This window comes from Oculina patagonica, chromosome 4, assembly GCF_052425735.1.
Source record: "Oculina patagonica isolate OP01 chromosome 4, crgOcupat, whole genome shotgun sequence".
In the NCBI taxonomy this organism is placed as follows: domain Eukaryota; kingdom Metazoa; phylum Cnidaria; class Anthozoa; order Scleractinia; family Oculinidae; genus Oculina; species Oculina patagonica.
The window spans coordinates 6,365,000-6,504,229 of record NC_135761.1 but is presented as its reverse complement, the minus strand read 5'-3'; the positions used below and the strand labels follow the sequence as shown (position 1 = coordinate 6,504,229).

The window sequence follows — 139,230 nt, the reverse complement described above, 5'->3', positions numbered from 1 at the left end:
TCAAAACTTAGAGATTTAATTGAACTTTATTTTTAAAACATTTCTTTCTTTTATTCTGGCTGCAGTAGATGAAATTATATTAAAAACCAAGCTCTAAGCTGTGATAGCGAGCAGGGTGGCCGAGAACTGGCAAATACGCAAAAGTCGTACGGAAAAATTCCGAAGTAAATTAAGACCAACAAAATACAAAGAATCAACGAAAAGTTAACTTAAGCAGAAAGCTGAATTATTTTACGTTTCACATGCAAAAAATTAGCTCTTTTGGTTGGGGCTTTCGGATAAAATACGAATTTAACTGCATCCAAGAATTTCAAGGAGCCGTAAACAAACAAGATTTCGGGAAAACAAATTAACCTACCTCCGCGTAAACTCGACGTGTGAGCTTTCTATAGCGTGTTGAAGGATCAAACTAACGATACTTAGAGCACAAGAATCAGTCTATCGCAAATGTAAATCTATCGCTGGATGTAAATAACTTTTTGTTTTAATTCAACTGAGGCGTGAAAAAACGCATTGAACACAAAGTGGCCGAGAACTGGACCCGGCCGAGAACTGGGCCCCATACTGTATAGGGGACATTGCTAGCTGAGAGTCTTAGCGAAATATAGTTTCTCCATGACCTCTGTTATTTTTCACTGAGAACTTTGCGTAGTCTTCCTTATTTTAGTTTTTATATTTTTATCATATGAATGTTATGAGTGAAAACGTTTTGTGAAAGTTTTGTATTTCTTATCTGATTTTACAGCCTTTCTCAGAATAAATTGATTAGTTTTTTCATATTTTTATAACTTACCGTATTTAATCGATTAAACGCCTCCCTCGAATGAGCGCTACATATTAGAACAGAAATATTAATAAACGTCGCCCTCAAATAAACGCTGCATCATGATGATGCAGCATTCATTCGAATAACAGACTCGGAAAGCAAATGCAGTAATAATCAAGCTTGAGCAGGCCAAAAAAAATATTTTTCTTGATTGTAACAAGGTTTTAAGGTATTGAAATTGACTTTTCAGGCATGCACTAAAACATGTTTCTGTTTTTTTTTTTTAAATTTAAATGTTCAGTTACCATACTATTGTTTACAAGAAATAAATTGAATTTTAAATGAACGCCGCCCTCGTATAAACGCTTTCCTCTAATAAACGCCGCACTCGAATCACGAAAAATTAAATAAACGCCGTGGCGTTTAATCGAATAAATATGGTACATAAAAGAATATAGCACAGATTCTAAAATGTTATGCGAAAGATCATGAAATTTTCTTAAGTTATAACAACCAAGCTGATCCTGAAGTTATAATGTAGGATAAGGGCTTGGAAAAAAATAAATTCCAGATTGCCCTGTGGTTAACAAGCAGCTCTCAAATTTTGCTTGCCTAGGACTGTGCATGATTATGTTTCTTAGTAAACTTGTGACTGTATAATTTACATGTAGACGACTTGCCTGGGCCTTTTAACCTAAATTACGCAAACAGGCACGAAAAATTAATTGCTTGACAGAAAAATCTACTTGCCCCAGATAATCAGAGGGTACTTTTTTAGCCCTGTGGCTATGAGCATTGCTTTCTGGAAGGTTGCACATGACTCGTACAATTCTTTAAGACTTCAAAGTTTTCCAACTTAAAGCAGTGACTAAATCAAATATTTTTGCCAATTTTTTTTCTACAAGAGAAGTAGGATTAGTTTTTGATCGTGAAAAAAATAAGTTCAAAATGGGCCTGTCTGCGATGACTCGAGGATTATATAATTAAAAGTAAATAATACATGTACATGTATTATTTATTTACATGTACAACAAGTTTTTTGAGGTCAATTTCAGTAAGAAGTATTTATGGAGGGTGTAAGATGCAGTTTGAAGTTATCATTTATTTTGGTAAATCTGTTGTCTTTCTAAAACTTGCTGTTAGGATTTCCATACTTTTTGCCAGGATGCAAGTTAAGAATTTAACAGGTTTTTGATATGTATAAATTTTGTTTTCAGTGCAGGGAAAGCAGTCAAGGGGTGCAGTTAGTGAAATTGGTGATGCAGGTAATCATTACATAAGTGTCAGCTTATACCTTTCTTTAGCTAGATATTAAAGAAGCTCCATGACACATTAGTGCATGAAACTTGTTTTTCAAGTGTAAAACTTTTGGGTTTGAAAAATGGTATGCGTTTTAACCCCTTGGTAAGTTTACATTGTATATTTCCCTAAAATCCTCGTTCAATTGAGGAATTTAATATACACAATTTATATGTAACAGCACATGTACATAAAATGTTTTTATTGTTCAAGTAAAATGTTTTCGTTGTTCATACAATGCACCCCTCCCCCACCGTGGAGGAGGGGTATGAGGGCAAAGACCCAACAAGATCTGCTACCTGACCCGACAAAATACCGGAATACTTGTAATGATTTTGTGGGAGAAGTGCAAATTGACCTGTTGTGTTTGAATTCCTTTTGTTAATACCTTAATTAAACCTTAATAGCTAATAAGCTCCCTAACTTAACATAAATTGTCTTGTTGTGGTACCAGGCAAATGTAGAAATAGAACTTAAACTCAGCTGAAATTTTACGTGAACACAAAGACTTAGTAAAATTTTAGAGCTGTTTAGGCCAGAAAAGCCAGCTGGGCTTGTTGATGAACCGGCTAAGTGTTTTCTTAGCTACATCCCTGATAAAAGTTTTAGGGAGAATATGTAAGCTTTCCTGGACTTAATCACAGTACTTTCAACAGCACCTGTCAGAGATAAATAATTGTAAGAGTCTCAAAAGACACATCATTTTGTAGGGAACTCTTGAATTAAGCCGGTGTTTCACACCCCAAAACATTCATCAAAGCCTCGCCATGTGCCGGGTCTTTTTGATAGCACTATTAGTGTCTTCAGTAGGTAAAAAAAGGTTTTGCTGACACACTCACTCTGAAAGGACTTTTTGGTTCTAAACATACATGTATCCCCCAACACATTCCCTGGCCCATGCAAAAATTGGAAAAATAACTATCTTTTTTATGTATCTGTATAATGTTCTGAATAAATTCAATTAAAATTATAAATATTCATTTGATGTCAATGATCATCAACAAAATGGTATCTGTTATTTTCCCTTTTTCAGGGTTAACACGAGTAGCAGAATTTCCACAGAGAGTTGCAGACACAGAGAGAGAGAGATAAATGAACAATCAGAATATATTATTTCTTCATTGCATGTACAACTAATACTTATGTACTCTGTGTGAAATACAATTTATGTGGTCAGGTGTAATTTTAAAGTTAATGAAATAGAGCCAGATAAGGCTCATCCATGTACGTATTTCTTAAGGGATCTCTGACAACACAATATAAAAATCATCCGGCTACCCAAACATTTGTGGGAGGTTTGGTGACCTAATGGTTATTGTGCTGGACCCCGGATCGAGCGGTCCGGGTTCGAGACCTGGCCTGGGCACTACGTTGCGTTCTTAGGCAAGACACTTTACTCTCATAGTTCTTCTCTTCACCCAGGTGTATAAATGGGTACCGGCTTATTTACTGCTGGGGGAGGGGGGGGGGGGTTAACCCTGCGATGGACTAGCATCCCATCCAGGGGGAGTAGAAATACTCCTAGCCGCTTAATAATCCTGCAGAAACCTGGTTACGCTCCAGCCTGATGAGCCACTTGGCTCAACAGCAGGCTTTACCTACCCAAACATTTAATTCCCAGTGCCCACACTGTGAAGAACAGTAATCATGATAATGAGATACACAGTTCATCAATCTCTAAATTAATCTCACATGTTGCAATACAATAATAACTGATAAAATATATGTTGTTCATAGGCAAATTTTTACTTCACCAAAACCGAACTCAGTCATTAAATAATAAAACATTAAACACAGCTGTTTTGTTTTGTGGGTCAGGTGTCTCACAGATTAGTTATTTGTTGTTATTTATAGTATCGGGAAATAATACTGTCACTGTTCCAATAGGGCCCCCGTTTGAGGGGGGGGGGGTGGGACAAGCTACATGCAAAACTTTCCAGTTGTATGCTATGTACAGCTATAACATACCAGTTATGGTGGGTGTATGGATATTTTCTAGAGCAACGCTTTCTTTGTTCTAGTTTCTCTTTGAGAGTTTATATATCTTTGGGAGGTTATGCACAAACTGCTAGATGATCATCCTCTTTTGATTGATCAACTATTTTTACTTTTATTTGGTGCTGTTGTTCATGGTGAAAAACAATACATAATATATATAAAGAAAATAACACGAATAAAAAATCATTCTAAAAAAAATGTAAAGGGCATATAACCGGGGAGCTCCGCTTTTAGGCTTGCCTAAATCTATATTAGTATTGTGTGAGATACATTTATAAATTGAAACCATCATGTCATTAAGTAATAATGCAATCTCGACAGCGTTCTAGATATTATATTATGCACACTAATACAGCTCATGCAAGCCCTGTGACTTACACAAACACAGTCGGACTGAGTGCTACTTAAGTAACTGCTTCGTGGTTTCTGCTGTACTGAACCGATTTTAAGCTTCTCAAGCTTCTCAATGTTCTTGTTGTAGGATATTAATGCTCCTGTTGAAAGATCGTCCTCAAATTTAACAGTTGCTCTAGAAGCTTTGCTTCTTGGCCAAGTGGGCCAACTGTTCAGTTTTTGGACAATCCATCCTCGGTTAGTGCGCTGGGCCCGGGATCGAGCGTTCTGTTCTAAGCCCTGGTTTTTGTGTTCTTGGGCAAGACAAGCTCCGGCCTGATAGGCCGCTGGGCTCTAACGCAGACCTAACTGTTAACATCTCAAGAAGAGTTTCGGAAAAATATCTTTTGTTGCCAGTTCGTACTATATAATTTGCTTAACCGCGAACAATAACCAGTGGAACTTCGATCCCGGATTTACATTAATAATCATCGCATTTCCTTCTTCGAATTGAAAAAGATAAATAATTTTTTTTAGTTTATAGCATATGTATATGACAAATATGCTCTCAAAATCTTCTTGTTTTCCGCTATGCGTCGTACAAAATGCTAACCCATCCTAATCCATGTGAAGCGCAGAAAAGTTGCACATTTGAGAAATTATGCTCAACTGAACATTTTTTATTTAAGAAAAGCATTTTTCTAACAAGCCAAAAGCAGTTAATATTGAGTACATATGTTTTTAGAAGGTTAAAAACTTCTAATATAAACGCATAACATTTTACAAATGCAAAAAGTCTTTTACTTTTTACAACTTGGCTATCAGTATACTTAGCCTTTCAGTACTATACATGCTCTATAACTATTTTAATCAAAAATTATTCTACCCTTTAAGTACTGAGCTCAAAATATCAATTCTCCTAACTAATAGACATAAGTTTCGTTAAAAATTGGTTAAGAGAATTTGCTGTACATCAAGACTATGCCCTTCCTTATTTGGTTATTCTCTCCACCTGTCTGTTTGACAATGGTCGATATTGTAATGAGAATTAAGATATTAATCTCTCTCAGCAGAAATAGGGTTGAAAAATATACATATATTCTTGCTCGTGTTAATATGAAGCTAGCAAGGGGAAGTATAGCCCCCCGGTTACATTTTAAAGTTCATTTATCGGTGTGGATTTAAAACTACTTCAATCCTATTTCCTACAAAAAGAAAATAACCGATATTGATAACAAGTATCTCTAACTTTACGCTAGATAGATAACTAATTTTCTATACTTGAATGGACCACTTTGACTAATTATCGCAATGTTTTAAACGAAACTTTAATGTTGATCAAGTTCTAAAGTTCTTACTTAAAACAATTAAAGAAATCAAAGCTTTACTAATTTACTCACCTAGTCACTTATTTTTTGTAATATTTAAACGTTGTAATATTGTAATGCGCTTTTAATCAATTTTATGCTAAAAAGCCCACTATAAATGAACAAATTATCATTTTTTTATTATTATTATTATTATTATTATTATTATTATTATTATTATTATTATTATTATTACTTAATTACTTACTCACCTACTCACTTACTTACTTACTTACGTACTTACAGTACTAAACTACTCTGTAATCCAGGTCAGTCTACCAAACACTGAATAGGAAAGGCTACAATGACGGATTGGAACTGTATACACCCTAATTACTATCCTACTCAGTTCCACAAAATATAGTAATCAATAAAGAGGTGCTTCTTTGCTATACATAAAAGCCGAATCCCTCCTTTAGGTGGTTGGGAAGAAAGGACGACTGACATTTCAGACTAATAAAAGCAGAAAAGCTCTAACTACCACATTTTTACTAAACTTATGAGTACCCTGATCCTGGGTTTCATTTTCGTCCAGGATCGGATGTTCGCAGAAAGTAACTCGCAATAAGTCAAGAACTTTTCTGTGAATTTGACAGTTCCTTCGCTAACACTTTCAGATTTTTTCAAACCTTCTCAATTTTTGGCATCAGGCTATGAAGTGTGCCATGTTTTCTGTTTCTTATAACAAAGACCTTTGTATTATAAGCATGCGCTTACCGTATTTAGTCGAATAAGTGCCGCCCCCGATTAAGCGCCGCCCTCGAATAAGCGCCGCATTTGGGACAAAAAAGTTAATAAGCGCCGCCCCCGAATAAGCGCCGCAGTCCCGATGCGGCGCTTATTTGAGGAAATCCATTTGACATAAAACATCACAACAAAGCAACTCTAAAACAAACTTGGACACTGCTTTTTATCAAAAGTGATGTGTTGCAGCTCAAAGTGATTGTTTTACCGCTTGCTCATTAGTTTTTCTAAGCGACATTCTTACAATACGTAGTTCTGTAAATGTTGTGAAGACCACGATCTTTGCCAGGACAAACAAGGGATTAATACTGACAATTAAAAGACGTTATTTTCAATTACTGTAAAATATTAGATTCTTTGTGGCGTCCAAATTTTAAATAAGCGCCGCCCTCGAATAAAGGATTGAGGCGCCTCGAATAAAGGATTGAGGCCCTCGAATAAAGAATTGAGGCGCGAAAAATTTAATAAGCGCCGCGGCGCTTATTCGAGTAAACACGGTATTTAACATTGCCCCTTTTAGTACCCGATCATACTGGATTATAAAACCGCAAAATACTTCTACTTGTTGTATGAAAAATAGTCATCCTTAGACTTTTATGATTTTGAACAAAGGCCTAGGTAATCACTAAAATAATCAGTAAAGTAAAATTTTAGTAAAATATACAGAGGTGAATTCAAAGCGAAGCTATGATCAAATTCTATGATCATATGATGAAATTCTCTTCAGACTCGAACTTCTCATTTCAAGATGATCAGCACATTTGTCTGAAAGTTACCAAGGTACCAAATTAAATGATTTCATTTTTTTCGTAATGTTTCTTTTGTTCCGTTTTAATGCCGCTTTTGTGTAAATGGTTTTGTTTTGTTCTTGACTTCTTTCCTTATTTTGCAGTCCTTAATATTTACCTCAGACTATTTTGCAGTTCTTGATAATAATTTACCTCTGTTACCTTACAGTGTACTATTTGATATTCACCTCTGAAAATCCTAAAACAATTATTCGCTTCAGGCTCAGTGAATCTCCACAAATAATCCCCTCGACTCCTTCTTGGGAAGTATTTGCCGAGATTCTAATCTATCAACTTTATTGGTCTCATAATTTGTTAAAAAAGAAAAAAAAATATATGTATATTCACTTCGCCCTCGGCGAATAATTTTAATAGTATTTAATTCATTCGAACGATAGCCTGTTCCAGGCGGTCGTTATGTTAGCTATAGGGAGCAGCGCAAAGGGACATTCCACTCGCAAAAACGGCGAGTGACGCCATTTTTCACTCCCCGTTCTCCGGTTCCTCCCCAGCCAAGCAAACGTCTGGAACAGGCTAGCCTCCTACGCAGACCCTAAGATTTGCACGATGGACCTAAAGAGCTACTCCTGCGTTGGAGGACAACAGGTTATCGGATACTTGCACCAAATAGTCAAAATATTTAGACAGGGCTTCCATGTCAACCTCCTTCTTGTTGTAAAACTTTTTCATCGTTTTCAATTTAGACTCCAAATCGTCGAATTTTATTGTAAGTAACCGTTCACGCTTTGATACTTGGATTAAAGCGGCCAATCCAGAGGTTGTGATGGCTGTACCAAACGCACCTGCAGTTGCCCCAAAAACTGCGGACATAGCTAGTCCAGCAACTCCAAAAACTCCACCGGTAAAAACTAAAGAAAAGAAAAGTGAACATTAAAACGACTATCTGAATAGCAGGTGCAGTTTTTTCATCTTTCCGCGTTAAGTTTAAAATAGTTATAAAAAGTGAATTTTTCCGCCAGTGGTGGGGAATATATCATAGGGTAGTAAAGGAAAATTCAGTTTTCGTGAATCGTGAAATGCATGGCTATTTTTTCTCATGAAACGTAATTTGGTTATATAGCCGTGGACCATTAATTGACTTCTTTTTCATGAAATTACGAAATGTATTTTGTTTTCTTCTTGCGAAATGTGACTGTAAACCGTGTTTCTTACTTCTTTTCAAAAAGCTGTCCCGTAAGCGTTTGAAAACTTCAAAACGTGATTTAACATCTTTTTCGTGAAACATTGTAATTTTTATTGTTCAACGTAAATTTAAAGGGTTTTCGAAAAGTGGATGTTTGAAGTACTCAACTTAGCGGCTTAACAGGCCCGTAGGGAGTGGGGTGCGATGGATGCGTTTGCAACCCCCCCCCCCTCCCCCCACGAGCCTTGGAAGTCCGTTCATTGTGAAAAAAATAGTAAAATAAATAAATAATCTGTACTTCGACTATTTACATTCAATATGGTCCTTTGGGTTGAAGGTCCACCATTTGAAGATTCGTGTGGTATATTTTGGACCAAATTGTACGATTCTAGGTTAATTTCAACGATACATTCTACTTAACTACTTAATGTCCTTCATAGTCGAACCATTCGAAGTGCCATTAAGGCCATCCCCCTTTTTTTTCGTTTATCGTCGTATGTGTTTTCTGATTTTGGGTCGGACGGTCGGAATTAAAAAAAAAAATAAAAAAAAAAGTGGATAAGGAGTCTGGAACTAGGAGGCCCGGTACCTCAGCATAATGTCTGTGGAGCCTGGAAACAAGAAGACATGGTTACAAAGTCAACATGGCGGCAATGTCGACGTCGTGGTTAAACTCAATCAAGAACAGCGTAAAAAGGATGAAACATTATTTAAAATAATGTGTCATTGCCTTCTATACCTTCTGTATAATTTTTTTTTGAAAACGCGAAAATCTGGGTCGGTTGGACGACGCTAAACAGAGAAAAAAAAAAGGGGATGGCCTAATATTCCCAGGCTCTACCAAAAAGAGACAAGACTGGGTTCTTGCTGGGCTCAGAAGCACCCAAGAAGGTTAAAATTGGAGCTTGCCACAAAAGTTCAACAAACCGATTCTGTCTGATTTATGTAATTACCATTTGAAACCGAAATAAAGAAAGGTATCTTTTCCTGTCTTCCTTCTATGTACTGCCATCTTTGTTAGCTAAATAAATCGTAAATCACGTTTTCAAGGTTCTGTTTCAAAAAATATGATTTGAGTTTCAAAATGTACCAGAATTATTGGTGTTGTTACCTTCACTTTTACCTGCCTTTTTTCCTAACAAACTGCCTTCAAAACGCACGAAACGCTGGGGGAGGATACCCCAGACCCCCACCCCCCCGTTATCGCGCCTGCGGCGCTCAAGATTTCGCGCTAGAGCCGCTCATAGGCACCCCCCCCCCCCTCCCCCAGGCAAAATCCTGGTTACGGGCCTGCTTAATTTCCCCTCACAACGAGAACCTTCTGTGACAACAACGAAAATAAATAAACGAATACGTGATAGGTGAGATGAATGTAAAATATTTTAAAAACTTTACCTTGCATGCGTCATAAAATTGTGCTTCCTGTTGCGCTGCTTATGTTTGCTATAGGAATCTGAATATTCACTTTCTTTTTTGATAAGGTTTTGGGGATCATAATCCTTGCAGATGATGACCGAGAGTCTGGCTGCACTGTTCCGCTATTTTGTAAGTGAGTTAACATGAATGCTTTAACGTAGCATTATTAGAGAAATTTTGAACAGCCTTTTAATTAATTTGTGCATCGAGTTGCATTGTCACGATTGTCATGAAATTTGCACATCCAAAACTTGAGAGATCTGAGGGTTATTTCATAAAGTCGGGGAGAAATCTGTCGTCAGGTTTTAAAATAATGGACATTTTTTTGTAAAAATAGATTTTGAAAATATGTTTATATCTCAAAAGATTTTACCTTGACTGGAAAACAAATGACACTTTCTTTAAATTCGAACATTTTTCATTTAGGGCGCAAAAAACACTTTCGTGCTGTTATTCATGTAAGGGATTCAACTCTTAACCAATCGCTAGTTTGTTTTGTTGAAAGTTGAAATTCGTATTCAACTTTTGTGCTGTTATGTTAGCAATTGATTTCTAAGCCAATCATAAGTTTGTTTTGTTGAGAAATACGGAAGAACATAATTTTTGGAAACTCAGATTATTTCCGTATGTTAGCGATTGAACTCTAAGTCAATCGTTGGTTTGCTTTGTTTAGGAACACTAAAAATATAAAAAGAACATAAGGCCAGTATATGGTCTAGAGATGGGTATCATTAATTTTTGCCGGGAAACTGATCTGTGGTAGGACATAATACTGATAATATAAATTGAGTCAGAATAGGAATAGAAACTCGGAAGAGAAAGAGGCTTTCCTAAACGCAAATTAATTCTTTGCGGCGCTAGTCGCTAGTGAAAAAGTGTTATTTCTGTAAACATAGTTTAGGTGGTTTCGCCGCCCAAAGTGGAAACGTCAAGTTTCTCTAAGTTGTTAACGAAATAACATTTAGAATAAACATTTCTAAGACCATTGCGTGTCATAAAAATCGAAATACAACAAATTGAGACGTACTGCTATTATGACTACTTTATCAGAGTCGGCATACTCAATCGGCCGGACCTGGATGTCTACTTTAGTTATTATCTACCTACATGTTAAACCTATCGTCACGATACCAGCTCCCACTGCATATTTTTTCGTATACCGGGCTACGTGAGAATCCATTTTCTTTTTCAGGCCAGGCAGCGCTTCCTCTATGTTATGGCAGTCATTTTCGCATGACTTCAGCTCATGTGCTATTTGATTTTTTTTACTTTCCAGGAAGATCTTGTCTTTGTTTGACAACGTCGTCCCGTCGTTTACTTTGCGGGTGAGCTGAAATTACAAGAATTAACGAGGACTTTAAGGACTATAGAACACAGTAAAATTGAAACTTAGGAATTTGAAAAAGATTATGACTAATTACCTCTTTAGTTATTTCATTCATTTCAGCCTCGACTCTTTTTATATTTTCGTTGACCTCCTTTATGCCTTTCTCCATCCATTTGATGATTGGTTCCAATTCTTTTGGGAGCTTTGATCCATCTTTCAGCAACTCTCTAAGTTCATTCCAATTTTCTAACAACAAGCTTCTGATTTTTAAAGTAAAACATACAATATATTGCTGAATGATATCCTCTAATATCGCACGTAGGGATTTTTCGTAGTAAGGGACCTTTTCATAAGCCTCTTGCAATTGACTTATGCTTTTCCTTGAAGCTTCTGGAATTGCCTTAAGCTCTGAAAGCCTTGGCAAACAGGTAAGGTTAGCCATTTCGTTTGTAAGGAACTACGGAAAAATAAGAGTGACGGTTGTTTAGTATGAGCATTTTTACAATTTCCTTAGTAATATAACACATCAGAAAACAACACATGGGTGCGCTGAGAAATAAAGTTGGATCTCAATAAATCGAACTCTCGATATCTCGAATCTTTTTCGATTTCCCATGAAGGTTCAAGTTATCGGAATTCAACTGTACTTGTCTTCCTGGCAGTGTTTGAGTCGATATCTCAGTAACAAACGATTAGTGAACCGGCCAGAAGAGAGGTTTTGTGTTTCTAAGCAACTATAAAGGTAGTCCTCTGGGATCTTTCTTTCATTGTTACTACTCTGACAGAAGAAACAGGGTTTACTATTCTTCCACCCTGAAAATATGAAGTCGAGATTTTTTATTTCTCAACATAAACCGGTGGCTTTTTTCATCTATGCCAAAAAATATCTTTTGACAAAATAATACGTGTTTTAGCTTTGTGTAAAATAAGTTCTATATGAAGAATCTCTAATAAATGCTTTGTAAACTGTTATCCCGGCGTATCAAACCGAACGAAATCGAACAAATTTTTCATCGAACTCAATCGAACGAAATCGAATCTAATCGAACGATTAAATTCGATTGTGTTCGGTCATCGAACGAAATCGGACGACATTTTTTTTTGTGAGTTCGATTTCCGAACGAAATCGAACGAAATCGAATTAAGCGTTCGATTAAGTTCGGAAATCTATGCCAAAAAATATCTTTTGACAAAATAATACGTGTTTTAGCTTTGTGTAAAATCTTCTTTATGAAGAATCTCTAATAAATGCTTTGTAAACTGTTATCCCGGCGTATCAAACCGAACGAAATCGAACAAATTTTTCATCGAACTCAATCGAGACAGTACGGATCGAGCGCAGCGAGGTCCGTACAAAAAAGACCGAGGGCCAATATTCGCCCAGTACGGTCCCGAGCAAGCTTGGTTAATAAGAGATTTATTACACGACTGGAAACTTTGTGTAGAGAGAATTGCTACCCTGTAGATGTCCTGGAAAACAATGTGCGGTAAAACTTTTCCGCGCGCTATTAAAAAGAAGTTATAATTATTTTTGTGTTTAAGGTCATTTCATTTTCAAAGCAATAAAAAGTCCGAAAAACTCTTGCAAATAAAAATCTTGCGCTAAATCGCGCTGGAATAAGCGCGGGATCATCCGGGACAAAACCCGGTCCGATACTTGGAAAATATCGGCTCTCACGGGACCGGAAATAAAGTAATCTGATTGGCTGATTCAGTTATTGGCCCTCGGACCGCCTTAGTCGTGTAATAAACCGGGTGTTATGTAAACATAAAGAAAATATAATCAAACTAGCGAAATTCGAAGGAAACTGGTCCTCGAGTTTACACGGAATCAAATGCCCTGCCGTGTGTGTTCCAAAATCTGAAAATCGCACCGGGTAATCTGTCATATCTATTTATTTATTTTTTCATTCTTGTAAAGAAAATTCTTGAAATTTAGTTTGCCATTAACAAAAACGAAACAAAGATGTGATGTGAGAGGTTTTAAAAGCTCTTTCAGCAGTGGCGATCGCACACAACAATTTCAATATTAACACCATAATTTCTGTCCAATAACGATGCATTTTCTAGGTTACTGTGGTCTTTAAAACCATGAGTCAATGCTGTATCGAAACTGAAAACAAAAGTGCTGGACAGTTTTGCTCTTGAAATTGCGACACATAGGGAAATTCAACATGTTTAGCATTTAAATCGTCCAGTTCCAAAACGATTTTCTTTGTATTGACAGTCTATTAAAAAAGTAAACTCACTTTAACACTAAGATCTCAATATATAATTTTTGCCCGCATACTAAGCAACATCCCTCAATGCAATATTTACGAGTAAAAATATTACGATATTTAAGACATCTTTTAATAGTTCATTTTCTAAGAATTAGCAAGCGTAATTGATATTAAGAAAATTGATCTGATCTGTAAAGTATGAAACTCACAAGACTTGGCAAAATACCAAAACAGCTGACCTGAAGTCATTGTTTAAACTTTGTACTTTATTTATTCCATTTGCTGGCAATTTCAGGCATGGAAGGAAATAGGCCGAAGTAAAGCAGTATTTTTAAGCGCTGTCATTATCCAGATTCTTTGCAACAGAAAAGTTTAACTTTTTCTCATTTCTTATTCTACTGCGTTTTTAATCTCCACTGTATGATATAAATTCTTTGTCGCCGCCCTTTTATCCCTTAGAAAGTAGAAAGCAAGTACTAAATTTAGTTTTAACCAGAAAACTTTTCTTTTTCTATAGTTTTTTACATTATTCACCCTGGCTGCGGCTCTTCTAGACTTCCAAGGATTTTGGAAAAACGAACTAAATAACGAGAACTGGAAGACTTCATTTAGTCACCATGTCACGCAGTGACTAAGTCCGCTCGGGTAACAGCTCTAGCAAGGTCTCATATAAATGGCTCGCTACCCTTTCAGAAAAACAAAATTACCAGGCATAGAAAACAATATCCCTAGCCCGCAAACCATATATAACAACTTCTACACTAGAAGAAAAGCACAATTACATGTTACGGAGAACTGCTATATACACTACTGAGGACGGAAATAGCTTCCTGCCAGTGAAATGATCTTTCACTTTGGTCATACCCGAGCTAAATTCTTTTTGTTCAGTTGAATGCAATATTTATTCGCCTTTCCGCCGATAGCCAAACAAACCAGTTATCGAAAACTGTTCACTGAGGAACTTGCAAGATTAAAAAATTCCGAATAATTTAACCGAGGGAATGCCGCGCGTTTGAGGAAAATACACCCTGACTAACAAAGCCCGAAGGCCGGAATGTGACCCTTGAGGTTTAGTCTCCAATTCCTAGAAAACACAGAATTAAATCTCTGCATCTAAAAAATTTAGGAAAATAAACCAGTGTCATATTTATTTATGTGTTTTTTTTTGTTTCTTCAGTTATTCATTCTTGAAACGTAGCTTCTTCGTATTCAATTTTCTATCAAAAGAAAACGAATCAAAGATGTGCAGTGCCATGACATTAATTCCTGCACGGAAATATAACGAGTTTTCAGCTATGGGACGAGCTTTTTCAGCAGTGGCAATCGCACACATAAATAGCTAACAATGAAAATATTTACACCATCATTTCTGTTCGACACGATGCATTTCCTGGTTATTGGGGCCTATAATCAGGCTAAACCCATGAATCAGTGCTTAATCGAAACTGAAAACAAAAGTGCTTGGATTGCAATTTGCTCTCTTGAAATTGCAACACACACAGAAAAATCGAGAGTGTTATGGTAACACCAAAAAAGTGTAAATTCCTGCAGCTGTGTGAACACCAATTTAGTGTTTTATTAACACCGCAACAGTGTATATTTACACCAACATGGTGTAAATTGCAAAATTTTTTGATTACGACCAAGTTTAAAAACACCTACGCAGTGTTATGACAACACGTAATCAGGGTAATTTTACTCCAAAAACGAGTAAGTTAACACCAAAGTTGCGTTATATTACCCAATTGCGGTGTAGAAACACACCACAATGGCGTTTAATTAACACTGCTTTAGTGTTTCTTTTACACTAAAAAAGTGTATTAATGACACTGATATGGTGTAAAACACCTTGCAGCTGTGTGCACACCGAAATTAAGTTAATTTACACCAATGAGAATTTTACACTAAATTTGTGTAAATCAACACGTTTAGTTGTGTTATAACAACACCATACAGGTGCTACGTAAACACTCTTTGTAGGTAACTTAAGAGTACGTAGAGTAATGACTACTAAAAAAACTACTGTGGTTTCATTAGTTTCCATCGCAGTATTTAATCAGTGACAAAAACACTGTTTACTTTAGTTACAAAGAAGCACAGTGGCCCTAACAGTTCAATTCGTTTAAGAATTGCATTACTTTCGCGGGAAGTTTTACACTGTCGAATACTTTCAGCACATATCTCTGAAGGAATATATAAACGTTCATACATTCCTTGGGGTATTGTATATTACATACAAAATATAATAACATCAAGGTGATCAGGGCACTGGTATGCCCCCCATTTATCTTCAAAAGGAGATCCTGCTCCCCACTAATAAATATATCGTCTGGGGAGTGCACTTCTCCTTCAAAGATAATAAAGGGAGGCATTCCCTCCCTTGTTCCTTTCGCCACTTCTTTTGCATCACTGCCACTCTATAAGAAAAATGAAACGGAAACAACACCGTGTTAATTACGATTTATATTGTATACAATTAAGCAATACCATATAACATTGATTAACATTGTTATGAGATGGGGGATACGGACACCTTCAGTTGAATGTAGCTCTTGAAAGTTTCATGGGCGCACCTCTATTATTTTCACGTGTTTGAAGAACGAGAAATCCTGGAGGAAACCCGACGCACCATATAGTTTCCCCTGCCGCTGAAGTTCTTACAAACTCTCTTGAATATTTCAATATTCAAATTATTTTACTATACCTTTCTGGGGTGTTTTAAAAGGCTAAAGATAGATAACAACAACAACAGCGATAAAAATTAAAAAAATAGACCCATAATGAAGTATCTTGTTTCAATATTCTCTGATTATACCGTTTCAATCTACGCTTTAAGATGATATGGAGTTGGTCATCAATTCGTTCGATTGACCATATGTTCATGAATAAATCTTCATCTAGAGATTCATTAGTCACTTGAAAACTAAATGTTTCCTTTAACTGTAATGCAACAACAACAACATGGTGGTAAGCTTTTTACAAGAACGATTATTATAACCAAAACTAATAAGTTAAGCTGACTATTATTCTAAGATGACATTCATGCAAATCAATGGATATTTATCTGTTTTATGTGGCAAAGTCCCAAATTTAGCTTTGACTCCCAACTCTATGAAATGTGAAATCAAACTCTGCAAAGTGAAAGAGCTCTAGATCTTGTGAATGGAATTACATGAGGGGAATGTGGGGAGGTGGAAGGGTAGAGTGAAAGGCTCTGCAACACCACCAAAGCAATAGGTGGGGAGAGTGAGGAATGGAATGCGCAGATGGAGGGTGAGGTGAAGAGGTTGAGGGGACAGAAGGGGAAGGAGAGGGAGGGGAGGGTGGAAAATGTGAGGAGGCGTCCTTGGTTGAAAAGTTTAGGGGAAGAAGGTTGGGTGTTAGCAATGAAATACTTTAAAAGGCTATCTTTGCAACATGCACATTTCCATAAGCAACCAATTGCAATCAACCACCTGGTTTTATTTAAAGGTGAAAAACTTATTGCCATTTCTGGTGTTGTTTCTTTTAGGAGCCAGAAGAAGTTGTACTAGGGGAAGAGATTCAGTTTTACACATTCAATGGACATGGGCGGTTTAGAGTTCAAAGACATACCTTTCAATTTATTTCTCTAATTCACGTGCTCCAAGCAATGCTGAATCAATATGATGTACTCACTGAGTTAATGTTATAATAATTATAATTTATTGTAAATCTAAAAGTCTTACATTTAAATGGAATAATATTAAACCTTTGATCGACAGAGTCCAGCAAACTTTGAGTCAATGATGCAATGTCTAACTTTTGAGTCTGGATAAAATCCTACCATGTTGTCACCATTTGATGAACTTCCCAAAATTGATTCATGTCAAAAGTATAGTATAATAATAAAAAAAATAATTAATATTACAATTATACCTTTACCAGGTAACACTTGTGTTCTTTGGGCAACAGTTTTTGAATAGAAAGTACAGATTTAATTACTGGTGCTTACATATTGTTGTTTCTTTTTTTTTCAGATTGAATCTGGCCACAGCATGACAAATGGAAAAATAAAGGATTTTTGTGATGGAAATTTTTATAAAAACCATCCCCTGTTCTCCTTAAATTCCAGTGCCCTGCAGATAATGACATATTTTGATGAATTTGATGTGTGTGACCCCCTTGGTTCTAAATCATCAAAACACAAAATTGGTTTGTACTGCTTAGCTGCCTTTTAATAGTCCTATTGGTTCAATACTTTAAACATCTAAAACAGCCGGCACACTCAACTGATAATTCATCTCATCTTTTGTCAAGACCAGCAAATTTATTTAAAAAATCATAATTAGATACAGTTTTTACACACAATTTTTTACTAAGCCTATCATATTCTGTGTTATTAATAGGTGCATTTTACTGGATGCTTGGAAATCTCCATCCTAAATACCGCTCAGTTTTGAGTTCGTTACAGCTAGGGATTATCTGCCCCTCGCGCTACCTTGAAAAGTATGGATTTGAAAAAGTTTTACATCGATTTATGGTGGAGATTAACTTGCTGGAGTCTGTAAGTTATATATAAAGATAGTACACTATAATTACATTAAGCCTCTCACTCCCAAGAGAGAACAAAACCAAGTCAACTACAGTCAGCTAAAGAGCCTTCATTGCACTTAAGGTTTGAACCACATTCCTGGCTTACCAAGTTTCCTCTTCAGCCCTCAACAAACAATAATCTCTCTGCAGGTATAAATAATTAACTGGTAGAAGTTGAAACCATTTCTTGTAGTGTCACACTTTGTATCATTTAATTTGCAGGATGCTGGAATTCCTTTTAAAATTAATGGTGTGGTTAGGCATTTTAATGGAACCTTAGGACAGTGCCTGGCAGACAATCTGGGGAGTCATTCTTGGGGAGGTTTTATGGAAGGTTTTAATGCATACAGGCGATGCAGGTTTTGCATGGGAACGCCAGAAGAACTCCAAGAAAAGGTGATATCTCAATAAATGAATGAATATTGGAAACTATACTTGTTATTTGTCTAAGACAGGTCACAATGAAATTTAGAGCAGTTCTGATTGGTTTCCTGAGTGATACAAAATTTGACAAATAGCTAGACTGCTATAAAAGATGGACTGCTTAATAACAAAAAAATTCTTTCTCTTGCACTGCACATGTATGTACAACCGTACTGAGATAAAACCAATAGGTCCTAAATTAATATTAAGCAGGCTTTTTTTCAAAGAATATGATCAACAATCAGTCAAAAATGGCTTGAAAAAAATGTTTTCTAATATCTTTGTGGCACATTCACAGTTGCAGGTGTTCATTGATGTGATATGCTTTCAATAAATCTGAAATTGAGCAATAACAGTGAAACTTTTACTAAACTTATAATCATGTTTGGTCCATGTTAATTGAATTTGCAAAACTTGTCCATTTTTGAGTGAACGTTCTCTAAGGCAGACACTTGTGGGGCCAGTTGTAGCTGTCCACCTTAGAGAGGTGTCTGCCTCATAGAGAGTTAAGTTACAAAGAAACTAGTAAAATTCAGTTAATACTGACAAGCTATAGGCAACCATATGTGCACTTTTGCAAGGTGTCTGCTTTACAGTGGTGCCCTCTTTCTGAGGTTGAATGTATGCAGGCCCTTATGACTAAGCCAGCAAAAACGAGGTTGATAATATATCTAAGTATCATTGCATTAAATACTAAATATGGTTTTGTTATTTTTCTTTGCAAAGTTTACTGAGGAGGAATTTGTGCTAAGAACCAGAAGAGGGCATGATCATCATTTGGAGCAGATCGAAGCTGATCCTTCTTGCATACCAGTCTATGGAGTGAAAAGGAAGTCACCATTAAATAAAAGTTATTATTTTCATGTAGTGGATGGACTCCCTTCTGATGTCATGCATGACCTGTTTGAGGGTGTTATACCTCGGCACCTGAAGTTACTTCTTAAGTTTTTTATTGTGGAGATGCGTTTCTTTACCCTTGAAATGCTGAATGATAAGATCAAGACCTTTGATTATGGAGTGGTTGAAATTTCCAACAAACCTTCAAATATAACCAACTCAACCTTGAACTCCCATGATGACAGCCTCAAACAATCAGGTTAACAGCTAACTTAAAACTTTTAAAATGTTAAATAAATAATTTTTGGTTTGGAGAAATTACAGGGTTAATATAATACATATTTTATATTTACTTTCTATGCCTTATTAATTCAATCATATTACATAATAGTCTCATTCCTAGTTTTTAGTTTGTATGATCAGGAGAATTTTTAATGCCACTGTTGTGGTTGGCCCAATGCATAACTCCAAACAGAGACTTGGGATTTTTCCTTGTAAGGCATCCCAATAGCCTCCTTACCATGTTACAAGTGAGTTGGTCTTCTTGTACAAGGGCTTAGCCAGTGCAGTTCTTGGATTCGCTGACTTGTTGCTGGTAAATAGTGACATACCATTACCAAGCTCAAAAGCTTTAATTTCTTTATATTCTCATTTAACCCCTTTTTTGGCTTTGGTTTCAGCGGCCCAAATGTGGTGTCTGGCACGCTACTTTCCCCTTATGATCAGTGAATGGGTTCCACCAGACAATGGCAATTTGCTGCATTTTTGTGATTTACTTGATGTTGTTGACCTGTGTTGTGCCCCAGTGACAAGCCCTGGAGCAGCAGCCTATTTAAGGATTCTTATCAGAGATTATTTGCAAGAGATGAAGTTGCGATATCCAGCAAAGAACATAACCCCTAAGCAGCATTTCATGGTACACTATCCTCGGCAGCTTATTGAGTGAGTGTAAAAAGACCTTTTTTTGAAAACGGTATCAAAACATTAGTATGATCATTAATAGAGGGAGGGGGCTTAAAATATTTTACAAGACACAGTGTCATGCTTATACTCGATATAAAAATTCTGATTGATATTCACTGTCAATACAAGCTTACATGACAGCACAGCAACAAAATTCACTTTTCACCAAGTGCAATGGTGAATAAAAGTATTAATTTTTTGGAAATGACATCTTAATTGTTTTCTTGGCTCAATGCAGGTGGTGGAGAAAAGGGACTTAATATAGGTAGGGGGCTTATTTACATTTTCACGAGAGGGGTCAAAAAAGGGGGAGGGGGCTAAATAGAGGAAATACAGTAGATATAGTTATAGGCTCAATTTCTGCCTCTCTCAGGTCTTGTTTTTGTTCCTTCCCAGCCATGCATTCAGGGCAGGCCAGTGGGTACTCATTTCATTGAACAGTGGCTGATAATGGAGCCTAAGTAGATACATGTTAACTTTATAAGGATAATTTTATCACACTCATGGTATGTATGTTTACAGATACATGTACATGTACATAATTAGAATTTTTCCTAGACATTCATTTTGTCGTTGTTTACACAGGGTTGGTCCACTTATCAGACTTTGGTGTATGCGCTTTGAGGCCAAAAATCATTATTTCAAGAAGTTGGTAAGGAGTTCCCAAGGGTTCCAGAATGTATGTAAAACACTAGCCCAGCGACATCAAAAGCTTCAATGTTACTGGCTTTCTGTTGAAGGAGGTTTTCTACGTTCAGCGCAAGAAAATGGACCAGGTTTGTATCCCAGGGGTTACTCCCCTTTTCACCAAAGAGCCTTTACTATTATACCTTGTACATGTAGACTTCAAGGAACAAATGAGGTTCTATGGTTTCTAACAAGGTTAAGTCAGTCATTAAATTTAGTTTAGAAGTTTGAAATTTTGGTCTGACAATGGGTACATGGTTTACCTGAATTAGTCTATCTTTGGTTGTTGTTTTTCTTTTTGCCATTAAAGGCTTGAGAAAAAAGAGGAGATTTTATTTTCGGAGGAGTTTAGAAAATGGAGTGGGGGAAATATCACGTATTGACTGAAAGTGGGTAGTGCTTTCGAGAAGTGGGATGTACACAGCAACTTTGAGCAAACTACTATGAGTTTTACAAAGTTTATAATTTCAAAGAATAATTACCAGTAGGACTTATTACTAAAAGCTACGTTTTACTGTATTATTGAAAATCACTTGACTGAGGCTCACTACTTGTTTGTTACATTTTCTTAATTTTCTTCTTTTTATTATATTTTTTCAAGGAAGAAGTGTTTCCATTAATGAAATGACGAGAGGCCGAAAAGATCTTGTTCAAAGGCACTACCCTAATTTACTACCAGAAACTTTGCTTTACAGGTAAATATGTGAAATTCTTTCCTGTAGGTTATGTTATATAGCTCCCAATTCAGCCTTAAGAAAAAAAGCAACAAGGTTCTATTTGGTTGGGTAATTTTTATGCATAATGCTTTGCCTTCATCTCGTGAGCCATAATTTACAATAAATAAAAAAAACAATTGGGCACTAGCATGGCTATGTGCTTCTATTGGTTGTCATCTTAGCTTGACTCCCTAAAAAAATTGATTCCATCATCTCAAAACCAAGGAGAAGAGATCTGTCTTAGTGGTACAGTATATGTACTTCCAAGACTATATAGTGTTCCCCTTTCTGTTAATCGCCCTACTAATAGTCATATCTCCCCTTTATTTTTCACAAGGGCAAACTGGATTCAGTGCTTTGGAACAAAGTACCAGGCAAGGCAGATTCTTGTGACTGGACACGATGGTCTCTTGCCTCAGTTCCTTCAGATTAAGGAGACGTATATTTTGCCAAATGGAGATGTAATGTTTGTTGGGCACAAGCTGCACACTGTCAAGCATATTCAACATCTGTGTGCTTACGAGATTTTGGTTTTAAATGAGGAGGTGGTCAGTTGTTATGATGCTTTAATAGATCATCATCCCTTGTTACTCCACAAAGTAAAAGTGGCAGGCATAGAAACATTGGTTGTAAGGATGCGATATGACCTCGCGGATGCTGTATAATGTAATAAAAGTATCTACATGAAAGTATATATATATCTACATGAAAGTTACTGCGTGCCTATGATGAAAGCCATGTACACCTAGAATTGTTTGTGGCATGCTTATAAGTCAGTTGTTTTTCATTCAGTACGAATTGGGAGCTAAATTGCACAATTTCACCGGGATCATAATTATAAAGAAAAATAAACATGCTACAAATAATTTTCGGTGTTCCTGGTTTTCGTAATTGCACGGTTAAATTTTAAATGAATACAAACAAATTCCAAATGTGGAAAAACATGCCTGTCAAAATATGATTACCAAGGAAACATCAAGCACTGAGTACAATGACGAGTTAAAACAAAATTTTTCCCAGGTGAATGTAAATTTGGATTGTTTTTTTCTCAAATATTGACAGAGTTATGCGGGGATGGCATGCCCCGTCTGCGTAAGGTTTAGGTTATCCAGCAAAACAGAAACTGTTTAGTTTTATTCTTTTACTATGTATAATGAAAAAGGGTATTAAACGTGACTTATTGTATTGTGTCTCATCACTCTTCTCAGTTTTACTCAAATACCAATGCATGCTTGTCAGCTACGTTTATGTCAAACCGCTGAGAACTTCAATAACAGCTATTGGCATTTCGTGTAATTTCACAACTATTTCGTGTTGGCATACACTATCCAGTGTAAAATTACATACTAGCTGTGTTAAACTCGTGCAAGGTTTTTGTTACACGGTTGCAGTGTAAAAAAACACCAACAAGGTGTAGCACAATGTTTCGATTACACCAGTTTGGTGTTAGTTAACACTGAATTAGTGTATTGTTATAATTACACCATGTTGGTGTTGTGGTAACACGGACATGGTGTAAATTTATACTACCCTCGGTGTTCTTTAACACCCTCACTTTTTCTGTGCACTGGGAAATTCAACATGTTTGGTGTTCAAATCGGCCAGTCCCAAAAAGATTTTCTATAGGCATTGAAATTTTATTAATTTAAAGGAAGTCAGTTGGAAATACAGCTCGGCTCAAACTGTATTTCCGTACACGTGTATTTCTTATGTTCACGGTAGCGGAACCATTGCCTCTGAGAACTGAACAGCGCGTGATTCGCGCAAGGTCTTTGACTGTGCAGTCATAGAAAACGAAAATTCTACGCAATAACTCACCTTTACGCTCGATAGATTCACCAGCAACAAGTGTCTAAATGATGCCGATTTGTAAGTTGTTATGAGCTGACCGACTGGAGGAAGATGCGTACACCAAGGGTCGGAGTTCCCTGTTTTGATTGCGCATCTCCTTAAGTCCCTTAAGCCAACGCCTGCTTGTCTTCTCAAGTTACGAGCCAATCGAACAAGAGTTTACCTGAACACGTCAAGCAGGCTTTACAGGGTTTCAGGGCTTCGAGCTACCCCTTCTACGCCCCCCCCCCCCCCCTCTCCCCCCACAAACAAAGAAAAACAAACAAACAAACAAACAAACAAACAAAAGGGCCCAGCTCTGTGGCGACGTTTTGAAGGCTTTCCTCCCTGTTATTTTTAGGGCTCCAAGAAGCAAAACGACTGAGACGCTCTTCGGAGAAAATTCTTGAGCCCACTTTAATTTTGGGACCCTGAACCGGCATCGGACGAGGCCGATGGGAGGTCTCGTTGCTTTCTCGTTCATTGTGCGGCCAGCGCGTGCGTGTATTTGTCAACAAAACACTCACAACAGTCTCTAACCCATTTTTTGAAATTAACCCTAAGCTTGTATTTCCGTATTTTGTAGAAATTGTTCAGACAACTTCTACCGAACTCACCAAGTAGTATATATTAACGAATGGGATGTGAGCGGTATAATTGAGTTGTGTATTTTCCGCTTTTCCTGAGTTGTCCCGTGACTTTCAGCTGCCAGATTATGGAGTTAAAAGTATTAAACCTGACCAACCGAACGTTTGAAAACAACAACAGAACTCTATCCAGAACGCGTGCAGTTTCCGTGAAGGTATTCCTATTAAACTCGAATCACCTGCAAATCCTCTTTGTTGATTGATATACATCAAAGTTGTAGGGTGTAATCTCATCTGGGAGAACTGTTGGTTCATCTCTACACGCACAAAAATTGTCAGTGGATAGCGTTTTTGGCGCGCACTGATTGGCGGCAAACTCCTAATATTAACCTTCAAGCAACACGTGTGAGAAAATCTTTGACAGGGATAAGCTTGTCAAAAGTCATCCTTTCGGGCTATATTGTCTCTGTCACTGTTTATAATCAGTACTAAAGCAACTATTCATTGGTGAATAGTTGTTAACTATTGCGATCGATTTCGCGGGACTATATTTAAAATAGAGCGGTATTTGCATAAACAGATCGATCGATCATAAAGGGAAGTTGTAAATGAAATGAAAGGTTAACCATAAAAGAGTTCAAGTGGTTTTTCCCCTGCCTGAAACCTTTAAGCGAAAACCTTCCATCTTCCACAAATTTCCCAGAAAAATATTATGCAGCTAAGCCACATATGAAGTTTGATTAAACACTAAGATCTCGATACATCATTTTTGCCCGCATACTAAGCAACATCCCTCAATGCAATATTTACGAGTAAAAATATTACGATATTTAAGGCATGTTTTAATAATTCATTTTCTAAGAATAAGCAAACGTAATTGATGTTAAGAAAATTGATCTGATCTATGAAGCATGAAACTCACGAGACTTGGCAAAACACCAAATCAGCTGATCTTTGTCACCGCCCTTTTATCCCTTAGAAAGTAGAAAGCAAGTAATAAATTTAGTTTTAACCAGAAAAAGTTTCTTTTTTATAGTTTTTTTTTACATTAATTATTTTATTCACCCTGGTTGCGGCTGTTCTAGACTTCCAAGGATTTTGGAAAAACGAACTGAATAACGAGAACTGGAAGACTTCATTTAGTCACCATGTCACGCAGTGACTAAGTCCGCTCCGGTAACAGCTCTAGCAAGGTCTCATATAAATGGCTCGCTACCCTTTCAGAAAAACAAAATTACCAGGCATAAAAAACAATGTCCCTAGCCCGCACTTGAAGAAAAGCAGAATTGCATGTTACAAGGAAATTGCTACATTGCTGGGGACGGTGATAGCTTCCTGTCAGAGAAATAATCTTTCATTATTTTTGTTCAGTTAAATGCAATATTTATTCGCCTTCCCGCCGATAGCCCAACAAACCAGTTATCGAAAACTGTTTATGTACAACTTGCAAGATTAAAAAATTCCGAATAATTTAACCGAGAATGGCGCGCGTTTTAGAAAAATATAACCTGGCTAGCTAAGCCCGAAGCCCGGAATATGACCCTTGAGGTTGAGTCTCCAATTCCTAGAAAACAGAATTAAATCCCTGCATCCAAAAACGTTAGGAAAAGAAACGAGTGTCATATTTATTCATGTTTATTTGTTTCTTCAGTTATTCATTCTTAGTTTCTTCGTATTCAATTTTCTATCAAAAGAAAACGAATCAAAGATGTGCATGCACAGTGCCATGACATTGATTCCGGCACGGGAATAAAACGAGTTTTCAGCTATGAGACGAGCTTCTTCAGCAGTGGCAATCGCACACATAAATAGCTAACAATGAAAATATTTACACCATCATTTCTGTTCGATACGATGCATTTCCTGGTTATTGGGGCCTCTAATCAGGCTAATCCCATGAATCAGTGCTGAATCGAAACTGAAAACAAAAGTGCTTGGATTGCAATTTGCTCTTAAAATTGCAGCACACAGGGAAATTCAACAATTTTAATGTTTAAATCGTCCAGTCCCAAAAAGATTCTCGATATGCATTGAAAGTTTATTAATTTAAAGGAAGTCAGCTGGAAATACAGCTCGGCTCGAGTTATAATTATTCAAGATGTTTGGTTGCATTGAGACAACTCATAGAACGGCTAGACAGGGTAAGCTGCGGAAGACTACAAGGCAAAAAACACCCTCCTTTTCTTCACTCGCCGTTCCTTGCGATGCTCTACAATTAACCCAACGTCTGGAACAGGCCATGTTTTGGAAATCAGATCTCTTCTATTGATACACATATCATAACTCTTATACTAATAGAGCCTTTCTCACTATCCGCGGGTCATAAAGGTTCTTGTGGTATATTTAGGGAGCGGCCTTGGGGCAACCTGCCATTGATAAAAAGTCGATTCCGCGGGGGGGGGGGGGACTCCTATATGAAACGGACGGGGATGCTCGTCGGAAATTTTGAAAAGAACCCCTAAAAGAGACCAATCTGGGTGTAGCTCAAACTTTTCTTGACCCCTAAAAGATACCAAACAACTAAGGGCCTGTTTACATGATTCCGGAATGACTTTCATTCCGGAACGAGTTCATTCCATCCCCATACATTTCTCTGTGTCTGTTTACATGATACCGAGACGAAAGTCAAGTCATTCTGGAATGAGTTCATTCCGGTTTTCATTCCGGAATGAAAGTTTCGTTCTGGAATTACATTTTATGTAAACACAGAACGAATTTCGTTCCAAGATGAAATCGCAACTCATGAAACCGCATACGGACTTCACAGTTTGAATCCTGAGCAAAAAACATAATAGCATTACCTGTTTAGCCCAAACAAACAGCGCTATGGTCAAATAACTCGTTAAAATTGTAGATACGGCATTTGATGGGCACAAAAACATGTTTGCGCGAAGCATGCGCCATCTTGTTTTGATCTCGCGCGAAAACCGCGCACGTGAAATGCCTTTGGTTGAACCGGTCGACTCTGTCATGTAAATGCAGAACGAACTTCATTCCGGAACGAGTTTTGTTCCGGAATGAAGGAACGAGTTTCGTTACGGAATGAAAGTCATTCCGGAATCATGTAAACAGGCCCTAAGAATAGAAATTATATTTGTATATTTCTACGGGTGTAACCCTATACGAGACCATAATGGCTAAAAATATTGGCGTTTTGCCCGGAACACCCTAAGCGAGACCAAAAATCCGAAATTTATACTCCTAAGCGATACGACGAGAATCCCCGTCACTTTCATATTCGAGTCCCCCCGGGAGCCGATCCCAGATTTCTATTCCTCGATCATGCTACGGAAGCTAAAGTTCACATGACGAAAGGTTCATTGTTCATATCGATTCGTCTCAATATTCCTTAACCTCCAAACTATGTTTAATTGTTTCCATTTTATTTTATTTTTTTGCATCATTGGTTTGTTATTTGAGGTTTTACGTCCATTTACATGTGTACATGTGTGGAAGTCAACTTCCAATATTTTCTTCTTTATAATGCTACTGTTTTGTGTATATGTTTTTCTCAGAGGTCTACTACTTCTTGCAGCCTTAATAAATAAAGTTTGCTTTCGGCTTAAGTTTCACTGTGTCACAGACTTAGTTCCCTTTTATCTTTCGAGAAAAGAGATGGGTTGTAAAAACCGTCCGATGACCAACGATTGCGACATCCTTTGCAGGTGTCCTGTGCTGAGATAATCATGCAGTTGGCTAAAGATCACAAATGGCATACCGTAGAATTCCGGTTATAAGCCCCCCCGCTTATAAGCTCCCCCGGTTATAGGGCCATCTACCTGGAAACAAAAAAATACATCCGATTATAAGCCCCCCCCCCCCCGGATATAAGCCCCCCTCTACCGGATGACAGTACTGAACAGAGCTAAATGTTGCTTTATTATGCGTTTTTAACTTAAAAACGTATTTCGATCAACACTCCCAGGGCTCGTTTCGAAACGTTTTTTTCATTCCGCTTATAGGCCCTCCCGGATATAAGCCCCTCCGCTTATAAGCCCACCGAAAAACCCTTACGAAGTTGTATAAGCCCAGGGCTTATAACCGGAATTCTACGGTACTCTTCACCTCTCTCTCCACAGGAAACAACTCAGGATTTCGTAGAGAGACAAAAACTTTTAAAGTTTATTACAATTAAAAGATTGAGACTGCACGGACAGTTACTTAAAGTTTCACGCACGAGGCGATCATCAGACTGTGCCGTTAATAGCAGTTGAAAGAAAATTTAAACTACATTCATGGAGGGCGGTTTGAGCGATCCTGCTTTTGATTGGCTGCATAAAACTTGTTTTCGTGCCTGCACTTGGTGATTAATTCAGATCTCTTATTGAGGAGAGTAGACCTGTCAGCGGATAGAATGCAGAGCTTCTATCGCTCAAACCGCCCTCCATGAATGTAGTTTAAATTTTCTTTCAACTGCTATTAACGGCACAGTCTGATGATCGCCTCGTGCGTGAAACTTTAAGTAACTGTCCGTGCAGTCTCAATCTTTTAATTATAGTATCCCGCTCTGCATGTATTTGCATCGAGCACTCGTACGATTGTGTGAAACCATTTACATTTTTCTTTGTTTAAAGTTTATTACAAATGTCATTGCATAAGGTTGTAATACAACTTGATAATACGGATGGACTGACAATAATATTATTATGATCGGCTCTTTATATTAGGCTACCGTTATGCCTCTAGTTATTATGACACCTGAACTACTTAGGTACTATTAGGGGGCGCTAACCAGACAGCACTTAACATACAACTTTTATATATATATTTTCTGTATATATTTACTATCTCTATACATGCTATCTCTTTGCACACACTCAGCTCTAAAGATACTGTTACTTGTCGATACTTGTATGGAAAGCGTTCTGTATTTCGTGGGTCCGCGTACTCACGCCAGAGTTAATTTAAAGTCAATCTGCGTCAAGCTTCTGCAACGAGGCGTACCGAGACACATCATACTCCAAGACGACCAGATGTTTCTTCATTGCGGGCAGTTCCTTTTCAACCGCTCTCTTCAACTTCGTTTGAAGGCTCTTCGCTTTTCGGACGTCATCTTTGAGGACTTTTCCACATTCGGTGAACAGCTTCGAGTTGATGTATAAACCCTCAATCATCCACTTCAACGGTACACCTATCAAAGCGGCTAAGCATCCTGCGATCATTATGAAGTCGGAAGTCGTTAAGCCTTTCACTTTGACATGTGTAGTACTTTCTGTTGTTGAACTGAATGAATTAACTCGGTCCAAGGGTATCCCTTCTTGTGGGACGCTGAAAACATTGGCGCAGAAGAAGAGAACTAAACGGGTAAAAAAATGTCACAGCGAGAAGTTAGAGTCAATTTTCCTTCTTGAATCTCTTAACTTTATGCTGACAAGGCAAATACAAAAATAATTCCTTTCTGGTTAATGTAGTACTTCTAGTAACTACGGGTCACAATTATGGTTGATCAACAGAGTACGTCCGAGAAAACGAAATAAACCTTACCTACAGCGGCTAATCCAACTGCAGAAATAATTCCAATGATCTGTTGGAATATGCGCCATCCAATCACAGCTTTGAGACGCTCGACGTCCCCTTGTACGTCACTAAGGCCATCCTGGCAGTTACCCAGGTCACGCTCGGCAATGATCAACTGAATTTCTAAATCCTTGCTCTCGGTGCTCAAGATCTTATAGTCTTTTGCACGGGTTTCTTTGATCTGCGTAAAAATAGCAATATAGAGTAGAATACAGATTTCTCGAACATCCTATAGGTAGGGAATATGCCGACCATTTTCATGCAAATCAAACTTATTTTCATTTAAATGATTTCGCACGTAGACTCGTTTTTAAACCGAGGCAAAGGGTAACTCGGAAATTGCCTATTGAACACTTTTTCGAGAAATCATGGGGTTAATCGCATTGTACGACCTACGGTACCCTGAGTATCAGGCCTTTTTTAAGGGGGAGGGGAAACTGGGGAGGAAGTGCGAGGGAGGAATCTCTCTTCCCTTCCCCCTCCCCTCAGGAAGGCCGATTTATCGGGAGGTTGGTTCTAGAAATCGAAGGAAAATTGCAGTGCTCGACTGAGGAAAATATACAAATTTGGGTTCTAATTATCGGGAGGTTCGAGAAATCGTTATTTAATTAGGTGAGGCTAGAAACGTTGACCGTGTAAAAAGCATAAACCATGAACGATATGGCCCAATGATGTTCTTGGTAGAACCTTGGTAAGCTTAGTAATATTCCGTTAATTGATTATCAAGACATTTTCTTTTTTGAGAGCCTTAAGAGCATGATTGTTACAACCTCTCTTATTATCGTGTTTTTCCGGTAGCAGACGACGATTATTTCTCCGATTTCCCAGTAAACAATATTGGGTCGCATCGTTTATGGTTTATGCTTTTTGTGGGTGGTCAACGATTCTTCGATATAAGGTATGTATGATTTAATGAGAGGATGACTAAAGGGGAAAAAGCAAAACTAATCTGCCGAAACTAACAAATGTAATCAGGATTTTACAAGTAAAATCATTGTAGAAATTGAATGAAATAAAAATACCAATTTTAAAAAGTTATACCTTGTCTTCAATTTCTCCAACTTTTTCTAGGACCTTCTCGTGCGTCTCACTGACTGCCTTCAGGTTTTTGTGCAGCTCATCTATTTCTGTACGGTTTTCTTTCCCAGTTTGTAACTGCATGGTGAGTATAGCAAGCAATCTGGTCCAAATATACAGAAAAATGGCCTTCGCCCAAGAAGGACTTCCACAACCGAACCACTGGAAGAAACCAATGATGGCTTGTAAGCGTGTCTTTATCTTCGACGGGTCCTCTGCTTTTTCAGGCTCGTTCAACTTTTGACGTAGCTGTTCCAGTATCTTCGGGTTTTCCAATAAACTGCGCATAATTGACTCTTCATCCGCCTTGGACATTTTTTGGTCACCAGATTCTTGATGAGGATGTTTAAGTGACTCCAGGGACATCTCTGATCGGTTAGAAAAATTGTCGGGGGCTCTATCCTCCATGGTTGCGAGTCGGTCCGTTTAAAGCTGTTCTGCCAAATTGTTAAGAAGATGAAAACAAAAGTGAGATCGAATTTCATCAGAAATTACACCACTCTATTTAAAGTGCGGTTAAAAAGCTTTCTAAATATACTGACTTAACGTTTTCGATCTATTAGTTCATCATCAGAATACATTTTAAGTATATGTATTTTAACAGCTTTAAATATTTAAGCTCAATTTTTGATAAATTTTTTGGCGAAATGTACATGCACCAGCCTAGTTTGCCGATTTCATCAAGAAAAATATTGATAATTAAATTCATCAAAAATTGCAGAAGGCTAGTTTGCCGATTCTTATCTAGAAAAATACACCAAGCCGTAGCTTTTACTGGCATGTAGCAAAACCCATTCTACTACATGCAGGAACGGGAAGGTGCATTGTTAAGCCGAAACGGTTTATAGCATCTCCAAGTCAGCAAATGTTTACCCCGAAACTGAAATCTTAACTTTTTCCGATTCAAAAGGTAGTTAGATACCCCATGTATTGACCATTGTAAAAGATATGAGTTCTTGGGTGACCACTCACCCCTCCAAAAAAATTGAATAACAGAGAAATTACTAATGCCCATCCGTTCGGTTTTGTACTTGGAACCTCAAGGAAGAAGGAGGGGGGATTCCCTTGCCTTTTTTTGACGTTAAAAAATAAAGTTAAATAGAAATGTTTATAATTAAAATATTGATAAGAGTTAACGCACAGTGCTAGCATTATGGATATATTTTTACATGCTTACTACGGATCGTTTACACTTCAGAGGCTTGTATGGCTAAAGTGAACTTTAAAGCATTTACGCTCTCACTGATATGATAAGACTGAGATCAACTATCATTTTGCTCTCTCTTCAAAAACAGTTGTTCGCTTGTTTTCTTGACATTTTAACTTCCGCTCACCCCACTGTCTGCCCTGGGGCCACCACCAAATTAAACAGAAAGTTCCAATGGGGTTTTTCCCTGTAATAAAAATAAACATTCTTTAAATTCTCAGACTACAGGTTTCAGACATCAAGCAGTACCGACAGCGGCAATTCCGAGAAACAGCCGACGTTATGTTCAGCTTAGTTTAGTATCGGCCTGGTTTATAAACTCCTGACATTAAAGGAAACATCATCGACCTTGCTGTCTTTATTTGTCAAAAAGTTCTCTCTTTCACGTGTTTTTACAGAAAAAAGCATAAATTGAAAATGATTTTTTTACGAAACGAAACGGAAAGAACTGATGGATAGGATTTCTAAGAAAGGCCAGACTTTTAAGACTGTTTATAGGAGTATTCAATTCAATTCGACCAGCTATCTCAGCTTCATTCTTGCGACATGGCTTTTTGTGCGGGCCTATAGGGCTGAAGTAGTTTTCAAGATCAGTTTTGTCTTCTTTGGGCATTGGAGAAACAAATCATGAGGCATAATATGCCGTGTTAGTATTGTCATATCTAGCTAAGCTACGTTATTGAAATTATTTAATTTCCCAGAAACGCGATTGCAATTTCCAATGTTTTGGAGTCAATTAAACTACTGAAAACTGGCATAGCTCGATTAAAAACTCTCTCTAATCAGTTTGATCATCTTCCTTTCTCTAAAATGGTTTTGAGCCTACAAAGCTCTACAACACTAGACAAAATAAAACTAAACGAGATTTACGTAATAATCATCATGACTCAGCTTCCAGGAGAATCGTCAACACAACAAGCCTCCTGAACTGGCGTAGTTTCAGTTCCGACAGGAGTTTTCGAGATTTGAAGCTGGCCCGGAGCGGACAACAAGAAATGCGTTTTCTGAACTTCGCGGAAATATTTTCCGCTTCCAACCCTTTGAAAAGCTGGTTTGCGATATTTTTAACATAAAGAACTGATCACAAAGATACAACTGTCGAAATGTACAAAACGACCAATGGCGGAAGTGCCACGGAAGCGCCTGATTCCAAGAAATCCAGTATAAAACCAAAACAAAAATCAGCCACTTTTAAATTTGACATAAACAATCTCTTACCTTATGCAGGGCCGAGTTGCAGATACAACTGAAGAACTTCTATTCAACGCTTTAACTTATCCAACAAATAAATTTGCTTTCGGTTTCCTCCTGCGAAACACCCGATCGAACAAATGCTTAGGTCGGCAGGTTTCAGTTTATCTTATTTCAGTAATTTATGCATGCATAATTAAAAACGCTTAGTTTGGCCCGTAGCCAACTTGAGTAGCTTTGAACTTCAAAATACCAAGAAAAACAGGAGCTTTTGGACTATACCCATTTTATAACTCCAGCTGGCTTTAGCGCTAATGTAAATCAAACTAAAGGAAAAGGAGATATAAACACGGCTCCGAAGAAACAGTGTACTTTTTATTAAGTTCACCTGCTTGACTCGCTCGCGTACTGCTAAGCTAAAATATAAACTTGAAAACCGTTTATATACGCATGTTTATGGACACAAATATCATAGATTGCAAATTTAATGGACGTGTACAAGGCCTTTAAAGTAAAAAGGTAAAGCAACTTTATTTATACACGGTTTGTGTTTAAAGCTAGAAGCTTGTGGGGCCGTGTATATGAAACAAATACTGAACAAATGTAATATATTAAATAAACATAACATGGTTAAAAATCCCAACTGGCAGGAGACAGACCTGTTGGCTATTTACAAGCATGACCGAGGATTTGAACTCGGGACGACCGAGAACAAATCCACCCGGGACCTCCAGATTTCAAGTCCGGCGCTCTAACCACTCGGCCACGCTGCCTCCTATTATATACCAACCAGTCAGTGATCTCGATGAGAATTCGGTAATTTATGGCATGATTCATGGAATTGGCCATCGTTGTGATTATCTTTTGGGCTCTTTTACGTTCTCTTCAATCAAAATCCTTAATGTTTCCGTTACGTTTTATTTCTTTGGGAGAGAATTTGGTTTCCAGTAAACGCTCATTGTTCTGTCTGTCCACTGTAGCCAGTGTAGCCGTTAACGCCTCACAACAAGCCAAAATAGTAAATTCTTTGCCGTGAAAATAAAAGTAACTTCTTTTCGAATATACCATGTTCCTTTATCGATCTGTAGATTTTTGAAATCGAAAAAATATTCTTGCAGACCAAGTGCCCTAGATCGTAAGCTTCAATAATATTCTGTGTGGCATGTCTTCAACCTGCTTTGGGTGTACTATATAAGTATGATCCTACTCGACCACTTCCCTCCCTGACACAACATGTTTAGATGAGTAAAACGCCGTTAAATTCTATAAAAAGCAATTGGAATTGATAAACAAATAATAGTTTTCAGTCTAATAAAATTACCTGCAATATTTGGTAGACTAGACTTACATACGATTTGAATTATAAAACATGTACAATGAATGCCTGATGGCTTCTGTGAAACAGTCTTACGCTTGTTTGCTAGCCATAAATTGCTGCCTTTCTAGACAGAAAGTTCTTTATGCAAGATGTTTGGCCAAGTCAAAGGGGGTTCAAATCTGTCGTTTCGCCGGAGTATATAGATAAGTTAAAGCTAATAAACAAATCTAAATCCTGAAAAATCGTTGATACCATGAATCACTGTATATCGAGCTACTGAGAAGTTTAATCCTAGAAACGTTTTACATAACATACAAGTGGAACGGTTTTTTTTTTGTTTTTCACATGGCGATCGAATAAACAGATCATGACAAATGCACACTACGTGCAAATGGCAATGATGGACCACTAACTTGCCTTTTTTTGTCTCAAAAATCGAGCCAAAAACTGATGAAATATATAATATTTAGTGAACGTTACAACTCCCAGTAGGAACAATCGCTGCCCATGTATTCAATTTTCTAAGCAAAACTGAAACTGCTCCGTTGGCAGTTTCGATTTACATGACCGTCTCTGAAAAGTCCCTTATAGTCCATGATGCATCAGGGTGCCAACTGTCACAAACCAAAAATTTGTATGTTTAATTCTGAAGTGGTAAATAAATGATGATGATGATGATGATGATGAATACTTATCGAGAACAACGATGTAATCCCATGAAGCACCACGGCGCTAGCACTTCATCGACGAATTTCAAAACGATTTTCTAAAAATGTTTTGTTCCAACAAAATCTTACCCATGAATTTTATGCTACGTTTCCACTAGAGCAAGTTAAAAATCCTGAATCATAAATATCCCCTTCTACGAAACACGTTATAACAGACGAAGCTGAAACATACCAGGAAACTGTATCCACATATAACTTGAATAATAAATTTTAAGCGCAGAAACCCAGGGGCGGGGGTACTCAAAGTATACATGACGGGGGGTCCGACGTATTTTATAGGTTGAAGATTTACATGCTCGGTATTTTTTTGGGTCAAGAGAACTGTCACGAACTTTTTATGTCTTACAAAAATACGCGAATTTTTTTTGGTTTTTATCTCCGAGCGAACTTTTCGTTTCGGGTTTTCTTTGCGATCAGTGCATCAGCAAATGTGGAGCAGAAGGGAGGATAAAGAGACATTAACTGACATACCAATTTTATAAGCTTATTGATGCAAAATCATGCATCAGAAAGTTCTGCTCAATTGAATAAATCAGTATTGAGGTATTTAAGTATTTATGTCAAGTTTTGGGTTGGAAATTTTGATGCCAGGTAATTTCTTGGGTCTAAAATTTTAGGCTTGTGTATAGTTTTGGTTTTGCAATATGAAGCTCCGTCGGACCCCCTCCCTGTCATGTATACTTCGAGTACCCCCCTGGGCGCAGAAACCTCTTTTAGATGCATCGTTTTATTAGGAGGATTCAGTTTCGATTGTTGTAGTCACTAGTGTACGACGGCATGCTTAACTCGTGATTCAGCAAAATTTTTGGTAGTTATAACAAATGAGTGAATTTTAGAAGCCGGCTACCTCACCAGACAACAAGCAAATGCACATTATTATCAAGGGCATCAAATTAGCTTTTTATATTTTGCCCTTTTCCATTTCTCTTCTTCTATTTATTTTTTTTGTATTTGATCATTGTAATTTTGAAATGGAATAAATAAATAAAATGAAGAAAAAAATGAACAAACAAATGCTGCTCGCAATAAAAAATAAACCGGTACATGTATAGCCCTGAAATTTTTAATGTAAAATATTTCAGTTAATGCCATTTCTAGAACAAATTGTAAATGTGATAGGAGCATTACTAACAGTCGGTTAAACTTCTTGTACAATTTTATTAATGTCTCAGAGAATTAATGATAGAAACATCATGATGGCGGATGCTCTGACACGGCATAAACACAGATTACCGTGATATACACGCATTTATACCATGCCATAGAAAATACAGCCAATCACAATACAAGAAAGCCGTTATATATTCGACGGTATTTAACCCAACCTTCACAGCGTACACTGCGATCTTATTCTCAACAAAATTTAGCATGCGTATTTTCTATGGCATGGTATAAAATAGTTACACAACACTTTCTCGTGGTATACAATAGAATACATTCCACTTGCCACTTGTATATATCAGTGTTGTAATTTAGTGTTAGATTAAATGCTATTTTGTTATAACTCGGTTATGTGAAAAATGCTACAAAGCAATTTAATTTAGAAAAGTGTTTTTATCTGCTTGCTCTCTATCGGATTTTGTTCATACAAGAAAAACGTTTTTGTAGCACTTATAAAAAGTACTCTAAGGCGATATAAACGAAAAATAATCCTACCTAAATTCTTATAACTTACAATTAACCATGTCAAAGATGATATTCAGTAACTCAGATTAGGCTGCTATTACTTACTAGAACTACGTAGGAGCCACTATAGGGGCCCTAACAAATACATTATTAACTAATATTGTTATCTAAATGTTTGCAGCATGTTTATAATATATACAAGGTAAATACAAAACTCCTATACGAATACGTCACTACTAGTTGCTATCTCAATATATTTATATCACTGCCAACAAATCCTTGGGATTTATATAAACGTTTTTTTGGATAAATATAGTACACTCAACAAATTTACTCCATTTTGAATGGCAATGCAATAAAACTAGTTGCATTTCTGCATACATATTTTTTTTAAAGCTTTAATTTTTACATTAACAATTTGATGTTTTAGACGATTACCGTCCGTGACTCAGAAACTTTTGTGCTTGAACTTCATTTTAAGCACCTTCATGGAATCCACAACGGCTAACTGCGAATATACTTTTAACAGGCTTTAAAAAGAACATCGCTAATAAAACGATCTTACAAGGATTCACTCCAGATTCCTAACCCTCAAATGAAGGTAATCTGCCGAGAACTTTGCTGACTATTAACCGCATACACTGAGAATTTGTTATATTTGTATGTATTACATGTTTATCTATAATATGGGCAATAGATGCCTTGTAGGTGCTAAAGGTATAAAATCGCCTAAAACGCGTGTCTAACATCATTTCGTTCTTCCTTTTATTTTACTAAAGTAAGCTTTTTATATCGTGGCACTATTACGGGGATTTTGCACGTTTTGTGGTCAAAGGCTAAGTCAGCTTAGGAAAGAGATTTTTACTTCCTTCTTAGATAACTATTTTTAGATCGAGTAAGTTAAGTAGTTAATTACAGTTGAACCCCGCTAATTCGAACTCGGTTATTTCGAACTCCCGCTATTTCGAACTGTTTTTTGTTTCCCCCGGACGGTTCGAAATAACGGAGTTCAACTGTAGTTTCCTATCTAAAGGTATGCTACTTATTTGTCCACACAGGCTCACAACTGGTAAAATGACTTAATCGTCCTTACACTTCAGTGGCTGTAGGGAGCTATACAGGGAGACCTCATGATCCATTACATGCAGCAGCTTCTTTTGCTCTGGCAATGTATCTTCCACGGATTGTTTGTACTTCATGTAAGCCAGCTTGGATTTTCCCAGCTCGTATTTTACTTGTTCGCATTCACCGACCAGCTTAGAGTTGTTGAATAACACTTGAGCCTCGCGTTTACAGAACATCGCCATTCCAACGGCCATGAGGCTTGCAACCGTGATTTCTTTCACAGTAGTTCCGGTCTCGCTAGCTTCTTTTACATAAGCCCCGTAATACAACACTGAAGATAGTAAAACAAAACAGCAAAGAAAAACATTTCAGTTAAACTGTCTTGCAGCTGGCATATTATTCCAGTTTTCTCGCTGATCACTCTGGTATTTGTATGTAATAAAGATGATCTTTTTTCAACAATGACACGAGCATGGTACAAAGACAAATTCGGAGTCCCCGACGGGAATCGAACCCATGACCTCCCAGATACCGGTTGGGCGCTCTAACCAACTGAGCTACGAGTGACTCGAGGTTGATATGTGACACGCGACCTGCACACTGCTAGGATCTGTTTTTTTTTTTTTTTTATTTTTATTTTTTTTTTTTTAAGTAAGGGCATATTACCTTAACTGAGTGTTAAAAAACACACTTCTACATCTGCACTTGAGAAAAACGTACTTCTACTTCTAATTCTGCAACTAATAATGAACTAGAAAAAGTACTTCTAATAAATGCAAGTGAGAAAATTACGTTCCAATAGCTGTGACTGAGCAGCTTGTTAAGATAAACTTACTTGCACAAAGTGCGAAGGCAAGTCCCCCAATGATTATTCGTTTAATGATCATTTCCTTTATCATGATCACTTCTCGTGCTCCTGATTCCAGTTTTCCCGCAAGCTCTTGCAAATATGCTATATGAAGTCCACAGGTCACTACAAGCTCCTTTGCCGTTATCAAACTCATTTCCCATTCTATGTTCTCGATATGGGAGATCCTGAAAGAATTTTCACCTCGACTGGCTCGCTTGATCTGCAATTTATTTTAGGAACAGACAAGCAGTAACTTTAGTAACACTTATTAGTAATAGGTGGCAATTAGGGACAAGAGCTGAAGGGTATAGAGAAGGCTGTCGAAGGTACTCCTGGAGGTACTTTATATGATGGTAATTGCAAATTAGATAAAAACAATTCTTGGACGAGGTTCATCAAAATATCGTGATTTTTCAGTGGCTGGCGATGAAGTGATTGTATTTGCCGAAACAAAATATCGATCTTTGTGTCACTGACAAATCGCGATATTTTACGATAACCGAGTTTAATAGTTGTTTTACCATCTTATCACCGAGCTTGTTTTTGTTTTAGTGGAAGCTTCAAATCGCTCTTCGATAACTTTGGAAAACGAGCTGCCATTTCTCTTAGAAGTGGTCACAAGTTTCACAACTACGCATGAGCTGCTCATAAGCAGAATATTATTTGCAACAAAATCACTGTTAGATACAAAAAATGTGATTCGAATTAAATGTACCTTTTCTTCCAAGTTCCATGTGTGATGCTCGATTTCCTTTAGCTTAGTAACTCTGATTTCTTCCTCTTTCTCTTTCAGCTCGTTTGTTTCTCTAATCTTTTCCATCGGAATTTCAGATTCCATCTTGATGATCCATGTAGCTGCAGCGACGAAGAAGGCGAAGAACTTTGCCAAAATGGTTCCCACTGTTTGCATGGCATTGGTCTTGAACTGGGAGAGCTTTGCCCACTTTGACGGATCTTGAGCTACTTCTCCCTGTATTATCATTTGACCCTGTTGTAGTTGAAGTGCCAGCCGCAGCCACCGCAGAAAGTTCACCGCAAGATCTTGCTGATCCCCCCTTTCTTGCACAGGATGTGGCAGTGGCTTGTCGAGTGTTTCTTCTACTGGCAAGCTCTTAGAATCTTTACAACCTTTATCGCCCATGATATATTTATAGACAGCAATCGATGTCCAGGTCCTGTCGATACGAAGAAAGCCTTCGTTTGAGAGGTGTCCTATTATGAGACTTTCGGCTTTTCGAATTTAATCCACTACATATATATATGAACTGGGATGGGAAATCTCAAACTGGTTTACTAAAGTTTCAACTACTTGATTTATCGAAGTCTGACCACCTCACCGAGGCAACCTAACTGCTGCAGAGATCAAAGTATTATATTTATATTTCGAATTCTAATACTCTCCAAAAATTTTAGTGGGGCATGCGGCGCGCTTCCTAAACCCTCAGCCTATTTCAGACCAAAATATGCGATTTTTCGTATCGTGACCCAGAAATCGATTCAGACCAAACTGCTTCCGTTTGCGTAAACATTTGACAGTTACTGCAAATTCACAGTGTCAATAACAATGATAAAATTGTTTCTTCCAGGAATTGTACCTAGCTGCTGACCAGAGTGTAGAAACCATACCCTATTTTAGAGTAAATCGGCTCGGATACGATAGTCATACCCTGTACTGTGTCGCTGGACATACCTATATAGCTTGTATAGGGGAGTGCCCCCACCCCCGCTCTGTCCTCTTTCCCGGTGGAAAATAAGAAGAGCCGACGACTCGGTGTACCGTTTGGTCTTAGTCGAACAAAACACACAGCCGCCAACATTTTCTATGCCTTTTATAAACAGGCATATGCATACAAAACGCCAGACTAGCTGAGACTGGAACAAAGAGTTTGCTTTCAGGGAGATACTCGTTCAAACGCAAAGGCGCAAAAGCAAGCGGAAGTAGTAGTCCAAGCGTGTAGCGAGCGGAAGTGGGGTCCCAGCTGGAGGAAGTAGCACTATCACGTTATCAACTTCCGCTTCCTCATAAACCGTGCTCATGCACTCATCATGATGTTTTTTAGGGAGTAGCACTGTTTGCTATCAAAAAACATTCATGTCTGGAGAATAACAGAGAAGTGGAAAAAGCGAATAAATTAGATTGTAAAGGAGCTTTTATTTCGTCAGTGTTCATTTTAGCCGGTCGTGACTTTCAATGCTTCCCAATAGTTAGCGATAGTCTCCTTTAGAACTGTATACCTCCAGATGGAAGGTTCAATATTCAAGAGCTCTGTAGGGTTATTTCGCCATGTCTTGAATAAACATTCGTCACATTTTCAGTGAACATATAGCAGTAAATTTCTTAGAAAAGCCGAGAATCAGCAACTTTGGAGCACAAAGTCGTTTTATCAGTGGCAATCAAATACTATCAGTCATAGCGGAAAAAGCCTTGTTTTTCACTTGCTTTAAAATTTAATTTTCTTTGGTGAGAAAATGCACTCTTCTGTTATAGCAAAAATAATAAAAGACGCGAACTTTCATAAACGTACACAAACGTAAACCAAGCTAAAATAACAGACGGATTGGTTAGATTCCAAGAAAAACCGGACGATAGTGTGTTACAGACTAAACACTTCAAATATGTGTCGAAGCACGCCCTTAATTTCGCTTTTACTTCATGTTACTTCGGATTTTTATCATGCACTTGTTTAAGAAATATCTAATCTCATCTACTGAGCCAAACCAAGGTTATTTCACCCAAGAGAAGCCATAATTTTTAAACATTATTAAACCAAGCGTGTGTATTTTCGTATCAAAGATTCGTGTCTCGTTAAAAGATTATTTTACGCGTTTCTTAGAAAAGATCGTGATCCCTTTGTTTTGCATCAATGATTTGATGATTTCCTAGCATCAAAATAATCTATCAAGTTGGTCTTTAAGTAGCTTTTTCCCTACGCATCAACAAGGAAGTGAATAAGACTTTAAACAGTGTACAGCCTCCAGGAAGTAAAAAAGGAACTTGCTACAGAATCTCCGGTTGAAATTGCGAGTGGAAAGAGCTAGCCGGAAATGGTTCTTGAGTCTGGACTTTTAGTGGTTTCGCTTTAAAACGGCTTGACTTTTACTTCTCTTACGCGGTTATTATCATGTTCTTTTGGCAAAACGAAAAAACAACAACAACAACAAATATTCGTTATATAAGATTATCAGTTCTGGGCGATAAATACAGTTTGTTCCGTAGGTTTAAACTACAAGAAGTAGCGGGCTGGGTTGAAGACGAATACTCGTTCATAACCGTCGGCCTCGACTTACAGTCGATATTTATTACTAATTTTTCTGCCCCAAGTTATCATTATTCTTGCACGGGTTAAAAAATTGAGACATGCAATACCTCTTAACAATTTTAAGCCCGCATGAACTGATCCCTTGACTCTTCAGCATTGTATCCTAGCGTAATTTTTCGAATATAGGAAGAAAGTCGGAAGTACCGAACTACTATAGAAGAACACCATTTAGAATGCAATTCGTAGAAATATTTCTAACACAAAACACATAGCATTTCAATGTAGATAATTTTGAAGCTATTACCTTTTTTATCCAGTGGAGATGGAAAGACCTAAGAGGACGTTTAACCACTTTCACAGTTTCGAATCAAGCAGGGGTTGGTGTATTCAAGTAAAAGTGCTTCACCTAGCATTTTCAAATCAGTCTGAGTCACCACCACGTGATCATCAATTCACACCACAAGTATGCTACTGCTGATAATGAGTGGGTTTTCACTTCCAAGAAAATCACAAGAAAAAGACTTTTATCCCGGACATGGGCTATAATATAAATTTCAGCCGGAGTTACGGTATTCAAAGAAGCAAAGTGAAGAAAGCTGAGATACTCAGGGACCTCTATCGCACCAAACCGTTGTATTTGTATAGGGCCAGCATAAATCATGGCCCCCTCCCATCCTCCCTCCCGCAATCGTTCCCTCTCTCCCTCCCTTCCCCTTCTCCGCCACCCTACATCATTTTCACTTTTCCATACAATTGGACCAAGTGGCAGCCTACTTACGAGCTAGAAGAAAATAAAATTGCGCGGACAGCTGAATAATATCAATGCCCCCATTTCACTGGTACGTTTCATCACGGTGCCCCCTTTAACTTAATTTATGGACCCTTTTACATGTTTTACTCCCACAATCAGCCTCAATTTTCATTTATGTTGCTATAGCTAGTGCTAAAACATTTTATACACTGCTATCTTGATAAAAGATTACGGAGCTGTACTGACTAGAAGGACCTATCGCGGCCGGTTGAATTATGAACTGACAAACTGTACTGTCGCCGGGTAGAGTTCCAAACAAAAACCTCCTCATCGACACAAATCATCAACATGCCTTCTAGAGTATAAATGTTGCTAATATTTGTTATTGTTATTATTCTTATTTCCATATAAAATGTTTAATTTCTTTTTATTCTACGCCATAACTTAATTAACATATTATAACCCTATCATCCTTCTTAGAATCTTAAACTATTAACAACAACGTGCATTTTCCAAGAAGCGACTCAGTGTGAGAACTCGACCTTTCTGCCTCATTGTATTTGTTTTAAATTCTCGGTTTTCTGTTAACCAGTTATCATTATGACTCAGTACTAGTTCAGGGGCAAATGCAATTCTACGTTGGTTTTTCCGGTGAGAAGAATCTGCATTCTGTGGCTACAGGATTAGTTGATCAAGCGTAGAAGCCGCCATGGATTAGAATTTTGATCGAAAATATCTCAGTCCATTTTCCCTAAAGCTGGTCCGACTGTTGAGGCGAAAACCGCACAAAAGACTTCAATACAGGAAACCGCATGGCTAGACTGAAACAAATGTAAACTTTATTGCAGCTTTTTCGAAGGCAAAAATGGAGTCTTAATATAATATCTTACATGGTACGCTTTGATGGATAACTATAATCATGCAGATGCTGGCCGAAACGTTTCCACGAAAAACGGGCTACACAGGTAAGCTTTTCCATATGCTTTTCAGTCATATTATAAACAGTAACCTGTGTACATGTCACCAAAGATCAAACTATAGCTGCCCAGGTTTGGTTAAGCTAGCGTTATTTTCCAACGCTTCTTGATTGATTTTTAAAGCGCATCTAGTCTTGATTGGATATATATATATATATATTGAATATTTAATTCTTCGATATCCATGCATACATCAACATTTCCAAGAAATATGCCGGAAAACATATCGAAGAATACGAATCGAATATGGAGTTAAAAGGCCAAGGAGACAATAAAACCTTTGCAAAAATACATTTTTCAGGAAGCAGTTTGAAAGTTCTCAGAATCTTGGCAAAAAAGGGCTTATTGTACTTTGCGAATCGAAACGGAACGAAACGAAACGAAGTGAAAAATCTGTACTTTGCGAAGTGAAAAATCTGTACTTTGCGAAGTGAGAAATCTGTACTTTGCGAAATGAAAATCTGTACTTTGCGAAGTGAGAAATCTGTACTTATCTTATCTGTACTAAAAAAAAGTCGTTATTTTTCAAACTAAATTTATAACTTGGTAAAACTGATCAATTGTGCTTGAAAAGCATATAAAGTAGTCATTAAGACAAATCTTTTACATCAAGGTCATTTTGGTGTCACAAGACACAGTTTATCAGTTTATTCTTAGAATCGTATATCAACAATGTGCAGTCCGTGGACTATTGAATTTTCAAGAAACGAACTCCTGCTCAAGACTAGCTATAGCTTCGACACCAAAACGTTTCTATTATCCCTTTAAATGCATAGTCCATACATATCAATCGTTTTTTCTTATCCGTACACGTCAATAGTAAGCCTTTCTTCCAATCGGCAAGTCTTGAACGGGCCAGCGCTTTATAAATGTTTGATCCTGCTCAGCGGAACGAAATTCGTCTCATTTTAAGCGGGATAAAACACCGGCATTATTTTGTATTTCAAAAATGCACTTGTTTGTAGAGTCAACTATTTTATTAGCATATCATTTCTTAGAATGCTGAACTTTTAATAAAAACTTGAATTTTCTAAGAAACGGACTTCATGCAAGAAAAAGTTATTAACCCTGTTGTACTAGAAAATTTCCATTTTAACGCCTTTAATTTACCAGTACCATTATGGCTCAGTCCTAGCTTCGGGATGAAGGCAATTCCACTCAATAGAAACGACATTCGCTATGAGTGCAGGTTTAATACGCTTTGCAGGAGTCCGGCTGTATGGATTAAAAATTCGGATGGTAAAAAAATGATGCCATGCAGACTAATCGTCGAGACGAAAATCACTCATGGCTTACAGAAGCCAAGGACGATATATTAAAGGAAGAGAACTGGCCTTGTTCTGACAAGGTTTTGAACTTTATTGCAGCTTAAATTATCGAAGGCAAAAATGGAGATATGCGCTTAATCCATACAGGCTCTTTATGCACCAGAAGTATATGGCTTTGATGAATAACTGATGTGATGGATATGCTGGCCGAGTTTTCCCGGAAAAAGAACTAGACGCAGGTAAGCTTTTGTTATAAGTTTCCGATACGCCTTTGACTCGTATTTATTACCTAGAGATCACACTGGCAAGATTTGGTTTAGCCGGTGTTATTTTAAAACTCTTTTTAAGGAATTGCTTCTGCAGTAAAATCCATCTTAACATTTCCATGACATTGAAATGAAGCAAAACGTATATTAAAAGGTCACGCTGGAGTCACGAGTCACTAGAGTATGCATTTCCAAGAAACGAAACTGACCAAGACTAACTTCGACACTTCGTTTATTACAAAATAAATAACTCAAAACGTTATCTGCCGTTTTGATTATTTATTGATCTCTTCCTAGAACAAAATTCGCCGAGACAAAGCAGTAAATCGTACGTAAACGTTCTATTTGCAAGTCCTCGACGGACCAGCCTTGGGTATATAAAAGTTCCTGTAATCCACTGATCGAACAAACTTTACCCAATTTCAGTGGGGTAAAACGCCATCATAATTAAAAAAAATGCAGATTCGAGATGCGTTAGAAAGAAAATTATCTACGGCAGTACAGTTAGTAAACTTGTCTGACAGTACAACCGAATGACGGCTTCCGGATTCCAAGCCGAAACATTTCGGAGAAAGATATTTACAAAACGTTCAGTGAGGTGACTTCAAACCGATTTACCTTTGCCTGATGAAAGAGGATATTGAGGTTATAGATAGAGGTAGCTTTTTCTCTCTTCATGTTAGTTTTCCATCATTACGTACTTCCCGGCTAAAACTTCATTGACTTTATTGTCCGAAGATGAAAAAGATCGACATTCAACTTCTCATTATGGTCGATTGTTAAGGGAATGTTCAGAAAGCTATACGTAAGCCAGCAATTCATGTGCAATATAAACCATAACGCCTTGAGCAGTACTCATTTAAAGCGGGAATCATTGTTGATCAAGTCAGTTCAGTGACTCAGAGTTGTGCCCATTCGTATCACGACTCGAACGGATTGTGACCAAGCGATCGAGAAACATTTCAGCAAGAGGTCACCTTATAAACTGTACTGAAGCAGAAGGAAAAGAAAACCATACTTACCTCAAAGATCGAGCATATAAAAAGGCTATGAGTATCTATTTGAGAACTGTACGCACAACACGCTACTTAAGGCAAATGCACCTTTATGTTTCTAAAAAGAAAGTGAAAATGCTTCGTGAAGCAGTTTTGATGTTACACCACCAGCCGCTGACCAAGGAGCCCGTCCTCTCTATTAAGATTCCCTTTTTCCCTGTCAACATTTCCAAGAAAAAGCAAGACACATCGAATTTGTTTTAAAACAAAAAGCTTTAGGGTTAGAAGAACCAAGAAACGGACTGTAAGAATATCTTCCTATTTGTTTTAACGCCTTTTTTTTTACCTACTGCAATTATGACTCAGTGATAGTTTCGAGGCAAACGAAATTGCAAATGGTGCCTTCCACTTAATAGAAATGAGACTGATTCGCGGTCAGTGCAGACCGGTTGCATGGATTTGAAATTTTCCTGATGTCCGCCGAGTCAGAGTTAAGAAGAAGATCACTCAAGGTTTTCTGAAACTTTACTGCAGCGTTTCGTAGACAAAAACGAAGTTTTATTCCAAATCAATGGGAACTCTTACATGGTATGGATTTGATGAATAGCTTTGACAGTGTGATACAGAACTGATGTAGCCGACCGAGTTCTACGAAAAAGGAGCAGCTCGCGGGGATTTTTTTTGATATGCTTTCAGTCATTATCAAAAGATCAAACTGTCTGCATAGCTGCCCAGGTCTGGTTTAGCTAGCGTCATTTTGCACATCCTTGGAAGTCATAGTCTCAGCATAGATTGAATTTACATTTCAGCATTTCCAAGAAAATAGGAAAGCGCACATTAAAAAAAGATACAAGACTAAGTACAGAAAAATGCTTTACGAGAAAGCATTTTTTGTTGTGGGAAAAAGGGTTCGTAGATCTTTCTAACTATAAATTATTTTTGAAACTAAAATTAAGTTACAAAGTGTAACTTGACATGCTTGATAAGCACAGACCGGATGAACTCCTGAGCACAGTTAGGTCACGCTGGCTTCATGAGTCACTCACATTGTTTTTTCATTGTCAAAATTGATCGCACAATGCCCAGTCAGAGAATTGTGAATTTCCAAGAAACAAAACTGTTCAAAATATCAATTTCTTTATACAAAATCCATAACCATTAAAGTTTGATCTCACTCGACAGAAATTCAGTAAAACACTATTATGATTTATTATGATTTTTTTAAAATGCAGTTGTAGAGTCAGAGTGTGTCAGGAAGGAAACTACCTGCAGCGGTTCAGTTTGTATACTTGTTTAGTGGTGAGCAACTGAATTATGCCGGATTCCAAGAAACAGCCAAGGATGGATTTTTGCAAAATTTTGAAGTCAAACTACTTTGTTAGCCATCAGTTGCGGCGGTCGCTTGACAGAGGTAGTTACAGAGGTAGCTTGTTGTTCCTTCGGGTCAGTTTTTCATTACTTCCCGGCCGAGCCTTGATACCGGCCAGAAGTTGCAAGGGACGTTCAACTTTTTATTGTATGGAAATGCGTTAGCCAGCAATTTATGTGCAAGATATATAAATCATATCGGCCCTGAGCAGTACTCAGTCCTAGAATGAAACATTGTAGATCAAGCCATTTCAGTAACTCAGAGTTGTGCCCAGTCGCAACATGAGTCGAAGGGATTGTGACCCAGTTATCGAAATAGTTTTTTACTTACCTCAGTTTGCCACAAAGATCGAACAGATAAAGTGATTATAAGTAAATATATTTGTGAAATTTACATACAACTCGCTATAGGTATATACACTTCCGTGAATTCTAAAAAAGAAACTGAAACTACTTCGCTTAGCAGTTTTGATATCACACGACCAACCGTTAAATGTTTGGATTTTGCGGTCTTCCCCGTAAGCGAAAGGCGGTATTTTTATGGTAAGGGACCAAAAAGCCGTCATTACTTTCCCGCAGAGATACGAAGCACAGTTTCTTCTTGTTCCCACGTGTTGTAGTATTCTCTTTACTTCTCCCAGTAATGGCATATGATAGTCAGCCGTTCTTTGGGTCGTCACGACTTTGAATCGGATCAGACGCCGAACCTTTTTATGTGCCGATCCTAATGAAACAGTTGAACTCACAAATCATGTTCCCAGAACGGCTGCGGAATGGCTAATTTTTTCAACTTCTGAATAAACAGGCGTATTTTAGCTTATGCCCCCCCCCCCCTCCTTCCTCCCGGGCTCGTGCGCGCGGCGTGAAACACTGGGAGATTGGGACAAGTCTTCCCAGCGTACTTTGCGACACAAAATACAAAATGGCGTCTGTATTGGAGGTGTTTTAAAAACATTGATATAAACCAGCAATTTTACCATAGCAAGAAGATGCTTTTATGGAAACATGTCTGCGGGATTTTTCCCAAAGGGCTTCCTTCAAGACTCTTTATTATAAGGCAGAGCTCTGCTTTTCCTGTGGTATTTAGAAAGAGGGACCTTGCAAGACACGAAGTTCCGCTAGAGTTCCGTCATGTCCCGTGCAGCGCGAGTACCAATCATTCTCTTAGATTTTTCTCTTCGAAGACATCTGAGGAAAAGAAAGAAAGCTCGGTTCTTCAAGATTTGGTAGAATCGAAAGAACAACCCCAAACACAACTAACAGTAGGAGCCAAAGGTTTGAGTTTATATTCTTTTCACAAATAATAAAACTGTGATTGCATGTACCTTCTAACCACGAACCCCCCCCCCCCCCCCCCCCCCCCCCCCCCCCCCCACCCCCCCCCCCCCCCCCCCCCCCCCCCCCCCCCCCCCTCTTGCTAATGTTGACAGCAAGAAATAAGGCCCTGGGAGGTCTGGAACATATTTGATGATGTTTCGGTTCCAAAAAACTGTCGGCTAAACTGCAGAATAGCCTGCAACTGAAGCTGCTGACACTTAGAACACCACGGAACTCCCCAAAACACCACAGAACTTCCTGGAACACTAGGGGTGGTGAATGGTCCTTCAAAAAATGCGTGTCTCGCAAAAGTATAGCCAAATTTCAAGGATCTCGTCGTCTCGAATTTTTCTTTGACGCCTTCTCGGAGTCTCGATTTCTTTTGCAAGGCTAAAAAGCCTTCAAAAGGTCTCCCGGGCTCGCAGAAAAGATATCAGTCTCGCCATCTCCCAGTCTCGCATTTACCATTCGATACCCCTAACACTACAGAACACCACAGAACACAAGAATTTTATTGAAATGTTTTAGAAATTGGATAGTATTTCAGCGGTACACTATACTAAACACCTGAAACAAAATCCCGTGGTTAGCCCGAAACCCTGAACAGTAAGCTTTCACTCTGGTTTGCTTGCGGTTAGTTCCACTCCATATGCTTGTGGTTAGTTCCACTTTAGTCTGCTTGTGCTTAGCTTTCACTCAGGTTTGCTTGTGGTTAGCTTTTATTTGTTGGTTAGGTTTTGTTTCAGTGGTTCCGGTGGTTATGTTGTTTTGCCGGGGTTTTAGTGCATGCCAAAATAAACGAAACAAAACCTAACCAACAAATAAAAGCTAACCGCAAGCAAACCACAGTAAAAGCTAACAGCAAGCAGACTGGAGTGAAACTAACTGCAAGCAAACCGGAGTGGAACTAGCCACCCCTGGATCAGTAGTATTGTGGCACTTATAAGCTTGTAATTCTTCTGGTCCTATAGTTAAGCAGTTGTATTGTTTTTAGGGCTAGGTGCATTGCTCCTGTTGTTTGTTTTCTCAAACAGTAGCGAGTCTTTCAGGTAAGACCTTGCAGGAGCTGCCACCTGACTCATCAAGGAATTTGAATGATATTGGAAATTTTGAGGGGGAGGGGTGTTTTAAGAGCTTTAATTTTTAGAGAAATGTATTATAAAGCTTAACATAGATTTCTAGAGGTGTGTGGGGCTCAAACCAAAAAAAAAACTTCTGTGCAGGAGGTGGGGGTATGGATATATTAATTTTCTAGAATAATACAAAATATAATTATATAATTATTATATTTATGATAAGATTAAAGTTTACTGTTATTTCTGCTAGTTTTAGCTTGTTTTTTAATTACAATATATATTTTTTCTATATTTATTATGTCAGTTGCCCAAGCTGGAAAGGATGTTAGCTACTTTGGAATTATACTTGTTGGATTTGCAGTTACTGGTAACTTGTAATATAACATTGTCTGTAAAGATCTATTGTATAAATTCGTAGAATTTCAGTGTCACACTTGTGTTTTTATAGTCCATACCAAAAGGGAGGAAAAACCCCCGGGGGGGGGGGGGTACTCCTTATAATGGCCTATACGGGGAGGCTCCGCCCGAAAGGGGTACCTTTTTCAGGCTTCAGGTATATAAAAGGGTAGGGATTTCACAAGTTTTGGTATATGAAAGGGTATGAAAATCCGTCATTTAGGTTTTTAAAAGGGCCTTTAATTAAAATATTTCAAACAGACGCACTTTGTGGCTGTATTATTTTAATTTATTAAGCGCTGCATGAAAATGACGAGAAAACGCCTTGTTCTACATTGTAAGTCTATGCCATGTCTTTTAGGTATATGAAAGAGGTACCTTTTTTCAGTAAAAGGTATACGAAAGGGGTACAATTTCTGCCAAAATGGTATATAAAAGGGTAAGGGATAAAAGCTTGGGGCGGAGCCTCCCCGTACAAAACTTTTTCGAGTGCCCCCCCCCCCCCCCCGGAATTAACTTCAGCACAGAGGCAAAGTTGAGACAATTCCATATGTTTAATGACTTTTAATACTTGTGTCTCTTTTGCACGCATGGGATTGGTTACTGCTGCAAGACAGTCATCAGTAAAGCAACTGATTTAAACTCAACTGAAATATTACGTTTTTCACAGGTGCATTGATATGGTTTGTCGTCAGTGAGTTGTTTTTTGGCTTCAGTGCAAACAGAGTGTATGCCAGTGCTCTCAAGAAGGTTAAAGCAAGTGCAGAGGTAAGATTACATCAGCTGCTGACAGAGAAGCAAATACTTGTATGGTTGGATATTTTAATTTTCAAGTTACTTAGCTAGTTATCTAGTAACCATGGAAACCAGAAGGTCCATAAGGGCACATTGGGTCACAGAATGATTGATGTAAGGGAAGTGGTCATAACAACTGTACTCGACGAGGACCTACCTTGTGTAGGAATAGGGGGGCTATGCAAGATACCACCTGTCTAGTAAGCCAAATGGACAAAATTTATTGACCTCAAAATTCAAGTTAAGACTTTCATATAAGGTGTGCATGAAGCTTGCATTGCTGGAGAAATGGCACAAGGATGTTTGAATCTTTTTCTAAGTTTCTACTCCTGATAGAGTGGGGGTTATACAAACAAGACATCATCTTTTAAGGTGGGAAAGGGAGGTAGTACATGAAGAGACCACCTGTATTTTGCAGAGTCGTCCACGTACTGTCTGAGTACAATAGTTCTGACCATTTCCCAAAGCTTGTTCTTATTGAATTGTACTAAAAAATCAAAATTAGGATTTTCAAGACTCCAAGTTACTGTTTTTAAGTCATAAGCTGATCTCTTATAGTTGCTTCTGATAATAATGTTAAATTTAGGTAGTTGAAGCTATTGGAGAACCAATCATGGGTCACGGAGAAACAACTTCAAGAGGAAGAAGAAGGCATGTCAGGTATTGGAACCTTGTGTTGAACAATGTTACTATGTATTCACATGTGGAAACTTCAAAAAGATCTTATTGGACCCCTAAGCAAAGCTGTGCTCTTATAATAATTGCAGGGTGCCCGTGGGCTCTTATGTAAAAAAAAATCTTGGGTTCCCAGCTCTTAAAAGCTTTCATATAGCAAAGTTATACAACTCACCTAAAGACAAAAGTAACTCGCCTGTGGCTCTGCTAGGGACTCTTGTTCAGTTGTTTGTGTTTATTTTGGCTGTGTTGGCGTTGGGGTACTGAATGGTAACTTTGGTGGGTTGGAATCGCTTTCGTTTTTTAAGACCCTGTTTTAGATAGAGGACCTTTAAAATTGTGACTTTGTTCAAAGTTAAAAGTAAAAATGTTTTTGAAGTTAAGTCGATTGTTTTACATTGCAGTTACCAAGAATACTTAGTCGATGGTGAAAACTACATGAGGGTAAAGTTTTATTTGTCAGGATCCAAACGAAAAGGAACAGTCCATGTTGATGTTAAACAGGTATATCAAAATCAAGCAACATGAACTTGTGCGAAATTTTTTGGAAAAAGTTCTTGTCTAAAGAACATGGAGATGTTGGCAGATTTGATAATATATAAAAAGTAATACATGTTCTCTTGAAACGTCAAGTTGAACACAGGAAGGTAAATTTCATATCACCCAGATACACTATACCGCTCTACTCCATTAGGACAGCACTTTTTTTTTTTAAATACCCTCTAAAGGAAAACAAAAACAAACATTAACACTTGAAGGCTACCATATCTGCCTTGTTGGTTCATGAGGCAGAAACTTGAGTCTGCTTTTGCTCTCATCGTTTCGTCCCTTCTACCCCCCTCTCCCCCTACTCCCTGCCAAAAATAGAACGATTAATGAGACTAGCAAGTCAGTCTCTTGTCACCAGTCTGACAATACATTGTATATTTATGTTGTCACATGGTGAAATAACTTGTTAAACGTTTTTTGTCAGAGTGAATTGACCAATTTATCGTCTTTTCTTATTCCAGGGATCACGTGGCAATTTTGAATATCGCTTCATCTTCGTAGAACTGACTGGATCACCTAGAGAAACAATTGTAGTATTGGACAATCGATAAACTCTTCGCAATTCTTTAGATTCTTTACTCAACAATGCAACACGAACAAGCTTTGGAGTATTTGATGACAAACAACAGATTTTGGGTTTTGCAGAGGAGTGAAGTTATGCAAACAAAATGGATAAGCTGCCCTAATAAGTTACCAACAAGAGAGGCCATTTTTCTGTTTATCTACTACAAGAAGTTTGAAATCTGGTTAATTCTGTATTATTTTTCTTAATTTTTAATTTGTGCCTGTTTGGAACCAAGTGGCACGAGAAACATTGATGGTTGAATGAGATAGCTTCACACAGAGCACCTTGGCATGCTTCTAGCCTCAGATTTATAACTTCCTTACATCAGTGCTCTTTTCTGACTTCTACGACAGGGTATCCATAGGCAACGATTTACGTAATGATTGTGAGAAAACAGAGTGAACGATGAAAAGGTCCTGTTCAGTAATAAATGGGGCAAAACTGAATATATTTTTAAAAAATAAACTCTGGTGTTCTCCTGAAATTCCGGTATTCGGGTAAAGTCCATTTGACTGCTTGCTAGCTGTTTGAAGCCACCGGGGAGGGGCTTCCCTACTGATGGTCTCCGGCATCTTTGAGTAGACTTCATCTACCTAAGTCGTTCTTGACCACTTTATCAACCCCATTCATAACATATCCCATTCCCTTACCATCAGTTTCATTCCTGGGTGACAGACTAAAGAGGCGAGGAAAATCTTTGCCAAAGATCCCTAAGGTTTTTTCTTTTGCAATTTGCAAAATAAAATCTTTCAGTATTCCAAATGGCATGAGCGTTTTCAGAGAATGAACGTCAAAATCAGGTTTCAGTTAAAAAAGTCAAATCACTTTCGTGTGACTGATCAGCGTGAGTAGAAGTGCATGGACCATGATATGGCGTCAGCCAAATTTTACAAGAATGGCCTTCTTCCGTCTGTTTTCGCAAACTTTTGTCTTGCTGAATCAACCTTCTAACCTGATACGTTACACTGTTCACAGCTTCTCTATTTTTCGACGCAAAGCTAGAAATGCAATAGAAACAGCGAACAAAGTGAGCTTGAGGGTGGGGGGAGGGGGCAAGCTAGATGACCTGCGGGTTAGTATTCGCTTTTAAAATTTGTTTATGTTACCAGTCAGTCACGCCCTTTCTTTGTGGTGCACCTCTCCTAAAAAATTCCTGAATCCCCTCACTGCCGATAGAGTCTGCATATTTGCAAAACAGCGGACAGATAAGTAATTAAGGTTATGTCATTTTTGACACTTTCTGGAGAAATTGGGAATTCACTCTTTTATCGAAAATGGTCGCCACCTTTTAGTTTTCTCGCGTTTCTTTTCCCGGGTTCAACGATAAAAGAAAACTACGAATAAATTGTCTAGTCTGTGATATCTGCCCCTGGGTCGGACTTAGGATGGGACTTAAGGGTTTGCGGTCTTTTCGCGTCTCTCTTCGCTTAGGCTTACATGTAAAGAAAAAGAAATATTCAGGGTTTTCACTTTCTGAATAAAAAGTATTAATAAGAAGTCTGGTAGACTTTAGTGCATCAGCATGAGACGTTAGCGAAACGGCTCGTAGGCGAAACTACCGGTTACCGTCTAAAGAGAGGTTCTCTCTAGTCCAAAAAATGGAAACTCACTGGCTATAAATAAAAAAACTTTATTAACTCTCCTTAAATACATTAGACGGAGAAATGTAATAACACAGTTAAAAGCTGGGTAACAATAGCAGGGGGTCTTTCAGTCTCAAAGTCAAAGACTTAACTTTACATGAGGGTCTCAATGGGGTGGTGGCTTTTACGGTTAACGGTTAAAATTTTGGCCTCTTTACGGCTAACGGTTAATTTATTTCCATTACGTTTAACAGAAATTAAAAGTTAATTTTCATTGTTTTTAATAGTTAAAAATCAATTTTCATTATAGAAAAACATATTTTAGGTCTTAGGACCATTTTTGGGACGATGAAGTGAAGCACTGACCGATTTTTACGGTTAACATATTTTACGGCAAACGGTTAAAATTTTCCATTTTTTACGCCAAACGGCTTAATTTTTGGCCGTTTTACGGCTAACGGTTAACCCCATTGAGACCCTCTTACACGTCTTCCGGTGGCAATGAGCATTAGTTCAAAGGGATCCATGGACGACCAGGCGACTGTTCATTCTCGTACCAGACTCCGTAAGTTACATACCACGTGAACAGGGCGATTAAAGCACCAAGTACTTTCTGATGAACAGTGTGAAAGTAGACAGTGGTGCACACGAGCATAAACTCCCAAAGGACCAATAACAAGCTTATACAGACGAAAATTACGTCCACCAATGGGCTGATGCGATCGGCGAACACAGTTGTTCCTCTTTGGTTTCTTTGCGTAGTTGACCACCATCTTTTAACTTGGATTTCCTCACTGATGATAAGGGCGCTGTAGATTAGCAGAAAAGCGTGTCCCGATATATCAAAGCCGTCCCAGTGAAATCCCTGGAGATAGCAACTCTTCTTTGAAGACAGCGTCTCTTCACCTTCGCACTGGCCGGTCAACTCCTCGATGTAAACAAACAGGTTAACCCAGAAATACCATCCAAACGTACCAACGGCCATTCTACTCAAATGTTTCAACATCGCGGTCGGATTGAAAGAAGTGTACACGGATGAAGTTAAAGAAAGGAAGGGAATCAAAAGACCGAGTGTCCAGCCCCAGCCAAGCTTTACAAAGTACACGTTGAACACGTTTCTCTTGTTCGAGAGGTAGGACTGCGGGAGGGGAAGAAACTCGTGAATAAATGAACCCGCCAGTACAACGAGCCAGTAAATGGCCGCTTTGGAATACGGCGGCATTAGCACCCAGTCGTAAATTCCTTCCAAGTAGAGACGAAAGGAAGTTTTCGACTTCTTTACAACCTGTTCGCCGGTCGACGCCATGTTGGTTTTCGCCTTATTTGTACCCAGTCTCCGACCTTTTTCCTTTTAAGGAGGAGGGTCTGTGCTGGTTGCACATGTGAAAACATTCTAAAGTCGTTCATGTTCATCACGATCAAACGTGTTCTTGACGGACCTAAAAGGAGATAGAAGCGCCAATATAATAAGAGGTTTAACTTAAACAAGCCAGAAGAAGCTGAAGCTAAGGTCAGCACAGTACATAAGCTTATCAAAGCTTTTAAAGACTCTTTAAACTGCGCTTTAATTTGTGTAAAAACAATTTTATTCCTGATTTTCGTCGATTCAAGAGGTACTTCATTATAAGCAGGTGTTTCTCCTTTGGCAAAGAAGAAAGTTGCAAAAGTATGAAATATATATAAAATGCCCTGTGTAGTTGCCGAATGAAAATTATGAAATAAATCGTATTTTTCAGATTTTTTAAAATAAAATTAATTAAAATGTTCTCCTCTGTGCCGTATCGAGTTTGCAATGGATAAAACTAATATCGATCAAATCTTGCTAGCTTATAGCACATATTTTCTTTCACAGCGCAAAACATTTGCCATCTGGGGTTCGTGAGTTCGGTGAGCAGAGAAAAAGCGGCAGAAAAATCCCGGGGAAAATCACGTTGTTATTGGCGTGACGGGAATACGTGACTCTGACGTGACATTGGACATGTGCACCGACGAGGACTCCGCTGGCTGAAATACAACGACGTGTTCAAAGTAATGACTTTCAAATTCCACTCGTTTTTCGCGCCCTTATCAAGGATAACGAAGGACGGTTTGAAAGGTAGGTCAAGTTTTCTTTCTTATTTACTTCTTCAAAGTAGCAGATTAATAATTTAGAAGATATTCGTGCGTGTTTTTCGCACTTGCTACGAGTTGTGATGTCATACGGGGCAAGCTCAGGCAAAAGCGAGAACTCGTGAATCGTGTGGTGGAAATTTGCGCGCGTAGTTCAAATATTGAATGCATTAATCTGCCCGAAGGCATCAGAAGAGCATTTTACAGAGCATAATGCGGGACGAGATCTGCCCTTCATTTGGTTAGTACAAGTTTATTTGAAATTACAGCGTTTCTGTGTAGTGTTATCGTGTTATCGCAGAGAAATAAGATTTTCGCGCGCTCTGTTGGCCGCGCTGTTATTGTTCAAAGAAAGCTAAAACAATTCAACGCATTGATCGTCGCTGTTTTGCACGTTAAGGAATCAATTTTGCCAGTCTGTTCGCTTTTAGTATATGTTCAGTGCAAGTCCTTATTGCAAGTTGTAACTAACTTTACTGTTTTTTGGTATTGAAGCGAAAAAATGTCGTTTCTGGAGCTAGTTAACACGATTTTTTTGCTGATGGTGCTGCAACGGATTTTAAAACGAGGGAACATTGCAAATATTGGTCTTGCAGATTTTGCGTATATTTCTTGTTTATACACTGAATAATTTGTAAATTGCTTAAATTGTAGGCTGCATTTCAAGCAGAATGATTGGAAATACAAGAAATGGAAGTACGTGTAATGGAGTAAATGGTAGCAATGGCCATTCAGAAAACAGGAACATTACAGTGAGTGCACACTATTCATACTATTTTACTGTTCTACGTACCATTAAAGATTTTTGTGGCTGGCAACAAGACAGTATTCATTTTCTTAAAAGAATGTTGAATATAGTCAATGAATCTTGTTCTTGTGCTTTTATATTTCTGAAGAGAAAACATTTTTTCAGTCTTACCAACTGTTTTGAAAAATCAATTTCTGTAATTATTATGTCCTTGTTTTTGCTTTTATTTGCCATAGACAAATTTTCTCTTTGTATGAGTAGTCGCAAAAAAAAATCCTCTTATTATTTAAAAACCAAAACATATTATCGTAATAATAAATATGTTTTTATGCTTTAGGTTGCCATAGAAGGTAATATAGGAAGCGGAAAAACAAGTCTTTTGAAGTTCTTCAGGCAAAACTCACTTGTGGAGGTAATATTTTTTTTTGGTTTTTTTTATTATTAAAAAATTAAAAAAAAAAAAAAAAAAGAAAAAAAAAAAAAAAAAAAAAAAAAAAAAAAAAAAAAAAAAAAAAAAAAAAAAAAAAAAAAAAATATAAAAAAAAAAAAAAGAAACTGATTTGAGATAGTTAATTACTGAAGTTTCTATGGTAATCCGGATGAGTTACGTCAAGGAAACTGAAATGAAATGCTAAATCACTTTTTTATGGTTAAATAAATTGTGTAAGCATGTGTATGTTCATATATTATTTCGCTTATAAATTCAAACAGTTTTGCCAGACCTTGCAGGCTTTAGTTGGAAAATCATAACAATACTATTAGGTATCCACATGTGCATGCATAATCAATAAAACAATTAGAACAAGGTCTGTTTTTTATAACATATTTGTATCTTGGTTCAGGGTTTTTGCTGTTGTGCAGAACGATAGTCTGTGAAGACCCTGGAAACCCAGGCTGTTGTCATTTAGTTCACTTGCTCTAACTGTCACTTCGGGCGTGAATTTTAACCAAGGCATTTTCTCTTTTTTTGCATTTAGGTAATTGAAGAACCTGTCAACAAATGGCAGAATGTTGATGGGAGCAATACTCTGGTGAGAGAGTTAACCAATAAACTGATAAATTCAACTTGGTGAACTCCATTTTTTGATCGAAGTTCAGTACTGCCACCTTTAATTATTAAACTTCCATCAGCTTTTCATGATGATAAATTTACGATAAGAAATCAGCAGACCAATTTCTCGTCTTATTTGATTCAGACTGCATGTACAATCTATTCATATTTTTACAAAAATCTGGAAACTTATTTATTTGGAAGCAGCATTTTTTTTTACAAATTTGTAAAGTTTTGGACTTGACATTTTTTCCAGCTTTTACTGTCCAGAACAGAACATCAGAAGATACACATACATGTAATTATAAAGGGCAGATTAATGACATTTGTTTTTATATTATATGCAGGATCTTATGTACAATGATCCAAAGAGGTGGAGTTACTTGTTTGAGTCCTATGTCCTACTCACAATGATGGAAATACACCACAGACCTCAGGTATAGTTTAAAACAAAGTGTTTTACAGTAATGGAGGCCCTGCCAGGGTAAATTCCGACAAGCAACAAGACCCAGAAAGTAGCGGCAGCACATAAAATGAAATCGCAACAAACGACAACCCTTTTGGAAAAACTTAATTCCGACAAGGACGAACAATTTTTCTTCAATTCAACTACTGACAGCGATGTGAAGTGTGATAAAACAGCGACATGGGACGTTTTATAAATTTGAACAAGAGACACGGGATCTCCCCCCTGGCAGGGCCTCGTAATGTATTCAAGGAAAAGTAAGGTTACTGTAAAATTATTCCGAAGCACTGACATTATTTGTACTTTTTCTCCTGTAAGGAGAGAAACGATTAAAATAACAGAGGCATTATTTTATTTTAAATTTTATTTGTACACTACCGATATCAGTATTAGTATAAAATTCTGCCACAGAAAAAGCTAGTAAAAATAATAGTATAAGTATAACAATATAATGCAGGGCTGCAAATAATTTTTCTCCACTTGAAAGGACACATGTCCTACTAAGGCGCCATCTTGGTTGGACAAAACAAAATTGTGGTCGGACAGTTTTTTATTCATCATTGACATTAAAATGATTTACAATCAAAAAATTGTCTGACATCATGTCCTACCTTGTCGGACATTAGCAACTTTTGTTCGACCAATGTCCGATGACTGACTGTTATTAGCATAGTTATTTGCATAGTTTAACACTGTAGCATATCATGAATTTAAGTAAAACCGTCTGGATTGTTTCTTCACTGCAGAACACACCTGTCAGGTTACTTGAAAGAAGTGCGTACAGTGCAAGGTTCTGTTTTATGGAAAATCTTCATAAAAGGTAAAAATAATGACCGGATAAAAAGAGAGCAATCTTAATTATTTTGAATTCACATCAAGAGTAGTGATAATTGTCTTTTTACTTACTTTTTAATGGAAACAAACAATAATTATAATTACCGGTAGTTACTATTAGAATGTTCCTTTGTTGTGTGAAAGACATTACTCTTGGCAGCTCATGAAGAAAATTAAAGCTCATTTGATGGTCTGCAAAAAAAAAAACCACACACATACACTCAGACAGAATTAGCCATCTCTCACAATTTTAGATATCACAACACTGCATTCTGTTGCCAGTTGAACAATGACATAAACCTCAAGATGTACACGTATATAGTGTATAATCTACAATGTACATTTAGTTGATAGTGTGGTTCATTGTGTTAACAATCATCCACTGGATGATCTTTTTCTAGTGTATAGCACTGTCCACCCTTGAAACAAAATCAGGACCAGTTGTCTAAGGGCCTGTTTATATGGAGGAGAGTTGTCCCTGGTAGGAGGGCTACCCTCTCCCCCGAGCTATCTTTTGCCGAGCGTTTATATGAAAAAGTTGTCCCTGTTGACCGAGCCAAAACTTGGCCCTCTAGGTTCAAAAGACTGGCGAGAGTTGTTTTGAAACATCTATAATGTCTGCCTTTTTTAAATAAGGAACGCTGAAACATCGACCACGACCATTTTTTGGTCAAATTTACCGCCGACTTCGATTTCAATGTATCTGCAATTTTGTTTTGGTCGACTGCAGCGTTTGCGCATGCTCTGTGTGTGTCAACTTGTCCCTGGTAGGCGAGGCGAAAATAACCAAACTGTTTATATGGAAAAATGTTGGCTCGCTCCCCAGGGTCACCCTACCTTCAAAGCGAGTGACCCTCCACCCAGGGTCACCCTGCCCCCCCCGAGCCAACTTTGCAATTTCTCATATAAACAATTCGCAGCTATTTATAAAGAAACATATGAAAAGCTCTCTCGCCCGGGGTGGCTCGGTATGGAGGGTAACCCTCCTACCAGGAACAACTCTCCCTCCATATAAACAGGCCCTAAATTGAGTTCCACAGTGACAAATAAAAAAAATTGTTATGGTATGCGTTCATTATGTAGAAACAAAAGTTAGTGCTGCAAAGTGAGAACAAATTAACTTTTGTTTGATTTTTGTTCTTGATACACAGTGGCACATTATCGACAGTCGAGTACACAGTCTTCCAGCAATGGTTTGATTACCTTATAGCTAACGAGAAACCACAGATAGACTTGATAGGTTAGTGAACATTTATTCGGCTGATGTGTAAATTGAATAGGTTGTAATCAAACCTTAACTTTCTAAAGCAGGACTCATTAGGAGTCTGGAGTATCAAGAGTTATTGTAATTATTATGAATGTAGTAAGCTTGACTTATCTTTCAATAAATGTACTGTGACATCTTGAAAAAGGAATGCTAACTTGTATGTGTCCATATATGCAATTGTACATGTAAAAGAACTGATTTTTTAAAATTGCTTTTTAGTTTATTTAAGAACATCACCAGAGAAATGTATGGAAAGAATTAAAAAGAGAAGCAGGGATGAGGAAACTTCAGTATCAATGGTACGTGCTGAGTTCAGATGTGTTCACTTCTGGTATCCGGTCACCTCGTCACCAGGAAATCTCACCACTGACCAACTCGCCACCAAAACTGGTGTATTCCCCGTTCTTTAATCCATGAGCCGAGGTGACTTCGCTTGGTGGCGAGTTGGTTGGTGGCGGATTGCTTGGTGCCAAGGTGACCGGCATTCGTTCACTTACTGAACTCCAAAGACAAATACCTTGCCAATTGAACCCACTTACTTTTGTTTTGTACATCTTGTATATTCTGTTTTGAGTAGAATTGGTTAATAAAAACATTGTATTCCTTTTTATTTTGAGGTAGGAAAAGGGAAGTCAGAACTTGATTGAAGGAAAGCATTATTTTTATTCTTTCTTGCAGGAGCTTTTAAATTCATTGCATGATAGATATGAGGAATGGCTAATAAAAAAGAGCAAATTCTCTGTTCCAGCTCCAGTAGTGGTAAGTGCATACAGTGTGGTACATTCACATGTACAGTAACATAACTAATTATCTAATATCTTGACAGGGTGCAAAGAAAATTTGAGCCATTGTTTGCTAGTCTGAAGGCCATATTCAGTGGCCTTTCTTTATCTGCCAACAAAAACGTCCAAAATGTTACTTGTCCATTGGGCAATTGATAGATGAAATCCACTAGCCCAACAGGAAAATCCAGTTACCCTGGGCTATAGGACAGGACTTTCTTTGCACACTGCTTGGACAGACTGTTATGCAAATAATTGGACCACGGGAAGAAGAAAGTAGAGTCTCTCGCTCTCTTCCTTTTGCCTTCTGTTTGTACCTTGTGCACCCATTTTTCTTTGCAAATAAGAAAGAGATGTCTGGGTACAAGGGAAGTAGATGTGCTAAGCTGTAAATTATCAGATGGCTTGAATATGCATTGCACCTTAATTAAATCAGAAAAAAAAAAAAACAAACCCAAAAAAAAAAACCCTAGGTCAAACCATTTACTTTATTAATTAAATCAATTGCCTAAAGATACATTTGTATTTACAACTGTGCACATTGTAAAACCTCAATCTAAGAACATCCTTTTGTACTGTACTCATGATCTGAGTCCTTTGTTTATTTGTTTCAGGTGGTAGATGGAAATAAGAGTTTACAAGATATGTTCCAGTTTTATGAAACAAATGCTCAACTCCTCCTTGGTATAAATGGCTCAAAAACAGAATAACATTGGAGATTTATGGAGATTTTTATATTACTAAAAGTTGCACATACAGCATACATGTAGAATTGTAGATATTTTTGCATAGCGTTTTGCTAGTTAACAATACTTAGAACCATTTTTTTAAAAGCATTTAAAAATCTTAGTTACCGTATTATTATTGTTATTTTTAGATTGCAAGTAATAAATCATGCGGCCAGCTCACAAATACAAATGGATTTTTGCTGTGGCCTGAAATAGGGGCAAAATTTCATCTGCATTTTGGCTACATTAGAGCCTGTGTAACAGTAGAGGAACTGTTTCATTCAGTTTACCACAAAGTGTACTTTTCCAGATTCACATGCTTTCTCATTATCTTCGTTCTATCCTGTAAAAGCAGCAGCATGTTTTTTCTTCTCCCTTTCTTTTCTTGCTGTAAAAAAGATTTGAACAGCAACCTTTCTGGCAGCAGAATTTGCAATGTGTTTTCCAGATTGTTCTTGATTTTTTTTTCTGCAATTCCAATTTTTACCTAAATGTTCTTAATGATGATGACGTACGCACCTTTCAGTGTTGGCTTGTCATCTGTCAGAGATTTCCATTTCTTAGTAAAACTATGCAACATGTCTTTATAATTTGTACATACATTGTACATTGCAAATTATGTGAGGTTGAGATTCTTTCTCAGAATAAAAGAGAACGCTTTCATAATATGAATAATAAAGACAAGTTTTTATATGAGGAATATGAAAATACATAAATACAAAAATGTATTTTTCCTTAATCTTACTTTCAAGTATTTTACATCCATGTACATGTAATTTTGCCAATCAGTAAATTAAGATGATGCTTTTTGTATAAATATTTATTAATGTCTAAGAATTTCAGTGGAAAATCTATGAAGGCGACTTCTATTTGTACATTGTACCTTTTATATTCAGAATTTTATGGTGGGTCAAAAACTTCAAGCAATTATGAAAAAATCATCCAGATATCCTTCAATGCATTCATGACAGTGTGAGCAAAAATTACTAGAAATTTACTTTATTTTTTCAGTCTACATTAAAACTTTTTAGTTCCTTATCACAGCTTCAATTAATTTATAATCAAGTAAGGTTATTATATGTTGTTAAGTTTAATTATAAATTCTTATAAATGCTTTGCTTATAAATTTTATTCAATTAAAATTGGATTTAAAAAAGAATGAGTGGAATGTCTATTAATTTTTTAAATTAATGTTAAATCAATGTCCCATAAATAAAATTTCACCAGCAAGAGGCAAGAGGAGGCACTTGCCACGTCCCAGATTTTAACCGAAAATTGAAAACAAAATGTGTTTTGTTGGGAAAATAATACCAAGTTGAACAAGATTGATTTTTCTCAAGAGAAATACCCCATGAAATATGTTGAAGAATGAGTTTCAGAGCTTCTAGATTTCAAAATTTTCCCTGGAGGGCATACCCCCAGGGAACCCCCTAACCGTCGTCTATGGCTAAGGTTAAGGTCTGGTTACGGCCCTGTGAATTCTACTTTTTTTCAAAAAATTATAATAGATAACTCCCCGTATAAAACTTTTTTGAGTGCCCCTCCCAATATGCAGAAGGGAAGTTTTTCACCTCCAAGGCACATCGATTTGCAGCTAGTAGCCTAATACTAAGTATTCTTCCAGTAACCAATCTTTATCAGGATCTGCCAACTCATTATGATCAACAAGGTAGTTGGCCATAAATTTCTTGCCTTTGCCATGTGAGCAAATGGGCACTTTCATGACTGTTGAAAGTGACTAATGTTTTACCGAGTGTTTTTATCATCCCATCCCTACCCTAGCTTAAAAAAAAAACAAAAATTTGAATAGCTATTCAGGAGGCTTTCTTTTGTCTCTTTCCTGAAAGAGACAATCATCTTTCCAGAATAAAATTGTAGAAAAATTGTAGCGGCGAAGGGAAGAACAGTGGCGGCGGCTGCTTTTTTTTTTTTTTTTTTTTGGCTTCAAAAAAAGAAAGAAGACCTTTGAAAAAAAAACAAAAATTGCCCGGGACAACGTGGGGACAATGTTTACATTTCTTGACGCTGGAGATCTGGGTCGGGTCTGTGATCTGGGTCTACCTCGCTCCAGACTTCTCACGTCCATTGTTTGATTTTTCCCGCCACAATTTGATTTCATTGTCGCCGCCATATTTGCTTCCGTCGGTTTGTTTTGAGTCTTTGAGTGGAAAGGTGAGCTAAACTTTGTTTCAATGCAATTTTAACAATGTTTTACACTGTTAAATGTATTCTGTTGTCCATTTTTCCCGTCGATGAACTCTGCAACGAAAAATTGTGCTAGTTATAGCGTGCAGTGAACGCGTTTCTTTGTTTGGTTTTCGTTGCGTGATCGGCATGAACATAGGTTTAATAACAACAGTGTTCAAAGCTTCATGCGTGTATCTTAATTTTTAGGTACTTACTCAAGCTCGATTGAGCAAACTTATCTTTTTTCTCGATCATCGTCTAGCTATACCGAGATCAGGTCCACAGAATTGACTCTGAACTACAATCACTCCTTTTTCTTTCACAGGTGAACTTATATTCTTGAAGTTTGTTTGTTGTTTCAGTTTTTTGGACGCTTCAGATTATAATGCTTGGGTTAAATCAACTGCACTCTTTCGAACCAGAGTGCCCAATGGAACAAGATTCACCAAAAACCAATATAACGGTACTACGTGTTTTACTTGTTTCTTTTTGTTGAGATTAACATGGCCAAAGAGAAATTTACATGTAGATGCAAGCATTAATGCCGAACTTTATGGCCCATGATTCTTAGTACTTTTCTTATCGATCGCTGTTATTCGGAAATGTCCTTTACTAACTTGAGCTTTATTTTTAGGTTGCCGTGGAAGGTAACATTGGGAGTGGGAAAACAACTTTGCTAAATTATTTTAGGAAAAATCCCCTAGTCGAGGTGAGGATAATTTTTTCCCATAAAATGTTTCTTCATCATATATATATTTTACAGGATAATTGTGCAATGAGTTTTTTTTTAAACTAATATATAAAAGTTTAATAAAAAATCCTCAGTGGAAGAACAAATTTTTACTCTTTTTAAAAAAAATTACATCGCACTTTCAACAGGTATTAGAAGAACCAGTAGATAAATGGCAAAATGTTGGAGGACAAAACCTCTTGGTAAGTTCTCAATGTGTTTTATTTATTCTATTTACTGGGCTCCCTGTCTCATCTGGCCTTCTCCTTCTGTTATACTTGTAGTTAGATGGTAGATTTTAAGAAAGGCTGATAGAAACACCTAGGAGGCACGATGGCCTAATGGTTAGTGTGCTGGACTCCGGATCGAGCGGTCCAGGTTAGAGCCCTGGCCAGGGTTGTGGTGTTGTGATCTCAGGCAAGACACAACACCACATCTTCACTCCCACAGTGTCTCTCTTCACCCCAGTGTTTTGAGTGTTTTTGTGTGAAAATAATATCATATCCAGTGTTCTCCCTAGGATTTTGGGAAGGCCAGACGATATTCTGACTGTGATTTTTAAATGCCGTCAAAACCTGATTTGCGGAACTTGTTCCCCGGCACGTTACTATCACTTTTCTGTCTTTTTTTCAGAGTAAAATTTACTAAAAAAACCGAAAAATATTAGTTTTTTTTCTGAGCAACCCAAGTCGGCTGAGTTCACCATTCTTTATACGAACACGAGAACTTTGTTTAGTATTCCATGTACGACACCTTGAAGTGCTGTTGTGTTCCTGTGTCAATTTGATAAAGCTAAGGTAGCTTCTGCTCAACAAAACAAATGCATCACACTCACAGATTTAAACACATTAATGCCAGGGTAAATGACTTTTTTAATGATATTAAAGGTGCGAAAACACAGTAAAAAAGTGATTTCGTCTTTGCTTATGGATAGGAATTCCCGTTCCAGATCTCAAACAGAAGGGTTATGTTGTGTTACCTCTTCAATTTTTAAGCCAGGCGGCAACGATTTTCCTGTGAATCAAGCTAGGCAGCCCGCCTGGCCTTAAATACCTAGGGAGAACACTGAATTATCATATCACATCATATCATATCCAAGGAGAGCCTGAGGCAAGGTGGGGGTGGGCGGGCTTTTTGCAACTGGTCTCACACATGTAATATTGATGGCACATTTTGTAATTTATCAATCATTTTTATTTCCACATTTGGCAGTTGCGTGGTGGCATGTCACATTAACCTCTGTTTAACACAGTTTTTACTTCATTTGTCTAAGTTACTAGCCTGCAAACGCAGATGTAATATTTCTGGCTGGAAATGTGTCTGCATTCACAGGCTACTTGGTTACCTGTCCCCATACATGTTCATGTAGAAGTTTATGTGGAAGGACTTCCTCCTGTCCTACAGTACTTATACAAAATGAGCTGATGGTTGTTTGGTTTCTTGTTCAAAAGGAGTTGTTTTACACTGATTGTCAGCGGTGGAGCTACTTGTTTGAATCTTGTGCTGTTCTTAGCCTCATGAAAATTCACAAGAAACCCCATGTGAGTACTGACTTCAGATGACATATTATGCGACATGGATGGGTGTCTTGCATGTTGATAACAAAATTTTTTCCTGTATAAAGAGTTCTTTGCTATTGCACATCATCCATTTAGGTAACTCCAGTGAAGATGATTGAAAGAAGCGTCTATAGCGGCTACTACTGCTTTGAGCACAATCTCTGTAAGAGGTATGAATGATGAAACTACAGTATGCCAAACAAATTTCACTTTAAACATTGTATAGTAGAGATTCACTAGTAATGTTGTAGTCACTTCCTTGCATATTTTTTTCTTTCGGTGGCTTGATTTATACAGTGGAATGATGACCAAAGCAGAGCATTCTGTGCACAATGAGTGGTTTGAGTGGATAACAAAGAGACAACAGCCACACCTGGATTTAATTAGTAAGTCATGAAAACATATTCTTTGAAAACATATTCAAAGTTCCTTTTAACACATAAGTTACAACAATACTTCGAAAGAAATCACAAGTTTATCATTGCTTCCTGCTTTTTATTTCACAGTTTACCTAAGGACATCACCTGAAACATGCATGGAAAGAATTAAGGCAAGGTGTCGAAGTGAAGAAAAAACACTTCCCATGGTAGGTTTCACAACTGGGCTGGGCATGCAAAAATTTGAGAGCTGCTTGTCGGAATGGCACGCTGGAGTTAATTATCTTTTTACATGTAAGCCTTGACTTGCAACATTGGTTTGAATTTAGCACTTTTACTTGTAAGACAATCTTCTCGTGATTATTTTCCATAAAAAATTAATAATTTTTAGGTGAATATAAAACTAAATATATGGTGCAACTACAGACAAGTACATTGTAAAGCAACAATTTAGAGGTTTCATGATAAGAGATGTTTGCGAATCAATTCAAATCTTCAATAACTCTAGACAAATTGACCCAGTTTGATGCCACCTTTTAAGAACCGAATGAGGAAGGTTCATATTATCATTGCACCCCACGACGTTGTCTTGATTTCTGGTAATTCAAATTAACTCTATGCGAATCAAGTTGAAATGCCAAGTACCCTAGACAAATTGACTCAGTAGGGGTGTATTGGACATGGATGACAATTTATTGCCCAAAATGCACGTGTTACATACCGGTACATGTTTTTTTTTACCTATTTTTGTTCCATTATCAGGAACTCCTTAATGCCTTACATGAAAGACACGAGGAATGGTTGATCCAAGGAAAGTTTCCTATACCTGCACCAGTGATGGTAAGTAAAATGATTTTAAATACCGTTGTATATCAACATCAGAAAAATATAGTTTACCAAATAAAATTTTGTAAAAATTTTATTTATTTACTTAATGGTATTTACCAGTTACAGTGTACAGGTGTATGTCAAGCTGCACTATAAAGTAACGATTATTCTTTAAAAACTTTTAAGAGGTAGCAGTATGTCATTTTAAATTAAACTAAAAAAAATGGCTTCATAAAATTACTACCAGTAGCTTTCATTTTAATTTATAACAAACTGAAAGGTGCTGAATGATGTAGTGTGGGGTACGAATACCATATTTAGATATTCATAGACTTATCTTTTTGGTTGTATTTCAAATCATTAAGTAAGTAACATTAATATAATTGAAACTGTAAGCTATTTAGATTAATTATTGTAAGTAATGTTAGTATTGTAAAGTTAGTGTTGATAGTAGAGTTAGTATTGTAAATAACGTTAATATTGTAAGTAACGCCAGTATTGTAAGTAAGTTTAGTATTGTAACTGTTGTAAGTATTGTAAGTGATGTTAGTATTGCAATAAAACAAAATATATTTAGATATTCAAATAAATTATGAGAAAATCAATAGGTAGACAGAGAGTGTTAGTTTTACAAGTATGGGATTGTTTGTTGCAGTAAGGCTAATTTTTCATTTTGTACCATAGCTCTTCTTTTGAAAAAGATTCTAATCCCTCACTTGTTATATTTACTAACAAACAAAATATTGATTTAACAAATTAATTTATATTTTTCAGGTTGTTGATGGAAACAAATGTCTTGCAGAGATGATGAAATTCTACAGCACCAATGACCAGTATCTTCTTGGCATGAAAGAATGGCCCCAGTTACATTCTGTTCAAGAAGCTGTGTGCTAAATTTATACTTCTAGCAAAACAAATTACCGGTATATTTAAAGCAAATCTTGCTGTCACATATCAACACTAGGCCAGGGTTAACAGAAAGAAATTTGCATATTATCGTTGTTCATCTGCATATTGCAAGGAAGTCTTTCCTGCAAATATGAACTTTTCAATCAATCAGTCAGTCAATCATTCACTTAATCACATGCGTTGGAGTAGAATGCTTATTAAAACATACCTGTGCAACTTACATGTAATTTAAACTATATTGCTATTAGAGTTTTTAAAAATCTGTATCCGTGTGTGAAATGGTATTTGCATTGTAAATGTTGTCTGAGGAAGGGTTTTAATGTGCAGTGGCAAATATATCTGTCAGCTACTTTCTTATTGTGGTATAATTATTGTACCTCAATGCTTTTATGTGCTTTTGTATAGCAAGATTTGTTTGTTTTACCTGAATTTGTTAGCATAAGGCTACTCTATATATGCAAGCTTTCAGAAGGCTAGCATTTCCGCATCATGCACACTGTACATATCCACAAAATAAAATATTATTGTAGCTTTTTTACAAACTCAGTTTCTAGAACTGTATGACTGTTCTTATCAAGAAGATGGAAAGATTTTCATGTCAGGTATCTAGTTATAAAACCAAAAAAAAAAAATAATAAAGCTAACAAATGACTGTTGTCTCTTGTTTATTATAGTCTTTTTTACAGCTGTAAAGTGCAACATGATGACAACTGACATTGTGCTCCTCCAGTTTAAAAGGGGGATACTAAAAAAATTATGGGGGGTCAGGCATTACCCCAAGGTCTAAACCCTTACCCTTTCATTTACCATTTTTGGAACAAAAGGTGACCCTTTAGTAAAACTTTGTTAGGAAAATGGTACTCCTTTCACATACCCTACAGAAGGGATACTGCATCTCTTTTCTTTAATTTTCACTTGAATAATCCCTAAAAAATACTTCAATGATTGACTGCTAAGTGGGTCTGAGGTGCAGTTGAATTCCGATAACTCGAACCTTTTTTATTCCCCTCCAGGTTATTTTCTTACTAATTTTATCCTCGATATCTCTCGATCTAACCTTTCTCAACTTCCCTTGAAGGTTTGAGTTATTGTGATTCAACTGTAATTTGAAAGGTTGTTTTTAAATACCTAAGTGATAGTACTCCAACTTGTGAAGTCCCTACCCAGGGACAGTGGAACATTTTTCCAGGTGGGGGGGGGGGGGGCTGACTAGTGACTTGAAGTGGGGGAGGGGGCTTAAGAGGTTCTTCTCTTATAAAGTCTTTCGGAAAAAGTGGGGGGAGGGCCTAATACCAATGCCCTACAAAATGCACCCTTTTTGGGCAGAGCCTACATGTCTACTGCAGCTGAGTCAGGTTTCTTTTCCCGAGGAGCATTTGGGTAATCAAGGCTAATCCTGCCTTCACTTCAATTTTCTTTTCTTTTGTTGTTTCTTCCTTGCAATTTAATTTAAAAAGAGCTGACCATTTCTTTATTTTTAATTATAATTTATTTTAAAGGATGCTAAATTTTTATGTTGTTGTTTTTTTGTCATATATTTATTTACAGAAGGAAGATGGGCGGGGCCAAATACAAGTATTTTAGGAACTACTACACATCTGAAAAAAGTGCCCCCAATGTTTTGGCCAACCCCTTCCTAGATCCTCTCCAAAATATAAATAATAAATAGAAAGACAATGTCAAGGACTTTGTTAGGCTCAATTTTCAGCCTTTTCTGCCTTTCGCTTGGAGGAGGATAACTGTACCCAGCCCCCACTGACTGAAAAACCCAGGTACTTTATAGAATAAATTTTTATTTTACATTTCCCACAAGAGTATAATCTCAAAATTTTTACAGAGGGTGAGGGTTGCATTTGCACGCTTCTTCTTCTTCTTCTTTTTTTTTAATTTTTAATTTATTATTTATTTCAGTTTACTCTGGATTTACTACCCCACCCCCTCTATTCCCTCCCCGACTCCTCCCTACACACAACAACATTCTTGTTCAGCGGTTTTTACGTGTAAGTTTCTACGTGGTGTAAACATTTTCTCGACAAAATTGTTGAATGGTTCTATTTGTGAAGAACGAAGAAAAATTTCATCACTTTTCCTTAGTTAGGGTTTTTCAACAGATATTTTAAAATGCTCAAAACAAATCAAGTTCTTCTAAGCAGCTGCCTTAAATTATGGCGTTCTTGTCACTGTGGAAGGATTACTAACAATATTGCCTGTACCGGCTTCACAAGAACTTCGAAGATGTTCTCCACAACAGCTGGTTTACACAAATTATTATTGTTATCAACATCAAGATGTTCTTCTCTTTATTTTCACGGATGTAAAGAACATAATGGTGAGTGCTTGGTGAATGCAGTAATTAAATTTACGTTTATGGTTCGTTGGCTGACGAGTTTAAATGATGTTCAATGATCTGCCCTCTTTGATGTTGACAGAACTGACTGAAAATTCGTAAAGCGTCTATTTTACAATGCCTTGTTAGAAGTTAGTTATTGAAGGAAAGTACTATGTAAAAGCGTGGTGTCACTGAGTTTTCTGCGATTTATATACTGTCGGGGATATCCCTGGTGAAAATTTTTCATGGATCTTTGCACATCCTCACAGATCCTGGAGCAATCGACAGAACCCTTCAACTGTACTCTCGACCACTCAGTCAGAGCTCTTTCAAGCGATCACCCTTAGAATGATGCAAATAAGTTGCGAAGCCAAGATCATAAAAGATCTGCATGAAGACATTGACTAGATCTTTGAGGATGTTTGTCAATTCTTCAATTCTTGCACATGATGGTCATGATGTTCTTATTAGGTCCCTGATCAGAAATGATCCTGCAATCTAATTAACTGTGGGTGGAGGCAGGGGGGGGGGGGGGGGGGGTCTGAACCTCCCGCCTCCCATACCTTTAACTGTTTCCCACCCCTTCCCCTAGTGGTTGTCTCCCCTTTGTCCCACATCTATTGAGAAATATTATGAAATGTTGCAAATATTCTCCCAGCTCCCACCACCTTAGGAATCATGCCCTCCCTACTCCTGCTTCCTGCCCCTTTTCTCCCTGTCTTCTGCCCCCTCCACTTAACTGCTGACATGCTATGCCATGCCATGCTCCAGTGGTGGCTGTTTTGACAAGCTAAGCATTACAAGGACTGAGCTACTTTTTGGGTCATAAAAAGTGATCACAAACAAGGTGGTTACATCACTGAGGTGCAGTGGTCACCAGGTCATGTGCAGTACTGCACAATAATCAAAGTATATGTATATACCTGCCAACTCTCACGCCTTAGGCGTGAGTCTCACGCCTGCGAGTTGAAAACTTCAATCTCACGCCAACTCACGCTTACGAACCAATTTCTCACGCCTGGTCGAAAAATGTGAGTTTTTACAACCAAAACAGACAGACTTTCCAAAATAAATGTAAACTTTTAAACCAATGAGAAACAAAAACTCCATGTAAAATGAATAAATGACGATACTTTCTCCGAAATCTCAGAGTTTTGATGAGAAAAGCATTTGGAACGGGGTCGTGTTTAGCAAAACAGTCGTCCACGCACTAGGATCGGGATATGTTCGGAACGTCTTTGTAATACTTCGGACGTCTTCGTGAGGCTTCGGACATTATCGTATCCTCTTTGGAAATCCTGGCACTCTCAGGATAAAAATCTCACGCCTTTGATCCAGAAAAAGTTGGCAGGTATATATGTATGGTGTGCAGTTTCAGGATCATAGGCTCGGAGTATACATGTGCTGATGATTTATTCTTCATGAAAGATGCATGCATGGTTGCATGGTGTTAAGAAAGGAAGGAATTAAGATTCGATACTCTTTCAGTACTGTATTTACAAAAAAAACTGATATTACAAGAGACCCTAACAATAAAAATTTATAGTAAACAACAATAATCAACAAAGTTAAAATTATAATTCCAACTGAGCAAAGAAGCCACATATTGGTCAATTGGGCAGGACCCGGGTCAAACAGAATCCACAAAAATAACCTGGCTCACAATGTGTGACGTCATGCTCAGTTGATAGAGCATCGCAACGGCATCATGAAGGTCATAGGTTTGAATCCTGTTGAAGCCTTGAATTTTTTGTAGGTTTCTTTCCCCGAATTGCTTAAATTAGATAGTATCTGAAGGCCAAAAAACTAAAAGGTTCAATATTATGTGTTATCATTGATGATACAGTAAAAACCCGCGTATAAGAACCTAGGTTTTTTCAAGTTAGCCTAAACAGGTTCTTATATAAATGGTATTTAGTGTAAAATTAGGCTTACTGGGTTCTTAATTAGGTTCTTAACTTTTGTTCAAGAAATAAAGTAGAATTTGTAAATGATCTGCTCTTTAATGTCCAATAACAGTATTCTTGAAGGCTTCGGTAAGCAAAATACTATACTATTTTAATCTGATTCCGTTAAAATCAAAACTATACTGTAACCTTCACTATAATTCCCAATAAATCTTGTAACTATGCTGTAACTATAATGTGTACAGACTGTGTTATAGATATATTTTTGAGAAGATTTTTTTATTCTATATATTTTTGAGAAGATTATTTTTTCTTTTTTGAAAATAAGAACCTGTTTTAGAATTTTAGCCTAAAATGGTTCTTATGTGAAGGGTGCTTAAAAATGAAATTTTAGCCTAACAGGTTCTTAAATGTTAGGTTCTTATACGCGGGTTTTTACTGTATGTTTACTTTTGCAGCTAAAGAATGCTGGAAACGATCAAAGTCTAGCTCTTCCTATATCACGCCTGGTGGAATAACTTTTCATTTTGATACCCACAAGCTAGTCAGAAGACTTCAGGAAAATGGTTTGTTACATAATTTTGTGAAGTCTTTAAATTTCCTGTAGTATAATGCTGTGATTTTGCTTTTCAAGTTAGATTTTTGCTTCCCTCCATCTCAGTCCTTGTTCCAGAAAAAAATATTATAATGAAATTTTGTTATCTCAAATGGAAAGTGAAATTAGCTGTCAGTTAATGAAAGAATTTTCAACCACACAATGTTACTTTATATTTGCAGGTTTTAGTGAAGAACAAGCTGAAGGCTTAACAATGTCACTGGTTGAAATAATCACTTCTAGTGTTCTTGATGTGACTGGTAGCACTGTTTCAAAAATTGATCAGGTACATAATTAAAAATCAATGCAAATTATGAACTAAAAGTACATGTACTTACCTCGTTATGTTATTGAAAATCAATACGATTATATTAGACTTAACCTGCGAGCAGGCTCACCTTTGGTTCATACACCTGAGCCCCAAGAATGAATTGTTAGTCAATCAGTTTTAATTTTGAACAAATTTGACATCGTTCTACCAAAGAAATGCAAAAACCTTTATCCCTAACTAGTCACACATACAAAGTACACACAAAGGGGCTAGTTATCCCAGGATGCCTAGCGTGTGACTAGTCGCAGGGTAGCCTGCGAGCAGGCTCTCTATTCGGGGGCAACGTGAATATTGAACTCCTCAAGCGCCAAAGCCGCGATCCCGCGAGTGCTGTGCGCAAGTGCGTGGGCTCGCTTCGCTCACCGACTCGTGCCTTTGGCACTCGCGGGATTGCGCCTTCAGCGCTCGAAGAGTTCAATTCATGTTGCCCCGAATAGGGGCCTGCTCGCAGGCTAGTAGGAGGGATAAGTCCTCTGTATTGTTTACATGAAGGGACTAGTCACAGGGACCAACCACTGGAGCTTTTGATTGGTTGATTTATTATTTTGGTCGCAGGAACTAGTTGCACATACAGTATGCGCAAGGAGACAAGCAAAATTTCAATGAGACTAACCCCTGTGAATGGACTGACCCACAAATTTGAATCTGTTTGAATTCGCGGGACCACTTGTGTGCTTGTAGGGACCTAAATTTGGTCACTGTTACTAGATTTTTGTGACGAAAATGGTTAGTTCACACAATGGGACTTTGTCTCTGGGACTGGTCGCAGGGACTAGTCTCTTCATGTGTGCCGACTTTATACACACATGGCATTTGGCACTTTGACCAATACACACTAAACTAGTTCATTTTACTTTTATCCTTTTTTTCCAGGAACGACTTGAGGTCAAGTTCCAAGGCATAGTTGATTCAGTTAGGTATGAATGCAACATTCCTAAATGCGTTACTGCCTTGTTTGTTTGTTTTTTTACAGGTTGTCTGAATTTTGTTTTTAGTACGTCACAAAAAATGTTATAATTTAATGGGTCTAACTTTGTTCCCTTCAGAAATGAAATGTTTCTTCTTGAGAAAGGAAAATTTACTCAAATTCAAGAGGAAAACCAGGTACATTAAAGTTATGATAAAGTGATTAAAAGAATTGCTTTGTCTGCATAGCAGGCTAACAGAGGTTTGACCCTGTCTGGGTTTGTTCACAGAAGTTTGACTGTAAAATCAGTAGCGTTGTTTTTTCTTTCTTCAGAAACTAAGAGACGAAGTGAAATCTTTAAAAGGCGTTTTACAGGTACGAAACTCGAGTTCCAGTATTGAAAAATAGAATATATAGGTTGGGTTTAAATCAATAGCGATAAAAGTCTTGAAATCAGAAAGAGAGGCTATTCCAAAAGTCGTGATTTGCCAAATCTTTACTCACAGCAAATGCTGTGCCTGGCATGCCGTGTAACTTTTCTCAGCTAGTAATTATGTGACAATACAACGTTTGCAGTCGTTATTGTTAAGTAACTGGTCTCCCTTGTGGCCGTGATGTTGTACCTTCTTTACGTAGCTGAAACAATCCGTAGTAGTATCCTGGCTAAAGGTCATTTAACCTGAAGAACATTGCCTCGACACACGTCGAAGACACTGATGCTATACTCTTGGACGGACGAGACAAATTTTTCGAAAAAAATAAAGAAAATTCTCTGAACTGTTATGCTTTTCACACAGTTTTTTTCTTGCTATAACTTGATGCTGGGAGCTTTAGTGGAGCATGTTACCCGAAGCAGTTTTCCTTGCGACTTGCAATGCAACGATAATGACTGAAAACATTTCAAGTGAAGTTGCGGTAGGGGTGTCACTCGTTCGTCACTTTTTCTCACGACTTGCAGCGCCCTCACCAAAAATGTCACCTTGAAATCACCCGCCACAAGCGTAGACCATGCGGTCTGATTGGCTCGTTTGACATGTCACACGCAGCAACTTGTTTCGCAACGTTGCGAAAAGTAGGAGATAAATCTACTTTTCTTGTAACTCGCAACGAAACATTTTGTTGCATTACAGGCTGCAAAATGGGGTGTTACACGTGAATTTTTTTTGACAACTAGCAATGCAAGTTGCAAAAATAACCTCGTGTTACACCGTCTAAACATTGGATTGCATTGATTCGTGTAGCAGAACCTTAAGATTTTTTGTTCCGTTATTTAGGATGAAGTAGCGAAACTCCGAGGAGGAATGGCACTAGACTTCAGCCTGGAAAAGAGCCGAATCAAAGAAGAGGTTTGAGAGTAAATTTAGTTGTCACTCGCGGAAATTTTGATTGGTACTTTACAACATTTGATATCCTTGTGTTGTTTTCCAAACTTCTCCGCCAATCAAAGACAACACAAACACACGTGCAATTAGAGTTTCTCAGACTATCTTAGATCGTAATTGAGGCAACAAAAATGCCCAAAAATCGCATTCGCGGTTTTTCATTGACTTTTTGGTTGTCTGAGAAGTTTAAAAAGCAATTTAAAGAAGACTTCAAAAATAAATTAAATATTTACCTTGTGACAGTGGTGTCGTTTGTCTTTTGAGACACAAGCGACTTTAAGAAAGTTGTTTTTTAATTAGACGTTTAGAAAGTTAGTGGTGACTGCTTGTCCCAGGTTCTTAGTTGACAAAACTTGGTAACATTAAAAAATCTTGAAAAAATCTTGAAAAATTCCTTAGATTTGACTGGAAAACTTCCTAATCGACTTTTGGAAACTACAGGTTACCATAAAAAAGTATCATTATAGGAAGCGTTTATGTGTAATAAAAAAATTCCGACCCCCCCCCCCCCCCCCAAGGCGCAAAAATCCTTCCAATACTTTGCCCACCTTTGATTCTTCCACCCATTTTTGCCCAGCTGTGTTTCCTTATTATGCGATTTTCTTTCGAAATGCTTGCAGTCTTGCAAATGTGACTCAGTTGATGCTTCTTTTTTAGCTTGCAATGCGCGATCAAAGAATCAAAGATACAGAAAACAGAATAGAGACAGAGGTGAGTCGCTTTCAGCATTTAGCTACAATTTCTTGCAGGCAGCTTATAGAACTCAAGAAAATACGAAGAACTATAATATTTGCTCGGGGCGTGGGGGGGGGGGGGGGGAAGACCCATTTGAACGAGACGGAGATCTCGTCGTCTCTCGTAATGGGGTGTAAATTACTGATTTTGGTCTCACTTAGGGTGCTTAGGACAGAACGCCAATGTGTTTTAGCCGTCAAGGTCTCGTATTGAAGAAATAAAAAACGCCGTCAGCGGTCAAGACTTATCCAGCATGAAAAATGGTCTCTTTTAGGTAGGGGTTAAAAAAAGTTTGAGCGACGCCCACGTTCAAGGAGCATTCCCGTCCCCTTCATATGGGCGTCCCGTCCCCTCTCCCCCCGGCGTACTTGTGTCAATAGTAGATCATACGCATTCTTGACTAGCATTGGTACATTCTCGTTCTTTACAGGTTGCTAAACTTGGAACACAACTTGAAGCACAGAAGCTAGATTTAATCAAGTATTTAGTGGGTAAGAAGCCAGTAATTTCTTATCCACTTTCATTGCTCATCGTCACTGCGGGCATGTCGTAGTTTTGCCAAGAGATTTGAGAGGGTCTATTATAGGGGGTCGTTCAGTCCGCAGACCGCAATTTGTTTTTATATTTTCTCCTGAAGACCGAGACTGCCATAAATTTCTTGACCGTAAACCGCCAGATAATAAAGAATGTCCCCGCAGCCGACGCTCAAAACGGCTGTCCGCAGACCGCTAGGGTATAACAGACCCTATTTGAGGCAACTGCATTCCATGCGAAGGAGAATCTTCAGGCCTGTGAATTTCCTCGTATCCCTTCGATACCAGACAATACTGGGGAGTGCACTGATCGCAAAGGTTTGCTTCTTCTTTCGTTCAAACTCAACAGCCACTAAACGGCAAGAGAGAAGAAAAACTTCTTTTATCTCTTTGCTGCCCTAGAGTTTAAACTAATGTAACTGAAGGCCTGGAACGGGTCTTTGCTGCGTGTTTTTCCAAACAGGCACACATTTTATTTAAGCTCTAGTGTTAAATGATTTTGGTACTTCCTCAAGAAAAATCTTTAATATTTTCTCCTTTTTGTCTTGTAGGCAGCTTATTGTCTTGCTTGACGCTTTTCCTGGCTGTCTGGCGATTTGTCAAGGCTTGATGATATAGGTCGATATATTTATATATAAATAAATTAATTGATTGAATATTTAACAATTGTAGGCTTTTTTCGAGTGAAATGCGCGAAAGATGCGAACTTTTCACAAACGATTTCAAAGAACTTTTTTAAAACCACGGACTGTGTCGTGGAAAAGACAAAAATATACCAAAATGAATTCTCAGAAATAATTTAGCTGAATATAATGTAATTAAAACTGTAAATGACCACAAACGATCTAATTCGAAATTCATCTGTCAATCTGATCGTCAGCCGGAAGAACAAATCAAAATGGAAACTGTTGCGCAGTTATTGGTTATCAAATTGTCGGGGCGCAAGTGAAGTTTTTGGCAAACTTTCATATATAGAAGCACTTGATAGGTTTCCGTGATTTCCAATAACCAATTAAAAAGTAAAGTTTCTCACGCGAGCACATTGACAGCTGTCACTTTTGGATGGCGCCAAAAGGACATGTCGGGTTGCTTAGCAACGCTGAAACGACTGCGGGCACGGTCATTTTAGGTACTTGTTCTTCCGGCTGTGATTAGTAAAACTTAGTATACCAGTAAATAGAAAAATAATAAAATAATACAAAGAAATAAAATATCTTGTCATTTAATATATTTCGCAATAAAAGAAATAGCCTGGGGACACTCTCCCCATGCAGCTCTAAATGGACTTTACTTCTTATTTCCCTGGGATTTTGTGATGCTCGAACTGGGGGGTCGAAAGTTTCAGTTGTCTTGTTCTCCCTCCCCCCCCCCCCCCCCGCTTCCACCTTTCCCTCGTTTTCCCGTATTCCACTGATTAAACGAAACGCAAGGGCTCTACTGAAAGAATATCGAGCCTAGGACTTGCCAGTACGAATCGAGTGCAGGGAGGTTTGTACAGAAATGACCGAGAGTCGATAATCTATCTCGAGTACAGTCCCCAACAAGCCTTGTTTATAAAAGATTTATTACACGACTTTGACTGAAAAAGAGTTGTAAATGAAACTTTACCCAGTCCAAAGAAGAAAAATATTGCATCAGCACAGAAGCACTCTGATTGGTTGAACATAGTTATTATAGCCCTCTCATGCAGCGGAGTCTCAGTCGTGAAAGAAATAAGCATGGGCCAAGCATACACGAACGTCGCGCACCTTCTAAAAAGAAGCGTCTGCTTTGTAGAGTAGCTAATCTGCACCTATACGGGTTTAAGGTTGACAAAATGGACTGGGGGCCGATTTGCTTGATTGCAAGTATGGTTACAGTCAAAATTGGACAACACGAAATCCTATTAAAACACATAAATAACATTCGAGGAAGAAAATTAAGGCAAAGCAAAGCCAATTTAACAATAAATCACATCTACCATGCATAATTTGCTAAAGAAAAGAAAAAAATCGTTGACATTTTGGAAATAAAACTGAAGAAAAATTATTTAGTCACAAGCAGGAATCCATCAAATTTGGAACGCGAATTCTGGTATTTGAGAAACGTCTTTTCCGATCGCGCCTCAATTTTGGTGAAAAATAGCGCGTGCTAACAACCAATCAGTTTCGAGGATTTTATTATTGATATCATGATTTGGGGGCATGTTTTTCTTTTAGTAAATTGTCTTTTTAAAAGAACCGGGTGTGTTCTGAATTCAACTTTCACTATTCATTTCGCTTGTGTATCAAATCAGTTCATGTGTAAATCGAACTAAGAACCGAGACAAAAAAGTTTGTGTTTGGTCAGCTTGTGTCAAATTGTTGATTATACAAGTGTGGCATTTTTTCCATGTTTACGCAAATAAAAGGCTTTATGGCGCTTGTGATACCCGGGTAACATATCTTACATGGAAAATCGCACGTAATTTGATTTAGACTAAGAAGCACTTGAAAATTTACTTCACGAATTCAATTTACTACAGTGAATGAAACAGAGGTTTACAATAGCTGTTACTTTGAAGAAGCTTTATCGCGCCAAATCGATTTTGGCTTGCGGCTTTTTCCAGACCGCGGAAAGAGGCGGGAATTTATCCACAAATCACTGCCCTTCATTACAAACAGGCTGGAATCTTGCGAAATAAAGGAAACGTGTGTACGTGATCATACTACAGTATCCAAGGCAACGGTCATGCCCCTCCGGAATACTGCTAGTTTTTTCGGAGTATTTTAACAGTTTAAATTAAATTTTGGATCTATTAACGCTTTGTAAACTTGCGAAAGAATCACCTTGTTTAGCGTGCGATTGCGGTGTTTTGACAGTTTAATATAGCAAGGCTTAATTGGTGACACTCCTAACAATTAGCCAGTAAACATTTCGTTAATTGCCTTTCTTTTAAACGCCCGTCTACCTTTAGTGGTTGTGATCGACTTTGTGGACCGACGTACGGAAAATTTGAGTTTAGATGCTAATTGTTTTGCGTCATCTTGACGCATTCTTTGCTCGTAGAACATCAATTTTTCGCTATCGATGCCAACTATCGAGTTTAATTAGACAACAAGTTCCTTTAAACTTGTAACAGTGTAAAGCAGGTTACGCATTCGCATCTTGGACTTCCCTTTGGCGCGTTGTATACTTCCTTTGGAAGTATTGGGTGAAAAAGGTCACACGTATTCGGCCCTTTGAGTGAAAAAAGGTACGTCTATCTTCAATCTTTTGCTTTTGCCAACTTTTGCTAAAGAGCTCATAGAATCTGTGTGATTTGGTTTTATCTTAAAAATCTGGTGAACAGAGTAAATGAAATTTCGCTTAGACTTATTCATGTTGTCCCCATGCGGGCTTTTGTGGATTAAGGACCATTAAGGGTAGTAGCGTATTTGAGAATTTTCATAGCCTTTCAAAAGTTTCAAATTCTGAGCTTCACTGCATCAAATGAATCGTTTTAGCTGTGTAAATGCCTTTCAGTGCTCTGAATGTATCGTAAAAAATGATTGAGGGCATGTCTGCAAAATTAATAAAAGGTCTTGGGTTAGTTTAGCAGGGCAGATTTCTTTCAACAGCTTGCAGTAATTATACAATCGCATGCCAATCTTTTTTTATATAATTTTTTATCGCGGAATGTAAAATATCTTCTGTATTCGAATGGCGTGGGTAATAATATAAACCCAATCATGTTAATTGACAGTTTAGCACCATTCTTTCTACTTTTGACAAAATCTGCTTATCCCGCGAATGTATAAGCACGTTAATTTGTCGGTTTGTGTTCCAGTGTTAGTAGCACGGTAGTAAAACACGTTTTGTTCCTTTTAAAAAAGGTAAAGAAGGTGGCACAAGCAAGAACCGCCGTCAACAACCTTCGCTTGTATTCTTGAAACTGAGGTAAGTTTAAGCAAGTAAGGCAATCATGTTTTAAACATAAAATTTTCCTCTTGTAACTGCTTATACTCTTAGTGTTTCATACGTTTATACACAAAACTGATAGGGCTTTAATAATCGTTTAGATGAAAGGAATATCTCAAATACGTATATGAAAATGGTGATTATTGAAACAAATATTTCGAATATTTCAAATCGATGCATGAACACTGCTTTGCGTGATTTAGAAAATCGTTTTACTTGAATCGTTTTACTTGGCATGGATTAAAAGAATAAACCTAATTAGCTCTGCACAGTTCGCTAGTAAGTTTTATTTTGTTGGGTTTAAAGCTGACTTTTCCAACATTTTGGGCATTCAACTAACTGCTAAAACGGAAGGAAGACATCTTAAAGCAGTGTCGCCTTCGGTCGAATAATTGGCTCCAATTAGTTTAGCCCCTTCATCTTTCCACGCCGCAAACCGAAATGTGTATTTATGTCTCAGTTGCTTTGAAATAAAAATTCTTGTAGCCATGACTAAGTAAAGAAGCCGTTCTTCTTAAAGTATCGGTGTATTAGTGCTCAGAAAACAGTTGAATTGCGAAGAGAAGAATTGAACTAAATTGAAACTTGTCTAGGGAATGTCATTTAAACAACATGACTTGAAAATAGGATAAAAGGTCATTGATTGAATACCTTGCATTCCCAAACTCTACAGTAAGTCTCTATTCTATTGATTCCATATTGATTTCAATAAATTTCTTTGTGAATGTTTGCTATGAGATCGAGAATATTGCGCTCTAACCTCTGGCTCTGCATGCATGAGGAATACCAATTGTGTTAGTTGAGGTGTAGGTCAATCTCGTTGCTACACTCCACGCAGTAACAAAACACGGAATTTTCCCAACTCTTCTTGTTTGACAGTACTAGTGTATTGGTGTCGTATGGAGAAATTGAATTTGATCGTTTCTGGAAATAACTTGAATTTGTGTTGGTTACCGTATGCAAGAGAAGCCCGTGACAGCTTAAATGGTCTACAATCCTCATACAATGAAATGTCACCGGTATTTTAAAATCAGTTATTCTCTTTCTTGATACTGCTGGGAAATTAGGCTATAGAATCAAAACATTGTTTTACGACTTGAAAATTTTCCCTGACTGTTTAGACGTATCTCGAGTTGTTGTGACGATTTTGGGTCACTTCACTTCACTCAGAAGTTTGCAAAATGTTAATCTCTTGTTAGTTTCATTCTGAAACTGAGGTCTTAATATTTTTCACCATTACTTTCCAGTCCCTACAAAAATACAGGCCTATGTTCTTCTGTCTTTTACGAATATTGAGACCAAAAACTACTTCTCCAAAATTTCGTTTATTGGACCTTCGTTCCAAAATTAATCTGTGAAATGGCGTTTTCACAAGTAGATTTTTTTGTGAATACAGTACCTCGTTAACATGGTGGATACATACGAGGGATCTTCTTTGGAGTGCTCTAACAGCATTTCAAGGGATGATTTCAGCATTTCCTTACCGCAAAGTAGTAGCTGACTTCATCGGAAACAGTAATTTCCGCGGGAAAGGCTTGGCTAAAAATAACCTTACTTGTGAAAACGCCTTTGCACGCTTCGGGTAATGGGCTCCTCCTGTGAACACACTGTATCAAGCTGATAAGTGAAGAGGATAAAAATCCTTATGATTCCTATCCTGTTGAATAACTAAATTCAGTGTTATAAAAAAAATTCTGTAAATCTGTTGGGAAACATTTCGCGATCAAGTTTGGAACTGAGGGAAATTGGTGTTTTCCATATGTCGGTTCGCAACCATTAGACAGAAATTCTGCTGACAAACTGGGCTCGGAAAAAACACAACTATAAAATGATGGGGTTTAATTAAATGATTTAGTTTTGCCATATCTTTTGTAACCATCTATAAGTTTATTCCGGACAGAGCAAGATAAATTCAATATATAACCATAGAACTGGCAAATGAGGCCACACCTTTCTCAGTTGAAAGTAACCGTTAAAATCATGATCATCATTGGACAGTTGTAACACTAAGTTCTCTTACCACTTTTTCCTCCTGGAATTTTATTTATTTTTCATTGGTCTTTCTATCATTTCAGATTTTGAAAAGGGCTTTGAACAGCCACACGACTCGCTGGTTTGGGAAACTTAAAACAGACAGCAATGAATGCAAACAATACGACAGGCGTAAACGAGCAGATCACACAATGTATCATCACTGAAGACCCTCTGGCAGCTAAAGTCTGCAAAACACTGGCATACTGCCTCCTGCTTGTAGTGTCTCTCATGGGAAACACTCTGATCATCATGGTAGTCTACCGAGACGACAAAATGAAGACCACCACGAACTTACTCATCGTAAATATGGCAGTGTCCGACCTACTGGTCCCAATATTCGCCATGCCTCGGGCCAACGTCGAGATACTCTACGGAAATCTCCGATGGCTTATCGATGGTGGGTTTGGAGAAGCCCTTTGCAAGCTCACTGCATTTTTCCAAGACATCTCAACGGCAGTTTCTGTCCAAACCTTAGTCGCGATTGCTTTTGATCGTTTCTACGCAGTGTGGTTTCCCTTAAAAGCAGCGCGTATCAAACCTAGAGTAAAATACATTATTTTGCTCATATGGTTGATATCGACAGTTATCCACGCGCCGTATCTTTACGGTTTTCAGATTGGCACGTTCAACGGCAAAACCTACTGCTACTTGGGTTGGCCTCGCTCTGTCACAAAAATCGTCTTTTTACTATTAATAATAATTATATATGTAATACCTCTTGGATTAATAACAACACTTTACAGCTTAATTGTGAAAAAGCTTAGAAAACAAACCCTTTACGGCGTGCGAAATTTAGTCGTTCATTTCAACAGCTTCAGTCGCGAGAAAAGAAACAGGAATGTGCTTAAGATGTCACTTGCCATCGTGGTCGTGTTTTTCTTATCGATGTCGCCGTTCGTTGTGTATTTATCAATTGCTATATTCAGCCCTGAAGGGACAGTTTGTCTTTCAAAGGACTTTCGCTTTGTCACTCAGTATTTAGTCCACTGTAATGGTATAATGAACTTTTTTACGTATTTCACCTTTAATCAGAGCTACCGCCGTGGTTTCTTGGCAATATTCTCTCGTATTTTCTGCTCGTGTGGTTCCATGTGTCAATGGATACATGAAGTGGATGTAAGTTCCCGTTTTGGACAGGAATCGTATGTTGCTTCTGCTGGAACCGTTAACACTGGAATGGACTTTGAAACTAAGGATGTTGTACTGACAAGCATACGCTCCCTGGAGAGTGTTGAACACAAAGCGGTTGAAAATGTTAACATTGAAACCGAAAGTGAAGCTAAAAACTGACTTAAAAAACTCCTACTTGCTCTTCCTGTAACTAAAAGAGTTGTATCATATTTTTAACGCGGGAAACACGCCACGGATTTCTGTAAAACTAAATCTAATGTTCTGTAAAGAGCAAGGTTTGCATTTCGCGTTTTCCACTTGTACATTTGGAAAGGGAAAATTTATCTTGGAAAGTGCAACTTAATGTCTAATTTTGTGGTAGTTATTGTTGTTTACAATTATATTATGACTCACATGTGTTTGCAACTCGACGCTGTAATAGCACCCCTGTTTTCAGAAGTGTGTTTTTATTGAAATACTTATTATGTAAATATGTCAAACATCTCGGAAACATTAATATATTAAGGTCTCAGAGTGACAGCAATTAATCGCTGGGAAAAAAAAACAGACTAGGGGCTGCCCAGTGCAGCTGTAATAAATGTAAATATTTCAATTGTTTTTGCTTAATCAGCTTTAATTTGGTCTATATAAAGTTATAAGTCAACTTTTTGATGGGTTCTGTTTGGCATGACCAATCAAATCTAACAGTAAAGTTGTCATGGCAACATGCGCCGGCGGGAAAGCAACTATGCGCCAGGCCAAGAGCATACCGTAAAATTCCGGTTATAAGCCCTGGGCTTATACAACTTCGCAAGGGGGTTTGAGTGGGCTTATAAGCGGAGGGGCTTATATCCGGGAGGGCTTATAAGCGGAATAGAAAAAACGTTTCGGAACGAGCCACGGGAGTGTTGATCGAATTACGTTTTAAAGTTAAAAACGCCTAATAAAGCAACATTTAGCCCTGTTCAGTACTATCAACCGGCAGAGGGGGCTTATATCCGGGGGGGGGGGGGGCTTATAATCGGATGTATTTTTTTGTTTCTAGGTAGATGGGCCTATAACCGGGGGGCTTATAAGCGGAAGGGCTTATAATCGGAATTTTACGGTATGTGTAATTGCAAAACAATTGATGCCCCAGAGGAAAAAAATGTCGGGTGTTTACTTAAAGAAACACTTCACGAATTCTTCAAATTCACGAAAATCAGTGTCACCCTTTCAAAATCGTGGGATTTCGAATTAACTGAAGTTCAAGCCATATATGTTAAAAATAATATAGAAAACGTCTAATCCGAACCCAATCATTTTAACTCTCCCCTCCCCCCCCCCCCCCCCCACTCCCCAAATATTTAGGATGGTAGGTAGCTTGGGTAGGTAAAATCCGTTCCAGTCCTAACGATCTCGGAGGAGCCACGAACTGCTTTACCTTGATCAGCTTTATTTTTTATGAATTGACACCAAAACGGGGTAACATTTTATCTTAAGCTATAGATTCCCGTTCCAGTCTTCCCCGTTTCCTTGATCATCGGTGTATCAGAAATTGCTTCCGGTAGTGACAGTATAGGCCATTTCCGAGTTACCCTTTGCCTCTGTTTTAAAACGAGTCTACGTGCGAAACCATTCATATGAAAATGAGCTTCACATACACGTCCATTTTCATGCAAATCAAACTCATTTTCATTTAAATGGTTTCTCACGTAGACTCGTTTTGAAACAGAGGCAAAGGGAAACTCGGAAATGGCCTAATTGTTGAGCCGCACACACATTTGCAATTCCAGACTAAAAGAACCGTGGTTAATTTCAAGTACATCAAAGAAGGAATAACTTTGGTGCTTTCCATTAGTCAGAACTGGCCGGCTGGTCCGGTGGTTTTGAATGTGAAATGTGCCTTTTCCACGAGATTTTTCCACAAATCCACCACAATAGTGTATAATATTTATGTATTGACAGATTTGCCCCAAGTACAGTGATCAATAATCGCTGTAGTGCCCGATACCACACTGATTAAAATTTTCACGCCTTTTTTGATAACTTATTGATGGGTTCTGAATGATTTGACCAATCAGAAAAAAGTGTGTGTAGCAGAGTTGCCTTGGCAACAAGCGTCTGTGGAAAAGCAACCTTGCCCCAGGCCAACTCTGCCTCCAAACGTCTTTGAGTTTGATTGGTCAAAGAAAATGCTATTTTTCAGAAGTTCACAACAACGCAACTCTCAATTTCTTTACAATATTTTATTTTCAACCAACAATACCACCAAAAGTGACACTTTTTTCTTTGAAAGTTCAGACTTGTAACAACGGTCACATATTTTGTAGTAAAATATAGTTAACATAAATAAATGCAAAATTATCAACCTAACAAAATATTAACAATTTTAAAGCATAACGGCTTTTTTACAGGCATAGCAGTTAAAACTAAACTAGAACTATAGCTAACGGCAAACAAAACTCGTACACACAAAATGCATACATTTTGATCGATACCTACACGACGCTAACTTCATGCAGGCATAATGACTAGATCACTAGCATGTCATGCTACTAAATGCTAAATTATGCTACTACGGCAACGCTTTTAATTTACTTTGACATCGAAAATAAACTAATATGGGAAAAAAATATTTTCTATCAGTTCTAGTTCTCAAAACTAATCCATAAATCTTGCTCCTGTTACGTTGTGCTAATGATATGCACTACTGATTTTGTTATCAGTTCTTTGTTTTACGACTACTAATAATTTCCAAAAATTTGTTGATACCTTGTAGGTTTAACTACTGGTTTCAAACCCAGTCTCAGAATGTTTTCATTAACTTTCCCTGAGCTTCACAGACCTATTAAGCCCCAAAATTGCAAGTTTATCCTTACATTTATCTTTACAATTCATTTTCTAAGTTGACAGGACATAAGAATAAGAAAAATAATCAATTTAGAGTTATTGACTAGATCAAAAACAAAATTCTCAGAACTATCCTTAAAAGAAATGTAGAGAAATTGATAAGGAGAATTGATCTTTTGAGATTGGGGCTGAACAGGATGAAGAGACAGCATTCAAGTCCAGCTAGGGACGCTCGATCTTATAATTCACGTAACCAGCAAACAACACCTATCGGCTTGTGTTCTTTTGTTCCTGATTCTCAAACCACACGCCAACACCAGGCGTAAAATAAACAAGTGAAACTTTTGTGGGGTGTTTTCGCACCTTTTAAAATGCGCACTAACTACACCTTTTTAAAAGTTAGATCTGTGTCTGGATTGTTTTGTTGTTTTGCCTTTTATTATTATTTAATTTTTTCAGGAAGAACCCTCATCCCATCAATTTATTCTACGTTAGAAAAGAAACGGTAGAAAACTCACTGACACGTATCGTCTTTTTTTTTTTTTTTTTAATGCACCTAGCTTTGATAGCTACGGCTTAGACAGATTCTTTCTTTGCAACCTGTGATATAAATAAAAGAGGCATTGAATTTCTAGGCGAGATTGCTTTGCATGATGAGATATGCCCAGAAACCTTATTGACGAGTCTTTAAATGACTTCTTAATGTCACTGATTTTATCTTTGGAATCTTGTAATCTTTGTAGACGTTGTGAACATGAACTTGCCGACATGGGTCTTGTCAAGATAAAACGTATGTCCGATGCTCAGTCTGCTTCATCACTGCCTTCACTGTCATCAGCCCAAAAGTTCATATCTTTTAAAAATTCACGAACATCCAAATCCTCGGGCACGTCTGTGTTGGCAGGACAGCCAGGACTCTGAACTGTTGCCATTGGTTCTCCTTTTTGTCCACAAAATCCCTTGTTCATCGTTGAATGGCTCACCATCTTCGGCAAGGGCAATTTTGACAGCTTAGCACACTTCAATCCACAAAGATTTATTTCATGTAATCGACCAAACGAAGTAACACAGACAACTCTGTCCTTTTCAGGAGACACAGCCATGCTAACGATACTTTCCCGCCCTTGTCCAATTTTTGCGTAAGCAATGGCTTTCCACTCACTTAAGTCCCATAAGAACACAGTACCATCTACGCCATAGGAAATCAGATAGCGGTTTCCTTTTAGAAACTGACAAAATTTGATTTTGCCTAAATGTGCGCGGGGTAGTTGCAGAATAGTTCGATCTGTAGGATTGCTGAGTTCGTAAAGGAGAATTCTGTCCATGATGCAGCAAGCCAGCAGGTCACTTTCTGGCGAAACTGTACAGTGAGAAAACATATCAACCACAGTGTAGAGGCCGAGCACATTAGTTTCCTCTTTTGCCAATAAGCAACGTGGACCCGAAGCGTATTGCCAGACCTCAAAGCTAAACTCACCGCAGATTATTAATTTCGTGTTGTCCGATGAAAAGCAACAGCAATCTATAGACAGCAGTTCTGAGGGTGAGTCAAATGATGCGCTGAGAACCCTGTTCTGAACATCCCATACATAGAAATCATGATCATGGGTTCTTAACCCCCGCCTCTTTTGGATGAAATAAAGAAGCAAGGTGTTGTCAGGGGAAAATGTTAAACATGATACATCATCCTCATCATACCGGTCATCGCAAATTGACCAAACAAACTTATCTAAATCAAACAACAATATCTTGGTACCTTGATGAGTAACAATAAGATTTCCATCCTGAGAAGAAACACACTTCTTCACTGGGAACTCCTGAGTTACTTCCAAAGACGGAAGTACCGCGTCTGAGAGACTGGAAAGAATGATGCTAGCAGGGATAAATCTTGATTTAACTGAGCTCTTTCCAGGTTGAAATAAAATTACACTGGGAAGACTGCTGCAAAACGTTTTCGCAAAACTGATTTTATCTTCGTCTTGGACACAAAAAATGTACCCCAGTTGCTTTTCAGGTATGTTAAACAATGGTCTGAACCCTGTCACACTTGACAAAAACATATTGTTGCCAGTCTGTAGATGTAAGGCGTGCAGCGATTTGTCTTTAGTGACATACAGGAGAGTACTTGTGTCACCGGTGAAAGCAAACTGCTGCACGTCCTTGACAACATGTACTGCATTTCCACCAAAGCGTTTTCTCTCAAACAATTTAACTGAGGACGAAACTTCAGGAGTATCATCTGAGCTGAGGCTTTGTCTTCTTTCCCTGATGGCGATCCACTTGTCATCTAGTGAAAGTCTTAACTGCATCTTGGAAGGGCGATTGTGAAACTCTTTTGGTACTTTCGTGACAAATGACGAGCTACACAAAACTGAATCAGAGACGAATGCCGAGGAACTCCACTGATATATATTTGTCAAAAGAAAGTAAACGACAGTCATAAAGGCAAAATTACAAAGTAAATAATCTTTAGTTATGTCACCAAATAGTTTCCCATTAAAATCCTCGAAGGCAGTCATCCTGTGACACAAATAGATAAACGGGCTCAACTCAACATCCGAGGAAAAAGCTTCCTCCAATGCAGACCTTCCGGTCCTTACATTCCAAACCTGATATTCGAATATTTCTGGGTACAGATCAACAACGCGCTGACGAGCAACTGTCAGGGTTGTTTTTCGGTGATAACGGTAGAATGTATCACAATCTGGGCAAAGCAGCTTAGTAACAAGGGGTTGCCTTCCACCTCCGTCACCAGAATCATCTACAATTGCCTGTTGACAAGAAAGATGGCTTTCCAAAAAACAGCACCAGTCTGGCATGTTTTTAGTTTTCAAAACACTTAAAAGATCCCGTAAGGACTCGATGGTATATCCTGAATACCCAAAATGCCTTGAATGGTTGTTTGACAAATGACCCAATGGAAAGTTGGACAAAGTAATTTCACTACTTGGGACCCGAAGAAGCTCCTGCGTGGCCCACCTACAAAATATGTTAACTAGGCAGGACAAGCTGTGGCTTTGTTTTAGAGGATGTTCTCCTTTTACTACTATATAGCGTCCAGAGGAAGCAAAACAGCCCCATTTATACCTTGTTTCTTTTCCTGAAAACTGAGAAAACGTCCTGACACATCTTTCTTCCACAGAAAACCACCAGTCAAGTCTTCCGAAAAACACATACTTACCGTCAGGGGAAAATTCCAAATAATTTATCTCGTCTTCCGTTTCGATCACTTTGAAAGGGCCTTGTATTTTTCCAAACGAACAAGCATCAAACAAAGTGATGTCTTGTTCTTTTCCTCCAGCCAACAACTTCTTATCAGGTGACAAAGCAAAGCACCTCACGTCACGAAAGATTTCAGAAGCAGGATTAGGGTGCACTTTCCACTCCATCCAAGTGGTTGAGACACCATCGGGAATTACAACATTCACTTGGACAGCTTTAGATGCATTGCGTAAACAGGAATGTAGAAGATGAGGACATTCCTGAAGAACATGGACGTTGCTTTCAAGAGCCAAGCATATTTCTTGGAGGATTTCTTTTTCCGCCTTACTGAGCCGCTGACAACCAGTTGCAAGCTTTAAATCAGCAACAACAGAATAAATCTCAATTCCGTTATTCTGTATTCTCTTCCAGATAAACTGGTAACTTGTGAAACAACTGAAAACGATCTTCGGCGGGTCCTTCTCGGGATATCCACACAAAAAGCGAACGCCAACACGAGAACAGTAGTTAAATAAATTAGCTTCAATGGATGGAGGTTTTTCCGATTGTTGTTTGACAACGGCAGCAGAGAGAATTTCAACGATAACATCCCTGAAGTACTTACCCGCCTTAATCTTGTCGATAAACAATTTGCGAGAGGCTTTCTTTTTGTCGGTCAACCACGTTGGGATTAGGTTGTGAAGAAAGGCGAATTTCTGATCAGAAGTTTGCAACACCACAAATAGCGAAACAGCATCAATTACTTTCTGCTCGTCAAGATCTGAGTTCTCTCTCTGTAAAATGAAGGAAATAAACGAGACAGGAAGCGGCGAAGGAGCGACTACGGCACAACCAAACAATTTCCCGTAGAGATTCGCCCCTACTTTATCAAAAACCCGCTTGAAATTCTGGCGAAAGAAATTATCGATATCTCCAGGGAAAAGATCATCGAACTGACCAATCTTACCTGAATGTACTGGATCTTTAAGTACTCTTTCAATGTAGAAGGCATACAAAAACAATCCATTGCACTTCTTTGTTATGTCTTCCGCCGAATAGGGAAGATGGGAGAAATCTACGCTCTTCTCCAAAAATACCTTAATGTCCCGCTCGTGCTGTTGGTACAAGTAAAGGTCTTCGCTATTTCCTGCACATATTTTAATACAGGGGTTGTATTTATTCAATCTTGACTGCACAGTTTCTTCAGGACGACTGGTAATAAAGAACACAAGCCATTTAGGAAGCAGGGGGAAACGGTTCATTATAAGATCAAGAAAATCATCCCTGGACTCATACTGTGTCTCATCCAAAGCGTCAATAATGACTAATTTTCTCTGCTGACAAACAGTGGACATACCCAGTGGCTCTTGTAATAATTTGGTAAATAACTCCTGAATACCCAGATTAGAATTGCTTAACAACTTTCTTACGCCACCCTCCCCTCCCACAATACTATTGTACTCGCTATTGCATTCACAGAGTTGACAAGCAACAGTCCCAAGAAGATACCTGGGATCATTTCTTGTGCCATCATTGTGGCGGCAAAAGTAGGCCGCTCCTAAGTCTCCATCTTTCTTCAAGCGCTGTGCCAAGACTCCAGCCATCACACTTTTGCCAATTCCTGGATCACCAAGGAGAACATATGCTCTTGAATCGCTAGGATCACTGAACCATTTGTCAAAATCTTCCAACAGCCATTTTCTTGTATCTACATCGTGACGCTCGGCAAAAAAGGCGATGTCTGCCTCACAGTTTCCAATTTCTGAAAATAATTTGAAACAAACGGCTTTTTTAACTGTTTTTACAACTTTTAATATATTAAGTAGATGCAAAACAGAAACTAAGTCAAAACAGCAACAGTAGCTGGCTGTTCTTCTAGTCAAAAAAGGTGTGATGGCGAAAGCAATGAGTAGAGGAATTTGTCATCGCAAGAGAAACATTAGCTGTGCAGGCCATTGAAAACATAATAAAACGACATCAGTACCATTTTTTGCGAAGGCCATATTTTTGTTTTCTTTGATTTCCATATTCAGTCGGATTATTCAAAGTTTTCAACTTGGGTATGCACTTCAGAGATGTTGAGGCGAACAAAGCTCTCTACCTTGTAGTTCACCTCAAATATGACACTCATGAAGACACTTGGTTTTCACATTTGCGATCTATTTTTGTTCAGATTTGGATTTGATGGATTTGTTATCATTGACTGCTGTCGAGGTTCATTTGCCTACTAAATCGGAATACATGAATCATTTGCTCAGTAGTCGATGTTAAAACTACAGATAAAAATGATCAATCAATTTTATTCACACTGTTCTACAATCATAGTGCATTAAATGAATTTATTTTTAAATTACGATTTACCATAGTTAATTTGTGACTTGTTTCGGTTCTGCTGATCTTCCAGATAACAAACACGTTGTTGCACATCTTCTTGGTCAGATTGAAGTACACTTATCTGGCCTTGTGTAGTGTTCACTTTGTCGCACAGCTCGTTGTGATCCTGTTTGATGACCTGTTGTTCTTGTTTGATGACATCTTGTTCCTCTTCCACCGTGGCAAGGCGTGTGTCCAGATGTTCTCCCAGATGATGGAAACCTTGCTGCAAATCTTCTTGTTCAGATTTAAGTCCCCTTATCTGGCCTTGTGTGGTCTTTATTGTTTCACACAGAGAGCGCTGATCCTGCTTAAAGACCTCTTGTTCATGCTCTACCACGGAAACGCGGTTTTGAAGTTCCTCTAGATCTGTTACAGCATCCTGTAGTGCCTTCCTTAAATTCTCTCTGTTTTCTTCTTCTTCAAATGTCAGCTTGTCAACATCATTCTTCAGTGCATCAACATCTTGTTGAACCGTCTTCACCAGATTAGGGTCAATAGTGGCGTTCATGCACAATATGGCGCCTGTGGAAGAAGCAACAAGGCACTAGTAGTGTTAGGCTCAGTTTTACCTAAAACTTATTTTGTTTTTACGAAAATTATCCAAACACTTAATGTCCGGCAATCAGAATGTCCAGAATGTTCAGCGTTCTTTTTTGTGTGTGCGTGTGTGTGTGTGTGTTTTTTGCGTGAGTAACGCGGGTTGGTAGCATTTTACTTTTTGTTTGCTTCCTAAGCTAGGAAAATTAAGGGAAAAAAAAAAAAAAAAAAAAAAAAAAAAAAAAAAAAAAAAAAAAAAAAAAAAAAAAAAAAAAAAAAAAAAAAATTTAAAAAACGGAATTTAAAAAAATTTTTAAATTAAATTTTACCCCGGGGGAAAAAAAAAAAAAAAATTTTATATAAAAAAAAAATTTAAAAAAAAAAAAAAAAAAAGAAAAAAAAAAAAAAAAAATTTAAACAGCCCACACGGCCCTTTAACCAGGTAACCATAAACTTAGAATTTGATCCACGACGCTCAGCCTACATTTAACTTACATTACAATGCGAGCCAAGTAAATCACTTCACATGCACTAACAGAATAAAGTTCAAAATCCGCAACATTGAAAAAGGTTTTGATTCTTAAATTAAATTTTTTAAAAGATTTCAGAGAGGTTCCGCAGTAACTGACCTTATCATAGTTCGATAGACAAGTGTGATCTCCACCTTCTCTACATACTTGTAGTGTAAGACGTTTAAAACCAATATAAATAAAATACCTTTCATTTCCCAGTCATTCAGTTCCTGTAAAAGGTTGCTCTCATCAGCACTTGGCAGACCCAGGGCTTTCACTAGCTGTTCCATCTCGGCAAATCTCTGCTGAAAGTTTAATGGGTCCCAGTCACTGAACACACAGTGTGCCCAGGCATTTCTAGCTTTTCTGACATCACCAGCAGCACTCTGTACAGCATGAGAGAAGACTGGCACTTTACCAAGCAGTGTAAGCACAGCAGATGCATCACAGTGCTCATCAAAGGCGTTAAACTTGGCCATGTGGTTCTCTACATAGAGCTTGGCAAAGTCAACATGTGATAGCACTCGGCAGTCAAACAGGGAGTAATTGTACCTTCCACCTGGCAGCCTGGGATGTGCATCATTACCATTGATGTTCTCATACTTTAAGAATGTTGGCCAGTTCTTCAGTCGCCCAGATGTGCTCTGAGTATGAATGCTGTGGCTGGTTTGAAGATTGCCATACTCCTTCTGAACTTCTTGTTCTACAAAGGAGCGTATCTGCGTCACTAGAACCTTGTTGAGTGCAATTCCAAAGACTAGCCATCTTTTCTGGTTGTCAGTAACATTCCGTAGTGTAGACCTAGGTATCAAAAAATAAAACAACTGTAATTTTAAAGCTTGTTATCTGTGGTGAAATATTCACAACCTGACTGGTTGTATGTAAAGTATGTAAATGTATGTTAAGAAATTTATGTAATTTGTTTACACAAATCAGGTTAATGAATCCCAAATCAAAAAAAAGGAAAGAAAAAAAGAAAAGAAAAGAAAGAACACTGCAAAATAAAAGCGCTAGTAATAATTATTATTGAATGTACTCACTATATTATAATCGTCTATGTATTTTTTTGGTTTTTCTTTGTGTATTTTTTTTATTGTAAGTAGCGTATCGTTTATGTACTGTACGGTTTTTGTGTTAATGCATTAATAATAAAAACATAAAAAAAAGAAACTTAGTTGGCAAAATACATGGCATAGCCGAGAACAAAATAATCCAGCTGGGCTTTATTAAAAGTGGCTGGATGGGTTGAGGGCTTGATATGGCTGGGGCTTCGATCTTGGATTTCAGGACTAGAATCGCAAACCATGCAGTCTTCCTGAGTCCAAACAAAAGGAGAAAAAAAATACCTTATAATAAAAAAATAACGCTTGTGTTAATTAAGGTATTTGAAATTAGCGCGACTTAAATTAACGGGAATTGAAGGGAAAATTCCCAATAAAGGAAATTAATGCGAAAGAGGGGGTAACATTTCAAAATGAAGGATACAATAATGCGACGATCACAAACAAAAACCACTTGTTAAGACAACAGGAACAAGTTTTAATTCAACACTAGGTGTATAATCCTAAACGTAGGGGTTAAGCGAAGGAATCTGACCGCCTCGAGCGTTCTGTACAGTTTCAGTGATGCCAGCAGATTTAAATAACAACATAACTACACAAAAGGTACAATATAAGCCAAACTGCGAGAAAATTTTTTTTTTGCGCTTCAGCCATATACCACGTACCACCTTAACCTGCAATCAGTCGTTTTTTTTTTTTGTGGTGGGAGGGGAAAAGGAACGCCTGATACATTGTCGAGTCGTCTGTAAAAGGTACAGAATCTTGACTGGAAACAAAGCTTAGTTCCTTGCCCCCAGGTGGGGGATAGGGGCAGAGTCAGGAAGAAAAAGGCAACATTAAATTATATCCTGATTGGTTACCTGAGTTTAAGTGTGACTTCCAGTCTAAAATTATCTCGCGCAGACCAATATTTAATCATATACTATAGAAATGTTTTTTTTTTTCTTAAAAAGTGCTGAAATGTTGTCTTGTTTTGCAAAACATTTTGAGAAAGACCCCTTCATCAGTTGCAAAGTTCAATTTTTATAGTACTTGAACAAATAAGTGCTAGTCACAGCAACTTGTTATTATTATCCCTGAATTTAATCATGCTCGTTGAGCTAGATTTGGAGATTGAGATTGAGATTGAGAAAGATGAACAAAGAATAAGTCGCCTAGCTAGGGAATATAAGTTTGTTAATAGTATGAAGCAAGTTCAAGTCGCTTTTTCTGAGCTGCCCGATTTTCAAATTTTCTTGATATTTATTATCAATTTGTTAAAGAAAACAAAAAAAAGAAATGAATTATTTAGACATAAATTTCCAAAGAGACGTTAAGCTACCAAATTGACGGAATAAAAGCCAACTGAGTATTTATTCCAGTTATATTGTATCAGTCAATTCCAAAACCATCGATCCCCCCCTCCAGGGCTTACCCTGGCATTTTGGCTTGAGGTTATGGCTCGGTATAGCGGGGAACTTGTTTCAAAACTTTGCCTGTCAGGCCGGGCATTTGACCATCAAAGAATATTAGTCAGCGGTTTCAAGCTAAAGGATTTTGCAATCTAGCTGTTTCCTTACGGTATGCTTTTGCCTTTATCGAAAATCAGTTACGTGTGAATTTCTTGTCAGAAGCGAATTTCTTTTTTTAAGGTATTTAATAAGAAACCTTTCGCAAAGAACTTATTAACGGAGCTAGTAATTGTTTCCTTCGTTTTTTTTTGTAGTTTAATCCTTTGGTTTTTAAAATTTGAAAATGGTGAGGAATTTACACCCTGTGAATTAGCCCTTACAAGTGGGGCATTGACCGTCTAAACTGCCAACATAGTGGGGAATCAGGGTTCAAAATAGCAGCCGGCTGTCGGCGGTAGCCGACACTTTCATGACACTTGCCGGCTACTTTTCACCAAAAGAAATAGAAAATATCATGCCTTGATCGACCAACTGAAATCAAAGTTGCTGTAATGTTGAAGTAAACATTTCATATCAATAATAATAATAATAAATATATTTTTATAGCGCCTATCCAGGCCTGCTCTAGGCGCTTTACAAATGTTTAAAATATCAGACAATAAAGCAACTACAGGGCTAGAAAGTGCGACTCACTGATCGCTAAAGCGACGAAAATTTTATATTTGGCGACTAAAACTTCTGGTTTTACGGTTTAGTCACCGATCTGGCGACTTTTTTTCTGTGTTAAGATGAATAAAGGGCCGCCCCACCTTCTCAGGTATTGTGTCCCTCCAGAAAATTATATTGAAGATCTTATTTGCCACTCAAACATTCAAAATAAGAAAAGAAGTCACATTGCTCCAATCCATTCTTTTGCTTTGCCGTAAAATATTGTATCACTACGGAAAACTTACAAATGGCCGACTGTGTTTGAAATCGCCCCAGAATGCATCTGGGTACATCATGTATGCAGATGGATTGTGTCCCTTGAAAATGTATAGCTCTCTAACAGCCGAGAAAAAATGAGCCTTGACAAAAAGAGCCGACAAATTCAGGCTAAAAACGAAATTTTATTTTGAACCCTGGGAATTTGACCAAATTTTTTCAAAAAAGTCAAATGCCCAGCTGGGGGGTTTGCCTGGAGGGGGAGGGATGGGTGGTTTTCAGGAATTGACTGATACATTATACTCATTTTAATGATTCATGTTTCACGACCACAGACAATCGAATTTCTGCTGGCAAAGAACATCGCTTACATGTATCTCATAGCATTGCTGACATTAATTCATGATGACAGATACTAATTAGGGGGTGGCAGATGACTCTTCAAATAAATGTATGAGGTGTTCCTTTTTTTCTCTTTCCTCCCACCACAAAAAAAAAAGAATGCCTGATCACAGGTTAAGTCAACTTCTTCTATAATGGAAACCTTCAGGACCACCATTAAGTGTTCGTAATAGAGGAAGTCTGTAGCAATGAAAGCTATTTTCAGTAATTCTTACAGCGGATTCAGGTTGGGCATTTAACGGTCTCAGTTGTGGCGTTCATTGTTGTTCCTTGCTAGGGGGGAATGACAGCGTTCTGTCTGGGAAAAGGTATTCGTGTCTTGGATCTTTTTAATCTTCATTTGCCATAATAAGATCCAAGACACAAATACCTCTTCTTAGTAATAGTAGCTGAATGAGTGACAACATTCTTTTTTTCCAGACAGAACGTTGTCATTCCCTGCACCTAGCGAAGTCTGTCATTTTGCCTCACAACGCAATCAAGAAATGGTGACAACGAACACAACAACTAAGTCCGTTAGTACTTCAACTCCTGTCCGTAATAGCAAGGTGTCCGCAAGCCGAGAGTTGACTGTACATGTATAACGTAAGTGTGCAACAGTTCATGGGAGGGATGTGTAATAACAATATTAAAGATTAATTATACAAAAAGAACAACACAATGTACAGTTTTTGCAGGCAATGTTCATAAGTTGATGTAAATCCAATTTCCTTATGGCTCTTTTGAATGCATCCAGCGATGGATAGTTCCTTACCAACCTAATTCTTATCCGTTCAAATTTTTTCAGAGAATTCCTTCATCCTTTAATCGTGTATTTAATTTGTTAATTTTAACAGATCTGTTTTAATTTGCATCAACTCTCCTCCAAGTTTATATGGTGCTATATTAAAATGCTATTTTGGATGTATTTTGTAGCAAAGGGACTCCTAGTCTAAAGAAAATAACTTCGGATTTTAATCGTTTGCCTGTAACCCCGTTTGCGTATCACCATACACAATGATGCAAAATTACAATGGCTAAGAATCGTTTCATTCGCTCACCTTCACAGAAGCACCATATCTGTAGTTGATCTTGAGAACGATTTCTGCCTATGGGGAAGAGTGTAGCAATGGAAGTTACGCCAAAAGACACCAAGCGCAAACGAAATTATGTACTGCGTTCAAAAATGAAACCAAAAGGACCCAAAAGCACTTCGAGGTTCTTCCTCGCTTCGCTTCACGTCGCTTCCGGGTTGACCAGTTTCCAGGCTCCTTTCAGTCCCGTGATCCTATGATAGTCACGTGCATTTGTCACACTTCATACCAACGTGACGCATCCTCCTTGAAAAGGGAATGGACATCTGATAAAACGGTCGAAATTTTAGATAAACACTTTTAACTTGAGAAAGGGCCAACGGACAATGCAAAGAACCGGATCCTGATGGATCTGATTAGCAAAATGTATAAATACGAACAAATGAAAAAACAGAAAGGCTGACCGTACGGTACGCGGATTGAACTACAGTAGAACCCCGATATAACGATCCTCGATATAACGATATTCCCGATATAACGATGAATATTTTATGTCCCGGCAAATGTTACAGTAAAATGTATGTGACAGGATCCCGATATAACGATCTTCGATATAACGATATTCCCGATATAACGATGGGAATTTAGCGGACCGAACGTTAAACCTTCCCCGATATAACGATATTATCAGTACACAGTCACAATTTTAAGCAAAACATTGAATTTAAGACAATGACATAACAGTAATCGAGTAATTTCTAACGTCTCTGACAACAGCTTAATACCTTATTCTTACTAATTTTCGCGCGTACTTAATTTCGCGAAAAGTCGGAAGCCGAATTTCGCGAGTATTTATTTTCGCGATTGCAAGAAAAATTTGACCAAAAGCGTATTAAATTTCGCGATTTTGTCATTGTTTTATTGATCAGTTGTCAAAGACTAAGGAACTTCGGGAAATATACAAAGGTCTGGCTCAATGTAACTACAAGGAGCCTGCAAACAGAAACTTTGGTTACTTCGCTAAAGATGTTTTAACAGTAATCAAAGGAAGGGTACAGTCGAAAGTAAGACGGCAAGATATTTTCAAGGGTAGAAAGTTGGAGTTCCAAACATTTAAATTTTTTATTAACTTTTTATATACAATATAGAATATGGTATTAATTTTCGCGTGTTTAAATTTTGCGCAATGTTTTTTTCGCGCGCATTTAATTTCGCGATTATTTTGAAATCGCGAAAATTAGTAAGAATAAGGTTTGATGACATAAGAAAATGATACTGAATTCTGAGCCTCTTTATCCAGTAAAAAAGAACATGTTAGGTTTACCCCGATATAACGATATTTTCGGTTATTTTACGGCCATATCGTTTATCGGGAGTTTCGATATAAAGATTCCTTGATAACGATGTAATTTTACTGCTCCCTTGGCATATCGCTATATCGGGGTTCCACTGTAGTACATTTTCAATATTTCGTCAGGCACGGCCTGACTTCATTAGGAAATGAACAGCTAAAGAAAAATCGTTACAATTTAAACAACTAAGACTAAAGACTGACAAGAAGCTTAAAACCGGGCGGTAAGCGTACCGTAAAAAGAGATACACTCCTTTTTATAAGAACGCGTAAAATTTGGCAAGCCTGAGGATGTTCTTATTTTAGCCATACATATTCTTAAATTTTGGGGCAGATCTCAGCCTCAACGTTTTTATAAAAATGGTTTTTATAAAATAAAAAGAGTGTACTGTATCATTTTTCTAAACTATTTACTTGAGTTACCTCTTTAAAATGCTTAAACGAATCAGCTGTTAGCTGGTTTTAATGACTATAGCCGATATGGCCGAGGGCGTAAAACTCTGCTATTTGGGGAAACCTTATCTTATGATGCTGTGAAAATTTAGTATTGATTCGGAGTGAAGCTCAATCGTGACTGACTAACATAGCGCGAAAAGCTGAATAGATTTCTTTTTAGATACATCGTTATTCAAAGTTTCCTGGGTCCATTCAAACGTTCGGGTTCTTGGATACGTACCAAAAACTCTAAAAATTCGATTCCAGAGAGTTAAGTCAGAAAATATTTAAAAGGTTAAAGTAAAAAAAAGTCCTCAACATTTCATTTGAAAATATTTAAAGCAAAATGAAATAACATTTATAGTAGTATAGTAATCTATCCGCTACAAACTGTTCCTTTCAATTTCAAAGTTTTTAAATTAATAGTGTAGTACTTGCTTAAGCTGGTTTCCAGTAGTTCCCTTGGAAGATTATTCAAGTTCTTTCGCAATAGCATATAACTGAATGAGGCGGTTTGGCTCATAGCGGTCTTGGTTCTTGATAGGTGGATTTCTCTGATTCTTTCTATACACATCTCTCAATCATATTTAGTCTTGTAACTGATATAGTTTTGCCGGCTTACTAGATAAAAACAAATATCGAGCCTTTTCAAAACTACGATAAGTTTGAAAATAAAAAACTAAAGGGTTAGCATTTTAAAAATTGCTTGTGAGAAAACTTTTTTATTTGGCATGGGTTTGTTATAAACCTTGACAGTTGTCAGTTTAGAATAATAGTGAAATATTCACAATTATACTAGACAGCGAGTGAAATCCAGAAGCAAGACAGGTTCTGACAAAAGCTGTAAAACACCTGAATGTTATTCACCGTTCCTTCAACTATTATAGGTAAGCCAATAATCATTTTTAAAACAGAGAAGAACTACTAACATATACAACTCGAAGGTGCGGTGACGAGCTTTGCTCGTGAATACGTCTCTCCCCTGAGAACTGTAATAGTTTTAAAGTCGGCTTCTAAAGACCGTTTTTAAAAAGATGTTGTTTAAAGGATTTTTCAATGTGCAAGCAGAAAGAAATTGCTGGACAAGATTATTACTCAGCTTTTAATGGACACTTATAGTTTTGCCTCCACTTTATGTAATGTAATATTTGAATGTTCTCATTTTTTTTTAGGTAAATCCTAAGTCAGAGAGCGACGAATTCTTGATTCAGGCTCATGTGTGCGACATTTCAGTGCTCTCAAATTTGTGGATCCTGAGTGGAATATATCTTTTGCCAGTCTAAAGCCACGCTACATTTAAAAAATAAAATAAAATATTGGAGATGGCATACTTGTAAGCTGCAACTTTTGCTTGAAGATAGCAACAGTCACCCCTAGCAGCCACTCCAGCGTAACTTTTTGTAGAGAAAGAGATATACCAGTATTCGAGTACAACCACCCTCAGTCAGATTTTTCTTTTCTTCGGTTTTGCCGTTCGCTCTCGCTCGTATGGTAATCGGAAATTTTGAAAAAATCCCGCGAACATTTAGGAGGCGTTGCTGCCATTGTTTCAAAATGACCAAAAAGGGTCTTTTTAGATTGTATAACAAAGCCTATTGTTATAGAATTTGATCCGCATTTCTTGATACCAGACAAGACAATTTAATGCGTGTTGTCATTCCAGCTGGCCAATGAGGCACCTTTTTCAAGGTAACCATTGAAATCATGATCATCACTGGACAGTTGTAAAACTGAGTTCTCTTAGCACTTTATCTTTCTTGGAATTTATTTTGTTCTCTATGGTCTCTTATCTTTTATTTCAGATTTTCCAACGGGCTTTGAACAGCCATAAGACTCACTGATTTGAGAAAGTAACAGCAATGCAGGCCCGTAACCAGAATTTTGCATGGGGGGGGGGGGGGGGTGCGTATGAGTGCCGCAGGCGCGATAACGTCGGGGGGTGTGGTAGTCTATGGGAGTATCTTCCACCAGGAAATTTTGAAATAATAGGTTATCTGAGACAGCATTTCGTGCGTTTTGAAGGCAGTTTGTTAGGAAAAAGGCAGGTAAAAGTGAAATTAACAACGACAATAATTCTGGTTCATTTGTTAATTCAAATCATATTTTTCGAAACAGAACCTTAAAATTAAAACGTAATTTACAATTGATTTAGCTAACAATGACGGCAGTACATAGAAGGAAGACAGAGACAAGATACGTTTCTTCATTTTAGTGTCAAATGATAATTACATAAATCAACCAGAGTCGGTTTGTTGATCTTTTAACACTGTGGCAAGGTCCAACATTCTTCCGAGCCCAACAAGTACCAAGTCTCCCCCTTTTTGGCATGGCCTGGGAATATTAATGGCACTTCGAACGGTTCGTATATGAAAGACATTACCGGTACGTAGAATGTATCGTTGAAATTAACCTAGAATCACACAATTTGGTCCAAAATATACCACAAAAATCTACAAATGGTGGATCTTCAACCCAAAGGACCATACTGAATGTAAATAGTCGAAGTACAGAAATACCATTTCCCTTTATTTATTTATTTTAGACATTTTAATATATTTTTTTCACAATGAGCGGACTTCCAAGGATCGTGGGGGAGTACGGACGCACCCATCGCACCCCCCTCCCTACGGGCCTGCAATGAGTGTAAACAACACGACCGACGTAAACAACCAGATCACACAATGTATCATTACTGAAGACCCTCTGGCAGCTAAGGTCTGCAAAACACTGGCATACTGCCTCCTGCTTGTAGTGTCTCTGATGAGAAACACTCTAGATAATCATCATGGTAGTCTATCGAGACGACAAAATGAAGACCACCACGAACTTACTCATCGTAAATATGGCGGTGTCCGACCTACTGGTCCCCATTTTCGCCATGCCTCGTGCCAACGTCGAGATACTTTACGGAAATCTCCGATGGCTTATCGATGGTGGGTTCGGAGAAGCCCTTTGCAAGCTAACAGCATTTTTCCAAGACATCTCAACGGCAGTTTCTGTCCAAACCTTAGTCGCGATTGCTTTTGACCGTTTCTACGCAGTGTGGTTTCCCTTAAAAGCAGCGCGTATCAAACCTAGAGTGAAATACATGATTTTGCTTATATGGTTGATATCGACAGTTATTCACGCGCCGTATCTTTACGGTTTCCAGATTGGCACGTTCAACGACAAAACCTACTGCTACTTGGGTTGGCCTCGCTCTGTCACCAAAATCGTATTTTTACTGTTGATAATATTTATATATGTAATACCTCTTGGACTAATAACGACCCTTTACAGCTTAATTGTGAAAAAACTTAGAAAACAAACTCTTTACGGCGTGCGGAATTTAGTGGTCCATTTCAACAGCTTCAGTCGCGAGAAGAGAAACCGGAATGTGCTTAAGATGTCACTTGCCATCGTGGTCGTGTTTTTCTTATCGATGTCGCCGTTCGTTGTGTATTTCAATTGCTATATTCAGCCCTGAAGGGACAGTTTGTCTTTCAAAGGACTTTCTTTTTTGTCACTCAGTATTTAGTCCACTGTAATGGTATAATGAACTTTTTTACGTATTTCACCTTTAATCAGAGCTACCGCCGTGGTTTCTTGGCAATATTCTCTCGTATTTTCTGCCTGTGTGGTTCCATGTGTCGATGGAGACATGAAGTGGAAGTAAATTCCCGTTTTGGACAGGAATCGTATGTTGCTTCTGCTGGAACCGTTAACACTGGAATGGACTTTGACACTAAGGATGTTGTACTGACTAGCATTCGTTCCCTGGAGAGTGTTGAACACAAAGCGGTTGGAAATGTTAACATTGAAACCGAAAGTGAAGCTAAAAACTGACTTAAAACTTTTACTTACTTTCGTGTAACGTAAGGGTTGTATCATATTTTTAAAGCGTAAAAACAGACGGCAATGATTTCTGTGAAGCTTAATCTCATGATCTGTAAGAGTCGAGCTGGCTTTTCTGCGTCTTCCACTTGTTCATTTGGCGAGGGAAAATTTATGTTGGAAACAGGGTGTAACTTAATTTTGTGATAGCTATTGTTGATAGCCACTGTGTTCTAGTGTGCGTATCGTTTTACTTTTTATGTAATTGGTAATCTCAACATCAATCAGGAAGTTTTCTTAAAAGTACTGGCGCACATGTTCTTGAAACTCGTTATGATAGTTCACCAGTTTCCAAAAGTGTGTATGTGTGTGTGTTTTTTTTTATTGAAATGAATACTTTTCCTGTAAATATGTCAAATATCTCAGAAACAACGTGATTAACGAGTAAGAGTGAAAGTAATTAATCGCCAAAGAAATCATAAAAGGAACTGCTCTGTGCATCTACCGTAAAGTGTAAATATTTGAACTGTTTTTTCTTATTTAGCTTTATTAGTCTATTTAACAATTAGACTACGAGTCCGAGTTTTCAACCGTTCATAGAAAACAAGGGGAGGGGGGGGGGGGGAAGAAACTCTAAAGGATTGCAATACAAAATTCAGACAAAAATCAAAAAATTGACCCTTTAAAGAGTAACGCAGCGCGATCGTGTTCTATCAGCGTTAGTAGAAACTCAGTCGCGTTCTATTGGAAATCCAGGAAACTGATTGGTTCGCCCACTGTTTTCTATTTAACAAATATATTCCATTTTACCGTGCGTCTGTTCAGTTATACACGAATCCAGAGTTTCAGACATCCGCTCCAAATTCAAAAGAAAAGGGAGTACTCATTAGAGACGGACCATTATTTTTCTGGAGGGGGGGGGGGGGGGTATGAAAAATTTACCGTTGCAAATTTCTTATTTTATTTATGCACATCTGCAAACCATTTTTTTTGAGCAACACCTTCATGCCAACAATTTCTTTTCGATCTTTCTTAACCACGTACGTTCTGACACAAAAAGGAGGTTTGCTTTTTGCTGCCGTCAATCATTATTTAATTAAATATTTTACGGCGGCGACCAACGAATTAGAAAAAGAGAAATCTACAAGGCGTATCGAACTCCACCAAACACTGCCCACAAGCGTCGTTACCTTTTGACACCTCTGAACTCATCTTTTTCGTTTTCTGAGACGTACGTACACTACGATGATTGGCGGCAGTGAAAAGCGAAATCGTTGCTAGAACAGTTTAAGGTAGTACATACGGGTCAGATGGGTGTCCAGTCCTTGTATTGTTGAAAAGCGCAATAATTTAAACTATTTTTTGAAGAGCATTTCAGAAAAACTATACCCAAATAATAGTTTGTTGTTTCTTTATAAAACGCTCACCATTTTAATTCCTACGCAGCTTCTGGCGCAAATAAAGAGCATACGCCAGGCAATATGCAAAGGGAGTAGCAAGCTTTTCTGCTATCCCGCAGTAGTGTAGTCCTGATGCTCTTTGTTAAATATGGGTATATCAATATATATGAAGTTTAATTCAATGAAATGTAAAATAATGTTCATTTTTAAAGCTGATTTCCAGTCCGCACTGCGCAGACTCGGGGTTTGTTTTCGTTTTTGTTTTGAATTCGTTGAAACGTTACACTTCGGTGACAGCATACATGAAGATTTTTTATCCGCCATTACAGTTCGTTTCGTTCAAGAATTTCTGATGAGCTAAAACGTCGGTTTGAAATAGCGTCAAGGTTCCTCTACTCGTTATTATTTGTTCTGCAAGGATATCTGGCGTTAATTATGAAGAAAAAGGTAAGTTTGTCGCGGAATTTTTAGTTTTGCTTGTAAACATTCCTTCGTGTGGGCTCACATAAACATTGCAGCCGAGATTGCGCAGTACGGACTGGAATTCATCTTTAAGTACTACAATAAGTTACTGCTTTTAAGGAAAGGATCAGCTATTTACTGATTTATTATTTGAATTTATTGCCAACATGATCACTTTAAAATGCCCTGCTTTGGTTTATTTTTGTGCATGTTCAATTTGAAGATCCAATGTGTTACTTTTTTTTATTTCAATTGTTTATTTCATGCAATATTTGGTGTTCCAATTTGGTCAAATAAAATGTTGATTTTAATGGCGCCCTCTATCCTGTCTACAAACAACTACATACTTTTAGTCCATATTTAACAATTAGACTACGAGCCCGAGTTTTCTATGAGCAAATAGTCAACGAGGCGCAGCCGAGTTGACTATCGCTCATAGAAAACGAGGGCGAGTAGTCTAATTGTTTTAGTAGAAACTCTAAAGGATTGCAGTCCAAAACCTACAATATTGTGCACTTTGGAGACAAAAATCAAGAAAATTTACCGCTTAAAGAGCTACTCGCGCGCGCGATTGTTTTCTATCGGCGAATAGAAAACAGTGGGAGAACCAATCAGATTCGCGGATTTCCAATAGAACACAGCTGAGTTTCTACTAAATACTTTTAGTCTTTAACAAATGGTAAACGTCACAGCGTGCACTATTGAGTTACAGATGCACGCGGGAGGTTTCTAAGCACGAAAGAAGCGTGAGACTCTAGCTTCTTGAGTGCTTAGCAAACCTCCCAAGTGCATCTGTAACTCAATAGTACACGCTGTGACGTTTACCATTTGTTTTATAGCACAACGTTTAGGCGATTTACAGTTTCTTTGAGGCAAAAGCGCGCGCTTATTTAAACAATTGCGTGTAGTGCTCGCGTAAACGCTGACGAAAACCTAAAAGAAAAAACAAACAAACAAACTTTTGATATATTTCAAACTGGCATTAAACCTCAAAGTCTTTCAGTATAATGGAGAAATGGTTTTTCTTTTGTTTAGCTTTTCAAATTCACAGGAAAATCGAGAAAACATGTAAACATTCGTGAAGTAGTGACACTTTCTTGTGCCATGTCGCAACAGATCAGCGCGCGCGCTCAGGTTAAAGGCATACGTCAGCGTGCACCCATGGGCAAATAGTAGACGCTAAATTAACCAATCAGAACGCGCGCTTTACTTTAGTTGTGTTATAAACATACTTGGTTGGTGGGTAGGTAGGTAGGTAGGTAGGTAGGTAGGTAGGTAGGTAGGTAGGTAGGTAGGTTGGTAGGCAGGTAGCTTGGTAGGCAGGTAGGTAGGTAGGTAGGTAGGTAGGTTGGTAGGTAAGTAGGTAGATAGGTAGGTAGGTTGGTAGGCAGGTAGGTTGGTAGGTAGCTAGGTTGGTAGGTTGGTAGGTAGGTAGGTAGGGTGGTAGGTAGGTTGGTAGGCAGGTAGGTTGGTAGGCAGCTGGGTAGGTAGGTAGGTTAGTAGGTAGGTAAGTAGGCAGCTGGGTAGGTAGGTAGGTTGGTAGGTAAGTAGGTAGATAGGTAGGTAGGTTGGTAGGCAGGTAGGTAGGTAGGTTGGTAGGCAGGTAGGTAGGTAGGTAGGTAGGTTGGTAGGCAGGTAGGTAGGTAGGTTGGTAGGTTGGTAGGTAGGTAGGTAGGTAGGTAGGTTGGTAGGTAGGTAGGTAGGTAGGTTGGTAGGTAGGTAGGTAGGTAGGTTGGTAGGCAGGTAGGTTGGTAGGCAGGTAGGTAGGTAGGTAGGTAGGTAGGTTGGTAGGTAAGTAGGTAGATAGGTAGGTAGGTTGGTAGGCAGGTAGGTTGGTAGGTAGCTAGGTTGGTAGGTTGGTAGGTAGGTAGGTAGGGTGGTAGGTAGGTTGGTAGGCAGGTAGGTTGGTAGGCAGCTGGGTAGGTAGGTAGGTTAGTAGGTAGGTAAGTAGGCAGCTGGGTAGGTAGGTAGGTTGGTAGGTAAGTAGGTAGATAGGTAGGTAGGTTGGTAGGCAGGTAGGTAGGTAGGTAGGTAGGTTGGTAGGCAGGTAGGTAGGTAGGTTGGTAGGTTGGTAGGTAGGTAGGTAGGTAGGTAGGTAGGTTGGTAGGTAGGTAGGTAGGTAGGTAGGTAGGTAGGTTGGTAGGTAGGTAGGTAGGTAGGTAGGTAGGTTGGTAGGTAGGTAGGTAGGTAGGTAGGTAGGTTGGTAGGTAGGTAGGTAGGTAGGTAGGTAGGTAGGTAGGCAGGGTAGGTAGGTTGGTAGGTAGGTAGGTTGGTAGGTAGGTAGGTAGGTAGGTTGGTAGGCAGGTAGGTAGGTAGGCAGGAAAGGAGGTAGACAGAATCCATTCCAGTCCTAACGATCTCGGAGGAGCCAGGAACTGCTTTCGCTTGATCACCTTTCTTTTTATGAATTCATTCAAATTCTTCCGTTCTTTTACATTCTATCTTTAAGATTCCCGTTCCAGTCTCCTCCCTTCCCCTGACCATTCGTGTATCAGAAATTGCTTCCGGGAGTGACAGAAGTATGAAGGGCGACACATACATTCGGAAATCCAGACCGATAGAACCGAGGTTAATTTCTGAAGTACATCAAGGAAGGAACAACTCAGTACAGTGATCGATAATCGCTGCAGTCCCCGCTGCCACTGTGATTAAAAATTTTTACACTTTTTTGATAACTTACTGAAGGGTCTTATTGATTTGACCAATCAGAACCAAGTGTATGTGTGTAGCATAGTTGCCATGGAAACATGCGTCGGCGGAAAAGCTACTTTGCACCAGGCCGACTTCGGCCCCAAAACGTCTCGTCTTTGATTTTGATTGGTCAACCAAACAGCTATTTCTTATAAGTTTACAACAAGCAACTCTCAATGCCTTCCACAATATTTTATTTTTATCCTACAATAGCATCAAAAGTGATACTTTTGGTGATCACGTATTTTGTATCCGATATACAAAAATAGATTTAACACACATGAAAACTATCAAGAAGTTAACAAAACATTTTGTACTACATCCTATATTTTACTGCTTCTAAGCTTAAATACTTCATGCCTATAATTATTAACTAACGCGATTTACACTTAGGTTCATGTTCATTTCCTTTAACTTTTACCATGATGCATGCTTTCTCTATGACATACTGTAATAATGTTCTGGTATATAAATTTTAATATAAAAAATACTGTAAGTTATCAAAGAAAATGCTATTTTATAGTGCTCTAGGCACTGACATTTCAATTTAAAGCAAATCAGCTTATTTACAGGCACAGCACTACAAATGCTGGCATTCTAATTACATCTATAATGATCGATGTCCAAACCTAGGCAATTACCGGCACAATGTCTCCTGGAAATCACTGGTGAAAAGATGCTAACAATATATAACTACTATACTATATATAATTTATCAACCATTACCTCATAGAAACCTTGAGCTCATAATCTAATTGTTAAATATACATAAGTACCATACCATACAATAACTGGGATAAAGTGGGATAGAGTGTTTTCATATGATGTTTGAGTGTTCTCAAACAGTGAAAATTTCCTTCCCTTCGGAAATAAGTTGTATTCTTATGTCATGGCTTATGATTTTATAGAAAACCTATAGTACGCTTTCACTTTGTCTTCTACAAGCAACAACCATACACTAGTTAAGCCATAAAAACAACTGGTAGGCTAATTTCGTACAAAGCTAATGTAAACATATTTCAGCCAAACATAGACCTTCAAACCTTATTTATTTATTTATTTATTTATTTTATTATTTAATTTATTTAATATATTTATTAAAAAACTCATTAATTATTCATAAAGAAAATACAAAAAAAAAATTAATGTTTAATGAGTGTCTTTATATCTGATAAAGACACGGCTAAACTTTTCGTCCAATTTTCTGGACCAAAATAACCCCAAATCTAAATATTAGTGCAAGAATGAGTTGATCTACATCAGAAGATTTTTAAGCTGTTCAATAAACTCGCAGTTCGTGTTTTATCAAGTCTAAAACACTCGGCTGCGCCTCGTGTTTTAAACTTGATAAAACACTGCTGCTCATTTATTAAACATTACATTAATGTATATACAGTAAGACCCCGCGTATAAGAACCTGGATTTTAAGAATCTGTTAGGCTAAAACTTTCATTTTAAGCCCCCTCTACATAAGAACCTATAAAGGCTAAAATTTTAAGTTAGGTTCTTACCAGTGGAGCTGCTGAATTAAGATCAGAACTCAATAAAAGGCAATACTGTAGGTTGATTGCTTGGAACTGGTAATGAATGTACTGTATTTGTCCAAAGATTTTCTTGGTACCAACTTTGACATGGCATTTCAGAGAACTGACTATGAGTTTGCTTGTTATGTTTTGTCAACGACATACCTGCACTGTACTGCCTTTGGGCGTTATGGCATAAATGATTTATATTGTATTATGAGATAATATTGATAATATATTTAAATGAAATTCATAAGAAAATATAAGAACCTATTTTAAGAACCTTGGAAGTCTAAATTTGCTTTAAGTACTGAACATTTATATAAGAACCTGTTTAGGCTAAATTAAAAACATCCAGGTTCTTATACGCGGGGTTTTACTGTATACAATTTTCGTCATTTCCTAATGTATTGACCACTAAAAACTTTTTTTAGGGGTGTTCAATAAAATTACTATTATATTCCTTTCTAAGCCCCACAAACATCACATCACTTTTATTTACCCTCGGATTGTAGAGTAGCTTATATAGCTTATGTCTCTGAGCATTTCATTAGTACAACAGTACTAATAACTTAACAAAGATATTAAAAAAGCAAATTTCTGCCAGAATGTTCTGAAATCCCTAGGTTCTTACACGCGGGTTTTTACCGTATCAAAACATTGTAAAGTAGACAGGACATGAGAATTAAGCAGATGATCAACTTTAAGCCATTGGACTTGATGAATTACAAAGTTCTCATAACTAACAGCAAAGAAAATAGGGTTATCAGTAAGAAGAATTGATCTTTTGATCTTGGCGCTGAAAGGAATGAAGAGACAGCATTTTTAAAAGTCCAGGGACGATCGATCTTGTAATTCACGTCACCAGCATTAAGCAAGCTACTTACTATGTTGGCTTGGGTTCTTCAAACTTTGACAACTTTTGCAATGATGAATTTCTTTTCCCAGGAAGCGGGAAAAGTGTTACCCAGACAAAAGTGGCCAGCTTTCAGGATATTCAGAAATCACACAAGGTTAGAAGTTAGGAAGTTGTACTTCAAAATGCTTTCACGGCTCTAATTATTTGTTTCCATCAGCTAGGCTAACACATTAACTAAAGCTTTCATAGATTGCCTTTCATTATCACTCACTCAGTTTTCCGGGAGGTCAAACACACTAAAAGATATCGACAGCTTTCAGTTTTTGCAAAACGATGTCGCAACTCCGTTTAATGGTTTGCACAATGTTTGACCAAAGCTACTTGAACATCGAAAAACTAACGGTTAGATTGAACAGCTATTAATTTTTTCACTACGTGCATTTATTTCCAAGGATGCTAGGTAACAGGTTACTGATAATGTCGAAGTGATCTCGTGCTGACAAATATTAAAGTCTTTTGAAAATAATTGTTCTTGTAAAAAATAAGACAGGTTTCTAAAAAAATGCCTCGTTAAAATGGCTTTGCAAGAGGTATATACTCCACATGTTTGAAAATCAGTTTCGCTCATTCATCTGATTCGCCTTCATTAATGTCATCTTCACTCTCCGGATTCTCGTCCAACATAAAATTCATCTCTTCTACTAATTCCGTCCAGTCCATAGCCTCAGCATCATCGGTAAAAGAGGCTGTATTCTCAGACTTTGAAGATGTTTGTTCTCCAAGTTGTCGACGATTTTCCAAGACCATTTTTTGTCTGTCCACCGCCTCTGTAGTGGGGAATTGAAATGGCATTCCAGGCACGAGTCCACGGAGCTTAATCATGCATAATCGATCAAAAGAAGTAAAGCACACCACTTTATCCTCTTCATGGGATACAGCCATACTTACGATGCTTTCCCGCCCTTGCGCTACTCTTGCGTATGCAATGGCTTTCCACTCTCTTAAGTCCCACAAGAACACAGTACCATCGACGCCATAGGAAATCAGGTAACGAGTTCCTTTTAAGAACTGCGAAAATTCAATTCGGCCTAAATGGGCGCGAGGCAGTTGAAGAACGGATTGATCTCTAGGAGCATTAAGCGGGTAGAGGAGAATTCTGTCTACAATGCAGCAGGCCAGTAGTTCATTGTCCGACGATACTGTACAATGCGTGAACTTGTCAAACTCATTGAAAGGACCAAAGGGTTCCACATTTGCCAATAGGCGACATGGACGCTCATCATACTCACAGATCGCAATGTAAAAAGCACCGCATAATATTAGTTTCGTGTTATCCGCTGAAAAGCAACAACAATGCACAGGTTGCAGTCCTATGGGCGGGTCAAACGTCGCTGTCAAATCTCTTTTTTGAACATCCCTCACATAGAAACGCGGTTGATTACTGCATCCATATTGGATGCAGTAAAGAAATAAGGTGCTGTCGGCTGAAAATGTCAGATAGGAAATAACGTACTCATGATCCCCAGCAAAGAATGAGTAAATACGCGTACAATTATTAAACAACAATATATGAGGTCCTCTGCAAACGGCCAATAGCTTCCCGTCAGGGGAAAACAGACACTTCTTCACGTAGACATCTTTGAAGGAAGGAGCAGGCAACGGCTCTTGAGTACCTAATGCGAAGGATTCACTGACACCCATTGATTTCCAAGACGTAAGTGTTAAGTCAGAACTTACTGAACTAAGGGTCCGAATGGTATCAGCTGAAGTGAACGCAACCCCAAGTGGTGTGTTATCAGATAAAATCGAAAAACAACTGAGAAAGCCGCTGGGGAAAGATCTTGCAAAGATGACTGTTTTCTCGCCTTTGGAATGAAAAAAAAACCCAACTTGCTTTTCAGGTGTGCAATACAATGGGATCAATCCTGACGCGCTTGAAAGGTTGGTACCAGTCTGAAGGGATAGGGCGTGCAGCAACCTGTGCAGAGTAAAATCAAGAGAAAATAAGGTGTTTCGTCTGGTAACATAAAGAAAAACACTACTATCATCCGTGAAAGCAAAGTCGTGCACATTTTCGATAACATAAACCGGCCTTTCATAATCAAAGTGTTGGATGTTTCTTTTCTGGAACAAATTAACACGTATGGTACTTGACTGTCTGACTGCAATTGCAATCCACTTCCCATCTTGTGACAGTCTTGAGTACATCATGACAGGACGATGGACATGACGATTGACAGGACGATTGACAGGACGATTCTGAAATTCTATTGGTACGTTCCTGACAAAGAATGAGTTTCGCCAAAGTGACTCACTGTTATTATAGTGCCTCTTCGTCGCAAGATAATGAACGGCGTTCACGAAAGCAATATTAAATAATGACATAGATTTATCTATGACAGTTGACGGAATCAAATGACCCTCGAAGGCACTGGTCACGTGGCACAGAAAGGTAAACGGGCTCATCTTCACACCTGAGGAAAATAATTCCTCCAAAACAGGTCTTCCACTCTTTACATCCCAAACCTGGTACTCGAATATCTCAGAGTAAAGATCAATGACGCGCTGACGAACATTAACTTCCATGGTTGCTTCTCGGTAATTGAGCTCGAATTTACGACATTCATGACAAAGTTCATAACCATCGCCGTCACCACCACCAAATTCATGAAAAAGTTTTTCAAGATAAGAAATGTTACGTTCCAAAAAGGATATCCATTTAACATTTCCCTTTCTTTTCAGAACACGTAAAAGATCCAATAAGACTGTAAGTTCATGTCTTTCTGAAGACCTTGGCAGCAAATATATCACTCTCTTGGGGTCGAACGAAAAACGTATCTCACTACATTGCATCCGATTCAGCTCCTGCGTGGCCCACCGACAAAAGATATTTCCTATGCAGGAAATTCGATGCTTTCCTATTTCATGAAGGTCTCTTTGCACTACAATAAAACGTCCATCGCTAGTAAAACAGGCCCATTTGCAGCACATACAATTTTCTGAGAACTGAGGAAATTCCTCAACACATCTCTGCTTCATAGAGAACCACTTGTCAAGCCTTCCGTAAAACAAATACTCACTGTCTGGAGAAAATTCCAAATGACTAATGACATCGCCTGTTTCTATCACTTTGATAGGTCCAAACACCTTTTCAAATGAACATGCATCAAACAAAGAGATCCATTGTCCTTTTCCTCCAGCCAACAACTTCTTATCAGGGGAAAAAGCAAAGCAGCTCATACCACGAGGGAATTCACAAGCAGGATAAGGGAGGCCTTTCCACTCCATCCAAGTGGTTGAGACACCATCAGGAATTACAACATTTTCTCGGACGGCTAAGTTCGATGCATTGCGTAGACAGGAATGTAGAAGATGAGGGCATTCCTGAAGAACATGGCAGTTGCTTTCAAAAGCTAAGCATATCTCTTGAAGGATTTCTTTTTCGGCGTCACGAAGCTCCTGACAGCGAGCTGCAAGCTTTAAATCAACAATAACAGAATAAATCTCAATTCCGTTATTCTGTATTCTCTTCCAAACAAACTGGTAACTTGTTAAACAACCGACAACGATCTTTAGCGAGTCCTTCCCGCGATATCCACACAAAAAGCGAACACCAACACGAAAACAATAGTCAAATAAATCAGCTTCGATGTGTGGAGGTTTTTCCCATAGTTGATTGACAACGGCAGCAGAGAGAAATTCAACAATAATATCCCTGAAGTACTCACCTGCCTTAATCCTGTCGATAAACAATGTGCGAGAGGCTTTCTTCTTGTCGGTCAACCACGTTGGGATGAGGTTGTGAAGAAAGGTGAATGTCTGATCAGAAGTTCGCAACACCACAAATAGCGAAACAGCATCAATTACTTCCTGCTCGTCAAGATCCGAGTTCTCTCTCTGTAAAATGAAGGAGATAAACGAGACAGGAAGCGGCGAAGGAGCGACTATGGCACAACCAAACAATTTCCTGTAGATATTTGCTCCCATCTTATCAAAAACCCGCTTGAAATTCTGGCGAAAGAAATTATCGATATCTCCAGGGAAAAGGTCATCAAGCCGACCAATCTTACCTGAATGCACTGGATCTTTAAGTACTCTTGCAATGTAGAAGGCATACAAAAACAATCCATTGCACTTCTCTGTTATGTCTTCTGCCGAATAGAGGAGATGGGAGAAATCTACACTCTTCTCCAAAAATAGCTTGATGTCCCGCTCGTGCTGTTGATAAAAATTAAGATCTTCGCTATTTCCTGCACATATTTTAATACAAGGGCTGTATTTGTTCAATCTCGACTGCACGGTTTCTTCAGGACGACTGGTAATAAAGAACACAAGCCATTTAGGAAGCAGGGGGAAACGGTTCATTATAAGATCAAGAAAATCATCCCTGGACTCATACTGTGTCTCATCCAAAGCGTCAATAATGACTAATTTTCTCTGCTGACAAAAAGTGGACCTACCCAGTGGCTCTTGTAATAATTTGGTAAATAACTCCTGAACACCCAGATTAGAATTGCTTAACAACTTTCTTACGCCACCCTCCCCTCCCACAATACTATTGTACTCGCTATTGCATTCACAGAGTTGACAAGCAACAGTCCCAAGAAGATACCTGGGATCATTTCTTGTGCCATCATTATGACGGCAAAAGTAGGCCGCTCCTAAGTCTCCATCTTTCTTCGAGCGCTGTGCCAAGACTCCAGCCATCACACTTTTGCCGATTCCTGGATCACCAAGGAAAACATACGCTCTTGAATCGCCAGGATCACTGAACCATTTGTCAAAATCTTCCAACAGCCATTTTCTTGTATCTACATCGTGACGCTCGGCAAAAAAGGCGATGTCTGCCTCACAGTTGCCAATTTCTGAAAATAATTAGAAACAAACGGCTATTTTAACTGCTTTAATTTACAACTGTTAATATATTATGTAGATGGAAAACAGAAACCAAGTCAAAACAGCAACAGTAGCTGGCTGTTCTTCTAGACAAAAATGTGTGATGGCGAATGCACTGAGTAGAGGAATTTGTCATCGCGAGAGAAACACCAGCTGCGCAGGCCATTGAAAACATAATAAAACGATTTCAGGACCATGTTTTGCGAAGGTCATATTTTCGTTTTCTTCGATTTCCATATTCGGTCGGATTATTCAGTTTTCAATTTGGGTATGCACTTCAGAGATGTTGAGGGGAACAAAGCTCTCTACCTTGCAGTTTTATTCCTAGGGATGAAGACACTTGGTTTTCACATTTGCAATCTATTTTTGTTCAGATTTGGATTTGATGGATTTGTTATCATTGACTGCTGTCGAGGTTCATTTGCCTACTAAATCGGAATACATGAATCATTTGCTCAGCTGTCAATGTTCAAACTACAGATAAAAATGATCAATAATTTTATTCACACTGTTCTACAATCATAGTGCATTAAATGAATTTATTTTTAAATTACGATTTACCATAGTTAATTTGTGACTTGTTTCGGTTCTGCTGATCTTCCAGATAACAAACACGTTGTTGCACATCTTCTTGGTCAGATTGAAGTACACTTATCTGGCCTTGTGTAGTGTTCACTTTGTCGCACAGCTCGTTGTGATCCTGTTTGATGACCTGTTGTTCTTGTTTGATGACATCTTGTTCCTCTTCTACCGTGGCAAGGCGTGTGTCCAGATGTTCTCCCAGATGATGGAAACCTTGCTGCAAATCTTCTTGTTCAGATTTAAGTCCCCTTATCTGGCCTTGTGTGGTCTTTATTGTTTCACACAGAGAACGCTGATCCTGCTTGAAGACCTCTTGTTCATGCTCTACCACGGAAACGCGGTTTTGAAGTTCCTCTAGATCTGTTACAGCATCCTGTAGTGCCTTCCTTAAATTCTCTCTGTTTTCTTCTTCTTCAAATGTCAGCTTGTCAACATCATTCTTCAGTGCATCAACATCTTGTTGAACCGTCTTCACCAGATCAGGGTCAATAGTGGCGTTCATGCACAATATGGCGCCTGTGGAAGAAGCAACAAGGCACGAGTAGTGTTAGGCTCAGTTTTACCTAAAACTTATTTTGTTTTTACGAAAATTATCCAAACACTTAATGTCCGGCAATCAGAATGTCCAGAATGTTCAGCGTTCTTTTGTGTGTGTGTGTGTGTGTTTTTTTTTGCGTGAGTAACGCGGGTTGGTAGCGTTTTACTTTTTGTTTGCTTCCTAAGCAAGGAAAATTAACCAGGTAACCATAAACTTAGAATATGATCCACGACGCTCAGCCTACATTTAACTTACATTACAATGCGAGCCAAGTAAATCACTTCACATGCACTAACAGAATAAAGTTCAAAATCCGCAACATTGAAAAAGGTTTTGATTCTTAATTTTTTAAAAGATTTCAGAGAGGTTCCGCAGTAACTGACCATATCATAGTTCGATAGACAAGTGTGATCTCCACCTTCTCTACATACTTGTAGTGTAAGACGTTTAAAACCAATATAAAAAAAATACCTTTCATTTCCCAGTCATTCAGTTCCTGTAAAAGGTTGCTCTCATCAGCACTTGGCAGACCCAGGGCTTTCACTAGCTGTTCCATCTTGGCAAATCTCTGTTGAAAGTTTAATGGATCCCAGTCACTGAACACACAGTGTGCCCAGGAATTTCTAGCTTGTCTGACATCACCAGCAGCACTCTGTACAGCATGAGAGAAGACTGGCACTTTACCAAGCAGTGTAAGCACAGCAGATGCATCACAGTGCTCATCAAAGGCGTTAAACTTGGCCATGTGGTTCTCTACATAGAGCTTGGCAAAGTCAACATGTGATAGCAATCGGCAGTCAAACAGGGAGTAATTGTACCTTCCACCTGGCAGCCTGGGATGTGCATCATTACCATTGATGTTCTCATACTTTAAGAATGTTGGCCAGTTCTTCAGTCGCCCAGATGTGCTCTGAGTATGAATGCTGTGGCTGGTTTGAAGATTGCCATACTCCTTCTGAACTTCTTGTTCTACAAAGGAGCGTATCTGCGTCACTAGAACCTTGTTGAGTGCAATTCCAAAGACTAGCCATCTTTTCTGGTTGTCAGTAACATTCCGTAGTGTAGACCTAGGTATCAAAAAATAAAACAACTGTAATTTTACAGCTTGTTATCTGTGGTGAAATATTCACAACCTGACTGGTTGTATGTAAAGTATGTAAATGTATGTTGAGAAATTTATGTAATTTGTTTACACAAATCAGGTTAATGAATCCCAAATCAAAAAAAGGAAAGAAAAAAAGAAAAGAAAAGAAAGAACACTGCAAAATAAAAGCGCTAGTAATAATTATTATTGAATGTACTCACTATATTATAATCGTCTATGTATTTTTTTGGTTTTTCTTTGTGTATTTTTTTTATTGTAAGTAGCGTATCGTTTATGTACTGTACGGTTTTTGTGTTAATGCATTAATAATAAAAACATAAAAAAAAGAAACTTAGTTGGCAAAATACATGGCATAGCCGAGAACAAAATAATCCAGCTGGGCTTTATTAAAAGTGGCTGGATGGGTTGAGGGCTTGATATGGCTGGGGCTTCGATCTTGGATTTCAGGACTAGAATCGCAAACCATGCAGTCTTCCTGAGTCCAAACAAAAGGAGAAAATACCTTATAATAAAAAAATAACGCTTGTGTTAATTAAGGTATTTGAAATTAGCGCGACTTAAATTAACGGGAATTGAAGGGAAAATTCCCAATAAAGGAAATTAATGCGAAAGAGGGGGTAACATTTCAAAATGAAGGATACAATAATGCGACGATCACAAACAAAAACCACTTGTTAAGACAACAGGAACAAGTTTTAATTCAACACTAGGTGTATAATCCTAAACGTAGGGGTTAAGCGAAGGAATCTGACCGCCTCGAGCGTTCTGTACAGTTTCAGTGATGCCAGCAGATTTCCACCCTGATGAAATAATGCCTTTTCCTAGGAGTCAAGAACTTCTGGACAGTCCATCGAGAAATTTGGGCCAAAATAATGGAAATTTAGGTCAGGAAAATTATCGCTCCACGTAATTCACGCGAATTTTTGAAATTCGCATTAATTTCATTAAGCGTTAATTTCCTATAATAAGGTAGGTCCTAAAAAGAGTATTTTTAATTTATGGTGGCTTTCCCTTAAAAGCACTAATTAGCCCTGGAAAAAACTCACAGAGTTCCTTTTCTGGCCTTCTAAACCCCCAAATTGTACAGTTTCAGAAAATATCCACCCCATGGAAGGTCATTAGAATTTCTGAGGGGTGGGGGTCTCAAAAGCCAAACATTTTTAAAGTGCTACAGACTATGATCAAAATTTCACCCCTTGAAATTTTAGGTGCTTCATTGAGTATTTAACGAAAGATTCAAAATGGCGTTTTCCATTTTCAAATATCTTTTTTAGTTCCAGAGATATTAAAGCTTAAAAAATTCGTAAAATATGCAAATTAGAGGATTGATGACGTCATCTACTCAACCCAACTTTATTGCAAGTATAAAAATTGAGTTTTCTCAGTCATTTTGCTTCAGAGACTGATGAAACTTGGCAGACTAATAGTTCTGCAGGTGATAAACTTACACACTTTATAAAATTATGTTACCATGGCAACTAACTCTTTTCCAGTCCCCACTAATTTGCTTTTAATGTTTTAGAATTTTTCAGTTCGGAAATTAAAATGAAACCCAGCCAAGACGCCTGCCTAATCCATTCATATGCTTGCCAGGGTACGCATGTAAAGTATCATCGGCAAATATCGAAAAGAAATGCCAGAATTGGCCAGAAAAGCCTTTAGCATCGAGGGATCTGGAACCTAGTTTGTTGCCATGGCAACCAAATTGTTAAGTTCATATTGTGAAACACAACTAGCAAAGTGTTACTGCAAAAAATCAGAGAGTTCTGATACAAATTGGCTGAGATATCACTATCTTTATATTTGATCAAAATTTGGTTGAGTCTATGACGTCACAACTTTGCTAATTTGCATATTTTAAAAACTTGAATATCTCTGGAAAGAAAAGAGATATTTGAAAACTGTAAATGGCATTTTTCTTCTCATATAGAGTTCTTGATAATATTTTAAAACGGCCACGAAAGGAAACAGTCGAAATTCGTCGCAGTACTTAGCACTTTAAGGAAAGTATGGGGCTTAACTGGAATTTCCAGAGGGGTGGGGGATTCAAACCATAAAACCTTCAATTCTGTGCGAGGGATTTGGATATTTTCTGGAACAAAACATTCTGGCTTCCAAATTTTATTTGTATTGTAGTTTTTATTTTTAATTAAAACATTGATTGACCTCTTATTGATTAACCCTATAAACCCCAATATCCACATACAAATTCTCCTGACTAATCTCCATACATTTTCCTGTAGTTTTAGTTGGGAGAATTTCTTAAAAGATCATAGCAAAACTGTTTCTCTTGATTAAGTATTGGCACTGTGAGGAGAAATTTGATTCTGGTCACTCCTGGGACTTAAAGAGTTAAGAAAATCAATAGAGCACTGCATGAACTTACCCTGTACCAGCAGCAGCTGCCATTGTTGCTTAGCTTTCCTTACACAGGTGCATGGCAGCAATCACTAACTTTACTCAGATGATGCAGATGCATGTTAGATAATCTCTTTGTTGAAGCCTGATTGTCTCTCAGTTGGCAGAGAATTCAAATTGGGGACTCAGGGTAAATTGCATCCAGTAAAAATGACATCTGCAAAAAATTAAATAAACAATAATTTAATTTAATACCATAAAAATTGTCAGCTATATTAGCCTGGGCTTATATACAACTTTGTAAAAACGGGTTTAGGTAGGCATAATTGATTGGGCTGGGGGATGTAATATCCAGAGGAGTTCACAAGCGCCATAAAAAAACTGTTTAGAAATGAGACATGTTTTATTCTGTGTTTGCAGACTTATTCATTGCCTATTTTTATATGTTGAGGGTGGACTTATAACACTGAGAACAAAACTGGTGCATGTCCATATTAAGAGAGTTAATGTAAGAGAAAATGTATGAGCTTTTTTTCAGGACAAACAAAACTGTCCATAATAACTTTGGGGGGTGTCCGTGCCATATCAGATATTAAGTGAATGTCTGTAAATTCGGGTTCCACTGTACAGTCAACTCTTAACCTGCAATCAGTCGTTCTTTATTTTTTTGTGGTGAGAGGGGAAAAGGAACGCCTGATACATTGTCGAGTCATCTGTAAAAAGTACAGAATCTTGACTGGAAACAAAACTTAGTTCTTTGCCCCCAGGTGGGGGATAGGGGCAAAGTCAGGAAGAAAAAGGCAACATTAAATTATATCCTGATTGGTTACCTGAGTTTAAGTGTGACTTCCAGTCTAAAATTATCTCGCCCAGACCAATATTTAATCATATACTATAGAGATGGGTTTTTTTTCTTAAAAATGTGCTGAAATGTTGTCTTTTTTTGCAAAACAGTTTGAGAAAGACCCCTTCATCAGTTGCAAAGTTCAATTTTTATATAGTACAGTACTTGAACAAATAAGTGCTAGTCACAGCAACTTGTTATTATTATCCCTGAATTTAATCATGCTCGTTGAGCTAGATTTGGAGATTGAGATTTCGAAACAGTCAAAGATGAACAAAGAATAAGTCGCCTAGCTAGGGCATATAAGTTTGTTTATAGTATGAAGCAAGTTCAAGTTGCTTTTTCTGAGCTGCCAGTGTATTATCAATTCGTTAAAGAAAACAAAAAAAAGAAATGAATTATTTAGACATAAATTTCCAAAGAGACCTTAAGCTACCAAATTGACTAAATAAAAGCAAACTGAGTATTTATTCCAGTTATATTGTTTCAGTCAATTCCAAAACCATTATGGCTCGGTATAGCGGGGGGAACTTGTTTCAAAACTTTGCCTGTCAGGCCGGGCATTTGACCATCAAAGAATATTAGTCAGCGGTTTCAAGCTAAAGGATTTTGCAATCAAGCTGTTTCCTTACGGTATGCTTTTGCCTTAATTGAAAATCAGTTACGTGTGAATTTCTTGTCAGAGGCGAATTTCTTTTTTTAAGGTATTTAATAATACATTAAGAAACCTTTCGTAAAGAACTTATAATTAACGGAGCTAGTAATTGTTTCCTTAGTTTTTTTGTACTTTAATCCTTTGGTTTTTAAAATTTGAAAAGGGTGAGGAATTTACACCCTGTGAAGCCCTTACAAGTGGGGAATTGACTGTCTAAACTGCCAACATAGTGGGGAATTTGACCACATTTTTTCAAAAGAGTCAAATGCCCTGGGGGGTTTGCCTGGAGAGGGAGGGATGGGTGGTTTTGGAATTGACTGATACATTATACTCATTTTAATGATTCATGTTTCACGACCACAGACAATCGAATTTCTGCTGGCAAAGAACATCGCTTACATGTATCTCATAGCATTGCTGACATTAATTCCTGATGACAGATACTAATTAGGGGGTGGCAGATGACTCTTCAAATAAATGTATGAGGTGTTCCTTTTTTTCTCTTTCCTCCCACCACAAAAAAAAAGACTGAATGCCTGATCACAGGTTAACTCAACTCCTTCTATAACAGAAACCTTCAGGACCACCATTAAGTGTCCGTAATAGAGGAAGTCTGTAGCAATGAAAGCTATTTTCAGTAATTCTTACAGCGGATTCAGGTTGGGCGTTTAACGGTCTCAGTTGTGGCGTTCATTATTGTTCCTTGCAAGGGGGGAATGACAACGTTCTGTCTGGGAAAAGGTATTGGTGTCGTGGATCTTTTTAATCTTCATTTGTCATAATAAGATCCAAGACACGAATACCTCTTCTTATAGTAATAGTTGCTGGATGAGTGACAACATGCTTTTTCCCAGACAGAACGTTGTCATTCCCTGCACCTAGCGAAGTCTGTCATTTTGCCTCACAACACAATCAAGAAATGGTGACAACGAACGCGACAACTGAGACCGTTGGGACTTCAACTCCTGTCCGTAATAGCAAGGTGTTCGCAAGCCGATCAGAGTTGACTGTAGTGTGCAGGGGAGGGATGTGTAATAACAATATTAAAGATTATTAAAGATTAATAATACAAAAAGAACAGCAATGTACAGTTTTTGCAGGCAATAATGTTCATAAGTTGATGTAAATCCAATTTCCTTATGGCTCTTTTGAATGTATCCAGCGATCGCGATGGATAGTTCCTTATAAGTCTTATCCGTTCAAATTTTTTCAGAGAATTTCTTCATCCTTTAACTTATTTGCATCAACTCTCCTCCAAGTTTGTAGTGTGATATATTAAAATGCTATTTTGGATGTATTTTGTAGCAAAGGGACTCCTAGTCTAAAGAAAATAACTTCGGATTCTAATCGTTTGCATAAAATGTTCTTACTGTGCCCCATTTGCGCGGTGTCTGACATTTGCAGAATGCAGAATGCAGAATGCAGACTAAGACAGGGCTCAAAATAACGGCCGGTCAACGGACAATGTCCGGCCAAAATGACGATTTGTCCGGACAAAATTTTGGTACTGCGGTCATTTTGACCGGTCATGTACACAGCTTTCAAATGAATAACACACACAAAAAGTTTATTTGCAGTATTTCTTGCAATTTTACAGTAAAGTCATAAAATATCATAGCAGCTTGCAGTCACAAATTTGTAGAATACAGAAAATACTGATGAGGCGGTCACGCTCTGCGGATTTGTTAGCGGTTTGCTTAAATAAACCAGGAAACATCCACATCTGTAAATACGCTAAACAGACAACAATGAACATGGCATCAATCAACGTCTGCTATAAAACACTCGCACTCGTTAGAGGATTTTAAAAAACTATATACACCTTTAGAAAGTACGAGTTCGTAGCGTGTTTTTAACCAGCAAGATCATGAGAAAATAATAAAATCATTAAACACGCTTTGAATGCTATGTCAGCAAAGTTTCTTTAAACTGCGCCTATTTCACAACTGAACATGTCCCCATGTGAGCTGACAATTTGACCACCTAAGACATGGTGCTACTTAATTGTCAAAGCTTAAGTTCCGGTAAACGTTTGCTCGTACTGTACAAAAAAAAATAATGGTATCCGTGTCCGGCGTCTACAGATTCAAACGAAATGCGAAGTGACGTAGGCTTTCTCGCTAATCTCTTGGCAGTCTTGAAGAAAGAGAACTATTAAAAGAGGGCATCTTATAGGAAGCTCGATGAACAACGAGTCCGAGCAAAGGCAATGTTATCTTACTTGTAGCATGGGCATATGTCCTATTGCTATTTACTGTTCGGTAAAAATGACCAGTAAAGTGCTTACAACCAAGATTGCCTCCACCCGTAAGTCGTTAACTAATGTAAAACTATGCAGAGTAACATAACATTATGGCTACTGAGCATTTTATTTTATGTAGAGTAGAACGCAGAAGAAATGGAAATTCAAAAAGCGAACATAATAAAATGACACTTTTAGCTATCTTTAACAACGCGTGTTTTAGCTTATGAGGCGAAATTTTTGGCAGAATAGGCTATTGTTTCAAAGTAAATAATCAATATTTTGACCGGTCAAAAACGAGACATGACCAAGCAAAAATTGATTTGGCCGGTCAACATGACCGGTCAGTATCCAAAAATTATTTTGAGCCCTGCTAAGAGAATATATTGTGTTATGTATCAGTTAATTCCAAGCGAGATCATCCCCCCCCCCCCCCCGGGCAAATCCCCGGGCATTTGACTTTTTTTAAAATGCCTGATCAAATTCCCCACTATGTGGGCCAATTGCACGATCAAATGCCCCACCGGTCGGGGCTGAAATGTCATTGTGAGTCGGTTTTCTCGTTGAATTGCGGTTGTTTTGCTCACGAGTACGAGCGAATTCGCTATCGACCAGTTACCTTCTCTTTAACACTTGGTCTAAACGGACACTCCTGCCCTATTTATCAGCCAATATTAAAGTGTATAAGACATGAAAAATATTTTCTGCTTATTTGAAAGGCCTTTCGAAATACAGAAGAATGGCGTTTTTCTTTTCGAAATATCTTTTTTGGTTTCAGAGATATTGACGTTTTTGTATTATGCAAATTAGATCAATGATGACGTCATAAGATTTGACTCTAGAAAATGGTAAAATACTGAATAAACAATATCTCTAAAACTATTAAAGCAGTGTTCTTGGAACTTGGCACCACAAATGTGCATCACAAGATGCACATTTGGGTTAGCCTAACACTCGGGTTAGCCTACTACACACTCCGGTTAGCCTACTATTCACTCCCGTGGGCCTAAATAGCACTTCGGTTAGCCTCAGTGTTAACGGTTAGCTTTCAATAATGGTAAAGGTAACACAATATATTCTCTTAGTCTGCATTCTGCATTCTGCGTTCTGCGTTCTGCATTCTGCAATCTGCATTCTGCGTTCTGCAGTCTGCATTCTGCATTCTGCATTCTGCAAATGTCAGACACCGCCATTTGCGTATCACCATGTACACATGTAAAATTAAAATGGCCAAGAATCGTTTCATTCGCCTGCATTCGCTCACCTTCACAGAAGCACCAGATCTGTAGTTGATCTTGAGAACGATTTCTGCCTATGGGGAAGAGTGTAGCAATGGAAGTTACGCCAAAAGACCACCAAGCGCAAACGAAATTATGTACTGCGTTCAAAAATGAAACCAAAACCACATCGAGGTTCTTCGTCGCTTCCGGGTTGACCAGTTTCCAGGCTCCTTTCAGTCTCGTGATCCTCGAAGCGTGACTATGATAGTCACGTGCATTTGTCACACTTCATACCAACGTGGCACATCCTCCTATTTGTGCGCGCGAAGTAAAAGATTGTATAATCATAGCGAGTTTCAGGAATAGAAGGGGAATGGACATCTGATAAAACGGTCGAAATTTTAGATAAACATTAACTTGAGAAAAATGGCCAACGGACCATGCAAAGAACCGGATCCTGGTGGATTAGGCTCGATTTCCAGCCGCTTTTTGACCGGACCCGAGAATACGGCGGAAATCGAGCCTACTGGTGGATCTGATCAGCAAAATGTATAAATACGAACAAATGAAAAAACAGAAAGGCTGACCGTACGGTACGCGGATTGAACAGGAAAACGCGGATTAATATTAATCCGATTAATATTAATCCTAATGATTGATCCGTGCATTAATCCATTAGGATTAATACTAATCTTATATTATATATAATATTAATCGAATTAATATTAATCTTAATAGTAATCTCGACAACTCAATCCTAGTCCAAAGCTTTCGAAGATTGACATTATTTAACGATCTAAGGCAGCCTTATCAGTATCTTATGCAGTATTGGACCCTTTTGCTTGGATGTAAATATAACAGATATAAGATCAGATCAGTAAGATATAAATATTTTTTTTAATTAGTGTGTTTGCTGATAACAGTAATTATTGGAAATTTGTTAAACAAGCTACTAAACAATATTTGGGATTGTCGCTATTTCTAAGCAGCTGGTAATTATTCCCTGTCTTAAGGTCCCCTTTTATGCAAAAGCACATGCCCACGGCACGGATTTGCTGGCCCAGAGGCGCTTGTTCCTTTTCGTTTACTTCTAGAGTCAACATTGTCGAATACAGCTCCAGCATATGCAAAAGTGATCGTCATGTGACGGATGTGATTAGTGACTTATTTCCTGTCAGACCTGTGTTGTATGTCTGCAGTATGTATGTCATATAGATCTTTGATCCAAACATTCACGGAATTTTATCGGGATTACAGTCTAATAGAGATTAATATTTATCCGGCTTATATTATTAATAATAATCTAATCCTTTTTTGCCGTGCCTTATTAATCTATTACTGGATTATAATATTATATTATTGGATTATAATAATCTATTATTAGATTATAATATTCTATTACCGGTTTATTATTATTATCCGCGGATTAATATTAATCCGAGTTGTCCTGATTGAACTAGTACATTTTCCAATATTTCGTCAGGCAAGGCCTGACTTCATTAGGGAATGAACAGCTAAAGAAAAATCGTCTCAATTTAAACAACTAAGACTAAAGATAACAAGAAGCTTAAAACCGGGCGGTAAGCGTACCGTAAAGAACGCGTAAAATTTGGTAAGCCTGAGGATGTTCTTATTTTAGCAAATCTCAGCCTCAAAGTTTTTATGAAAATGTTTTTTCATAAAATAAAAAGATTGAACTGCATCATTTTTCTAAACTTTTTACTTGAGTTACCTCTTAAAATGCTTAATTATAAACGAATCAGCCGTTAGTTGGTTTGAATGAGTATAGCCGATAGCCGAGGGCGGAAAACTCTGCTGTTTGGGGAAACCTTATCTTATAATGCTGTGAAAATTCAGTATTGATTCGGAGTGAAGATCAATTGTGATTGACTAACATAGCGCGAAAAGCTGAATAGATTTCTTTTTAAATACATCGTTATTCAAAGTTTCCTGGGTCCATTCAAATGTTCGGGTTCTTGGATACGTACCAAACACTCTAAAAATTCGATTTCAGAGAGTTAAGTCAGAAAATATTTAAAAGGTTAAAGTAAAAAAATAAAGTCCTTAACATTTCATAATAGTAGTATAGTAATCTATCCGCTACAAACTGTTCCTTTCAATTTCAAAGTTTTTAAATTAAAAGTGTAGTACTTGCTTAAGCTGGTTTCCAGTAGTTCCCTTGAAAGATTATTCAAGTTCTTTCGCAACAGCATATAACTGAATGAGGCGGTTTGGCTCATAGCGGTCTTGGTTCTTGATGGGTGGATTTCTCTGATTCTTTCTATACACATCTCTCAATCATATTTAGTCTTGTAACTAAAATAGTTTTGCTTACTAGATAAAAACAAATATCGAGCCTTTTCAAAACTACGATAATTTTGAAAATAAAAAAAAACTAAAGGGTTAGCATTTTAAAAATTGCTTGTGAGAAAACTTTTTTATTTAGCATGGGTTCGTTAAACCTTGACAGTTGTCAGTTTAGAATAATAGTGAAATATTCACAATTATACTATATACAGCGAGTGAAATCCAGAAGCGAGACAGGTTCTGAGACAAGCTGTAAAACACCTGAAAGTTATTCACTGTTCCTTCAACCAAAATCGTCTTTTCGTTCATTTCAACAGCTTTAGTTGCGAGAAGAGAAACCGGAATGTGCTTAAAATGTCACTCGCCATCGTGGTCGATGTCGCCGTTCGTTGTGTATTTATCAATTGCTATATTCAGCCCTGAAGGGACAGTTTGTCTTTCAAAGGACTTTCGTTTTGTCACTCAGTATTTAGTCCACTGTAATGGTATAATGAACGTTTTTACGTATTTCACCTTTAATCAGAGATACCACCCTGGTTTCTTGGCAATATTCTCTCGTATTTTCTGCTCGTGCGATTCCATGTGTAGATGGAGACATGAAGTGGATGTAAGTTCCCGTTTTGGATAGGAATCGTATGTTGCTTCTGCTGGAACCGTTAACACTGGAATGGACTTTGAAACTAAGGATATTGTACTGACAAGCATACGCTCCCTGGAGATCAGAGTGTTGAACACAAAGCGGTTGAAAATGTTAACATTTAGAAATTGACAGTCAAGCAGACTTAAAAACTCGTATACTAACTCTCCGTGTAATTTAAGGGTTGTATCGTAAGAAATAGCCGTCACTGATTTCTGTAACGCTAAGTTGACATGATCTGTTAGAGTCAGGCTTCCACTTGTACATTTGGCTAGGAAACATTTACGTTTGAAGGTGGGTGTAACTCACATGTTCTTGGATTTCGACGTTATAATAGCGGCCGCACAGTTTTCAGAAGTGATTTTTTTTTTACAGTAATGAATACTTATCCTGTAAATATGTCAAACATAATGTGATTAACGAGTCAGAGTGAAAATAATTGATCGCCGAAGGAACCAGTGAAAGGGCTGCGCTATACAGCTACAATAAAGTGTAAATATTCGAGCTGATTTTGCTTGGTAAGCTTTGTCTGTATAGAGTTAGCAGTTGACCGTTTGATGGGTTGTGTCCGGTACAACCAGTTAAAACTAGGAGTGCAGTTGTCATATGCATCATGGCAACATATACCGGCGGGAGAGCAGCTACGTACCAGGCCCACTTCGACCCCAGACATCTGTAAATTAATTGGTCAACTAAAATAGCTATGCCGAGTTCCGGTAGGCAGGTACGCAGGAAGACAAGTTGGCAGGTTAGCAGGTAGGTAGCTCAAGGTAGGTAGCTCAAGGTAGGTAAGTATAGGTAGGTAGGTAGCTGTAGGTAGGTAGGTTGGTAGATGGACAGGCAGATAGGTAGGTAGCTATTCGTAGGTATGGAGGTAGCTATCGGTAGGCAGGTAGGTAGGTAGATAGGCAGGCAGATAGGTAAGTAGGTAGGTAGTTAATTAGGCAGGCAGGTAGGTAGGTATAGGGTACCTATAGCTATAGGGCAGGCGTATAGGTTGGTAGTTAAATAGGTAGGCAGGAAGGTAGGTAGGTAGGCAGGAAAGTAGGTTGGTAGGTAGGTGGGTAGGTAGGTAGGCAGGCAGGCAGGCAGGCAGGTAGGAAGGTAGGTAGGTAGGCAGGCAGGTAGCTAGGCCGGTAGGTAGGTAGATAGGCAGATAGGTAGGTGGGTAAATAGGCAGATAGGTAGGTAGCTATAGGTAGGTAGGCATATAGGTAGGTAGCTATTCGTAGGTATGGAGGTAGCTGTAAGAGTACACAGGTAGGCGGATAGGCAAGAAATTAGGTAGTTAAAAAGGCAGGCAGGTAGGTAGATACTATAGGGTTCCTATAGCTATGGGGCAGGCGGATAGGTTGATAGTTAAATAGGCAGGCAGGTAGGCAGGAAGGAAGGTAGGTAAGTAGGCTGGTAGGTAGGTAGGTAAGAAGGTAGGTAGGCCGGCAGGCAGGTAGGTAGGTAAGTAGGTAGGTAGGTAGGTAGGTAGGTAGGTAGGTGGGTAGGTAGGCCGGCAGGCAGGTAGGCAGGTAGGTAGGTAGGTAAGTAGGTAGGTAGGTAGGTAGGTAGGTAAGTAGGTAGGTAGGTAGGTAGGTAGGTAGGTAGGTGGGTAGGTAGGCAGGTAGGCAGGTGGGCAGGTTGGCAGGCAAGCAGGTAGGTAGGTAGGTAGGTAGGTAGGTAGGTAGGTAGGCCGGCAGGCAGGTAGGCAGGAAGGTAGGTAGGTAAGTAGGTAGGTAGGTAGGTAGGTAGGTAGGTAGGTAGGTAAGTAGGTAAGTAGGTAGGTAGGTAGGTAGGTAGGTGGGTAGGTGGGTAGGTAGGCAGGTGGGCAGGTTGGCAGGCAAGCAGATAGGTAGGTAGGTAGGTAGGTAAGTAGGTAAGTAGGTAAGTAGGTAGGTAGGTAGGTAGGTAGGTGGGTAGGTAGGCAGGTAGGCAGGTAGGCAGGTAGGTAGGTAGGTAAGTAGGTAGGTAGGTAGGTAGGTAGGTGGGTAGGTAGGCAGGTAGGCATGTAGGCAGGTGGGCAGGTTGGCAGGCAAGCAGGTAGGTAGGTAGGTAGGTAGGTAGGTAGGTAAGTAGGTAAGTAGGTAAGTAGGTAGGTAGGTAGGTAGGTGGGTAGGTAGGCAGGTAGGCAGGTAGGCAGGTAGGCAGGTAGGTAAGTAGGTAGGTAGGTAGGTAGGTAGGTAGGTAGGTAGGTAGGTAGGTGGGTAGGTAGGCAGGTAGGCAGGTAGGCAGGTAGGCAGGTAGGTAGGTAGGTAAGTAGGTAGGTAGGTAGGTAAGTAGGTAGGTAGGTAGGTAAGTAGGTAGGTAAGTAGGTAAGTAGGTACGTAGGTAGGTAGGTAGGTGGGTAGGTAGGCAGGTAGGCAGGTGGGCAGGTTGGCAGGCAAGCAGGTAGGTAGGTAGGTAGGTAGGTAGGTAGGTAGGTAGGTAGGCCGGCAGGCAGGTAGGCAGGTAGGTAGGGTAAGTAGGTAGGTAGGTAGGTAGGTAAGTAGGTAGGTAGGTAGGTAGGTAGGTAGGTAGGCAGGCAGGCAGGTAGGCAGGCAGGCAGGTAGGCAGGCAGGCAGAGGAGGAGGAGGTAAGTAGGTAGGTAGGTAGGTAGGTAGGTAGGTAAGTAGGTAAGTAGGTAAGTAGGTAGGTAGGTAGGTAGGTAGGTGGGTAGGTAGGCAGGTAGGCAGGTAGGCAGGTAGATAGGTAGGTAAGTAGGTAGGTAGGTAGGTAGGTAGGTAGGTGGGTAGGTAGGCAGGTAGGCAGGTAGGCAGGTAGGCAGGTAGGTAGGTAGGTAAGTAGGTAGGTAGGTAGGTAGGTAAGTAGGTAGGTAAGTAGGTAAGTATGTAGGTAGGTAGGTAGGTAGGTGGGTAGGTAGGCAGGTAGGCAGGTGGGCAGGTTGGCAGGCAAGCAGGTAGGTAGGTAGGTAGGTAGGTAGGTAGGTAGGTAGGCCGGCAGGCAGGTAGGTAGGTAGGTAAGTAGGTAGGTAGGTAGGTAGGTAAGTAGGTAGGTAGGTAGGTAAATAAGTAGGTAGGCCGGCAGGCAGGCAGGTAGGCAGGCAGGCAGGTAGGTAGGTAGGCAGGTGGGCAGGTAGGTAGGTAAGTAGGTAAGTAGGTAGGTAGGTAGGTAGGTAGGTAGGTAGGTAGGTGGGTAGGTAGGCAGGTAGGCAGGTAGGCAGGTAGGTAGGTAGGTAAGTAGGTAGGTAGGTAGGTAGGTAGGTAGGTGGGTAGGTAGGCAGGTAGGCAGGTAGGCAGGTGGGCAGGTTGGCAGGCAAGCAGGTAGGTAGGTAGGTAGGTAGGTAGGTAGGTAGGTAGGTAGGTAAGTAGGTAAGTAGGTAAGTAGGTAGGTAGGTAGGTAGGTGGGTAGGTAGGCAGGTAGGCAGGTAGGCAGGTAGGTAGGTAGGTAGGTAGGTAGAGGTAAGTAGGTAAGTAGGTAAGTAGGTAGGTAGGTAGGTAGGTGGGTAGGTAGGCAGGTAGGCAGGTAGGCAGGTAGGTAGGTAGGTAAGTAGGTAGGTAGGTAGGTAGGTAAGTAGGTAGGTAAGTAGGTAAGTAGGTAGGTAGGTAGGTAGGTAGGTAGGTGGGTAGGTAGGCAGGTAGGCAGGTGGGCAGGTTGGCAGGCAAGCAGGTAGGTAGGTAGGTAGGTAGGTAGGTAGGCCGGCAGGCAGGCAGGTAGGCAGGCAGGCAGGTAGGTAGGTAGGCAGGTGGGCAGGTAGGTAGGTAAGTAGGTAAGTAGGTAAGTAGGTGGGTAGGTAGGTAGGTAGGTAGGTAAGTAGGTAGGCAGGTAGGCAGGTAGGCAGGTAGGTAGGTAGGTAAGTAGGTAGGTAGGTAGGTAGGTAGGTAGGTGGGTAGGTAGGCAGGTAGGCAGGTAGGCAGGTGGGCAGGTTGGCAGGCAAGCAGGTAGGTAGGTAGGTAGGTAGGTAAGTAGGTAAGTAGGTAAGTAGGTAGGTAGGTAGGTAGGTGGGTAGGTAGGCAGGTAGGCAGGTAGGCAGGTAGGTAGGTATGTTGGATAGCTAGACCATGTGCTCCTCCCCAGTCCCCTAGGTTATAACACAACATCTCCCTCCCCCGACAGGAGGAGATCAGAGAACGTACAACATCTCCCTCCCTCTTTAGGAGATAATAAAAAAGGAACGCAAACATGTAGAAAAGGCACATTGTCAGATTGTGAGCTTCAGGTACTTTCTGTTGCGGATGAGCACCGAACCACGGTCAGTTTCGACAGCAAAGGTACGGTTTGGTCTAATTTCAATAACAGTCCCAAGAAGGGACCAGTCAGTGTCATTGCGAGAGCGAATTGCGACACGGGATCCTAGTTCTAGAGGAGGTAGTACTTTGGTATGTTTATCATAGTAGAGTTTCTCCTTACTCTTGGCATGTAGGATTTTCTTCCTTGTGGTGGGAGTTAGAAATTCTTCCTTAGGGTTTGGGACTCGAGGAAGAAAGTCATGCAGTGCTCTGCCAAATAACAACTCAGCTGGACTCTTCCCACAGGCAAGTGGAGTGTTGCGGATTGCTAACATACCTTTCCAAAATTCATCATGATTCATTGATCCACACTTCTTGAGTAGCTTTTTGACATTTTTTACGGCTGCCTCAGCTTTGCCATTTGACTGCGCATGTGTAGGTGATGACACAGTGTGTTGGAAACCCCACTCTTGTGAGAAATCTTCAAAGGCCTTACACGTGAACTGAGAGCCACCGTCAGAGACTACTTCCACAGGTGTTCCAAAGCGCGAAAAAGTCTTCTTCAGTTCCTTGATCACTAATGGCGCCTTACTGTTCTTCTTTAGATCATGCACTTCAGTGAAAAAGGAGAAATAGTCGGTGGTAATGAGGTACTCATTTCCATCGAGGCTAAATAGGTCAACACCTAGCTTCTCCCAAGGTCTTGTTGGTATTGGTGGCTGCTCCAGTGGTTCTTTAGAATTTACTGGAAGATGTGTCAGACACTGGTGGCATCGTTTCACCATGTCTTCGATTTCGCGATCTATGCCAGGCCAATAGATGGAAGCACGGGCACGGCGGCGAGTTTTATCAACACCTTGATGCCCTTCATGCAGAACCAAAAGCATCTTCTTTTGTAGAGAGGATGGAATAACAGTTCGTCCATTCATTACAAGAATAGATCTGCCAGTGGTTGGTGCAACGAGGTAAAGGTTGTGACGGATAGGCCAGAAAGGTTTTGCAACTGTTGCTACTTCTTCTAGTGATTTAGGCCATCCACAATTGATGTACTCTGTAACTTGAGAAATCTGAGGGTCTGTCTGCTGAGCTTGAAAAACTTCATGAAGTTGTAGGTCTTCAGTTGACTTATCAGCAAATTGGATCTTTACAGCTGCTTCAGCATGAATGTTACATAGCTCATCATCGAGTGATGGCTCATCCACTGGGAAACGAGAAAGAGCGTCTGCAGCCAAATGATCCTTGCCTTTCACCCATTCTGCAGTGAACGAATATGGCAGCATCTTCATCATAAGTCGCTGGAGTCTGGGATTCTCGACATCTGCAATTCCCTTAGAATTCAGTATTGGGATGAGAGGCTGATGGTCAGTAAGAAGGGTGAAGTGTGGTAAACCCTGAACAAACATGTTGCATTTCTTCATTGCCCAGCAGGCAGCAAGAGCCTCAAGTTCTATCATAGCATAGCGGCTTTCTGCAGGAGTCAAGAAGCGTGAACCTGCTTGTATTGGTTTCCAGACATCATCTACCAATTGTAGGAGGACGAAACCCAGTCCCTTGAGACGAGATGCATCAGTAGCAAGAATAGTTGGTTGGTTAACAGCGAAGTATGTTAGCACAGGAGTGGAACTCAGGCGAGATTTCGCTTCCAGGAAGGCATGTTCATGTTCAGGCAACCATTGGAACACTGTATCCTTTGCAAGAAGAGGGCGGAAGGGTGCCATAATTGCAGTGAGTTCCTTGGAGAAATTGCCAAGCTGGTTTACTAACCCAAACCATGAGCGGAGATCGGTGAGGTTTTGTGGGCGAGGAAAATCCCTGATAGATTTTAGTAGGTCAGGACTGGTCTGGATGCCAGTTTTCGTCAGACGAAATCCACCAAACTCGACTTCTGTAACGGCAAGCTGCGACTTTGTTTGTTTGAGCGTGACACCATGCTGACGACAGTGATCAAGGAAGGCACAGGTGCGCATCTTCAGAATAGACAGACTTGGTGCATAGATCAGAATGTCATCAACGATTTTGCGAACTCCTTCCAGGCCAGCAACGACCTTGTCCATGCGGCGGTTGTACCATTCAGAGATGCTGTTAATTCCAAATGCAGCTCGATTACACACAAATCGACCAAATGGTGTAATAAAGCAGGTGAGAGGACGTGATTCAGCATGAAGTGGAACTTGCCAGTAACCATGGCGAGCATCAAACTTGCAGAAGTATGCAAGCTCCTCTTGAGGAATGCTGGTTACAGCTTCAAAAGGAGAGTTACTGAGATGATATTCACGCTGAATAAATTTATTCAAGCGAGTGAAATCAATGCAAATTCTGAGTTCATCAGTGCCCTTCTTCGGGGCTATTACGATTGGGTGACACCATGGGCTGGGTTCTTCGCATGGTGAGATTACTCCAAGTTGCTCCATCTCCTGAAGTTGTTTCTTCAGTTGCTCCAAGTAAGGGATTGGAACTTTTCTTGCCTTTAACTGAGCATAGGGTGTAGCATTGGGCTTGAGATTGATCTTAAATGGTTCACCTGACATGGCAGGAAGAAACGTCTCATCAAAGATGTCTTCATAATCGTGTAAGAGGGATGAAAAATCAGAGTCTTCTGAACTCTCGGCGATGGTTGGCTCTGAAGAGGTTCCAATCACATTTACTTGTACGTCATCTGCTGCATGGTGCATCCAGTTCAAGTGAGACAACAGGTCATCATCTGGAGGCGGAGGTAGAGACTCAAAATTGTTGGCGTCAGAGTGTAGTTGGTCCTGTAATGTGCTGCCAGGTAAAGACTGGGCAGGGTCTGCCTGCAGTGTTTTTACAGTTGAAGAAGAGGGGTTGACTTTTTCTTCCAAAGTAGACAATGGCCACTGGTCATCTATGACACCAAGAGCTCGACAAGCAGGAGTGCCAAGGACAACTCCATCCTCACCGTGGATAATGTGGAACCATTGGCTAGCTGAGAGAATTGGGTCTTCTGGGGGCCAGGAAATCTTCAGAAGTACGCGTGCTTCAACTTTAAGGTTGTGACCACCAGCAGCTTTAACGGAACCACACTCTAGGTTATAGTTCCATTCAGGAGTTTCAAAACGAGTGATCCAGTCATAACCAACACAGTTTATATTGGCACCAGGATCAACCATGCACTGCTGAATCCAGTTGTGATTGCCAATAACAAAGTGAGCATAGCAGTGAGTTCCAACACTAGGAATAGCAGAAAGGTTGATAGTTTTAACAGATGCAGTGTGGCTTATTTGAGACTTTCCATCAGCTGAAATCAATTGAAGAGAAGGATTTCCAGAGGAGCCAGGCTGTGCTGCATGAGCATCTGATTTCCTATCCTCGCTGGGTCGCTTTGGACCAGTCTTAGAATTATTGGGACACATGAGGGATTTGGCCCAGTGGCCTTTGGTGTTGCAGGCTTTGCAAATAGAATCTTTTGCAGGGCATAATTCCTTTCGGAATACATGGAACCTCATACAGAATTTGCATTTCCTAGGGCTGTCTTCTGACATGTCAGAAGGAGGTGCATTGCTGTTGTCAGAGTTATTGCTTGATTTGCCTTTTCTGTAGGCAGAAGCACCAGTTTTGTTTATTTGAGAAGAAAATTGGTTTGCTTGAAATGAAGTGGCTTCATCAACTTGAACATGTTGAACAGCTTTCTCGAGGGTTAGATCTTTAATACACAGAAGACTCTTACGAACCTCATTGGACCTTATGCCAGCCACTAATCTTGCAAGAAGAACACGCTCTTTACATGACATTCTAGTTTCAGTCTTGCAACAATCTTCATACTGGCATTTATTCAACAGGGACTGTAAATCAATGTAAAACTCTTCAAAAGACTCATTTGTCCCTTGGGACCTGTTGTGAAACTCGTATTCATGAACAAAGATACTTGTACTTCCACATACCTGGGTTTGGAAAGACTCAATGATAGCATTGACATCTTGTAGCCCTAAGATGTTCATTCTTTTAACGGTGTCATCGCTCAGGACGTTTGTAAATAGAGCTTGTTGGGTTTCTCTAGGAAGATCGGAGAAAGCTGTAATTGTCACTGCAGAGTTCCATCGCTGCTTCCAAATTTGGAATCCGTCTGGAGTAGAGGTTGCAATATCAAGCTTCGGCACTCGTGCAATTTCAGAAGAAATAAATTGAAGGTTTGGTCCAGATGTTGTTGTTGGACTCGCACTGGCCCCCTCGGAGGGTTTTGGAATTGGCTTGGGTGGCATTTCCTTTATAGTTGAGACAAACGTCGCCCCTAGAGCGAAGAAATGAAGCTTCTAACGTCTATGATCGATAGCGATCGGCGAGCAGATTGAAAAATGGCCGCACAACTCGATGTCGACTACGCCATGTTGGATAGCTAGACCATGTGCTCCTCCCCAGTCCCCTAGGTTATAACACAACAGGTAAGTAGGTAGGTAGGTAGGTAGGTAGGTAGGTGGGGAGGTAGGCAGGTAGGCAGGTAGGCAGGTAGGTAGGTAGGTAGGTAAGTAGGTAGGTAGGTAGGTAGGTAGGTAAGTAGGTAGGTAAGTAGGTAAGTAGGTAGGTAGGTAGGTAGGTAGGTGGGTAGGTAGGCAGGTAGGCAGGTGGGCAGGTTGGCAGGCAAGCAGGTAGGTAGTTAGGTAGGTAGGTAGGTAGGTAGGTAGGCCGGCAGGCAGGTAGGCAGGTAGGTAGGTAGGTAAGTAGGTAGGTAGGTAGGTAGGTAGGTAAGTAGGTAGGTAGGTAGGTAGGTGGGTAGGTAGGCAGGTAGGCAGGTAGGCAGGTAGATAGGTAGGTAAGTAGGTAGGTAGGTAGGTAGGTAGGTAGGTAGGTAGGCCGGCAGGCAGGCAGGTAGGCAGGCAGGCAGGTAGGTAGGTAGGTAGGTAGGTAGGTAAGTAGGTAGGTAGGTAGGTAGGTAGGTAGGTAGGCCGGCAGGCAGGTAGGCAGGTAGGTAGGTAGGTGGGTAAGTGGGTAGGTAGGCAGGTAGGCAGGTGGGCAGGTTGGCAGGCAAGCAGGTAGGTAGGTAGGTAGGTAGGTAGGTAGGTAGGTAGGTAGGTAGGTTTTTAGGCCGGCAGTCAGGTAGGCAGGTAGGTAGGTAGGTAAGTAGGTAGGTAGGTAGGTAAGTAGGTAGGTAGGTAGGTAGGTAGGTAGGTAGGCCGGCAGGCAGGCAGGTAGGCAGGCAGGTAGGCAGGCAGGCAGGTAGGTAGGTAGGTAGGTAGGTAGGTAAGTAGGCAGGTAGGCAGGTAGGTAGGTAGGTAAGAGGTAGGTAGGTAGGTAGGTAGGTGGGTAGGTAGGCAGGTAGGCAGGTAGGCAGGTGGGCAGGTTGGCAGGCAAGCAGGTAGGTAGGTAGGTAGGTAGGTAGGTAGGTAAGTAGGTAAGTAGGTAAGTAGGTAGGTAGGTAGGTAGGTAGGTGGGTACGTTGGCAGGTAGGCAGGTAGGCAGGTAGGCAGGTAGGCAGGTAGGTAGGTAGGTAAGTAGGTAAGTAGGTAGGTAGGTAGGTAGGTAGGTAGGTAGGTAGGTAGGTGGGTAGGTAGGCAGGTAGGCAGGTAGGCAGGTAGGCAGGTAGGTAGGTAGGTAAGTAGGTAGGTAGGTAGGTAGGTAAGTAGGTAAGTAGGTAGGTAGGTAGGTGGGTAGGTAGGCAGGTAGGCAGGTGGGCAGGTTGGCAGGCAAGCAGGTAGGTAGGTAGGTAGGTAGGTAGGTAGGTAGGTAGGTAGGTAGGTAGGTAGGCCGGCAGGCAGGTAGGCAGGTAGGTAGGTAGGTAAGTAGGTAGGTAGGTAGGTAAGTAGGTAGGTAGGTAGGTAGGTAGGTAGGTAGGTAGGTAGGTAGGTAGGTAGGCCGGCAGGCAGGCAGGTAGGCAGGCAGGCAGGTAGGTAGGTAGGTAGGTAGGTAGGTAGGTAGGTAAGTAGGTAGGTAGGCAGGTAGGTAGGTAGGTAGGTAGGCCGGCAGGCAGGTAGGCAGGTAGGTAGGTAGATAGGTAGGTAAGTAGGTAGGTAAGTAGGTAGGTAGGTAGGTAGGTAGGTAGGTAGGTAGGTAGGTAGGTAGGTAGGCAGGTAGGCAGGCAGGTAGGTAGGTAGGTAGGTAGGTAGGTAGGTAGGTAGGTAGGTAGGTAAGTAGGTAGGTAGGTAGGTAGGTAGGTAGTTAGGTAGGCCGGCAGGTAGG

General features: G+C 38.7%; 13 protein-coding genes, 2 long non-coding RNA genes and 1 pseudogene across 24 annotated transcripts in view; 9 read left to right on the top strand and 7 right to left on the bottom strand.

Annotated features, from left to right (window-relative positions):
- The window catches only part of LOC144649235 (uncharacterized), a 5,984-nt gene extending 2,123 nt beyond the window's left edge, over positions 1–3,861 (top strand). The window contains exons 2-3 of the long non-coding RNA XR_013569862.1: positions 1,984–2,031; positions 3,099–3,861. This is a non-coding gene — a long non-coding RNA (uncharacterized LOC144649235). The remainder of the gene's footprint in view (positions 1–1,983; positions 2,032–3,098) is intronic.
- A 1,196-nt stretch (positions 3,862–5,057) lies between these two features.
- LOC144649236 (uncharacterized) lies at positions 5,058–7,175 on the bottom strand. The gene is made up of 2 exons (XR_013569863.1): positions 7,004–7,175; positions 5,058–6,475 (listed from the first exon to the last, which is right to left on the bottom strand). It is a non-coding gene; the product is annotated as an uncharacterized LOC144649236 (long non-coding RNA).
- Positions 7,176–7,297: 122 nt separating this feature from the next.
- On the bottom strand, positions 7,298–23,509 carry LOC144649234 (uncharacterized). Its single transcript, XM_078508692.1, has 4 exons — positions 23,403–23,509; positions 11,277–11,639; positions 10,963–11,185; positions 7,298–8,164 (listed from the first exon to the last, which is right to left on the bottom strand). The coding sequence occupies exons 2-4, from the start codon at positions 11,622–11,624 to the stop codon at positions 7,869–7,871; spliced, it is 867 nt and encodes a 288-aa protein (XP_078364818.1). The 5' UTR covers positions 11,625–11,639; positions 23,403–23,509; the 3' UTR covers positions 7,298–7,868.
- LOC144651369 (uncharacterized) lies at positions 16,366–20,164 on the top strand. Its single transcript, XM_078511304.1, has 6 exons — positions 16,366–16,371; positions 17,403–17,577; positions 17,772–17,929; positions 18,181–18,354; positions 19,108–19,477; positions 19,899–20,164. The coding sequence occupies exons 1-6, from the start codon at positions 16,366–16,368 to the stop codon at positions 20,162–20,164; spliced, it is 1,149 nt and encodes a 382-aa protein (XP_078367430.1).
- Positions 21,474–22,423, top strand: LOC144649185 (uncharacterized). The gene is made up of 2 exons (XM_078508640.1): positions 21,474–21,563; positions 21,922–22,423. The coding sequence occupies exons 1-2, from the start codon at positions 21,493–21,495 to the stop codon at positions 22,247–22,249; spliced, it is 399 nt and encodes a 132-aa protein (XP_078364766.1). The 5' UTR covers positions 21,474–21,492; the 3' UTR covers positions 22,250–22,423.
- Positions 23,510–28,911: 5,402 nt separating the features above from the next.
- On the bottom strand, positions 28,912–33,126 carry LOC144649249 (uncharacterized). Of its 3 annotated transcripts, none has more exons than XM_078508707.1 (4): positions 33,021–33,126; positions 30,560–31,032; positions 29,486–29,699; positions 28,912–29,297 (listed from the first exon to the last, which is right to left on the bottom strand). In XM_078508707.1, the coding sequence occupies exons 2-4, from the start codon at positions 31,001–31,003 to the stop codon at positions 28,912–28,914; spliced, it is 1,044 nt and encodes a 347-aa protein (XP_078364833.1). In that variant the 5' UTR covers positions 31,004–31,032; positions 33,021–33,126. The 3 variants fall into 3 exon arrangements, with proteins under 3 accessions (XP_078364833.1, XP_078364834.1, XP_078364832.1); XM_078508708.1 differs by having other exon boundaries at positions 30,560–31,027; positions 33,021–33,117; XM_078508706.1 differs by lacking the exon at positions 33,021–33,126 and having other exon boundaries at positions 30,560–31,608.
- A 3,056-nt stretch (positions 33,127–36,182) lies between these two features.
- Positions 36,183–46,233, bottom strand: LOC144649232 (uncharacterized). 2 transcript variants are annotated; one of them, XM_078508689.1, is made up of 4 exons: positions 46,125–46,233; positions 39,296–39,755; positions 38,566–38,800; positions 36,183–38,061 (listed from the first exon to the last, which is right to left on the bottom strand). In XM_078508689.1, the coding sequence occupies exons 2-4, from the start codon at positions 39,719–39,721 to the stop codon at positions 37,745–37,747; spliced, it is 978 nt and encodes a 325-aa protein (XP_078364815.1). In that variant the 5' UTR covers positions 39,722–39,755; positions 46,125–46,233; the 3' UTR covers positions 36,183–37,744. The 2 variants fall into 2 exon arrangements, with proteins under 2 accessions (XP_078364815.1, XP_078364816.1); XM_078508690.1 differs by lacking the exon at positions 46,125–46,233 and adding an exon at positions 42,145–42,257.
- Positions 46,234–48,324: 2,091 nt separating this feature from the next.
- On the top strand, positions 48,325–53,343 carry LOC144649233 (mitochondrial import inner membrane translocase subunit Tim21-like). The gene is made up of 6 exons (XM_078508691.1): positions 48,325–48,740; positions 50,163–50,225; positions 50,925–51,022; positions 51,636–51,709; positions 52,129–52,228; positions 52,735–53,343. The coding sequence occupies exons 1-6, from the start codon at positions 48,455–48,457 to the stop codon at positions 52,822–52,824; spliced, it is 711 nt and encodes a 236-aa protein (XP_078364817.1). The 5' UTR covers positions 48,325–48,454; the 3' UTR covers positions 52,825–53,343.
- A 1,111-nt stretch (positions 53,344–54,454) lies between these two features.
- LOC144649256 (acyl-coenzyme A diphosphatase FITM2-like) lies at positions 54,455–55,729 on the bottom strand. The gene has a single exon (XM_078508726.1). It carries the CDS (start codon positions 55,725–55,727, stop codon positions 54,930–54,932), a length of 798 nt encoding a protein of 265 aa, XP_078364852.1. The 5' UTR covers positions 55,728–55,729; the 3' UTR covers positions 54,455–54,929.
- Positions 55,716–63,565, top strand: LOC144649255 (thymidine kinase 2, mitochondrial-like). 3 transcript variants are annotated; one of them, XM_078508723.1, is made up of 11 exons: positions 55,716–55,931; positions 56,274–56,516; positions 57,185–57,282; positions 57,616–57,690; positions 58,256–58,309; positions 58,677–58,766; positions 59,542–59,615; positions 60,781–60,869; positions 61,116–61,195; positions 61,575–61,655; positions 62,293–63,565. In XM_078508723.1, exons 2-11 carry the CDS (start codon positions 56,453–56,455, stop codon positions 62,386–62,388), a joined length of 801 nt encoding a protein of 266 aa, XP_078364849.1. In that variant the 5' UTR covers positions 55,716–55,931; positions 56,274–56,452; the 3' UTR covers positions 62,389–63,565. The 3 variants fall into 3 exon arrangements, with proteins under 3 accessions (XP_078364849.1, XP_078364850.1, XP_078364851.1); XM_078508724.1 differs by lacking the exon at positions 55,716–55,931 and having other exon boundaries at positions 56,180–56,516; XM_078508725.1 differs by lacking the exons at positions 55,716–55,931; positions 56,274–56,516 and adding an exon at positions 56,610–56,771.
- Positions 63,566–64,531: 966 nt separating this feature from the next.
- On the top strand, positions 64,532–69,629 carry LOC144649259 (thymidine kinase 2, mitochondrial-like). 2 transcript variants are annotated; one of them, XM_078508728.1, is made up of 10 exons: positions 64,532–64,570; positions 64,956–65,056; positions 65,228–65,302; positions 65,473–65,526; positions 66,775–66,864; positions 66,979–67,052; positions 67,180–67,268; positions 67,389–67,468; positions 68,022–68,099; positions 68,862–69,629. In XM_078508728.1, the coding sequence occupies exons 2-10, from the start codon at positions 64,979–64,981 to the stop codon at positions 68,979–68,981; spliced, it is 738 nt and encodes a 245-aa protein (XP_078364854.1). In that variant the 5' UTR covers positions 64,532–64,570; positions 64,956–64,978; the 3' UTR covers positions 68,982–69,629. The 2 variants fall into 2 exon arrangements, with proteins under 2 accessions (XP_078364854.1, XP_078364855.1); XM_078508729.1 differs by lacking the exon at positions 64,532–64,570 and adding an exon at positions 64,572–64,578.
- A 765-nt stretch (positions 69,630–70,394) lies between these two features.
- On the top strand, positions 70,395–78,907 carry LOC144649231 (mitochondrial calcium uniporter regulator 1-like). Of its 2 annotated transcripts, XM_078508687.1 has the most exons (11): positions 70,395–70,768; positions 71,095–71,325; positions 73,691–73,798; positions 74,010–74,113; positions 75,032–75,075; positions 75,205–75,262; positions 75,399–75,440; positions 76,340–76,411; positions 77,105–77,158; positions 77,613–77,673; positions 78,267–78,907. In XM_078508687.1, exons 2-11 carry the CDS (start codon positions 71,118–71,120, stop codon positions 78,323–78,325), a joined length of 810 nt encoding a protein of 269 aa, XP_078364813.1. In that variant the 5' UTR covers positions 70,395–70,768; positions 71,095–71,117; the 3' UTR covers positions 78,326–78,907. The 2 variants fall into 2 exon arrangements, with proteins under 2 accessions (XP_078364813.1, XP_078364812.1); XM_078508686.1 differs by lacking the exon at positions 70,395–70,768 and having other exon boundaries at positions 71,047–71,325; positions 78,267–78,906.
- Positions 78,908–80,558: 1,651 nt separating this feature from the next.
- LOC144649229 (neuropeptide SIFamide receptor-like) lies at positions 80,559–85,402 on the top strand. 2 transcript variants are annotated; one of them, XM_078508685.1, is made up of 3 exons: positions 80,559–80,929; positions 81,549–81,612; positions 83,709–85,402. In XM_078508685.1, exon 3 carries the CDS (start codon positions 83,773–83,775, stop codon positions 84,955–84,957), a length of 1,185 nt encoding a protein of 394 aa, XP_078364811.1. In that variant the 5' UTR covers positions 80,559–80,929; positions 81,549–81,612; positions 83,709–83,772; the 3' UTR covers positions 84,958–85,402. The 2 variants fall into 2 exon arrangements, with proteins under 2 accessions (XP_078364811.1, XP_078364810.1); XM_078508684.1 differs by having other exon boundaries at positions 80,559–81,612.
- A 1,588-nt stretch (positions 85,403–86,990) lies between these two features.
- On the bottom strand, positions 86,991–95,050 carry LOC144649228 (uncharacterized). The gene is made up of 3 exons (XM_078508683.1): positions 94,441–95,050; positions 93,172–93,708; positions 86,991–92,572 (listed from the first exon to the last, which is right to left on the bottom strand). Exons 1-3 carry the CDS (start codon positions 94,712–94,714, stop codon positions 88,413–88,415), a joined length of 4,971 nt encoding a protein of 1,656 aa, XP_078364809.1. The 5' UTR covers positions 94,715–95,050; the 3' UTR covers positions 86,991–88,412.
- Positions 95,051–103,449: 8,399 nt separating this feature from the next.
- Positions 103,450–104,688, top strand: LOC144651260 (neuropeptide SIFamide receptor-like; annotated as a pseudogene).
- A 4,667-nt stretch (positions 104,689–109,355) lies between these two features.
- Positions 109,356–126,194, bottom strand: LOC144651178 (uncharacterized). 2 transcript variants are annotated; one of them, XM_078511071.1, is made up of 5 exons: positions 126,045–126,194; positions 121,068–121,256; positions 118,048–118,643; positions 117,018–117,554; positions 109,356–116,425 (listed from the first exon to the last, which is right to left on the bottom strand). In XM_078511071.1, exons 2-5 carry the CDS (start codon positions 121,088–121,090, stop codon positions 112,185–112,187), a joined length of 5,397 nt encoding a protein of 1,798 aa, XP_078367197.1. In that variant the 5' UTR covers positions 121,091–121,256; positions 126,045–126,194; the 3' UTR covers positions 109,356–112,184. The 2 variants fall into 2 exon arrangements, with proteins under 2 accessions (XP_078367197.1, XP_078367198.1); XM_078511072.1 differs by having other exon boundaries at positions 121,068–121,172; positions 126,051–126,187.
- Positions 126,195–139,230: the final 13,036 nt, after the last annotated feature.

Excerpts from the sequence above, each read along its gene's own strand:
- LOC144649249 (XM_078508707.1), bottom strand. The coding sequence starts at position 31,003 with ATGGAGGATAGAGCCCCCGACAATTTTTCTAACCGATCAGAGATGTCC. Across the intron at positions 29,700-30,559 it reads TTGGAGAAATTGAAGACAAG|ATCAAAGAAACCCGTGCAAA; the intron begins GTATAACTTTTT and ends ATTTTTACGCAG. Across the intron at positions 29,298-29,485 it reads AGTTGGATTAGCCGCTGTAG|TTCTCTTCTTCTGCGCCAAT; the intron begins GTAAGGTTTATT and ends TTACCCGTTTAG.
- LOC144649232 (XM_078508689.1), bottom strand. The coding sequence starts at position 39,721 with ATGGGCGATAAAGGTTGTAAAGATTCTAAGAGCTTGCCAGTAGAAGAA. Across the intron at positions 38,801-39,295 it reads CATGGAACTTGGAAGAAAAG|ATCAAGCGAGCCAGTCGAGG; the intron begins GTACATTTAATT and ends AATAAATTGCAG. Across the intron at positions 38,062-38,565 it reads TGCCTTCGCACTTTGTGCAA|TGTTGTATTACGGGGCTTAT; the intron begins GTAAGTTTATCT and ends TACTATCTTCAG.
- LOC144651178 (XM_078511071.1), bottom strand. The coding sequence starts at position 121,090 with ATGGCAGCTGCTGCTGGTACAGG. Across the intron at positions 118,644-121,067 it reads GCAGCTGCTGCTGGTACAGG|GTCTACACTACGGAATGTTA; the intron begins GTAAGTTCATGC and ends TTTGATACCTAG. Across the intron at positions 117,555-118,047 it reads GAATGACTGGGAAATGAAAG|GCGCCATATTGTGCATGAAC; the intron begins GTATTTTTTTTA and ends CTTCTTCCACAG.
- LOC144649255 (XM_078508723.1), top strand. The coding sequence starts at position 56,453 with ATGACTTTCAAATTCCACTCGTTTTTCGCGCCCTTATCAAGGATAACG. Across the intron at positions 57,283-57,615 it reads CAGAAAACAGGAACATTACA|GTTGCCATAGAAGGTAATAT; the intron begins GTGAGTGCACAC and ends TTTATGCTTTAG. Across the intron at positions 61,656-62,292 it reads CTGTTCCAGCTCCAGTAGTG|GTGGTAGATGGAAATAAGAG; the intron begins GTAAGTGCATAC and ends TATTTGTTTCAG.
- LOC144649231 (XM_078508687.1), top strand. The coding sequence starts at position 71,118 with ATGCTCAAAACAAATCAAGTTCTTCTAAGCAGCTGCCTTAAATTATGG. Across the intron at positions 73,799-74,009 it reads CAGAAGACTTCAGGAAAATG|GTTTTAGTGAAGAACAAGCT; the intron begins GTTTGTTACATA and ends TTATATTTGCAG. Across the intron at positions 76,412-77,104 it reads AGAGCCGAATCAAAGAAGAG|CTTGCAATGCGCGATCAAAG; the intron begins GTTTGAGAGTAA and ends CTTCTTTTTTAG.
- LOC144649234 (XM_078508692.1), bottom strand. The coding sequence starts at position 11,624 with ATGGCTAACCTTACCTGTTTGCCAAGGCTTTCAGAGCTTAAGGCAATT. Across the intron at positions 11,186-11,276 it reads TGAATGAAATAACTAAAGAG|CTCACCCGCAAAGTAAACGA; the intron begins GTAATTAGTCAT and ends TTGTAATTTCAG. Across the intron at positions 8,165-10,962 it reads CGTGACGATAGGTTTAACAT|TTTTTACCGGTGGAGTTTTT; the intron begins GTAGGTAGATAA and ends TCTTTTCTTTAG.
- LOC144649228 (XM_078508683.1), bottom strand. The coding sequence starts at position 94,714 with ATGGCCAAGTTTAACGCCTTTGATGAGCACTGTGATGCATCTGCTGTG. Across the intron at positions 93,709-94,440 it reads GAATGACTGGGAAATGAAAG|GCGCCATATTGTGCATGAAC; the intron begins GTATTTTATTTA and ends CTTCTTCCACAG. Across the intron at positions 92,573-93,171 it reads CAAGTCACAAATTAACTATG|AAATTGGAAACTGTGAGGCA; the intron begins GTAAATCGTAAT and ends AATTATTTTCAG.
- LOC144649259 (XM_078508728.1), top strand. The coding sequence starts at position 64,979 with ATGCTTGGGTTAAATCAACTGCACTCTTTCGAACCAGAGTGCCCAATG. Across the intron at positions 65,527-66,774 it reads TTGGAGGACAAAACCTCTTG|GAGTTGTTTTACACTGATTG; the intron begins GTAAGTTCTCAA and ends CTTGTTCAAAAG. Across the intron at positions 67,053-67,179 it reads GAGCACAATCTCTGTAAGAG|TGGAATGATGACCAAAGCAG; the intron begins GTATGAATGATG and ends TGATTTATACAG.
- LOC144651369 (XM_078511304.1), top strand. Across the intron at positions 17,578-17,771 it reads ATCATCAAAACACAAAATTG|GTGCATTTTACTGGATGCTT; the intron begins GTTTGTACTGCT and ends TGTTATTAATAG. Across the intron at positions 19,478-19,898 it reads TGACAGCCTCAAACAATCAG|CGGCCCAAATGTGGTGTCTG; the intron begins GTTAACAGCTAA and ends CTTTGGTTTCAG.
- LOC144649233 (XM_078508691.1), top strand. The coding sequence starts at position 48,455 with ATGCTTTTATGGAAACATGTCTGCGGGATTTTTCCCAAAGGGCTTCCT. Across the intron at positions 51,710-52,128 it reads GGAAGAAGAAGGCATGTCAG|TTACCAAGAATACTTAGTCG; the intron begins GTATTGGAACCT and ends TTTACATTGCAG. Across the intron at positions 52,229-52,734 it reads TCCATGTTGATGTTAAACAG|GGATCACGTGGCAATTTTGA; the intron begins GTATATCAAAAT and ends TTCTTATTCCAG.
- LOC144649229 (XM_078508685.1), top strand. The coding sequence starts at position 83,773 with ATGAATGCAAACAATACGACAGGCGTAAACGAGCAGATCACACAATGT.
- LOC144649185 (XM_078508640.1), top strand. The coding sequence starts at position 21,493 with ATGACGAGAGGCCGAAAAGATCTTGTTCAAAGGCACTACCCTAATTTA. Across the intron at positions 21,564-21,921 it reads CCAGAAACTTTGCTTTACAG|GGCAAACTGGATTCAGTGCT; the intron begins GTAAATATGTGA and ends ATTTTTCACAAG.
- LOC144649256 (XM_078508726.1), bottom strand. The coding sequence starts at position 55,727 with ATGGCGTCGACCGGCGAACAGGTTGTAAAGAAGTCGAAAACTTCCTTT.